This window comes from Ascidiella aspersa, chromosome 2 (genome assembly GCF_963924565.1).
Source record: "Ascidiella aspersa chromosome 2, kaAscAspe10.2, whole genome shotgun sequence".
In the NCBI taxonomy this organism is placed as follows: domain Eukaryota; kingdom Metazoa; phylum Chordata; class Ascidiacea; order Phlebobranchia; family Ascidiidae; genus Ascidiella; species Ascidiella aspersa.
Window position 1 is genome coordinate 27,168,954 of NC_139448.1, and position 144,179 is coordinate 27,313,132.

General features: G+C 37.5%; 11 protein-coding genes across 13 annotated transcripts; 2 read left to right on the top strand and 9 right to left on the bottom strand.

Annotated features, from left to right (window-relative positions):
• Positions 1-862: 862 nt before the first annotated feature.
• LOC146164614 (sulfotransferase 2A1-like) lies at positions 863-4,915 on the bottom strand. Of its 2 annotated transcripts, XM_083381427.1 has the most exons (3): positions 4,305-4,915; positions 3,621-3,755; positions 863-1,180 (listed from the first exon to the last, which is right to left on the bottom strand). In XM_083381427.1, exons 1-3 carry the CDS (start codon positions 4,884-4,886, stop codon positions 1,019-1,021), a joined length of 879 nt encoding a protein of 292 aa, XP_083237553.1. In that variant the 5' UTR covers positions 4,887-4,915; the 3' UTR covers positions 863-1,018. The 2 variants fall into 2 exon arrangements, with proteins under 2 accessions (XP_083237553.1, XP_083237552.1); XM_083381426.1 differs by lacking the exon at positions 863-1,180 and having other exon boundaries at positions 3,351-3,755.
• On the bottom strand, positions 2,631-3,299 carry LOC146164615 (uncharacterized). The gene has a single exon (XM_083382700.1). The coding sequence runs from the start codon at positions 3,297-3,299 to the stop codon at positions 2,631-2,633; it is 669 nt and encodes a 222-aa protein (XP_083238826.1).
• Positions 4,916-9,790: 4,875 nt separating the features above from the next.
• LOC146164616 (uncharacterized) lies at positions 9,791-16,647 on the bottom strand. The gene is made up of 11 exons (XM_083380767.1): positions 16,496-16,647; positions 15,977-16,167; positions 14,932-15,399; positions 14,624-14,865; positions 13,703-13,885; positions 13,511-13,597; positions 13,289-13,330; positions 12,726-12,812; positions 12,183-12,242; positions 11,951-11,990; positions 9,791-11,268 (listed from the first exon to the last, which is right to left on the bottom strand). Exons 1-11 carry the CDS (start codon positions 16,508-16,510, stop codon positions 10,629-10,631), a joined length of 2,055 nt encoding a protein of 684 aa, XP_083236893.1. The 5' UTR covers positions 16,511-16,647; the 3' UTR covers positions 9,791-10,628.
• Positions 16,648-22,450: 5,803 nt separating this feature from the next.
• On the bottom strand, positions 22,451-38,653 carry LOC146164617 (beta-mannosidase-like). Of its 2 annotated transcripts, none has more exons than XM_083381067.1 (18): positions 38,440-38,653; positions 38,095-38,295; positions 37,558-37,724; positions 36,812-36,939; positions 36,243-36,427; positions 35,955-36,064; positions 34,032-34,184; positions 32,896-33,085; positions 31,280-31,433; positions 30,749-30,938; positions 30,213-30,432; positions 29,434-29,578; positions 28,060-28,340; positions 27,339-27,449; positions 26,113-26,212; positions 25,212-25,361; positions 24,349-24,496; positions 22,451-23,620 (listed from the first exon to the last, which is right to left on the bottom strand). In XM_083381067.1, the coding sequence occupies exons 1-18, from the start codon at positions 38,635-38,637 to the stop codon at positions 23,374-23,376; spliced, it is 3,078 nt and encodes a 1,025-aa protein (XP_083237193.1). In that variant the 5' UTR covers positions 38,638-38,653; the 3' UTR covers positions 22,451-23,373. The 2 variants fall into 2 exon arrangements, with proteins under 2 accessions (XP_083237193.1, XP_083237192.1); XM_083381066.1 differs by having other exon boundaries at positions 22,451-23,644.
• A 2,145-nt stretch (positions 38,654-40,798) lies between these two features.
• Positions 40,799-54,473, top strand: LOC146164618 (uncharacterized). Its single transcript, XM_083380768.1, has 18 exons — positions 40,799-40,938; positions 41,565-41,641; positions 42,217-42,444; positions 43,158-43,239; positions 43,459-43,583; positions 43,853-44,002; positions 44,222-44,301; positions 44,875-44,986; positions 45,425-45,474; positions 46,261-46,441; positions 46,971-47,470; positions 47,896-48,117; positions 48,558-48,723; positions 49,559-50,662; positions 51,226-51,322; positions 51,795-51,896; positions 52,252-52,324; positions 53,845-54,473. Exons 1-18 carry the CDS (start codon positions 40,799-40,801, stop codon positions 53,941-53,943), a joined length of 3,588 nt encoding a protein of 1,195 aa, XP_083236894.1. The 3' UTR covers positions 53,944-54,473.
• A 14,068-nt stretch (positions 54,474-68,541) lies between these two features.
• LOC146164619 (uncharacterized) lies at positions 68,542-74,815 on the top strand. The gene is made up of 7 exons (XM_083382481.1): positions 68,542-69,013; positions 69,587-69,688; positions 70,488-70,681; positions 71,975-72,118; positions 72,435-72,632; positions 73,063-73,237; positions 73,909-74,815. The coding sequence occupies exons 1-7, from the start codon at positions 68,551-68,553 to the stop codon at positions 74,373-74,375; spliced, it is 1,743 nt and encodes a 580-aa protein (XP_083238607.1). The 5' UTR covers positions 68,542-68,550; the 3' UTR covers positions 74,376-74,815.
• A 78-nt stretch (positions 74,816-74,893) lies between these two features.
• On the bottom strand, positions 74,894-77,041 carry LOC146164620 (homogentisate 1,2-dioxygenase-like). Its single transcript, XM_083381597.1, has one exon. The coding sequence runs from the start codon at positions 76,999-77,001 to the stop codon at positions 75,685-75,687; it is 1,317 nt and encodes a 438-aa protein (XP_083237723.1). The 5' UTR covers positions 77,002-77,041; the 3' UTR covers positions 74,894-75,684.
• Positions 77,042-93,046: 16,005 nt separating this feature from the next.
• Positions 93,047-97,269, bottom strand: LOC146164621 (choline transporter-like protein 1). Its single transcript, XM_083380769.1, has 6 exons — positions 96,724-97,269; positions 96,013-96,145; positions 94,156-95,630; positions 93,737-93,913; positions 93,395-93,544; positions 93,047-93,220 (listed from the first exon to the last, which is right to left on the bottom strand). Exons 1-6 carry the CDS (start codon positions 97,267-97,269, stop codon positions 93,047-93,049), a joined length of 2,655 nt encoding a protein of 884 aa, XP_083236895.1.
• A 9,273-nt stretch (positions 97,270-106,542) lies between these two features.
• Positions 106,543-110,744, bottom strand: LOC146164622 (choline transporter-like protein 1). The gene is made up of 6 exons (XM_083380770.1): positions 110,199-110,744; positions 109,488-109,620; positions 107,631-109,105; positions 107,212-107,388; positions 106,870-107,019; positions 106,543-106,716 (listed from the first exon to the last, which is right to left on the bottom strand). The coding sequence occupies exons 1-6, from the start codon at positions 110,742-110,744 to the stop codon at positions 106,543-106,545; spliced, it is 2,655 nt and encodes an 884-aa protein (XP_083236896.1).
• Positions 110,745-120,049: 9,305 nt separating this feature from the next.
• LOC146164623 (choline transporter-like protein 1) lies at positions 120,050-124,224 on the bottom strand. The gene is made up of 6 exons (XM_083380771.1): positions 123,679-124,224; positions 122,968-123,100; positions 121,111-122,585; positions 120,692-120,868; positions 120,350-120,499; positions 120,050-120,196 (listed from the first exon to the last, which is right to left on the bottom strand). The coding sequence occupies exons 1-6, from the start codon at positions 124,222-124,224 to the stop codon at positions 120,050-120,052; spliced, it is 2,628 nt and encodes an 875-aa protein (XP_083236897.1).
• A 9,279-nt stretch (positions 124,225-133,503) lies between these two features.
• On the bottom strand, positions 133,504-137,705 carry LOC146164624 (choline transporter-like protein 1). The gene is made up of 6 exons (XM_083380772.1): positions 137,160-137,705; positions 136,449-136,581; positions 134,592-136,066; positions 134,173-134,349; positions 133,831-133,980; positions 133,504-133,677 (listed from the first exon to the last, which is right to left on the bottom strand). The coding sequence occupies exons 1-6, from the start codon at positions 137,703-137,705 to the stop codon at positions 133,504-133,506; spliced, it is 2,655 nt and encodes an 884-aa protein (XP_083236898.1).
• Positions 137,706-144,179: the final 6,474 nt, after the last annotated feature.

Consider the following 144,179-nt stretch of genomic DNA (forward strand, 5'->3'; position numbering starts at 1 on the left):
CTATTAGAATAGACGTTTGCGTCAGCCTTGTAATATTTTAGAACTGTTTTGTTAAACTGCATATTTTGCCAAAATGAAATTAAAACCATGGTATGATTTGATATGGGCCTACATAGGTCTTGCCAACATTGCAGTTCTGTCACCAAATTATATCCTAGTATTAAACATTTGTACTAATTTGGCTCGTCACTAACTGGATTAGTCGAAACCTGATACTTTTTATTGCTAGTAAAACATGAAATGTTAGTGCAAAACACATGCAAGGTTATTTTTTGAGTAAACACCCTTCAACCAAATGAAGTATCGCAGTACCCACTTTTAGCGATTTTAGAAAAAACAAACTCTTACTTTGTTAATTCCATTTATTACAAGTTTAAAATAAATTGCATGGTACAAAAAATGCGTTGAAGACAAATTATTAATGTCCTGACGGTTTTAATGTTAACTTGGCATTAATTTGCTCATACACTGCTCAAAAATGCGTCTAATATTAAACCACGGCAGAGCTCGCATCATATGTTGTGAGCCTCTGTAATACACAAATTAGTTTAAATCGGGGATTGGTGACGTGAGCGTGTTCTTTGAAGTTTACACCTTAACAGCGAAAATGTTGAACTATACGACTCCTCGAGAATTGTCTAAATTATAATCAATTTTTTTTCTATGCGATTTCTATAAAACGTTTACTGTATACGTTCGGCGAAATATGCCAAGTTTGTTTAACAATCCTATATCTTAATCGTTACTAATCTGTTGACGGTTCGTTCGTGATTTCTAATTCGAACACTTTTACTCTGGGGACCCAATTAGGCTACATATAGTATTTCCATTGAAATTTAATTCGTACAATTCGACAGTTTGTCATGTTTATTGGACGGAACTATCAAAGCAAACTGTATTTTTTTTAACTATTTGCCAAATGATAACACACAATCGATTAAGGCGTCATGCATTGCACTGTTTAAACTTGAAGTTTTAACGAATAAAGACCAACACGAAATACAAATAAAGATATGTTTCAAATAAAATTATTTTCGTATTGTTTCCAAACGCTGTCCAATCCGTAATCTTGAAGCTTTTTGTCGAGCAATTTCGCCTGGGAGGTGGAGAGGTGATTTCGCCAATCGCCGATGGACCCCCGCCGAATAACCGGGCATTTGCCGTCTTTTACGCGATCGCTCTTAAAATTAAATATCTTGCGATTTTTAGAGTCAAGGTATTCCGTAATTGAGTTCGTTTCAGACTGGAATGTGTGCAGTTTTTAGGTACGTTTTGATTAGTGTTAAAATATGTACATAATTCGACTAAAAATGCAAGTTTGCCAGTCCAAAGTACAACCTCGTTGTTTTTTTTATATAGGAAGTTCTGCGAATACGTTGTATTAACCCAAAACTGTCAGTATATTTAAACGCACCTATTAATTGAATAATAATAATAATTATACCTTTATATATTTATTAATACAAACAAATAGAACGTGACTGGTAGTTGCATTATTGTACGAAATGTAGTATTAAGGCGACAACCAGTTTATTTAGCGACCAAAACGAAAAGGGCAAACGACCGGTGACAGCGCGCATAAAAAACGAGAGAAGAGAAAATAAGAAAAAGGTTCACTTCGTGTACACGTATGTGGGAAATTACAGGGCCGCTACATGACCCCCTCCCAGAAGTGAACCTATCAAAAACGATCAGGGGGGTGAATCACACGACCAGCGCGCGTTTGTACGAATGTTTGCTCCAATTCGTTGGGCTAAAGGTGGTGTCGAGATGTTGCGCGAAGGAGGTCTTCCTCGGCGGGGTGCTTAAGGTACCTCGATCGGTTGTGTCTCGTCGATGTATGCTGGCTTCAAGCGATCAATGGAAATCGTTTGGTTTCGCCCACCTATATTCACTGTGAACGTCTTGTCGCTGCGCCGAATTACTCGAAATGGCCCATTATACGGCGGCCTAATAAGGGGCGGGCGATGCTTGTCAACTCGTACGAAAACGTAATTACTCGTGCCAAGTGATGTAAGAACGTCCGTCTTTGCTCTACCGTGACGCGACATCGGGGTTGGCGCCAGGTGTCGAAAGGAATCATGTTACCTCAGTCTCCGAACCTTGGAGTGCACCGGTGCCGCTTGTGGGAATGTAGTGCTCTACCCCGTGTGTAGGCAATGATTCTGAAAAATGGGGAGTGGTAATCCTCGGAAATTCCCCGACTAGACGCGTATACTTTGACGCACTGCTCGCGAGGGCATTTAACTGTGGTGCTGAATGCTCAATCTTGCCAATAGAATTACTAGAGAACGTATGGGCGTTGATTAGGCGTCGGCGTTTGATGTCAACCAAAAGCGCGTGTGCCCGCAGGAAATCCGCGCCCAACAGAGGTTTCCAGACATCGGCAAGAATGAACACCCATTGAAACTTGCCCAAAGGTAAATCCAAGGCAATCGGGCGCGTTCCACATGTACGTATTTCGCTTCCGTTTGCAGCAATCAGGGTTTTGCCAGGAGGGTTCAATCGGCGTTCGCGTCCAGTGGAAGGAAAAACACTGACCTCGGCGCCAGTATCGACCAGAAAACTGTAACCTGAAGTACGGTCAAACACGTGGAAAAGGCTACCTGTTGTACCGACCGTCGCAGAAGCTAGCGCCGATCGGCTTCCTCGTTTCCCGCTTCCCAAGAACAGGGAGGTCGACAACACTTGGCTTTATTTCCAAATCGTTTGTGATAAAAACACAAGCCACTATCACTTGACTTTTTGAACTTGTTTTGCGGCAGCTTTGATTTAACGCTGGCAGAAAAAGCATTCTGGGCATCATGGCGTCCAGCGTGCAATAAAACATCGGCTGTCCGAGCCATAGCACGGTAATCGGTAAAAGTCTGTGCAGCAAGCCCTGTGCGTACATACGTTGACATGAGTTGTAGAAAAAGTTCTTCGAATAAGAAACCTGCTTCTTCCTCGCCCAACAAAATCAACATTTCATCCATTAGTGCTGATGGCATTTTGTCGCCTAAAGGGGGCATCTGAAGGAGACGCTGCGCTCTCTGCGACTTTGTGTGAGTGAACATTTGGAGTAAACGCTCCTTCAGACTTGTGTATTTGTTGTCGTCCGGCGGATTGTCAAAAATGTCTATTAATCGGCCAGCAGTATCTTGGTCCAAAGCGGAGACCACGTGGTAGTACTTTGTGATGTCCGTTGTAATCTTTCGTAAGGCAAACTGCGCCTCGGTTTGCTGGAACCATACTTTCGGCTGAGCAGTCCAGAATGTCGGCAACTTGAGAGCGACTGCGTGTTGCGATTCTATGCTCATGCTTCAGTTAGCAAAGCAACTTGCGAGGTCACCAATAAGGCGACAACCAGTTTATTCAGCGACCAAAACGAAAAGGGCAAACGACCGGTGACAGCGCGCATAAAAAACGAGAGAAGAGAAAATAAGAAAACGGTTCACTTCGTGTACACGTATGTGGGAAATTACAGGGCCGCTACAGTATAATGCAATTCTTCTTAAGTCACTCGGGTTTAAAAGTTGAGTTTCGTCTTGCCTTAAACGCGGGTCATTAAAAGTTGTATTTGTTAAAATATGCGTGACGCCGGAATGAATATGGCTAAACGTGCAACCTGAAAAACTTACGAATTTGTTCATGTTTTGCTTCATGAAATCGAAACTGGAATGTTCGATAATGTTTTCCATCACTTCCCGATCCTTTACCATGTCCTCTTGACCCATAAACTTTGCAACTTTTCTTATAATATCTCGGATATTTGACTGCAGAAAAAATAGTTATCTGGATTATATTAAACTTTTACAAGTAAAAAGGCTTTTAATTAAAGGAAAAGTATTTAGGCTTTTTGGCAGCAAATCGTTCGTTACCACTTTTTTTTGTCACGTTTTGTTTCTTATTCAATTTTTTATTTTTGCAAACCTGTTATACCTTTTGTTTATTGTTAATAATTCAAGAGAGGTCGAGGCATGTTTATATCTTATTTTCCAGTGCTTCCCAACCAGTGGTTCGAAAGCTATTTTTGGTGGGTCGCGAACCATTTCTAAATGTTGCGGATTTCTATTAGATCGGGAAATTGATTGCATTATTATTACGTAACATTTATGCAACAATATGACAATTACGTAACAGTTAGATGTGTTGTGCCGCATTACTCCAGCACGTACGCAAGTAGTAAAGATGCAGGTTTTTGGAACTTTATTCGTTTGATCATATCTTACTGTGAGTCGCAAAATAAAACTTGCATTAAAAGTGGGTCGCGAACTGAAAAAGGTTGGAAAGCACTGTTGTCTGTTGTATTCGTACACACTCACCACCATATCTTCATAAAGAACGATCAGAACATTCTTGTCGTCGACGTATTTCATCCACTCCGTCACGTGATCAAAGTAGTCGCCGTAGTCGGTTTGGCCGCGGCAGAAAATGTCGACGTAATCGTCGAAGTTGCCCTTGAAGTGGTACAGGTTCTCGTACACCACCGTGTGGTGATAGAAAGAAACGCACACGTCCTTTGGGTGGCGCAACACGTACACAAATTTGCATTCCGACGCTCTTGCGAAATGGCCGCGCGGTAAGTGGCTGTGAAAGAGCGTCGGTTCGCGCCCTAGCGCTTTATGACGTAACAGCCTGTCACGGCCCACCGATTCGGAAAACAAAACTTGTCCCGACAGCGTTTCGCCCTTTGGAAGGGCTTCACCTCGATTAGCGATCAGCCAAACGATGTTCATCATCCACGTAGTTCCACTCTTAGGGTATGACGTCACCATAATGTCATATTTGTCGAATTTAAAATCGACAAGGTCGTTGTACTTCTCTTGCGAGCAGTGACTCGGCATGGCAAAGGTACCCCCGCTCTTCGTGGTAACCCTTGTAACCGTATGCTGTGGGATATCCATTCAGTTTTCACAAAATTGGTTTCATTGAGTTAAATTTAAACCCTGACAATTCGAACGCGTCTCTGATAATTAATGGTTGCAGGTTGTTTTTTGTCAATTTCTGTCCAAAATTGCACCGGGAGGTACTTTATATACAAAATATACACCGGGAGGTACTTTATATATACTTTATATACACCGGGAGGTACTTTATATACAAAGAATTAGTTCATTGATTAACTTTTTTTAATTTTAGGACACAATTAACGAGTGATATCTATGCTGGCATTGGCTTCCAATTGACCACAATCAACTTTTTTTATCTCAGACGTTTTGTACTTAAAAAATGCTTTGTTCTTTGCTAATTTCAGAGCCTACCGTTCACTATTACAAGTTAATGCTGGCCCTGCTGAGGTGTTGGATAGTCTAAATGGAAACCAGTGACCACAGAACAAACACTGCATTCGAACACAAAACAAACACGCCATTCAGTTACATTTTCCGATTGAAGCGATGAGCTGGTAAGGAGATGTACAGCTATACGCCGTACAACTTACAAAGTGCCTACGCAACCATTGTTGGCGAAGATACTGTAGCTTGCAATATCGTAAAGCAACACGTAGGCTATTTTGATTGCGAACAAATCTTTCGTACCAATAATGCACATTTTCTATGTGTAAACCGACAAGCAAGATTTACAAACTACAAGTTTGCTATTTGCCCTGCAGATCAGTTAGCTATTAATAATTAGCTCGTCCTAGCCGCAGTGCAGCAGTACAAACTAGACTGGGTTTGCGATGGTTGTATATATACGAAGAACAGTGGCGTATCCCCTTCGGACGGTGAGTTAAACCAGACAAAAATTAACAAAAAACTATAATGTCACTTACAAAAAGGGAGGCCTTTAATGCGAAACCAAAATCAAACGCAAAACGCCGTTTTTCGTTTCTTGTTTGGTCGACCGTAAACGCAGGATTTTTTTTCTCTTTCACCTTTCGTTCGAATTGGCTAATCAGCAAGTGTTTGCTCGACAATTAACAACAATAAATCAAGCGGTCTCCGAAGCCACTGGTCTACGCAATGATCAAAGAATGTTACCGTGGGCAATTGAGAAGCCGAATAAAAACCGTTAATCATCGAGAATAAAGTTAAAATTAATTTTTTAGGGGATTTGTTTAAAATGTCCCCAGTCGACTTTTACGATCACAGCACATAAACAAATCCAGAATATTTGTTTTAAGTCGGAGGCATTTAGAATGACGTCACAAAGTTACATCAAAAAACAATTGTTCTAAAAAAGAAACACCTGTTGTTTTCAAACGAACTCGCGCGCAAATACGAAGCTAAAATCCAGTTTAAATGTGCATATCGCAAAACAAATTGGGTTTATTTGTTGAAATTGACAAAACTTCAATTAAAAGGGTGCGACGCATATGGCACATCAAAGGATTCCAATATTGCTCTAAATAACGACATTTTTAGTTGAATTTAACACAAATTAGACTGTAAAGGTATAAGTCACACGACGCAAGCGTAGAATATCGACTTTATATTGAATGAATAGATTAAAAAAAACGATTGAAGTACATCAAAATTCTTACATTTACTTCAAGTATCGTCATAGTTCAAGTAATTTAAGAAACTTGTTATTCTCATGTAAACATACTATAAAATGAAAATAATACTCGTGGCTCACTATAAATGGCTCTGCGGCCCAGATTTAGGCCGCGGCCCACAGTTGGCCGTGATGGTGTTTCTCGGGGAACTAAATTCATCGGAATAAGGCCTATATTCATCGGAGGATTTAGAACTTATTTCGATTAAGGTTTCGGTTTTGGTTTATTAATATAGGAGCGAAGTGAAATACTAACTGGCATATTTGTTTAAAAGACATGCAGTTAAGTTGGCTTTAGCCTCATTAACATTTCTCTTTCGTGGCATTAGTTTTTCCGGGTGATTAGATTTTCGTAACTATATTTAATCATGTTATTGTTCTGTATGTGTGAAATATTTGCGCTTAACAAGGTTTAATATATTGACCATTACCACATTCCTTGTAAGTTTAATTTGGATTGCAGTGGCCCGCATAGTCGCTTTAACTGCTGTGAATGAATTGCATAAGTACTTTATTTCCTTGAAAAACCAATAATAAAATTTGGAAGGTTAGCCACAGGGAAAAATGTAATACAGGAAACAATTAACTTGCGGCACACAATTCGATTGCGGCACACAATAAAAAACATGTATACGTACAGAAATACACTTAGAAACTTGCAAGGGTTGTTACACATTATTGTGGTCGAACTAATCAAATGTTTTATTTTTTGTCGAACTAAATGTGTTTTTTTTCATGTCCAAAACAAAAATGTCACAATTCACTTATCAAGACGAGCTGAAAGCGGTGGGCTTAAAAGCTGTTAATAATATTGTGATGACTAAAAATGCACCGAAAACATTATATAAAAAAAAAGTTTATAAAATTTTTTTACCTAAGTTTGGCAGACATACCTTTGGTTCTTCTACTTTACTCAATATAATATTTTTGTATTGTGTAGGTATCAACGGGCTCAAACTCTAAAAGAATGTAAATCGGTGCGGTCAGTATTTCAGTAAATTCCATTTGTAAAATGATAACTGAAAAGATTTAGCCCAGGAAAACATTTATATTAAAGTCGTCAGGCCACACATGTTTGCAGAATTATAATTTCTGTTTTTTTTTTGATTTTGCGTACTGAAATCATCCCAGTTCAAAAGTAAAAATTTTATCATTCCCATTGAAAAAGTAAAAAATCTACATTTTATTCAGCCCAACCGTTTCAGCATTTCGCACCTGCCATTTTGATTAAAACTTGTACTACATTGAAGTCCACAAATGTTCGTCAATTTCGTTTGTGACGTAACACATGTGTCAGCTGTAAATTACTTGCTAGACTGCTAGTAAAGGTCTATATCTTAAATCCGGCTCTTTCTATTTCAGGGGTGGGCAAACTTTTTGGCTCGAGGGCCGCATTCAGAATCTGAATTTGTTCGAGGGCCGCACCATAGTATAATTGAGATTATATAAGCCATAACATAAAAATTAAAATAGTAAAAACACAAGCTTTTTATTAATTTTCAAGTGATCAAAGAAACGTAGATTTTATATAATACTTTGAAGATATAAAAAAAAAAAAAACGTTTGTCTAATTTATTTATTTGAATACAAGCCACATTTTCGCCTTTTATATTGTTTTGAGCAGATTATTATGGGTGAGTTTTACCTAACCACACATATATATTGAACGAATTCACACAGCACAAGAACAAAACAGTTTAAAACTAAGTCAATCACTCCAGCCAGTGTTGTAATGACTTAAGTCACTGTTTTTAAATGAATTGAATTGACTTAAGGTTTTTTTTTTATCGGGTTATTTATCTTTTTTGCACACAAAACAATTTGCTATATGTTGCAAATTGTTAAGGTTTCAATTTTAGGACAAGGACTTGACTTGAAGTTGTCTTGCTTTAATTATGACTTGGACTGGGAATTGACTTGTTGTTTGTTCGAAAAGACTTGAATTGGACTTAAGTTGTTTTACGAAAGACTTTAATGAGACTTAAATCATTTCAAAATGACATGTTTACAACACTGCATTACTCATATGTTAACAACTTGCTAAACAACTAGCAACTAATAAGATAACACTTGCGATGCGGCGCCGAACTCAGAAATTTAGATTGTGACGTAATAGGTTGTTTAGCAATTTTTTTTATATTATTGCTTGAGGCCTCCGCGCGCCGCACAGAAAATTGTGACGGGCCGCATGCGGCACGCGGGCCGTAGTTTGCCCACCTCTGTTCTATTTGGTACGAAGAAAGTAACACAAAAAAAGGTCTAGAAATACCGCATACCGCAACGCACATTATTAGGGTGTCGGTAGCGTTTGGGTGTGGGTGGGTCAATTATTATTATATTTATTAAGAGTAATAAAGCTTGACCCACCCAAACTAAAACGCATATTTATTATTAATAAAAGGTCTTAACTATAATTTGCATATTTTAACAACAGCTGCAAATATTTTCTTACTTAGCTATTTTACGTTTTACACCCTTTTTAGGTATGTTTTTAGCACAATTGCATTTTTTCACCGTTGAGCACAACATTGAGAGAATAACGGCTCTATTCAAGTTATAAATTTTACAAACTTAAACTACATAAACAGTAAAAATTAGGGCGTTTCTAGAACGTTTTTTTAGTGAATTTTTATGTGTGTCAAATGGATAGCACCGCGTGGACTCAAAAAAAATCAGAAACAAACGCACAGTATTTTTTGCGTTCGCAAAACTTTTTACGTATATTTCCTGTGCAGCCGTATAGCTGAGGACTTACCTACAACCAGTTTGATAAATTCAATATTCAATTTTTTCGGTGCGCTTGGTACGCTTAAATGCATTTAAACCCAATTTGAGTTTCCGCACCAATTAAACCAGGAACAGAATATTTCTTAAGCTTGCTTATTTGATGACGTCACATTTGTGACGTCACCTCTCAATTTTTTCACGACGCAGCCATAAAATATACCTGCGCACTAAGAATAATATTTGCGCAGTAGAAAAATTTCTTAGAGGGAACACTGTGCGGGACCCATGGAACGGATTTGCTTTTTCGGTGATATCTTTCGAATTACAACTCAAAAACACTTGCGGTATTTTTTGTGGAAAGCTTACAGCTATGGGTACCTACAAAAAAAAAATAATTGAAATTTGACATATCCTTCTAAGTTTTGTTTTTAATATAAAAAGCATCCCTTTTTGTTCCATCGGTCCCATCCCACAGGACCTATGGAACACCCAATGGGCCTATGGAACAGAGCATGACTGCATCTAAAAAAAACTACGCTGAATATTGCTAAAGTGCATAACTCCTCAATTAATGTGGTAGAAACAATAGCACAAGAAAATTTATTTACAAGAATAAAATAAAAAAAACACAGAAACCAGCACAAAATACAGAAATGATATTTTTTAAATTTTGGCTGAATTAGCAACCCGTGTTTATTATACCAATTATTTTTCTTCTTCATGAGAACACATCTAAAAAAATAAGAATAGTCAAATGTGCGTCCCTAAGCGATTTCGTAGAGTCTCGAGTCTGACTCTACAGTCTGTATTCCCCCAATTGACGTAACTAAATACGATTGGCTAATCAGCTATCCACTCATAGGGGTGTCATATAATTCATCCATTTACAATACATGGTTGGAATATATGCACCATGCAATAACGCTTTTCCAATTTACAGTTGCGGCCTTATTAGTTCCAAAATTTGGTACTGCGCACGTCGGACTCGAACTCGGGTAGTTTTACGTGGTCTTACTCGAGTCCAGAGTCCGACTCCACAGTCCTGGTCCTCAGTAAACAATCCCTTATTAGATGCTCTGGTCTTAAATGTTGACATGCTGGTATCCTTAAAATCTAAGAATGTGTAATAAAATGATTGAGGGACCAATGGAACAGACTGTTCCAAAGGTCCTCTAACCAGCATTTCTAAGAAAATCACTCGCGGTTAGCTAGCACGCTGATATAAACGAATCAAACTAACTTACAACACGTAGCTAGATATCACCTCTTTCTACAAAAACAAATTTAATGCTTTACAGTTACCTAAATACTATCAAAACACCTCGCAAATATCAAGCTAATAAGTACATGTTTACCTAAAAAAGTGAAAAATTGTAATAAATCAACCATTTCCCAAAGAACGCTGGTCGCTGGAGACCTTTTTAGAAGTTTTGTACATAAAGTCTCATTGCCACAACCAAAATGTTATTCAGTTTTGCCAACAGGTGGCGCACTATTGAGATGTTCCATTGGTCCCCATCTATCATAGGTCCCGCACTTCCCCTTGTGTTGTACCGAATCCACTTTACATTTCCATCTCCGAATGTCTTCAGAAGAATGCCCCCGAAGTCTTCGATACTCCGGCTCTGCTTGCCACTGAGTACCTCAAGGTCAGCACTAGTGGTCAGGCTGTTTTCTTCCAGAACATTCTCGTTATTGGGGTTGCCAGGTCTAATCAGCTGGAAACGAACGCTTGAACGTGGGATATTGAGGAATTTGTGTGGACCGTGCCATTGAAATTCCACTCTGTCGATTCCCGTAAAGGCTGACTCCAAGGCTGCCTTAGCAGCATCCAACCTGAAATCCTGCTGAAAGACAAGACCGAAGCAGTCCAAGCTAATATTTTCGATAGTCCCTGAACAGTTGTATCCGAGTATTTCCTGTGTTGGACCACACTCTTTTGAATTGACGATGATTTTCCAAAAGTTGTTCATGTTTACTTCTTCACAAATCAGCAATTGATTTCCTCCTAAATATTCCGGGGAGTAGTCCCATTTGGCCGTGTAGTGTGCTGTCCTCACGCTAAAAAAAAAAAAAAAAGCATGTTCAGAATACTAGAAATTGAGTTACATTTACAACAAGGGATGTCTGATCGGAGTTGATACCATGCCAATCGGTGGCATCGTTACATGTCCGATACCAAGATGGTATCGGTGCCGATCCGATAACAGAAACTAAAATGGGCTACGATTTGTGATACAAAAGAGCAATTTGACCTTGAAAGGAAAATTTATCAAAACATGAAAAGTTAACAATTGGTAGTAAATACTCTTCGTGACGCTAAAGCAAATTTCTGCTCGAAAACTTTCAAAAAAATTCATCTGAACTTTTTAATTTTGTCAAGTTTGCTAGTTTGAGCAGTTATGACGTTATTTGGCATCGAATCGGGTCGCTATTTTATCCCCACAATACCGGGTATCGGTTTTAAAATAAAATTTCAAGTTACGGACATCCCTACTTACAATCGTGTTTCTATAGTCTTAATAATCCTGTGCATTTATAAAAAATAGTTCTTTTATTAGTCAAACTACAATACTATATCTTATATTAAAACAGTTCAAATTGAACTTCGGGTCCGCCGCCTTTCCTGATATGTATTTCGTGTTTTACAGGCATTATGAATAATGTCTGTAAAACACGAAATACATATCTGTTCAAACCAAAAATGATGCGCAGTTTTAAAAATATATTTCCACAGACTTACTTCGGAGTGTTTCTAACATCGCTTCGACGTTCGGGTTGATCTAAAAAGAACACATTTTAGCATTTGTTTATTTTGGCTTAACCATCAAAAGGTCCGCATCAGACTATTGGGGTTAGAGTTACATTGCAAAAATTACTTTGAATTAAAAAAACTTTGGTTTTATGCAAGAAAAAATCCACGTTGATATGATCACTATACATATAAGGCTGCTAAACAACCAACATAGTACAACCGTTATTTGCTGAAGTTGCCCCTTGTGTTGAAGATGCTGCTTGCTCGATCGGGCGTTCGACTGTACGCAAGGAAACTAGTTTAAATGTTGTTGCTCTTAGTTGGCTCTTTTACAAAATCTTCTGTAATGTTTGGAACACTTTTTTTAGGTAATTTTCAATGGAAATATCGAAGCCATAATTTTCGATAAAGTCGCCATTTTGCAATTTACATACGTTTCAGCAATAACTCATGCCATATTCAGTGTAAAAAGTGAAAAAAGGTGCCGAGGGTGTATCGATGTTAAGTTCTCACCTTTATATCTTTTTACTACCTAGCGGTAAACACTGACCCATACATCGCCTTTTTTGCCGCTATTTTTTATTTTTTTTATGTTCTATCGCTTTTATCTTTATTTGATTTTTACACTGATGATGGCATGACTTATTTCTGAAACGTCTTTAAATTGCGAAATGTCAGTTTTATCAAATATTATGGTTTTGTAATGTTACTCTTAAAACTTAATATATACACTAATTAGTTAATAAAATTTAACTAGTATTACCTCTTACGGTTTCGGTCACATCTCCAAAGGGGAAAGCTAGTATGCCCGGTTGCGTAGAGTTGGGATCGTGGTGAAAAGGCACTGTATCTATTTATTGGTAGTAAACGTATTAACTAATAATTCACCATATTTGTTTATGTAGCCTAACAAAGGTATAAATCAGTGGTTCCCAACCTAGGTGCCGTTCAAATGGCCAAGTATTTTACAGCCATTTTTTCTAACGGTAAGACGCTTGGTCATTTATTGTGTACGTTTAAATTACATGTGTAACTATTTTCTATATTTTTACATATCGTTGTTTACAGATCAGATTATGCGGTGTTAACAATCTCTTTATTTATAATAACAATCGACAAACTATATCGAAAAGGCTGGTAAAGCGGTAATTTATCAATCTATTGTGCTGTGGGCCATATAGCTTGCCAACCACTGGTGAATATACTCGCCCTCTGTTGTCAAACTTTTTTGTTACGTTGTTTTATTGCGCCATATATTTTAATTTGCCGAATTCTTTAAGGAATAAAGCAATAAAATATACAAAAATTGCTTTTCAAACAACAAACCTGCCGGTTGTGGTGGATGTGATGATTGAGTTGGTAGATTACCTTTAAATTTTAAAGTTTATAAAATTTTAATTATCTTCAGAAAAAAAGTATTTTTGCAAACCTAAAATAAGTATTTCGAGGCAATTGTGAAATTAAAAACTAAATGCAAATTTAACAATAACTATAATGCACTCCACATGACACGAATACACTAATCAAAATATACTTTGTCAGCCTTACCTCTTGGTGGTTCGTCAATCGAAGGCACGAAATTAGAAGATGGCACGAAATTAGATGATGGCTGTCGCGAGCTTTCTTCAAGTATTTCTACATATTTTTTTCACCCATGTTTGTTTGTACATTAAAATCGGCCCAAACTAACTTATTATCGTCAAAAATATTTCAACATGTTGTTAATAAGTTATCACTTACCTAAATGTGGAATGCCTTCCGCAGTGATATAGGGAGAGCTGAATTGTGTTAGGTCGGTTATTGTAGATTCTCTTTGGCCCGATTTATCGTTGTAAGCGTTAAGTTTTCTTTTGATTGTTTCTAGTTCCTGATCCAAGGCGCTGGCATCAACCAGGTTACTTAAGGTTTGCAATTTTTTTTGGACTTGAAAATAAACAAATAGATTTTATTTAAGTGCAACTTATGATACCGCCATGACTTTACTTTACAGTTTTTCCTAAAAACGTTATTATTTCCTGCAACAAATAACGATTTGAACTTGAAAAGTTAAAACTCGTACGTCGATCCACAATAACAATAAGAGTATGGTTTTAATTCAATTAATAGACTACATTTTTAGAATGAGCATAGTTTTAAATAGAAGTACTTTATCAAAAATAGTTGGAATACTTTTTTTAATTGTAGTGAAGTAAAATGTTATAACTTATAATACATTTGGTTATGAAAGTTTATAGGGGGACTTTATGCTTTAATAAGCTCAAGTCCGCCTATCGTTTTGCTGGCGTTCGTACAATGTCACGTCGCCTAATATAGGTTGTTCAGTATCTTAGCATTTATGACGCATCCGATCTTAGATTACAAAAGAATAAATTCGTTACAGCTCATTCGACATAATAAGTGCAATTAAATCCTTACACTCAACTTATTCTAAGTATGCTTTGTGTTTTACTCAACTTCTAATAAAAACCTTTACAGATAAGGTATACATGCAAACGAAAGCATAAAATAAACGGTTTACAAATTCTATTAAAACAATTTATCGCTACAACTGTTAAATTTTTATTGAAGTTAAACGTAAAAAAAGTTTTTTTTGTCTGTTAACTATACTTTGGTCGGTTGTTTATTTCCTAAAGATACATATAAGTAAATTATAATAATTACCCGCGTCACTATTTGGTCGTTTTTCACGAACTTCGTTTGAGCATGCAAACATGATGTCTTTAAGCTCAGCAAAAATATTTTTGTCTGCATCACATAACAGCAAATCTTTTACTTTGGTCAATATTGAATAATCGGGTCGTATTATGCCACTGATTATTTGAATTGCCAAAAAAATCTTGTTTGGATGTCTCATCTCGTATGGTTCATGCCAAGTAATGATCGCATAAAGCACATTTGAGAAACTAAAAAGAAAAATGTATCCTTTTTCTAATGTTTTAATTTGGACTATGTATAACATTTAGTTTTACCTGTACATATCTGCCATCCATGTAGCTTTCTTGGCTGTATCTTTGCTGGAAAGATATTCTGGCGCAACGTATTCTAAAGTGAACTGCGTGATTTCAGCCGTGTCAATGGACGTGCTGGGTGCATCGATGGCTTTCAAAATGTTACAACCTCCGAAATCTGCCAACTTAACATTTAAATTACTGTCCAGCAATATGTTATCAGGCTTAACATCTCCATGACAGTAGATGGTTTGTCCAACCGCAAAATTGTGAAGAAAGGAAAGGGCAGAATCAAGTTGAGTTGCGACCTGTAATCGTAGCCCCCAACTAATCTCATCTGCTTCAAATTTTTCAATAAGGCTTTTCAAAGAACCAAATTCCACATACTCCAGTATAATGGCGACGTTGTGTTTCCAAAAGCAGGTCCCAAAGATCTCAACGATATTGGGATGTTTGCATCGCACGAGAACGTTTGCTTCCCGTTGAAGGCTGCAAAAGAACAACCACATTTTATTTTGTAATCTATGCTTTATTCAGGTGAACATAATACGTCGTAGCTAAGCAACAAAAAGCGCAGATTACCATATATTAAATTTGTATTTTTACATGTTTTATTAAAAAATTACCTAAGGTCAGCTCTGATCCAGAAGGGGGGGGGGGGGGGGGGGGGGGGACACGGCCATGGAACCCCTTTAAACCGTCTTTTGTTTTACTCATTTGGACTACGTAACCTACGTAAATGTAACCGTCTTTTTTTTACTTATTTGGACTACGTAACCTACGTAAATTTTACCGTCTTTTTTTTACTCATTTGCACTACGTAACCTACGCAACCTACGCAAATGTAAAGAAAAATCGCGCTTTGAATTTAAATTATGTTTTTGTTAGTCTTGCGAATATTTTCCGTCATTTCAATACAAAAATATCATATTGTTTTGACGTAACTTGCGATGTCACGTTTTGAAGTCATTTCTGAATTCGTTTTATGGCCATTTAAACAAAAATCGTAGATCCGCCTCTGGTCATGGGAATCTGAAACATGAGGTTATACCTTTAATGTACTGACCTTTTTTGTTTTTTCTCTAGGATGTCTGGTGTGCCAGTCACAAAATAGCATTTTGCAACGACTTCACCCTTCTCTGGATGTGTGCATCGTCGCACACTACCGTTACTACCGCACCCCAGGTAATCGCTCTCATCGTTTCGTGTCTTTAATGAGTTTGCTTCGAGAACTTCCAATTTGGAAGAGAAATGGCCCTTGGCAAATTAATGTTTTTATAACTCTAAACACAATGTATTTTCTACCTGTTACAAAATTTGGCATGGTTTTATGAAGCCTTTAGGCAGAAAATCACATGTTAATAAAATTTAATTAAAATTTATAAAATTATTTAATAATGACTTTAACGCAAACACACAATACAGTTATAGACCAATCAAAACGGCTGACAAAAGTGTTAACTTGAGTTTCTTTGTCTTGATTTTGTTCAGCCAAAAGTAAAGTGTTTGGAAGCAGTTACAAGTATGAGTTTAGCTCTAGCCAATATTATAAATTTATTTTTCGCTTATAGTTATAGGTATTTACCTTATGACCTTCCATGAACAATAACAATTTCCAAGAAAAGTGGAACGGTGTTTTATCACGTCACAACTTGTCTTGGACAACATCAAGTGTAATCGGAGGCAATGTCTTATTATTTGAAAAAGTTGTTTTTTATAAAGTTATTACTGTTTGGTTTACCTGAAAATTAGATGAAAAAAATAATGAAAAAAATAAATTTGCTTTATGCTAACTGTTTAACAGAACAGAAACTATAGGAGCCGATCAGCAATGCAATCGCTACGAAGTTTATGGTAAGGTGCATCACAAATCCAACTAAAGAATACACTTACGCCTAACGTGGGTCCGATATGGTCAAATAAATTCTTATGGGTCGTGAGCTGCACTGCAATATTTAACTTTTTTGAATTCATTTTAATTGTTCCATGCGACGCTCGGTGCTTAATTTCATTTATGCTGTCTTATGCTTTACAATTACACATGCGTCATGCGTAGTTAAGTAGCTGTAGAATATGAATACTGGGACAATTTGCTTTTTTTTTTTTTTTTAAGTTTTTGAACAACTACATTTTATAGTGTCTCGATGTTTTGGTCCCATTTATTCATACTGGCTACTTTTTACGCCCAATTGAGGCTATGCCGCTGTGTAATGTCTAAAAAATCCACGGGTCACTTGCATATCTCGTCGTCTACATGTTAGTGCAGTGGTCGGCAAACTTTTTGTTGCGGCCCAAAGTAGTCTTTTCAGAGCTACTTGAAGGCGCACTACGTAAAGCCACTACGAAAACAGTGGCAGATTCAGGGGGATATTTGGTTTTAAGGTGAAATATTCTACGGTGCTTAATGACCAAAACACTGCCATGCTATATAAAACATTATATGAAAGAAATATACGCGCGAAGCGGGAAAAATTTGCGTTTACATAAAGTTAAAGTTGGCAAAAAATATAGTTTTACAGGCTCACAAGACCACATTTTGCACATGCTTGGTCTTTCCAATCTGAGCCAATTTAAAACATTATATGCCACACCAATTGTTAAAATAAAGTGCAATGAATGTATGGCTATCATGCGGCCAACAACTACGGTACATGATAAGACCAAGCTATTCAAAAATAACTCGTGGTTCACAGTTGGCCTACCACTGTGTTAGTGACTACCACAAAAAATTGATCTCACACGTACGTTGAACCGAACAATGCCACCTTAAAAGCGACAAATTTTCTCAGCTGTGGAAACTTATTTAGATCGAGATGTTCGCGGTAAAAAACTACTTAGCTGCGCAGAGAGAAATTTGTTTCTTTTTTTTACAACTAACATGAACATTGAAATTGAATATAAAAAAATTACATTTCAAATGAGCGAAAAACATCAAACGGACATGTTTAATATGCTTTCTTTACATGGCCACAAGTAGCTATTCTAAAGCATTTCAAGAACAAAAAAATTGCAGCGCTCAGTTCACTTTCACACAAAGTTGTGCACTTTCCGCAACAGCATCCAAAACACATTTTGTAGTTTTATTTTGTTAGCAGGTCACATTCTATTCTAATTCTAATAACTAAACTAAAAAATTACATGCTATATAAGGCGACCTAGACTAAGGAACAGTCGGGAAGTTTTAATATTTTAACAGTTACCTGAATGTTTAGTGGTGCGGGCCAAAAACCAAAGCACACCGCGGGCCACATATTTTGGTTCCGCGGGCCGCAGGTTGCACGCCCCTGTCTTAAACTATAGGACATATAGGTCTTTAAACTATATAAACGGCGCCATTGGTGCGCCGCTGTTTTGGCCGCGGACTGTTTGTTCCTGTTTGGGGTCAGGTGTGGGGTTAAAAATAGTGCTAGTGTTGAAATTATTAGGGGAGTTAGTGGTTAAGCTATGTGGTCAGATTTCGGGCTAGGTAAAAGGTTCATTATACCTTACTCTTGGCGTTTAGGTCTTATTTCGATTATTAGGTATTAGTCCTATTTTTTCCCTTAGGTAATAGTCCTACTTTTTATTTGTTTAATTTTTTACTTTAACTATGTTTTATTTCGAACTTGATGTTATTTTAATTTTGTAGATAAAAGCCAATAAATCGAGCACGAGCAATGTACAAATTAGGAAACCACAGTAATATCGGATCAGAGGCGATACTGACGTCGTCAGATCAGAATTTTTGCCAAAACTATGGGGTGTCGGTATTGGAATAAAATACATATTATAGCAGACATTCCTAGTGCAAATATATGTGCCTAATGCGTCATGTATTCTACATTAAAGTTTAGCCAATTTAAATGATATAAACGGCAATTTGTTTAAAAATTAACCCAAGTAGAATAGGAATCACATTTAGTACTTTTATGTTGTCTCACTGATGTCTAAGCAACAGCTTCAGAATTGCTGTTAGTATTATAGCTAAATTACTACATCGGAGGGAGCGCAAAGCATATGAAAATGACAAAAAATGGTGTAGTAGAAAAACGGTTAAGAATTACTGACCTTAGGTACTAAAACCTGCTTAAGTCAAGTCAAGTAATTTCACCAAATAACTTAAGTCAATTCATCAAGTTATTTAGAACCAGCATTCAATAGTTAAAACACTGATTTACATTTTCACTAAGGTACACTGATAGTCTGATACACTGCATCCACACACTTGTGTGCAAACATTTGCACACGTGACGTGTGTTTTTCGGATTTGAATGCCTTAAGTTAAACATTATTTTAGGCCTGTACATCAGGCACTTTTACGTTTATATGTCTATATGGACATACTTATGTTCTTTAAGCGACTATAAAACCCTTTCTGCTTACCAAATCAATTTTATCACACCTTTGGATTGTAATCTATGTTGTTCTTAAATTTAACCCAGAATAAACATACATAATATAAACTGTCATGCACTGTGTACAACTAATGCTGATGCAGTGTGTTAGGCCTAGAAAACCATTTCCAACAAGAAACATGTGTACGTACTGAGTATAGGTTTTCTTGCAAGACTATAACTTGCTATGTAACTTAAATAAAGTTTGCCCTACGCCTGTTTGCATAAGTCAAATTTAAACTATGTCAAACTAAACAATGCTCAGCATAGATTAAAAGTTGTCCTGCTAAATATACGTATATAAGACCTGACTTCCGGAAAAGGTACAAATATAGAAGATTCAACTAATTAAAACCAGCTAATGTTAAATATCTTCTTTTAAATCCCTGTGGTAAATCAGTGGCCACTGCTTTAACTTAAAACATCAAGATGGAAAATTACAAAGAGGAACTTGACTAACCAGTGGGGCGTTTCGAATGTAACAAAGGTCGAAAGGTAGGATCACAGGTGAAAATTAAACTTTTATTGACTTTTAGGGATGTGAACGTAGTAATTACAACGTCAAATTGGCCTGCTTTTAAAAAATAATTTCCGTGCTATTATATTACGTTTGTTATACATTACTAAGGCTGAATATTTTTTTTTTGTTTTGGGTTTTTTTTGTTTTGGGCGGTTTTTGATGCATTTAACTCTGGGTTCTTAAACTGGAGTCCATTGGATGGCCTAGGGGTCCGTGAACTAGTTTTGGGGCGAGTCCATGAAGGCAAGTTGAAATATTAGTGCATATTTAAGAAGTAGGCTAATCAATTTTTTAAAGAAAACAGTTTAATTAAAAATAAAACGTTTCATTCCATTTTACTAAAATCACCATCATATTAATCTAAAAGTCTATTTGATTTTGACGTCAATTATGACGTCATTTTTAAAAAAATTCTTGCCTACAGTGGTCCAAGCGTTCGCGTAGCAAAGAAAAATTTTTAGGGAACTGCGGTAAAAAAGTTCAAGAACCCCTGATTTAACTACATATACTAGCCTAGGCCAGTATTTCTCAAACTTTTACACCCCAGGGCGCACTTGTAAACTTTTCAAAACGTGGCGGCGCACCTGACGAGCGAGTCGACTGCTAACTTTGTTTGGATACTTTGTTTTTTCCTGGCAGTTTTTATTACATAAGGCTCCTGATTTTATTATCTATAAAGCAGCTTGCGGAGTCGGTTAAAAATGACCGACTCCAACTCCTAAGTCCGACTCCAGCCAAATGTGCGATTTCGTCAATTTCCGAGTCCGTCTGTAACCTTACAGCATTTATTTTACCCAGAATTTACATAACTAAATTAAGGTGGATTTTTCACAATCCCCTCAGGGGTGTCATATATCTCACTCAACCACAATACATTGCTGGAATTTCGCCTTTTCAATTGGCATTTGGCGGCATTACTCCGACTCCACATGCCTGCTATAAAATACGATGTGCTCAATAAGATAAAGAAAAATAAAAAAATAAAATAGGCCTTTCATGATGTAAATTATGAAAACACACGGTATGTTAGTTAGAGTTCGATGGAAACACAAAATAAGCCCCAAAAGCAACAACATCTAACTCGGAATAAATCCAAAATGTAACGGAATAAGACCTGCATGGACGAAATAACGCCAAAAAATGTAAAAAACAGAAGGTATGGGACGATTAAAAGACATCTTCTAGGCATCGGCCGTTTTGGTGTCGACGTTTGGGTGCCTTAGTTAAAAAAGCGCCGTTAGGGCGCCGCTGTTTTGGCACAGGATTGTTTGCCTCTGTTTAACGTTAGGCGCGAGCAATGGGTAGAATTAGAATTTGGGTTATGGTTAAAATTATTAGGGGAGTTAAGGTTGAAGTTATGGGTGTGGTTTGGGGTAAAGTAAAAGGTTGTTAAGGACATATTCTTGCCATTTAGGCCTTATTTGGACAAATTTAGGTCTTATTTTGATTTAAACGTTATTACGTGTAGCCTATTAGATATTAGTCCTATTTTGGTCTTACTCCGAACTGTTTTTTATGCCAAAGTTGATGTTGTTTTAATTGCGGTGTTTGTTTTAATTGCGGTTATGGCGGAAGCCCCGCTAGATATGTTGCAATAGTTCCTCTTTTTCTGTTAGCGAAGAGCCAACATCAACCATTGGGACTTCAATAAGGGCTACGAATCTAGCCATATTGCTCAGTGTTTATTCACAGAAAATAGTGACTAAAGTTTATTCTAAAATTATTCTCTAATTCTACAAATAATTTAATACCAAATATTATCGTTCGCTTTTATTTAACTTTTCACTTCATCTCACTTGGTTTGTTTTGTTGCCTTTCTACTTTTGCGTTTTTCACTTATTACCACTAATTGTTTTCCGCCTTTGTTGGGTGGGCAACAATAATACAGAATTTTTGTAACATTTTCTCGCGGCGCACCTGGCCATCTTCCACGGCGCACCGGTTGAGAAACGCTGCTATAGGCAGTTGCGGTAAAACGCCGTGGTTCGCGGTAAAACGCAGCAGTTGATCATAAAATGTTAACAAATAAAAATATTTAGTAGTACGTAACTTGTCATTATGTTTTTTGCTGCAGGCGTAAATGTTAAACGGCTCCGGCTCCAGAGCTCTCTTTTATCATAGGTTAGCTCCAGCTCCGGAGCTTATTGATACCACTGCTCCGGCTCCATTACGACAAAAACTGAGGTTTAAGGATGAACGCTTAATTTGCAATATCTAGCGTTTTAAAATATTCACAAACGAAACACCACAATGGTTAGTTAGAAAAGGTGCGCCAAAGAGGCAACAATTCTTAATTTGGTGAACGGTTGCTGTTAAATTATGAGAATTCAGCTATTAGTGGAAGGCTAGTCGCATAGCATCTTATTAAATACATCGGAGCCGGAGCTATTTTTTAAACAATTGGCTCCAGCTCCAGCTCCATTTAAATTTCACGTAGAGCTCCGGCTCCGTTAAAAATGCACGGCTCCGGGGCTCCGGCTCCAAAGCCCTGGTTGTAACCGAACGAAAATTGGGCGTTCAACGAAAGCTTGCAAAATAACACGGGGAATCACGGCCATGAACCCTGTGGGAAATTAAGTATAATTGTTTTTCTAATAATATTGGAGTAGAAAAAGTCCTATAAAAAGAACTATAATATACGCATATATAGCCATTTTATTGTATTTAGTCATACTAACATGATTTGCTAAAAACGATTGCATTAAATTACCTTAGTTTAAATTATATATTATTTTGAGAAAAACACAAAGGAAACATATTGCGAAAGCTGGTTCACAACGCAGCGTAAAAAAACAATTGAAACTGTAAAACGGGAAAATCGATTATAATAATACAGAGCTAAATTTGCGAAATTACCAACAAACTAACAAAAAATCGCGTACACCAAAGTGGTAGTTTTTCAACATTAAACAAAAAAAACTTAAAAATAAAACTAAGGTCAGCTTTACAGAAAAATAGTATTTATTATTTGTACACCTTTTGCATAAGCGAAAAAATTACACTGTGCTACAAAGGCATAATTACGTATGCAGCAAAAAATATATAAAGAAAATATAAGAAAAAAAAAAACGATTCGATATTAGATATCACGGTAGGCGAATAATTTGTAAACATTTTTGCAAAAATAACACAATTTTTTTGCATGAATAATTAAAAAAAATTAAATTATGTTGTTAAAAATTGCGCAGAAAGTAACAGCGTATGACATTCTCGGACTTTTTTGCAATTATTCGCCAAAATAACATGTAGTTTGACAACCCGATTTACGTAATAAATTTTCGACAACTTGCGTTAACATGTTTAAACAGGGACTGGTTTGTACGGTTGAAGCAATAAAGCAGTTAAAAACAAACTAGTGGACGGCCTATAGGAATGGCAAAGATGATGTAAAAACAAACGGACTGAAAATAGGCTCAACACTACTGTATTCAACAACAACAAAAAAGCTAAAAGAAAAAAAAACTTTCTAACCATAACAAGACAGGAATGCTATAATTTACTATACCGATTAAAATTATTAGCGAAAATCGTCCCTATAATCCCTCCTTCGCCCTTAAAAAACCCTCAACACTAAATCACGTAAAACCGGATCTCCGTTTTCTTGGCATTGTGCCCGTAACCGCGTTTCGACTGGATGAGGAAAGCGGCCGGCTTATCCAGTTCCCCTTCGTCCAGAACGCTGTCGTTTCGCGACGAAACCATCGAACTGTTGCTCTGTAACCGGCTTAGGGTGCGGCCATGATGGCTATCGGCGACGTCGTAGTTGTTGTTATTGCTGTTGTTCGTGAATTTTCCGGATCGCGACTTGACGACCCCGCTGTGCTTGTTCGGGGTGTTTAGCCTGACAGAGTATTTTTTCGTTTTTTTTTCAGTTTGGCAAGCAATTTTTACTTGGCAGCGGATACACACAGTTTTTGCTGACGAATCACACACAAGATAACATGTTCAGATAAGCAGAAAATAAACAATGTTGGTGCCTAATTTGGCCAAACTGGTTGTAGTTACTTCTTTTAAAAAAATAATTGCACAATTATCTTGTTTCAAGCCTGAAAAACCCGGAAGTCGAGGAATGTTCTACAGTTACCATTATGGTATAGTCAAATTGGACATTAGACAAGAAAAGCGCATTTAAGTCGTTTGTAAAATACCAAATTTCCAGTAAACACCGCCAACGTCGAATGTTTATTTTTTTATAATAGCAAACTATAACTGCCGAGCTTTGAAACATTCATTTAAAACAGGGGCTCTTAAACTTTTTTTTACCGCGGAACCCGGAAAATTTTAAGGACCGGTGACTTTCAGAAATTTGCTGTTTAAAAAAAAATGTGAAATGAAATGAAGTAAGTATATTCAGTGCAAAAACGTTTTATTTTTAACTAAAGCCTATTCTTTTCTTTGAAAAATAGATTGCTTAAATATACACTAATAGTTCAATTAGGCCTTCTTGGGCCCCCTAAAACTAGTCCACGTACCCCCAAGGAATCCATGGACCCCAGTTTAGGAACCCCTGATTTAAATGAAGTAATTGTATTAGTAAACCATTACCTGAGAACGAGACACGTGATCTGTACAGCTGCCAGGATGATAAACAGCAAGCCGACCACGGCGAAGGTTAGCTTGGCAGTGACGTCATCTAACCACGTTTCAGTGCTGATTATATCGGCTGGTGACGTCACTTCCAAATCGTCAGCAGCTGCGGAAAGAAGCACGGGCGTGAGTTGGTTTTGCACGGCCGCTAGTTTTATGAATGGAAATACACGCAAATGGAGTTAAAACTAAATAAGGTACCTTAGAACTATGCCAAGCAAAACTAGAATATAAAATATATAAAGAAACTTTATAGTCTGTCTTTTCTGCAGCGTTATATAAAGCAGTCCACTCCAACCAGTGGGTACCGGTGGGTCGCGAAGCATTTTTAAATGTAAAAGTTTTTTTCATTAGATCCGAGAAATGATTGCATTATTATTACGTAACATTTATGCAACAATATCACAAATACTTAACAATTAGATGTATTGTTTCGCATTTACTATTTCAGTACGTACGCCAGTAGTATAGATGCAGGTTCTATGTAACTTTGTTAGATTGGCCTTACATCATTGTAGTTCGCACAACAAAACTTGCATTAAAAGTGGGTCGCGAACTGGAAAAGGTTTGGAAACACTGATATAAAGCATTTGGAAAAAAGTAATTTAAATTAAGTGCATTTGATATGCACTATTCCATCGTGTTGGCATAACTATTAGTGTTTTGCGTTTTAATGATGAAATTTAACTTCACCTAATTATTTTAGGAATAAAGAACGTTTTTTCCCTAATCTATTTTTTTTCACTTCCAAAGGAAAGCTAGCTACTGTTAAAAACAGTGATACCTTTGAATCAATGAATAGCAAAATGAGGGCCACTTACTCGCATTAAGGTTCTTGTAAATGTCGGCCAGCGACTTTATTTGCAAACTGTCCTTTAGTTGTTCAGCATCAACCGGAGTTTTCTCCCAGGAGTGGAAGACGAGTTTTACAGTTGGCTCGTACATCACAAACCCGTTGCTCGTAAAGCGCCCTATAATAGAGCACAAAGCCGGGTACTGTCAACGCCTTTTTTTGCAAGAGCAGTGGTTTCCAACGTTTTTTGTCCCGTGCACCCTTTTAGATGATATTCAAATCTAATTCGCCCCTACAAATTTAGTTTGCTAAAATATCGTTTACATTGATATTTTAATTTAATGCTTAGAACAGAAATTAAACTCTCGATTAAAAACTCAATACCCTCTAATATTCCTATTTGTACTATTTATCATGAACTTTGGTGAAAAATATTTTATTTAAAGAATATATATAAAAATATAAGAGTCAATGCTTTTAACAATCAGGGGGAATCGATTTTATACGAGCAGTTCTTTTTTTCAGCTGATATATGGCAAATGCAACAATAACACATAGCAGAGACAACTAGTAAGAGATTTATATTATAACACAAATCCCCCATTCAAATTACAAAATTCCTCCCTAGTGGGGACCACTGCGCTAGAGCAATTAGCTTGTTAGGAGCATAATGGTCGGAGATTGCAATTAAACGTAGTAAAACATATCAAAGCCAAAAGAGAAGAGGGTGCCCTTGTACGCGATTTAAAGAAAACACTTTTAACATACAACGTTTGCACATTGTTACCAAAACTTTACGCGCTTTTAAAATTTTTTTTATCTTTATAGCATACTTAAAAATTACTTGTGAATATTTAAAACTAAAACGATATAAACTCAAAACAGGCAAGTAGGGGACATTTTGCGAACGCGGGTAAACCACCTCTCACCTTTGATCCCGATGGCTTCGATCCAAACAAAGAGGGCAGGAGCTGTTGTCACAAGATTGATCTGGAACATATTATCTCCAGCCGGAACAACGCTGCTGACCTGAGAGAAAATTAACATTTAAGTGTGTATAGATAGACAACAATTTACCATCGTACTGTTGCGCCCCCGCCGCGACCTGTGCACTGGGGCTTGGCCCCAGACCCCATACAGCTGCCCGGCGGGACGCAACCGCGCGAGTTCTTGTTGTTTGCAAAGGTTTCTGGTCAGATATGCTACCTGTCATAAACCACAACTAAAATTCCAATCAAAAGTATATTGTTACAACGAATTAAAACGATATCAAATAGCATTAGTGAACGTTATTTTCAAGTTAATGTGAGACAGACAGCCACCGCCTATTGCAGCGACTGTCGGCTAAAACTTCGCAAAAGACTTCTCTAGAGAAAAAGCTCAAAGCCGCTAAGAAACGACATGTATATAGCCAATACGTAGGAAGAAAAAGAACACGAAAGTTACGTCATAATTGGTCAATAAGACTGGCCGGCACTCTAAAACATGGCTAGGCATTACAGCGGCCATTCTAAGGCCAAATTGCAGCGGGAGTCAGACGCCAGCAAAACAAGTGGCTTGTTTTGCAGAACGTGAGAACACCGCCCGCAAGACTGACAGTTATAGATTACGAGATTAAAGGTTACCAGTCAAGTTTGAAACGAGGCGAACTAAAGCAGAAAAACTTAGGAATTTTACACCCAACAATACGGACAACTTTACATCATCAAATATTATATTTTATAACTGAAGAACATATTTGGCAAACGAAAGCTGAAACGCGTAATCTAAAACCCTATTTATCACATCGTAAAATCACTTAATGAACTCTAAGATTTGGCTTATGGCAGTTAATCAATTTGGGTGTTTAAGTGTTGAAAAACACTTAACACGTACAACACTTATATACTAACAATTACTACTGTAAAATACCAATTTTAATACAATAGGTAAACGTTACAAACTACCCCGGATGACTTTGGGCAGGACAAGGCGGGTAAAATAACTAGCCTGTGGTGAGGTTCGAACTCATGACCTCGGCCAAACCGGGGCGTTTCATGTTAGAAAATTTAAAGATGATTAAGATTAAGGATAGGATTTCGCAAATGGTACGAAATGCCTATTTAACCATACCCCAAAAGCAACGCTTAAATCGATTTGTTTCTTAAACACAAACCTGTATGTGCGGTTTCTTGAGGCCCTGTATTTCCTTGAAGTTAAGTGGAAAGAGGAAGGCAGGAGTGACGTCTTGGTTGTTTTGCAGCGACACTGTGATGTAGCACAGGTTCTAAACAGGCGAAAGCATTTGTGATTATTACAGAGCCTTAACATAAACAGGTTACCAAAACGACGACAACGTCATTAATCGGTCAGAATAATTGTTCGCGTATAGTATTTTAATCTTACTACTTAAATACTGAAACATTCACACACGTGCGTACAACTGCATTTGACTTGTACTTAAATCCTTGGATGAACAGTTGATTTCAGTTTTCATACATACATATTATTAAAGTTGATAAAAATACCAAATAGTGGTCCATGGTAACCAATGTGGTACCTTGTATAAAGAGTATCCATCACTGGTATAAATGGTCCGAAAATGATTAATAATTTAATTTATAATTTATCTTTAAAACACGAACTAGAAATCATTAAAAAATGACGCGCTATTTAAGAAAGGACACGCAACAAAACGTAATCTCAAGGGTTCGCTTCTCGAACAAAAAACAAATATGCAGTAACAATTCCGTTAGCGCGACAATATTACTTGGCACGGAAAGGATGAAAAATTCGCAAACCAATAAACAATAGGGGGCACAGCCAATTAATCATTTTTCACATACAGAAATTAAAACCAATAGCACGGCGGCATTGTAGCTAAAGCGGTCGCGAACCTGATAGGGGCAGTTGCCGTAATGGAGAATCGAACCGATGCTTTCAACCAGCAGCTTGGAGGATCGGTGCGCCGGGATGCTGGCGTTCGAGGTGTAGCTGCCCAGGACTCCGAATTGCTCCCAGGAGCGCACAGAGACGAGGAGAGAATCGTCGGCGTCTTGGTCGAGGTCGGAGGCGGCGTAGACCGTTAGTTGAGTGTCGTCGTCGTACGCGATAAGAGCGAGCGGCGCGAAAAAGTCGAGCGCGAAGTAGTGCAGCATCTTCCACTTGCCTCCGTACTCTGTGCATTGTTTTAGGTACATGTAAAATGGATACAGGGAATACGGTTAGTGTATTGGAACACAGTATACGTTGTTTTTTTTAGGCAGAACAGTTAATGATAAAGACCAGTGCTCTTCAAACTTTTTTCCATGGTGCACCCTTAAGATGTTGTGGTGAACTCATGCACCCTATTTATTTTAAAGGAAAATCTAGGTGAAAAGACATATGGAATTCACCTTTCAGATATTAATACTCAACAAAATTACTAAAAGTTAAAAAAAAACGAGGAATATCTTATTTAAGGAATTTTTTGTTGTTGCATGTCGAGAGGGCATATGCCCATTTAAGTTGTCATGGATTGCTATTTGTGATTATATTTTTCCTAAATCCACACAATAACCATCCCGAACCGGAACCAAACAGGTCATTGATTTCGGAAAGGATATGTTGCCCATTTTAATTATGGAAATATCAGAAAAATCGCGCTTTGTGTTAATAATGTTTTATTTTCTGCGCATTGTTTTAGGTCAGTGGTTCGCAACCTTTTACGGCCTGTGGCACCCCAAAGAAAACATAAAAAGGTTGCAGCACTCCTATTAAAATTTTCGTTGAGTAACCCACCATAATTTCAAGTGGTTTACTATAAATAAACGAAACTGGAACAATACAAATAAACTCTGAGCACTGTAGGAATTATGTTTTGTTTTACTCTATCATACACAAAGAGCGAAAGGCTTCGCAATAATAGCAAAAATAAAATTCCTAAAGATTCCAAAATATCTCGCGGCACCCTTGAGCATTAGAAACCGCAGCGCCCTGGTGTGCCATTTTTAATGCTAAAGGGCGCCGATAGGTATTTGGGAATTGGTAAGCTTCTTGATGCAACTATTTTTGTACGGTTAAACACCATTATATGAATTGACATTTCGTACATGTTTTAAGTTAATGGTGGTGCTCCAGTTGCATTTATAGCACCATTTCGGTATAATAATACAACGAAAATCCCAGTGGGGTGTCGAAAATCAATTTTTGTTTTGAGGTGTGCCGTAAGCAATAAAAGGTGGAGAGTTACTGATATAAAGAATACAGGCCTACAGGGGTTCTATACTTACCGGTCGACGACCAAGTGGGAGCTTGCCAAATGTCGTTTAGCTGCCAGTAGAGGGCGCCCATGGTGTGACCGGCGCCGTCCACAATCTCATTCCGACTGCGTCTGTAGAACTCGGTCTGCGCCTTGTAGCAGAGAGACTGCATCACCTGCCAACAGAAACACCTATCGTGGCTTCTATTCAATAAGTCGTTTATGGAAAATTTTGCCTCCCTCTTCGAACAATGTCTTTTTTATAGCCACAACGCTCATGTGCTTTCTCTGTTAATCTTTAATGTAAAATGATATGAATTATACAGCAAGGGCTTTGTGAAATAATAAAATCAGTGTAAAGAGAGCTTAAAATGTAAATGGATGCTAGTAGGGTGTCTTATCACTGAGCACCCTTCTCACCCCTATAGCTTGAAAAAAAAGCATTTCAGCATAATAGTTGAGGCTTATCATTTGTATTAATTGCCAAGGCCTGCTGAGAAGTATGTATTTATTTAGTTATACGTGCGTATAAAACAACTAAATTGGAGTCTTACTTCTAACTAGATGGTTTGGGTATAACTTTTTGTTATTTGAATATAAGAGACGGGCCGCATGAAATATGGACTGTTCAACGGTTAATGTAAATTGTGAGAGAAATTTAACAGACAATAAAATGTATTGTATAAGACAGACTCCTGCTTAAAATCACATGAATATTTAAACTGTTGAATACAAACAATGCCCTAACGGCTAACGTATCGGTTTCAATCTGATTTTATAACGCGTTATTTAGTCACGTATATATCTTACCTGAGTTAGGTAGAGCGTATCCTGAAAGACTTGCGTGCTGTTGCCCACGTCTGGCATGGCGAAATGCATTTTGATCTGGACAGCCATTTGCTGGTTGCCGTCGCCGTGGTGCTGCCGGTGGCTCGACCAATCGGAGTCCAGCGTCCAATCACGTGCCTCGCTGACGTGTTCTATCGCTTCGAATGATGGCCACGACTGAAATCCGTACTCAGATGCAAACCTTAAAGGCGATTTAAAGGAGTTGTATAAATCAGTTATTCCAATAACTGATTGGACAGCGATTATTGTATTTCAACATGAACAACAAATGCCTTAAAAATTGCCGTATTTAAGCGAAAAATTAAAATTATAGACCTAACTCCAAGCCTTGTCATGGCTTTGTCATACACAGTGGGCTTGTTTTCTATTACTTTCAGTCAAACGGTCAAAGGTCACTTAGCACATGGGGCCTAGAAATTGTAGTTGTACTTATGGTTACGGCAGTTGGTGTTACTACCTTGTCGCGGTAGGAGCATTAACTTACGACGTGATTATACCTAGTTTTAGGAAACTTGGTCCAATCCAAACAGTCGTCCTTGTAGTTATAGTAGTGGACGTCGCCGTACTGGACACTGTACGGGTTGGTCGCTACCCAGCCCTCATCCGCCGATTCTGCCGCATTGGTCGGACTGGATGACAGGAAGGGTCGGGAGTCGTCCAACGAAAGCACCAGGGTTCGAATGGTATCTTATGTTAAACAAAGGCACAAAAAACACATTTAAAAGCCAAAGTCTAATATTTCATCGTGAAAACTCAAATTAATAGTATTAGAAAAATGAAGAACTCTCCATCTTTGCAAGCACACGATAGGTATTTTTTGTTATTACTAACCCGACGTGATTTCTGAGAGCATTTTTCGTATAAAATATGACTTTGAAAAAATTTTAGTTTCAAACCCACGTTAGTTTTCTACTGAAATTAGTTTTCGACTGAAACGTAGATTGAATTTTTAAACCTTGGAAAAGCAGTTTACGTTCCAGAAACACAACAAGTGTTTACTATAAGTATAATATTTCTTGTAAATTTACCAATATACAACTTAACGTAATCCTTCTTGTATCTGTCGAAGTGGTCGGTTGTGTTGTACCAATTTGTGGCCAGCGCAGCCTCGTTTTCGTTGTTTCCAGCCCAGGCCACTATCGAGGCGTGGTGTTTTAAGCGCCATATTTGGTCGGTGAGTTCCTGCAAATATGCGTAAGTTCAATAAGTTATCATTGTTGTAAACAAGTCGTTTGGAAAAATTATTTGTACTTAAAGCAAGTGAAGCCCGAGATCAAGTAATTGTTATAGCACGTAGGATAAATTTTAACAAAAATAAATAAAATTTTCAAGTTGATTCATCGTCTAATTCAGTGCTTCCCAACCAGTGGGTCGCGAAGCATTTCTAACTGTTACAGTTTTCTATCAGATTGGGCAATTATTGCATTATCATTGCGTAACGTTTGTAACACATTACGTAACAATTAGATGTGTTTTGTCGCATTAAATATTTTAGTACGTATGTCAGTAATCATGCAGGTTTTATGTAACCGTTAATCTTATTTCCAATAAGTTGCATTTTAAATTTTTGCTAAACAATTTGTTCATATCTCATTGTGGATCGTTCAATAAAACTTGTATTAAAAGTGGGTCGCGAACTGAAAAAGGTTGGGAAGCACTGGCCTAGTAGTTGGCTTAATTCTGAATTCAAATCATTTCACTGAAAAGTTAAATCAGCTTAAGGAAAATTATACAGAAAACTTGAATCAAAGGAAGGTATTTAAAACCGGGTTTAAGAACCCCCTTTCATAGTTAAAGTTACAACAATGGTTAGATTCACTAAAAAAGTTTGCAACAATTACAACGGCCAATCAGTTAAACAAATATTAACATGGTAAACAGCGCACCGTAGTGTTCATTTCTCTCGCTGGTTTAAATTGCAATTCAGCATATTTTAGAATTGCGATTTACGTTAACTCGAGTACGAAGGTCAGCGTAATGATAGCTCCTGCGAGCGTATTGTAAACAAAATATTAATTATTTTACGCCAACACTGATTGATATTTACATATCAAAATGTTGATTGCAAATATGCACTTTCGGGGTGCTGGTAAGATGCTTTTTATCCCTGACTAGGGACGAAAAAAGTAGGAATGTGACAATTTTTCAGATACTGAATAAGAAATTTAATTGCACAATTGCTCGTTATTGCACAATTACCTATTGAGTATTGGGTTGTTGAATAAGTAATAATTGAACCTTATTCGGAAAACATATTTTGACAAACCATCAATTACTAAAAACTATTTTAATGCGTTTTAAATCTGCATGGCACAGTTTTGTAACAAAAATCTTGATTCAACATTCCTAAAAACAAAACGCATTTAAAAAAATAACTATAAGACGGTTAATATACGACTGTAACTTCAACATTTACTTGGAAACTGTCGGGTAATGCGAAATGGCAATAGTCGTGCCAATTTTGTAATAACTCTTAAGTAAAAAAAGCCTATTGGCACATACAGTATATATAGATATCTGAATGTATCTAGACACTGGTAAGAAATGCTGAGCTAAGAATATAAGTGGGCTCGATAATGATGCCGAGTTCGAGTTCCCGTGACCTTTCGCAGTAACCAACCAAAGATAAAACAAATCTAGATACCTGGGTGACGTTGTCAAGAAACTCGTGCGAAGTCGGGTAGAGGGCGCAGGCGAACATAAAGTCCTGCCAGATCATAATGCCCAGCTCGTCTGCCAGTTGGTAGAAGCGGTCGTCCTCGTATATGCCGCCTCCCCATACGCGCAGCATGTTCATGTTCGCCGCGTGGGCCGATGTCAGCAAGTTCTCGTACCTTGGTTATACAGCGATGTTGTTTATTTGAAGTGTGTGTGGCCTGTGTAAGGTTGCGTCAAGATATTTCGTTTTTTTTTGTAACGCAGTAACAGTGCATCAAACAACAAACGAATACCATAAGCAGATTTAACTAGGACTTCATTTTATTTTGACTTCATTTTATTTTTATTATTCGATTTAACTATGACTTTATTTTTATTTTTTACTGACAGGCAGAGTAACTAACAGGCAGCCTTGGATAACTAGAAAATTCTAGTTTTCTAATTCTATGAATTAGAGCAAAATGCAACTAATTCTAATTCTAATTCTTGTTCTAATCTAATTCGGATTTTACCAAAAATGCTACTTTGTCCAACGGAATTTTTATTTTCTCAGTCGAAAACAAACAATTTGAAAAAAAAACTTATGGTCGAAACGATTTGTTCGGATTAACTTTACACCCTAAATGCCAAAACCTTAAAAAATAGCAGAGAAATATTTGCAATTTACAATATGAATAGAACAAATCTGATATAAACTAAGTTGATGGTGAATAATTTAATGTACATCTAGTTTAAATTCCAGTTTATACTTAGTTTTTTTCAAGAATTCAGTAATTCTAAAATAAATTAATTCGAGAAAACTCAAAATGATCTAATTCTAATTCTAATCTAGTTTTAAAAAACCGAAAAAAATTAATTTTAATTCTAATCGAATTGTAAAGCTAAAATAAATCTAGTTGTCAAGTGTGCTAACAGGGGGTTCCTTTCTTTGTTCTGATATCATTTAAAACCGATTCAAATTACTAGGCCTACGAGGGGTCCAGCGCACAGCTGATTATCTTTATACAATTTGAAGCTTTTCCATTTATTTTAAATGCTTTTGCTGGGAGCGATTAAATAGTAAGTTAACTTTTTATTAATTGATAACAAATTAACAGAGAGGTGGCAATACACAAAATTCACCTTTCGTATGTGATACGATTTTTAAACGCGTCGGCCGGAATCCAGTTGGCCCCCTTTGCCCACACGATGGCGCCGTTGATCCTAAAATAGAAGCTTAAACCCGGAGAGCCTTCGATTTTCTCCTGAACCAGTTCAACCTTCCGAAATCCAAACCTTTATGACAAAATAATTGACTGTTTTAAAACATTTTTATTACCTTTTTAATCTTCCTTATCGGCACGCATAATTTAAGATTGTGTTAAAAATGTGCTTGTGCTACTTGTGCTGTTCCGACGATGATGACAAGCAATTGCGATAATTTGCAAATCAATCTTAACTTTGCGTGCTTAAAACAAACTGTAATGATTTTTCATGCTATGGCACTGATCACTATTGTTTTTTATGTTGTATCAGAACCGTTAAAATTTACTGAAGCCGTGTTCATAGCCCCTAAACTAAATTATCGCAATTGTATGCATGACTGTAAAAAATCAAATTAAATACTGCGCTTTTGTAAAACTATCATAAAGTTTTGCAAAATCTGTTGGAGAAACAGCCCAAAGTCTTCAAACTAAATTATTGCAATTATTTCCGTTAACTTAAAGAATTTAAACTATATTTTTCTTCTTCGGAGAAATCACATATGCATAGAGTTTTGCATATCATGTAAATAGCTAATTTTAGAGGCCAGCCAACCCGAATATATTAAACACGCCAATCTTGTTGCTCACCTGACACTCAACCGAAATCACGCCATCTGATTGATTGTCACTACTCACGTTCGAGGACATTACAAAAAATTGAAACTGGAATACGTCTGTGTTTTAAATGCCACGCCAGTCGGTTGAAAAACGCTTTGTTATACTTCGCATCAGGGTCAGAATATTTTGTTTCTTTCATAAGCTAGGCATAAACCTAATTCATATCCGCTTGACACTGTTATTGTCAAGCTTTTTTCCAAGTCAAGACTCTTAAGCTCACAGTTTTGTTAAAACAGTGTACAATTGAAAAAACAAGTAGTCCATCTATTTTTTTTATCATGTTAAGTTAAGGCAGGGGTTCTTAAACTTTTTTTTACCGCGGACCCCTAAACATTTTTTTGCCTCACGTCGACCACGGTAGGTAAAAGATTTAAAAAAATGACGTCATAAATTAACGTCATAATGCAAATAGACGTTATAAATCAGCTGATTTCAGTCTAAAAACTGAGAAAGTGAAATGAAGTCTAAATACAGTTAAGTCACTGTTTTCAAATGACTTGAATTGATCAAACAAATTACTTGACTTGGGCTTAGGCTTTTTTGGCAAATGCATTACCTTTACGGTTGTCAATTAAAAACGTTTTTTTTGTAAAAAAATGGGTTATTTACCTCAATTTCTAGACATAAAAAAGTTTGACTGTTAGTTGTTTCGTTCTATATGTTTGCTATGTAAAACAATTTTTTTTCTGGCGTCTCGCGAATCCCAGTAATGTATATGGTGTATGTCTTTGTCATTTCGTTTAAATCGGTTAAGCCAAAGGCGCGGTGTCTCCAATAGGAGCCGTGAAACAGACCCGTATTTTGACGTAACTTTGTGGCTTCATCGCTCATTTTTTTATGGCTTCCACAAACTAAAATCTGGATCCGCCACTGACTGTACATTGTGATTACTACTGGCACAATCATCGCCTTCGTTACAGTGTAGTAAAGGTTTGCAAATCTTAACAAATTGAAAAATTACCGCCCCCCCCTCCAAATAAAATTCTTAGACCCAGCCCCTCAGATACAGTCACATGTTGTTTTAAACTTAAAGAAAACGTCTGTTTATAAAAACATATTACACATGCGAAGTTGGATTAATGGAAAGTGCTACAATGAAACTTGGGTATTATTTGCTTGCTTAAAAAGAAGGGGTTAACTTGATGAGTCAACCACTGATATATTTATTGCATAATTTACTAACCTAAAATGTTTGCTACTCTTGGCAAGACTTGTTGCCGAAATAAATTCCACCGAAATGTTGTAAAGAACAGGAGATCCATACCCATTTGGCCACCATGGCTTGAACGGAACCTGAATATATGCAAAATGAAGAATACATTTAACATAAACAGTAAACACAGTTACCCATTTTAAAACGTTGATTTTTATTTTCAAGTTAAATTTATTATTTGATTGACCCCAATAATTTGGCACAGAATAAGTATATATATAAAAAAATATAATTTTTACCGGTTTTAGAAAATATTACCTTGGTCATGTCAATAGCCAAGTGAAGGTAACTATCTCCATGTGAGGTATTTGTCATCGTTACATTGCTGAAATGTGTATTGACCCCAAGTTCTTCTATTGTAACTGTCACATTGCCACTATTTGAAGGCTTTTTACTGTTGTCCGCAACTTGAAACTTTAGGTCAAATACCAGTTGTTTTTTGTCTAAATAAATGTAAGGATAAATTAGTTGTTAATATTATATAAATTTAATTTGGCAAAAAATAAAAAATACAGGCAAAAAAATGAAAATAAATTCTTTTACAAATCATAAGGCATATGTAATACACAGCCAAAATTTGGTGCTAGAAGCAGACATTTAAAGGGAAAGCTATAAGTCAAATTTAGGCTAAGACGGATAGAACCTCCATAGCCTTATAGTTAAAGTAGTAAAACATTCAGGTTGATTGTAATAATTTTGTTGGGTGTATTTCCTTAAATCTAGTACAAACGCTAAAATTTTACTTTTTAATTTTATTTAACAACTAAAATACACATTAAAATTTCCCTAGAAAAAGTGCAACCATGTATATCCAAATCCAAACATACCCCAGTCAAAAGCAGCTGAAGCGTGTGACAAGAATGGACTGGAGTAGGCTTCCAGGTAGACAGGCATCCAAATACCCTGAGTTGCAAATGCTGGACCCCAGTCCCAGCTGAATGAACATTGCTCCTTTCTGCAAATTGTAATAGGCTATGTGTTAGGACTCCAGCCATAACACAGAAATAAGAGCAACATCAACATTGGACTAAAACACAGTTCGGAATAAGACCAAAATAGGACCAATACCAATACCGTCTAAATTGGAAAAGTCATGAACAATTTGAAATAAGACATAAATGGCCAGAATCAGGCCTAAACAACACTTTAACTAACCCCAAACCCCATTTCTAAGTACATTACTCCCCTAATAATTTCAACCCTAACCTTTTTTCTAACCCCACAAAAAACCTAAAACAGAGCACAAAAATCCTGTGCCAAAACAGCGGTGCCCCAATGGTACCATTCAAACTAGGGCCCATACATCGACACCCCCGATAGTCCCATACCATCTCCAAACATTTTAGCCTTATTCCAACAGGTTTATGTTTTTTTCAGGCGATTAAGTTCTTATTCTGTTGTGGATATTAGGACATATTTGTCTTTATTATGTTGTTGGACCTAATACTATGGTTTTACAGATTTTTCTGTTTTAGGTATCATTGCTCTTTAGGTCTTATTGTGTGTTACCATGAAAATCTTTGTTAATGTGCATCAGAATACAACAAAGGCAAGAGTGGAAACAAACATAAACCTTATAAGATTAACATGGCAAATTCCCTGCTGTACATCCGGTGGGCAGTTAGGTGGGATAGAGTAAGGCTGCTTCATAACTTGGTTGCTTGCAACTGTAATTGCAGACTCAAAAGCAACTTCCAGCATGTTGTATGTTGGCTGGAGAATTCCACTCACATTAAACCGCTGCACAAAACAAAAAACTTGTAATTATACTAAATCACAGTGCTGTAATGACTTAAGTAAATGTCTCGACTTAGGTGCAATTAAAGCACTGATTTTAAATGACTTGGGTTGGAATAAAGTGTTTTCATTAAGCAATTTTCATTATAAAATTGGACCATTTATCTTCATTTTGCACATTGAACAATTTGCTTGCTACATGTTGTGTTTTTGTTGTTTTTTACTTGAGTTTGTTATTAATTTAAAATGACTTGACTTAAGTTATTCACAAATGACTTGACTGGGATTTAGGTTATAGGTCAATTCATTAAAAAATACTCAATGGTATGCGACCAGAAAAGTTGAGAATCATTGTTTTAAAGCATAAACTTACATAGGCAACAAACATATCATGAGTCCTGCCAATAAGCTTTCCATTTAAGGATACATTTGCAAAAGTGTCCACACCCTCAAAGACAAGCCAGTGCTCCTGTGCTGAAAGAAACTCCCCAGAAACACCAAATGTCCTGGAGTATTTCCAAGAACTTTGTGCTATCCACCTTAAATTGAGGTCATTGAAACCATAGTACGGATCCTGTCGGATAAAATGGTCAAAAAACTAATAAATGTTTTGGTAAGAATAGGCGGTGATAGTTTTGGTGTATTGAATACTTGGCAGCAATGCACATCATTACTTACTTAGACAGCAAGTATACACATTTAAATTAAAAATCCATACTTGTGTTGGGCTTTTTCCTTGCATCCAGTCGGTATGTACACATCCAGGAACATTGGTGTTCTGAAGTTGAATGACAACATTCGAGGATGGCTTTGTACCCACTGCAGTCCATGTTGTGCCACCTAAATCCTGGCGGATTAAACTTCCCTCGCTTGTAGCTTTACAAAGCAAAATATAAGCTAAATACAGCCAGATCATATTTATATACAGCTTCACATCTGTTTAATTGAAACATAGGATAATTCCAAGTACAAAACAACACAAATAGAAGGTGTATGTACAATCAGACATCGTTGATTTTGTTATAGAGGTAACGATGGCTTAACATAACACAGCAGGCTACAGGCATATTTGACAACTTGCTATAGAAAAATAATATATTTGTCAACTACCCTACCCCTATAAGAGAGTATAACTACTCCATACGCACTCAAATTCACCTTAATTAAACCTGGACCAAGGGCAATCAAAAAAACATTGTCTTCTGAAAGTATATCAAAAGCAATACCATCCTTCAACAAATTTCTAGAGCATTGATCAAAATTTGAGAAACCAAGCGTCCTTACACATAAGTGTACAGCTAACATTGCCATGGGCTGTCGTATTGGCTCGGTAACTTTGCAGAAAACCTTACCTAATTGCACTAATCCATCACAGCGATCACGCACAGACAGCGTGTTACTGCAGTTTGGTCGACTCGGTTCACCGAAATATTCTTATTCACTGCTGAAACTAAACAAACATATTTCGGCTTACCTTGCAATACGGACTAGACTTCAATGCAATATCAGCAATGCTTTAAAACTTGTACCCCAAAACTGATATACACCTTCGACATAATCATAGGTCACCGCAAGTTTGTTTATCAACAAAAATTCATGAATCAGCAAATCGGCATTCCCCAGAAACTAGTACAACGGGAACACACAATAAGACCTAAAAAGCAACAACCCCTAAAGCAGAAAAATCTATGAAATCATAGTTTTAAGACCAACGACATAATAAAGCCGAATACGCAGTAATAGCATAAGATCAAAATCGTCTGAATAAGACCTCAATCTGTCGGAATAGGGCCTAAATTCGTCGGAATTAGTCCTAAATTCATCGGAATAAGGCCTAAATTCATCGGAATAAGTCATAAATGCATCAGAATAATGCCTAAATTAATCGGAAGAAGTTCTAAATGGCCAAAATAACATGTGGAAATTATTAGTGTTGAAATTATTACGGAAGTTAGTGATGTACTTAAGGGTTGGGTTTGGGGTTAGCTAAAGTGTTGTTTAGGCCTGCTGATTCTGACGTTTTAGATCTTATTCCGACGGATTTAGGACTTATTCCGATTTAAACGGTTATAATACCATTATAAATTAGACCTATTTTGGCCTTATTCCAAATTGTACTACTGCGGTAACAAATTAGCTCATAAAAATCTCAAAGAAACTCAAGAGTGGATCTAGGGCTTAAAATATTTTAGACGTAACAAAGACATAATAAGAGGTAAAAAAGTATAACCGAAAAGGTTGTTCAAACAACCACAGAAACTTGTGCCGTGTAGGCATACCTTATTTATGCTATTTATGTTATTCATTACGCTATGTTTATTTGTGCCTTTGTTGTGTTGTGGGTAATGTTTATGGCTTCAGTAAATTCAACAAACGCGAAACCAGCGTTAAAATTACCTCGCGCCTAACGAAAAGCGTCAAACTTGAAATATTTCAACTTTCCGCTGCCGAAAGTGTTAAGTCAAGTCATTTTAAGTTAAGTCCCGCGGCCTATCACAACGACATAGGGACTCTTGATATGTCGTTGGCCTATCGTATGGCAGCGCTTTCCCTTCGGGCGCCATGGAAGGTTTTCAGGTACGCCTCAAGCATAATGAAAATTAATTCAAAATAGAAACTTTTTTATATTTCTCTTTTGTCTTAGTGCGTTAATCCAAACAATCATTTTTAGGATGTGAGAAATTGAGAATACGAAGCCCATTCAACAAAAGCTTCCGAGCAAATTAAAAGAAATGCAGGTAAATTTCCAAAAAGTTGTCGCTCATTATGTTTGTCATTGCGTTTCTAGAGGTCTCCTGGTGTGTCGTTTGTTAAAAATATTAACAATTACTTACGCTTAGTTTGGGTTTAATATATTGTTTCAAAATTAGGTATTTTTGGAAGAATTTGTATAAGATGTTTATGACAAATGTTGTTCCGTATCAATAACCACGTCATCAAAGCGTGACCGCGTTTGTTTTGAAATTCTTAAAACGTTTTTACAACTCGTTCAGCAAAATTTCCAACTCCCAGATATAATTAGGTTACGCTTCAAGCTTAAATGTGTAATTTTTAATTGGCGTGGCATTGTTAGAAAAATGGTGCTGGTTTTCAAACGTGATGGGTGTGGGAGCGGAACTGCACAAGCAACCAAAAAGCCTCGAGGAGCAATTACCAAATTTCAACCAGCAAGCACTTTATCGAGGCCGTCTTTGTCTAGCTCCACTAAAATTCCAAGGTAAGTTAGTGTTAAGTATTTAAAGCTAGAAACATTTCGTTTGCCATCAAATAAAATGCGAGTGTAAAAATAATTTTAACATATCATAATTCAACAAAAATAAAAATATCCCTTTCAAAATCTTGATTTTTTGCGATAATACGTATGACGGTACGTGGCAAGTATGAGTTTGTTTTATTGGTGTATTAACATAAACACATTTCTTTCCAAAAGCTGATTTTATGAATATCTAATGTGCTTTCGTCCGGGAATTTCTAATTGCTAAAACATTATTTGGGTTAGTCTTAGGAGTACTTTTATATGGCTGCACAATTTTAAGATGCTTAAATATCTCCCAACACAAAACCGATTTGGGCGCTGGTCTAGAATCCTACCACAGTTATGAAATCAACGCACAAAAATTGAGTTAGGGTGTGGGTTAGTGTTTGAGTGAGGGTGGGTCAAGTATTATTATATTCTTAATTAGATAATAATACTTGACCCAACCTAACCCAAAACGCTAACTCGCACCCTAACCCAATTAATGTGCGTTGTGGTAGGATTCTAGACCAGCGCCCCGATTTGGGCTGTATGCTCTTTGGTAAAAAAGTTTTATTTGTGAAAAAACCAACAAACTTTAATTTCAGGCTAAATACGAGTCAGGGCATTGGCAAAAAAGGAAAGTCAACAGTGAACAGAAAATCTTATTTAGGAAAACCACAAAGTAAGTTGTTTTATAAATTATTATATCATATATAACTTTTTGCTGGTATATTTAATAATAATTAAAGGAGCCCACCTAAGTAACTCCATTGAAATTGTTTGTGTTAATGGTTGACAGATACAAAAACACTTTTCCATGTCCTTTTCTCATGGTAATAGCAATACTAATAAACTATTAGTTTCACAATATTTTTGCTTATATATATATACACTACAACCAGGTTGAAAAGTAAGGCCTGCGGGGGAGATTTTTTCCCATGCAGTTTCCCACCCAGCCGCGGTCATAGCCGCACAATTTATGTAAAATCAACGTGAAATGCAGCCACCTGTAAAAATCGCTCAAGCGCGCAAAACTTACGTCGCGCTAACGGTTTTAAGTATAGTTCTCTATTTTTAACTGTTAAAATTTTGCAAATAACGTTATTACAGCCGCGCAAATTTCGGCGGAAATGTAATTACAGCCTAGCAATTTTAAGCTGCAGAATTGTCTCCCCCACGCAAAATCTAAAGTTTCCAATCTGGCACTACACAGTAAGCAGGCAAATATTATTGCATAACTAAATATTTAATTTTTAGCCTCTGCTGTCAAAGCAAAAACTACCAATCAACCTGTTGAAACTCGTGAAACTAAAAGGAGTGCGAAGATGGAAACAAAGTTCGTAAAGCCATCCGAAAATCTTAACAGAAAAGTTTTATCCAATCTCAGTAATTCGCCAGTTGTTTCAACAAGAATACCAAAAGAAGAGAAACTGAGCCCAAAGAAAGAGCAGAAGGAACTATTTCCTACTTTTGAAGATCAGAAAGGTAACTTTTATCAGGGACACAAAACTATTTTTATTCATTAATATTTAACAAAGTAAACAAATATTGCTTAAATTGTTAGCTTAAAACAATGTAGAATAAACTGTATCTTTATAACCCTTTTTGTTTGCTGTGATCCTAGTTTTGTTAGGTTAATATAAAAAAGATGTTGTTTCTAACAACCTTCTATAATTAATGTATTTGCATGTATTTTAAGAGTTATATATATCCCAAACTTGCAGGTTTTAGTTAAGTTTTTCAATGTAAGCTATTGCTTCTATATATATAGTGTTTTATGCTAAAAACTGCCACCATACCCTAAATATGTTTCAGCTATTTGAAACTCTCTTGTGGTATCACCCTTTTTTTCAAATACACCCTGAATTAAGTCAATTTTAAAGACTAGAGTCAACTCAATATAGCCTAGTCTGTTACTGGGTCACTTTTAATCGTAAAATACCAATTTTTATTTAAACACACCCTATAAAGTTAATGGAGACTAAAACGTGTAGTTGGCTGGTTGCACTTATTAGGTTCATTCTGCGCATTTCAGAGAGCAATAGAGTTTTATTTTTATATGTATATATTTTATAGTATAACCTATGCCATGGGATCTGCAAACAACATTCCATTAAGTTAGAATGTAACTTTGCCTACGTTAGAATCACTAGACATATGGCTTCACTCTTAATGATTTAAAAAAAAATCATTTATAGACATTGACTTCGAAGTGGATCCAAGTTCGCTTGCAAGCATTTTAAACAACAAACCAATAAACTTTACCCGGATCAACCAGGATGGAAAGGTTTACCTGTGTAAAATATTAAATTTAAGCATAAATGTAATGTTGAGTTTGACGTTTTGATCAGGTTAATGATTAATGGTAAAAGTGGCATGCCTTATTCAGTTCACATTAAATTTGTGCCTAATTAGTTTGGCCGGCATAACATTCAACAATGTTTTGTTATCCAGTTCCAAATTGTATATATGTTTTTAGCACCGACCAAGTTCTGTTGCAAACAACTGCCTACTTTTTCCTGATGGAAGGCCATCTTTGTGCCGGAGGGTGCCGATTGAACTTAACAAGGGCGATTGCCGTGCATCGATGACTGGACCTGGTAGAAGACTCAGCACCAAAAAAGGTATTCCACCTGTTAATAGGATGCAGACCTCAAGTGAAATACATTACCAAACAAATGTGTATCACTTCCACTGTTTATAGTCTATTTTCCTTGGTCTTTTAATCTAATGTGTATAAAGACTAAGGTTTAAAACATATTTCAAATGTCTTTGTAAAAAGTTCATTATATTCTGCAACATACCCTATAAAGTTGTTATTATTGTCACTTTGTTGTTTAATAAATGGTCTTTTGTTTTACGCCCCTTTATTTAAGAAATATTTTTCCTTCAGCCCCCAGGCCTTCAACAACCCAAAAGAAAACGTTTCTAAATCCCGTGGACAAAGGATCAAGACACTCTCTTTATTCTGTCATAAAAAAGGGTTTCTCCCATGCACCAGCAAGTCAAAAAGTTCAAATTGGTAGACAGTCTCTTCAACAGGGTAATCAACATCCGAAAAATGCTTTTTTAGGAAATTATATTGTACACAATGTATGCACTATGTAATTATGTATAGTTTACAAGTTAACTACAACAACAAGAGATCACAGCTAAATTTATTCCAGCTTCTTGAAATTTCTACCATAATTTAACGAAAATATGCCATATCTAAAAAAAACAGTCAATACAGGCTTGTCATTTTTTTCTTTGTTAATTTTAGGTCGGAAAACTGCCCAGCCGACTGTGAAAATTGTCAATGACCTGAAGCCAATAAACGATCTTCAAACAAAGTCGCCAGGGGTAAGTGCTGTCTGTAAAAGCAAAGATAAAAAAAAATAGTTATTAAAGTATAAAATTTGCGCCTACATATTAAATTTTGACAATCGAATTGTATATTTCGTGTTAAACTGAAATGTACATAATTTTAAATCTAGCTATTTCGATAAATATATCACAGTTAATACTATTCAAACGGTTTTGTGATTTGTTAGCTTGTTTTACTTTTATCTCGTCGCCTTGTATTATTCTAAAAAAAAAATTCTATGGGGTGCCGCGGCGCCCTGGTGTGCCATTTCTAATGATAAAGGGTGCCGATAGGTATTTCAGAATTTTAAAGAATCTGATTTTTGCTCAATTGATAAACTTCTTGATACAACTATTTGTGTACGATTGGGCGCCATTATATCAAATGAAATTTTCCTACACGTTTCAAGTTTTATGTGTTTCCATTTATAGTGACATTTCATTAACATACTCAAAAAAATTCGAGTCGGGGTGCCGAAAATCTATTTATTATTTTTGAGGCGTGCTGTAAGCCATACAAGGTTGAGAATCACTGTTGTAAACGGTAACGTTTTCTTGTAACATTGCCAGGCGCAAAGGATTTTGTCTCGCAAAAATGAAGTCCGTATTTCAGCATCTCCAGCACTCCGAGTGGCCTTTTCGGCAGCCGAAACCCCGCCACCCGGCAGAAGTGCAAAGAAAGGTAAACTTTTAAAATGAATACAGAGTGTTTGTATATTTGATTTTAATTATAAAGTGTCGGACTTCAAAACAGGTCTGATAAGATGCAGTAGCGAAGTTTACATAGCATCTTGTTATGCCAGACAACCCAAATACCAGGCAGCCCTGTTCCTATTTAACTAAATTCTGTGCTCATTTTCGCTACTCAAACTAGACTTAGCTGTTATTTTATTTATCGCCAATTGGTCGTCCCTAGAGGGAGAGGCAATAATTCTCCACAATTTATGAATTTTCGATAACAAACAAGTTTATCCCAACGAAACATTAAAATCACTAGAAATACACAAAACACAACATTTTTTTTGTTCATACTGCAATAATCACTATAATATCTGTCAGAAAGGCTTGTAGTTTGTACTTTTAAAAATTAACCTACTTACTTGAATCTTTTTTTTGCAAGGTAAAAGAACCAAAATCAAATGGGCCGACGAAAACGATCCCCAAGTGCAGGTAAGTTCGTGAACGTACATGAATATTTTATAAACTGATTTTGATCAATAATGATGGCGTAAGTCCGTAGACATTGGTGTAATTTAACAAAAGTGAATTAAATCAGTATAATCATATTAATCAGTATTTGTTGCGTTATTGTGTTATGGCCAAAAGGTTGGAATTTTTTAGCATTTTACCTGCTTGCTACAGGTGCTGTCATGTTTTAAAGATAAAACCTGCTTTCATACAAATAAATCATTTTTTTATGTAAAAATTGTTTACAAGATCAATTTAGTGGTCGTACATTTTGAACGACTCGTTGATTGCAGGACTTACATTCGCAAGTGCAATTTCACTTTATCAACTTTACCACTTAGTTCAGGGGTGTGCAACCTACGACCCCCGGGACATATCCGTCCCGTCAACGCAATTTATGCAACCCGCGTACTATTTTACAAACTGCGCCATTTGTGATATTTTCTTGGCTATTTCAAGCACGTAAAAGCTCGCGGTCCACCTGTTCGGGAATTCCCCTTCAACCCTGACGATCAGCAATAAAAACAAAATTATTTTGCGCAAATCTTGTTGCTGTATCGACTGTAACATGTAGTTAGACCCCTTTTCAATTGCAAAACACCCTAATTTTATTCCTGATTGGCAGTCGTTGCGGTTGTTAGAAGAAGATGCATAAAGTCTATAACACAGTTAAAATTTAACAATACCTTTATGAGTTTGGTATTGGCACGCTACTAGAAATAGGTTGCTGCCTACCCCTGACTAAGTTGAACCAAGTCTTTATTAAAGGACAAGCTCGCGGTCCACCTGTTCGGGAATTCCCCTTCAACCCCCACGGTCAGCCATCGCAGACTTGCAGCTAAAACTCCAGTGTCGATTTTGAAGAGCAGAAACCGAAAACACGCCAAGCGCAACTCTCTTACGCCCCCAGTGACCAAGAAAGACAGATTGCAGAGCGATTCGGCTGAAGGTAAAATGTTGGCTGGTATATATGGAAATATGTAGAGCTTGGGTTGGACTAATAACTTTGTGACTTTTATGCGTTTCAACGCCGTTTGTGGAATATTTACCGACAACAAGGTACTTGTTTGAATGACGGGTTTTAATATCCTCACAACTAGAGAAACAGTATTTGTAATATTATAGTTTAGGCGATATACAATGTCCTGTTTTATCCTTTTTTTTCGCACTATTACTTCCACTGCAGTGTTGTGACAATTTTTGTATTTGAGAAAGCTTTTTGACTTAACTTTTTCGCCAGCACAAAAAGCTGCTAAGCCAAGCACGACTCGCAGGACATTTACAGAGATTTACAGCTTTCGAAATTTTGACCTCGATTTTTTAGTTTTTTAATTTCAGGCGCATCTTTAAAAACAATACGATTTTGAACGTTTCGTTATTTAAAAACTGCTGTCTTGTCACGAATCGCCCGTACATAAGTTCATGGTTTAAGGATTAAGAAACTAATGTTTAAGGACCGTTTTTTCGTGTGCTTTCAGACGGCTGTGCGATCGAGATTGTCGACCCCCGACTACTCAACGACGACTCTCAATCGCCGTGCCTTCCCACCGCCCCAAGCAGACCAAACACGAGGGCATCCCAAAAGCCAAAACAACAACAACAACATCGACAACAACAGCAGCAAACGCTGCCTGCAAAACCGCGACGCAACCTTCCGGTCACAAAAGAAAAACTTCCAAGTCCGAAATCGAGCGAAGCCGCTACGATCAAAAATCAAAGCGGCGTGACTCAGCAGAAAGTGGTGCCCGTCGACGAGGTGCTGAGCATCATGACGCGGCACATGTCAAGCGTGAAACGGCGCAGCGTCCAGGCCGAGTTCCGCAACGTCATCGAACACGTGGCCAAGTCGCTGGCCGCGCCCCCCACCATACAAGAGGAGCCGGCCGACTCTACCGACCTGGATATAGAGATTAATGATTCCGAAAAGTCGCAAGAAATTGGCCAAGTCTCTAAATCGTATGTAGTTGCCATCGCTTTTGTATTTATACGATTTTTTTAAAGTGTTGTAAAAATTACCCCCTTCCCCTCAAAAAAATAGCTTGATTAGGGTTAGGGTGCATCCATCTTATTAAATTTGCTATATATTTGATGAAAATTCGTTTTACTGTAGTGTGTTGTATGCTAATCTTTTTAATTTCATCTTCTTTTGAGAGAAAGATCCTTGGATTGTATTATATTCAAACAAAGGGTTTCGAGATTCCAATTATTTTAAAACATTTTGGAATGACTGGTCTATGTTTTAACTTGTACCCACGGTCATACCCATATATGAGATTATGTCGAACGGACTTGCTGTTTGTAAAACAATTCTAATGGTATACGTGCAATTTGTGCATTGTGCAGGCTGTAAAAATACCTCAGCGGATCGTCTCATCTATCCTTGTCGTTTCTATGACAAAATGAATACTGTGTTTATCCTTCAAAAAAATAGGACGATCTTTCACAATTAGGCACTTTTTCTTATTTATTTTACACCGATCTCGGAAACAAGGATTCCTTGTTTTTGTACAAGAGAAAATTGTCTCAAGTCCTTGTCCGTCCTCTATTCTAGACCTTTTTTTCAGAGTTACCCCGATTACTAAAGATCGTCTTGGCGTCTCCACTAAAGCTCTAGAAGTTCCTCAGGTTTGCAATATTTTTTCGTGAAAATTGTTTTTCATGCTTATTTAATTGTATCGTAAATCGGTGTACCGGGTGGTTTGAAGGTCGAAAATCCCCCCCCAAAAAAGAAAAAGATGTTGTCATTTTTAGCGGTTCACTTTTTTTAAAACTAATAAATTTGTGGTTTATGCGAATGCTATTAAATATTCCCAAGTTTGTTAACTATATTTAAAAAAAGAATGAAATGCCAAAGGTGTCTTTTGATTTTCCTACTTAACTGTTTTTGTAAAATATTTAAAAAAATGTTCAAAAATGTTGTTTTTTTCGAAACTTACTAAGTTTTTTTAATAGACGTTTGGCAACAAAATGGCATGTTTTGACCAATTATAACAAGACCGCTCACATTTCGTTTACTGCATTTCAAATTTAATTTTCTCCTTTTCCTTTCCCTGTAATCTTACCAGGTTGTCGGCAACGTTCTGACACCGGAAAACATGCGTAAGTTGCAGGAGAGCTACGAGGAAACTAACCGTAGTCTGGACGAGATCGCCATGGCAACGGAGCGGGTGAACAGGGAGCTGGAGCAGCTGAAACTCGACAAGGAGAAGCTCAAGGACTTTAGGGAGCAAAGTGAGTTGGAATAATTTGTATTACCAAGTTATTTGCTTCGCTGTGATGTCGCGACTGACTCAGCCGCCAGTTTAGAATTCGTTATGTGATTAGCTGGAGAAAGTTCAATCCTTTTTATAGTAGGTTCTAAGAGTAAAGCAAAAATAAGACAATGACAACTAATAATTTATAATCAAAGCGCATTTTGGTTCGTTATAGTTTAATTTATTGTAAAACTGTTTATTTTACACACTAATTTAAATTTGGGCATTTAACCCTTGTTGTCTATATCTATGTTAGTTCTACTAAAATAAGCAATATGTGGGTGATTTTTTGTTCGCTTTTCGCAGCGCTACTTTCGTAGGTTCTTAAACAGCGGATTTCAAACCTTTTAACATGGCCGACCCCGTAGGTTTTCTTGAAATGATAGAGCCGGCAGGTTTTTTTTTAAGGTTTGGTTTGGGTGACCGCTAAGTAGTTTTAAAAGACCGCAAGTGTTTCATTTAAATACCAAAAAGTTGCACGTCCAAAATTTGGGAAACCGCTGGAGAAATTTGGGGGGCCATACTAGGATATCTATAATTTAAACGAGTAAAAAATTTAGAAACTCCTTGTGTAATAACTGCTTTAAAATTCAAATATCAGAATTCGCAAACTATACTCACAGTGCATTACACTGTCAGATCATTTATTGTCATTAAAACTCAATGAAGGTTGTGAACCGACCGATATAGTTTTCCAGTCAACCGATTTAAAAAGTGTTGTATGGATACCGTCAAAATTCCTTACGTACCCCAGTTTGAGAATCCCTGTTTTGAAAGCTTTTTTTAAAACATTAAACATATCAACCTTTCAGTGAAACTGAAACGGCAAATGAAAGAAGCCGCCGCGTCAATCATCAGCCCACATACCTGCATAGCCAAACAGCAAGCGACAAGCCAGGGCAAGGACGGCCTTAGTCTGGACAGCGTGGTCGACGTGGATTTGCAAGCCGGCTTGCTCGAGTTTCACCTCGACTCCGACTCGCCAATCCTGAGCGGAAAACTCGAGTTTGCCCCGAAATCGAGAAACGTCGCAATTTTCGACAAGCCAAACCCTGCTGTAACTTGGCAGGAAGTCATCGCTACGGATAAAAATTCAGCAAATCCTGTAAAATCAAGCCCCGCAAATTCGGACCGCTTCGCTCGTGATAACGATTCTCAAAGAGCTGCCACCGACAGCAAAAAGGATCCCTCGCCCTCTTTTGTATTTTCCAGTCGGAATTATCACGCTGCGAGCATTCAATCTGATGTTTCCTCTGCCAAAACTTCTCCCTCCATCATTTCAAGAGCACTCGCAGACCCAATAGTCCGCCAAATGCCGAGTCCCGCCTTTAACGATCGTCATTCACATGAAAATCCCCTCTTATCGCCAGCCGAGACGCGCCTGTTTCGCGAACTCAATCTCGGCGGCAAGAAAAGCGAGAAATCTCCACTCGCAACCCTGCTTGGCAAACCGCACATGGAAACGAGCACCCCTGAAAATGACGCAAAACCTTCCGCTACCGCAATACCCTCGTCCGTTTTAACCCCTTCGGGTAATTCCCCGCCTGCCCCGAGCATTGCACGAGCCTCATCCTTTAAACCTTCGCCATGTCCGTCGCTCAGCACAGTTGGTTGTCCGACGCCAGGCTCCAACAGCAAGAAATTTCCTAACACTGTCGACCCCTCAATCAGCTCCGAAGGTTTGACTTTTAAAGCTAACCAACCGAGTTCGCCAGAAGCTTCATTCGGGCTTTCGGATATCAAGTTGCGCAGCCGATCGATTGAAAGGAATCGAACTTTAGGGTCGGTTGTGGAAAGCTGCGCTCAAAGTGCCTCGAAAGAGTCGAAACCTAACAGCAAAACAAACGCTTCCATCGACACGTTTAATCAGTTTGACTTGTCCAGTAAAACGATACCGACGCCGAATCTACAGGAAGGTAAATTTTGTAGGAATAGTTGAGATACAATTTACTAAAAATCATATATAGATTTGTTGGTTTGCGGGCCTTACCATAATAACGGACCGGAGGCCAATGGCTATTTTGCATGCTTTAAAATTTATGGGCTGATTATAATAAATATACTAGCTGGGTGTATTCTTATTAATCTTAAAAGATAATTTATCGTTTTACAGCTTTTGTACACGAATAGTTTGTTTAATGTACTGATTTAAATTTTGGATTAACTATTGTACCGAAATGTTTTAATTTTGTTTTGTTTGCAAAATTGATGCTGTCCTTCTTTATTTCAACATAATTTAAGGACCACTGATGTAAATAGTTATATCGAAAATTAAGGAATTTTGCGGCGATTCTCCAGGGCGATTGTTATTCATTATGAAATTAAACGGCCGTGCAAATAAAAAATCTCTTTCTTCTATAACTATTGGGACGCGAGAAAAAAGTTTGCTACCTGTACAACCTTAATTTTAAACGAATCGTACGAAGTCTTTATTTATTTTTGTAAGTTGTTATGCTGAATGCGTTAACTTTCCCCGCAGGAAACTTCCTACATCCATCCTATGTAAATTATCCCGTCGCTCTTCGACTTCCGGTCAAAACACCGCAGGCGATTCGGTGGCTCAAAAGCAAATACAGGTAAGTGCGAAAACAACCGTAAAGTCTAAATGTATTTGGATTGAGGTACGTATTGAAAAATCCTTGGCAACATGTTTTTCCAAAAGTATTTGAAAAGTCTTTGAATTGATTTTGTGTCCAGCTTAAGTTATGTGCTTTTGAAAGTTCCGTTAAAAAAACAATTATAAATATATTTTAGTTGTGTGACCATGGCATCTGTACTGTTTTGTTTTCGAATCATATTCAAAAAACGTCAAGCGAACCAATTTTAATTAAAAAAAAAACACAATCTTATTTAAAAACTTTTCGAATATCTTTGAATTTTTTTCAAAACATTATTTGGCAACCCTGTGCTGTTACATACAAACATGCTCCGTTTTTTTTTTTAATTAAATCGTGTACTCTACTTGGGTTTTCTGGCTAAGGGTCAAACTTTTGAAACACGATTTATTTTTTTGTTTATTGTTTTAGTGACGTATTGTTTTTGTGACAGTCTAAGTCCTTACCGAGAGAGTCCCAAGAGCAAGATGAAGCAGCAGTTTGCCCAAGTCTTGTTGGATGAAGAAGTTTCTCTACTCACCTGCCGTGTTGTGAGGTACCTAATGGACATTTTTTATAGAGGATGACTATATTTAACGTCTCCAATTAATTTGAACTTGATTTTTGTATTAAAAAAAATTAACTACTTATTTTTTGTTTTAAAGAATTGCACATTTTTCCCTTTTTTATTTGAAATTCACGGCAGCATGTGCCCGTAACTTTTCTAGGAAATATAACGTTAGCATGTGCATTTCGTTTCCAATTCTGGTGCATTTTACATGTTAACGTGATTTTTTAAGGCTTAGAGATTGTTAGATTGAATGTATTATGCGATTAAAACTCCGGTAACAAAATATTGGCATGTGGCAGTTTAACGCACGTATCTTTTTGTCTTCATTTAATTCCAACAGACCAGGCACATTGCTGCACAACAAACCGATGGAAAACCCAGTCGCCACTTCGCTTTCCGCTGGGGATGATCAGGTAAAAACAGATGATTAGATGGATTTAGCAACAATTAGTTTTACGAAATAGCTAAGCCAACTGCCCATTCCAATTGTTTGTGCGTAGCCTAAAGCAAGACTTTGCCAATTTTTAGTCTAGTCTATGACATCGTATAATAGTATTTAACCCTTTTTGATATCAATAAGCAGAACATTCCTTATTGTCTACATCAGTGGTTTTCAACCTTTTTTCTTTCGTGGCCCATTTACGTTGCAAAAAAATTCTGTGACAGATCATTTATTCAACCGTGCATTAGTGTGATACTTGAGGCTTAACACTAAATTTACATTCCTTTTTTATTCCTTCCCAAGCCATTATTTCCTGTAATTAAATGTAGTGACACAAATGAAACCAAATCTAGCTTTTTAAATGGTTTGTGGCCCACCTTAAATGTTCTTACGGCCCACCAGTGAGCCATGGCCGACTGGTTGAGAACCGCTGGTCTACATTAACACGCGCTTTTGAATTTACGTGCTATTGATTACCGTTTTGCTTTAGGTGTTGACATTTTCATATTGAATATCAGTCAGTGTTGAATTAAAGTTGGTGTACAACTGTACATGCAACCCTGAAACCTTGTTACACAACCCCTACAGTCAAAAAAGCTCTAAAGGACGGTCTCCACTAATTTGCAGAATCTGCTTAATATGGGAAACCTAAAAGCTTTAAATATTTGACGAAACATACAGTTTTTATCACCTAACTACTCTCTACTATATTCCTAACCTAATGTTGACAAGCCGGTTTACATTTTTTGCACGATTTTCTATCTGCGTGACTATCAGCGTAATTGTAATACCAAATAGTTAAAATCACTTTCAATTTCAACGCAGTTTTCGATTAAATCGGAATTTGACATTTGATAAATAATTGGAACAAAACTAAAAAATGTGCTTTAACAACCTTTTGTACTAGTTGGATGTTTGGCGCTGGTCTAGAATCCTATCACATTCATTTTAACACGAACGAAATGAGTTGTCAAAGTTGAAATTGCAAGGAAGGCAGAAATGTGTAAGAATAAATATAATAATAATACTTGCCCCACCCTAACCCAAGTGCTAACTGTCACCCAAACCCAAATATTGTTAGCAATATAAGCCCCCGGACGAAAATGTGGCTGGATTCTAGACCAGCGCCGGATTTTTTTGTAAATCTTGTTAAAAAAAAGTTGATTTGTAAATTGCAACGTTTTTTTATTGCTTTGCAGCAATAGGATTCTGTCTAATGTTAGTGCTCAAATAATATATTTATTTCCTGTGTTAGCCTCGCCCTACGTGGTTTACTTTTACATAAATAATGATGTAATCGCAGGCAAACAATTTATTTATACAAACGTGTGATCTTGTCAGTTACACGTGTTTTGAGGCAGGTGGATTTGAAGAATAACTATAATAATAATATTACTTGGCCCACCCTAACCCAAAAGCTAAGGATTTTTTTGGGAAATCTTGTTAAAAACAGTTGATTTGCAAATTGCAGCGTTTTTTGTTGCTTTGCAGCATTTCGTTCCAATTGCACAGACGCCAACACAAAAGAAATCACCGTCGTCCTGCAACACCGGATCAGCGTTCACTGCTTATAATCTAATATCAAAATAGTCATCTGACTGCCATTTTTGCAGACTATACTGTATTTAAAACTACGTTTCAGCGTTTGTTATTTGAGTAACAAATGATGAATTTATAAAAAAAAAAAGCTTGTTTATTACTGCGTGGCATGCGTGGTTCCGCTTATACGATGTTGCTTCACTTGACAAAGTTAATAACCTATGTTGCATTTTATGTAATTGCATTTTACTGTATGCGATATTTTAATATGTTCGCTTTTATATTAATGAGTTGGCTATACCTGTCCATATATTATGTACATTTTTGTAGACTGACGTTCGTATTTTAAACACGCCTATTACAAATACCGAGAGTAAAAAAAAATTGTTATAAAGGTACATTTTTTTTGGATAATCAAAAAGTTTAAGCCATGACTGTAATGACGTACTGCTCGGTATTAAAGAGTGACGTAGAAACACATGAATCGTTTATGGTATATGAAATAAGTAAGTTTTGCAAGGCCGAACTGAGCCCATTGCGATAAACCGTGTAAGGTTAATGCTAAATAATACAGGCCTATAGCTCCAATGAAGATATAATACTGTTAAAATGTTGCTGTTATTATTAATCAATTTTACTTGAAATAAATTTGACAATTTTTTACCTTACATTTAAATTTTTTTGACAATTATTACTGGTTTCGGTTAGTTAGACCCTCTCAACGGCTTCCGGTGTAGGCCCACTATGATATGTGTGGCATTATCGTTGGTCAGTACGACTTCTGAAGGGCCAGATCACTGTTGTACAGTTTGTGTATGAATCTTTCAGTAGTTTGTTACAGTTTATTAATAATAAAAAGTCCTTCAGCAGGTCTGAAAACAAATTTGTTAAGTTCCTTATAATTTAACACTTTCGTTTGATAATTATTAATTTAGCGCAATTAAATATTATGAAAAAAAAAAAAACTTTTAGTCAAATATCCAGGACTGTGCAGGTCCTACCTGTTTCACGTTGCAAAATGTAACGGGCTTTCAAAATTAATGCTTACTTAAGTTCGTAACATATGATGAACGCATATGAACCGCAAATTGTTTATTATCGCAGTGTATCGCACAGAACACCTACACGAGATTGCAAAGTCCTGACAATAATTCATACTGTGCTAATTTAGTTGGGAATTGTTTTTTTATGTTTCATATTGAATGAAGTTCAATTTAAATTTAATGTGAGTTTCAATTACCTATCAACCATCACACAACTATTGTAAACAAAATATTTTAAACGTAAGTTTCCGGATTTTGCGTATCTGATAAGCTTACCCAAGATCCTTTCGAGCTTAGCAAACATCGTAGGTATCAGTTGTCTGTAAAAATACTGTAGCAACCCGAATGGTGTTTAAATTATTAATCAGGAGAATCTCGACGAAATCCATGTTTCGACCGTTAAGCTGGGTTTGCAAGCTTTGGAATTTTAATGACACCATAATAATGGCCAAATCGTGACTTGGCCTACAAGCTTAATATACCGCCTGCAATATTAACAATGCTGAATATAGATAGCATACATATTTAATTTCCAACTAACATGCATACTAGAAATTTTTCCTGGGAAGCATAAAAGGTAAGTTAAACTCAAACCAACTGAACCATTTTAACAAATAAGTTATTTTTTCATGTTTGTATAGTCTCACACTACATTTCTTACTCTTGGCTGTACAACTTTATAGGCCTACAGGTATATTTTCCTATTACTTTGCCACCCTTGACAAAACGGTCAGTCGATACGGTCACCTGTCAGCGATTTACAAAAAACGCAGCAAGTCCCTTAGGCCTAGGTGTTTATGTAATACGAGAATTTAAAAATAATAGATCAGCCTGTGAGAAGTCTTCTATGTTCGTTACAGCATTGGAATATGTTATTTTTGCAATTAGAAACAGAAGACTTCGTGACTTGTTTTCCCCGATAGGTGTTATCTTTAAGTTATCCGGAACATTTAACAGTAGGATTCTGTCTAATGATACTGCTCAAATAATTTATTTATTTCCTTTGTTAGCATTGCCCTATGTGGTTTACTTTTACAGAAATTAATGATGTACCCGCAGGCAATTTTTTTATACAAACGTGTGATCTCGTCATTTACTCGTGTTTTTCTGTCTATTTTTTAGTTTTATTCAATTTTGTTATTTTAATTGAATAACTGCGGGATAAGAAATACTGGTTTGCGACAAAGCTTACAATTTCTTATGTATGACGATTAAGCATATTGCGTTTTATGCGTGTAATATGACATCGGGCCCTCGAGACATATCAGAAAAGCCTCATTTACGACTTTCAACCTGTTCGCTCTAGCGCGTCGTTCAGGAAAATACATTCGCTCCACAATTGACCAGACGACTTTAATCCGACTGACCGCAATTAAAAGATACTCCAAGGTATTACCGGTGCCGCAGAGTGCTTTCTAACGACTCGCGATATTAGAACGCGGCGTTCAATCGAAACGCAGCCAGGAAAAAGAGCGCTCGCCGTCGATTTACCGGTTTGACATATGCCGAATGTTGTGAAAAGGGGATTATTATTGACTGCAGAACGGTGATTGTTGCATTAGAAGTTCCCAATGTCAGCAAACTGAATTCGATATCCTGATGTGAGGCCACGGTAAAGCATGACTGCATTGTTTCGATTTTTGTTTTAACGTCATATTATAATTAGACGTGAAGGTCAGTTGATGGTATGAGACAATAACGTCTCCGTCTACTTTGGAAAAGTTATAGAAAGAACATCTTGTGGAGGTGTATTGCACTGAAAACTCCATTTTGTAGAAAAACATAAATAGCATTATTTTAGTAACGTGAGTTCTATGTGCAATGCGATCCGTTACAGGTTACGAAATAAACATTAGGTATAGCATTAACAACCATACATGAAACGTTAATGGTTAAGTTACGTTTTTCGGCAGCAGGGAAAATCCCCTTTTTCATCGCAAGGACGCACAACTCGTACTGTGTTTAAACTTCATTGCGCATGGGAAAAAACAAATACGTATCAGCCAATTAGTGGTAGTTCGTTGAAATTAACTCGGCAAAAACTCGTTTTTGAACAGTAAAATTGACAGCACAGCGCGCTAAACAAGGACGTAGCCGACTCGTCAATAGGTGACGTTGCAGACAAACAAGAGTACGTCTTGGCCAAACCGTCGTGCCGCATCTTTTTGATGCGTCGGATAACGGAAACATTGACGACCGTATAACCTGCTCGTAAACGTGGTTCAACGAACTTTTCTCACGCGCGGCGCCCGTGCAAAGCGCGATGCAAGCGATATCGACGTTTAATCGCCGCGCCGCGATTAGAAAGCCAAACCGAGCCGGTCGTCTGGCGGTGGCGAAAGTCATTAGGCGGAATAGAAGGCCGCGCGCCGCGAGAGATAGAAACCCCAGTTAGAATGTTTTCATTGCGACTGCGGCGCGCGAGTTCCATTCAGAGCATTGTTCAGTTTGGCGCGGCGGACGTCTCTCTTGCGTTGGAGGAAGGCGGTGTCGTTTTACCGAATTTCCCCGACCGGCCTTCCCGTTGGCATTTCGACTGGATGAAACCGTTGTGCAAGTTTGGAAAAAATCAGAATAGTTTTGCTTCAACTGTCAGAAGTTTAGTTTGGACTTTTATTTGTAAAAGCCAGGGCGTGTTGTGTTTGACTCATTTTCAATGCAACGTTTGTTCGGCCATTACAGTGTTGTATTTTTGTACAGGGAGGCAATCAGGTTTTTAGAGGAAAGTTAAGAGTTAGCTTTGTGAGGAAAATTCGTTTAACCAATTATGTTTATCAAATGCATATCAAATTTCAATAAGTAACAGATTACTTTTTTACGTTCGTCACGCCGTTTCGCTTTAAGCATTTTACAACCAGAATAAATATGTATGACGATTTATTATGCACGATATTAGAATAAACCAATTATTGTTTTTGCTAAGCTTTCATTTCCAATTTAAACTTAGTAAATCAATTACTAAATCGTAAGACAGAAAATGAATAATATCTTATTAAAGGCTGTGATGCAATCTAGGATATATAGTCATTGGTTAAAAGCAGTATTGGAAGCGTACCCGCCACTTTAGAGATACGCTGAAGAGGATTTACGCCCGCTAGGCGGAGCTACCCAGCACAGGAACCTTCGCCCACATTTTGGTCGCAAATAACTGCCTGTAGATACGGGGTGGGTGGCGAACCTTTTCCTTTAGGTCCATTCGACGTTTTTATCTTCCGTATGCTGCTTCATAAACGGGTTTATTTTAATTTTTCTTTGGATTGGAGGCACAAGACTATACGAAGCAATGGTGAAAGTTAAAGGTTTAATTTAAAAGTTTGTTTAAAATAATTTTCCGTTTAATACTTCAGTATTAGGTGTGTTGAATTTTTTAAGTTAAGCCTAGATGATTAGATAGCACCACTTTTGAATAACGATTTTACCACAACGGCAGCACAAACGTTGTGTTGATCGTGAATAAATGACTCGTTCTTTGTCCTGTCCATCCAATAGGTCGATTTAGTTGGCGAGACTACGTATGCAAGAGGTCGACCATAAGGGAACGAGAAATCGATAAAACAAACGGGAATCACGCCTTTCTGCAAAGAAAACGACTAAAATCGATGCTAGATCTTGTTTAGTTTTGGTCCAGCTGTCGAGGTGACATCTCAAGAAGGCTAAACTATTCTAAATTCAATTTCAACGCGAATTAGATATCAAGGGTCAAATAAAAGCGAAACTGTACTTTTGTTCTTGTGGCAGTTTGAAATTAAGCCTTGTGATATGTACTGATGTCGTAGTGATTGCGATACACGAGTTTTTAGGCTTATGGCGTGTTCGGTATAGCTTACACTGCGTGGGTGGACTGTTTTACTCCTAAAAATCAAACTCATTTGACTTTTGAATCACACGCTTTCACCTTACGGTGGAACTAAGGTTCCCGCTCATGTGTTAGCAATCGGATGCTAAGGAAAATAAACGAAAAATACTTCGTCAATCTTTGTCTTTTCAATATAGTTACACTGGACGAAATACCCGGCATTGCCCAGGTTGAATAGGGTATTTACTTGTAACAATAATAATTATGCAGTTTTTTGCAATAAGCGCGATTTATTATGCGCATTCGGACAATGCCCCTATTTTGCGTGGTTAAAAACGTATGAAGCGATTAAGCTGTTGATTGTTGATCACCACCGCGTATTATAGTGTACCATTTCTGTGTAAGTGTAAATTAATATAGTTACATATAGAATAAAGGCCGATAACTCTTTCAATTGGTAGGTAAAATATAGTACCTCAAACTGTGGTTTTAGGCCAACGTAGTATGTCATTACGCAATGAGACACGCACGCAGCCCACAGCGAAATAAACTGTATAAAGACAATCGTACGTTATTCAATGACGTTTGGCGCTTGCTAAGGGGTGTTGTGTCAAGGCGCATAACGCGGTTTAACCACTACTTGTTTTTTTAATATTTAGTCGTGAGAGTTTTTATTGAGTCGTGAGAGTTTTCCTAAATTATTTTCTCGTCGCTTAACAAATCTCAGTGAAACCTATGCACATCTGTGAAACCCAACTGAATATTTTAACTCGGACATATCTATATCTGACTTTTACGTCAGTGTTGTAATTGTAGGTTAGACTTAGCCGAGGAATCGAGTTTGGCTGTAATTATCTCCTAATTGCAAAGTAGGTTGAAAGTGTAGGTTGAAAATAGGCTGAAAATTTGCCAGACAGTCATATAGTTTATGCTGGTACCTAAACAAGCCAAATAAAAATATTAGCGTTTAGACTTCGTTTGAAGTATGTCGAAGATGGTTTTAGTGGTTAATTAAAAATGTAAATTAGGCGGAGATATTCCAAATATGATATTTTGAAATGTGATGTTTAGTAACGTATGATAGCGTTTGGTAAGCATTTCGTATGTGCTACATTACAAGGATATACAGCAACAAATAAGTTTAAAGTGGCGAACCCTAACTTGCTACAAATATCGTTAGGTTTGCAGCACAGAATAACACATTCAGGAAAACGTTTTATAGCGCTAACACATTTATTTTGAAACTCTGGAAAATCCCCCATATCGCATCGAATCCATATCCGGGTTATACAACGCGAATGAATGGTTTGTAAGATATTAAAAATCTTTGTGCGAAACTGTTAAAAACGGGTTTACCCTTATATGAGAAGTGTATCTTCTGAAACTTCGCAGTGCTTTTAGCATCGGAGTTTTAAAAACGTTGGTTTTTACTGCCTAGGAAATTTTAAATTGAACTATAAACTATCAGATCCGTGTTTGGCTTGTAATTTAACACCAAGTAATGTTTTTCTCTGGTCCATTGTGCCTGTGAAAGGGCTGTAGTGTCACATGCCAATGAACTGGGTCTGTACAATTTCAATACAATTGAAACGGGCACGCGGCACGGGTTAGTGATAAGCTTGGTTTGGTATATACCTCTGAAAGAACTCTAAGTTAAATCAAGGCGGGACATGTTTTGGTCACGGATAGTTAGATTTTGATGTCGTGTAACGTTACCAGTAACTTAAAGGCGTAATTGGTCGACTAAAACTTTAAAACAACGCAGAAATCTATGCAGTCTTTCCAAGTTTTACATATAACCGTCGCGTTCGAAATCAGTTGTTTCGGCGGCAACTCCCAAATCGTGCAAACAGCTATAGAGGATGTCTGGGTTCGCATGTTATCGGGAGTTATTGGCTAATTTCAATGTGAGCAAATCGTGCCAATCCAGTCCAGCGGAATCTGTACATCATGTGAGTTTATCGACACGTGGTAAAGCGATTTTACACGATTTTGAAACGTGTTCGGCTCCGGATGTAATAGGTTCATATGGTTATGACTTTTTTAAGCTCATAAAATCGATATGTTAGGAATATCGAGTCTGAACCGTGCCCGACTGCCCGTCTATTGTTTTGCCAAACAGCTGATATTGCCAGACCGCATTCTGGACATGGCGGGATTGACGGTCATACGTCATATGTCGAGTCTGTATCTGTATTGTGTTGCGTTCAATTGTTGAAGGGACCGCTGGGTTTTATAACACTAAAGGTAAAACATCAATAAAAACAACGCTGGGATTTGTATCAATTGCGAACAGACTGGCTCGTAAAAGTAAACCAGTCATCAACACATTGCAAAGAAACCAGGACGTTATCGGTTAGCCGTAATTAAATTGTTAACGACACGGACTGCAGAGCGTTAAAAGGTATTTCCTATTTGCAAGCCGACTTGTAACGTATCATAAACCTTGTGCTGTCGTTTTGATTTAACCAAGTGTTTGTTAAGTTACAAGGCAATACTTAACAAAATTAAAATTTAAATCGACTTTCGTTAACAAAATTAAATTTAAATTTGACTTTCGTTTAACAGTTTTGAATTCTAATGACAGACCTTGTGTCAAGTATAATTAGCATTCATGGCATGTAGGAAGTTAGACAGAGATTAGCAAGCCTTAAACTAGCTGTAAGGAGTCAGTTTGATTTGCTTAATTCCCCAAGAGTGTGAAAAATCTGTATGAAGCCTTCTGCATCATAAACATCAAGGTATCAAATGCGGTTGATTTATTGTTGGTCAATTCCAACGATGATAAATTTTGCGTTTATGTACCAAAAAATTGTAGCCCACTAAAAGAGAGAGCCATCGCATGTTAGATAAATATTCTGCATGAGGTTTATAAAGAAGTTGTAAAGAATTTTTGCTTTTCCCGGGGTAATTTTAAGAAGTTTCACATGACATTCTGTGCACCTTCTTCTTATAGGATTTAAAATATGTTTTTAATTGTAAAGGTATGACAATATACTTTTATGTACCAGGCTTACTCTATACAACTGTATACACTTGAGGGTAAAGCAAACATTTATTTTGTAACGGACCAATAAACAACAAAAGATATTGATTAGGCGAAAGCGCCTAAGTGGTGCGCCAAGATACGACCGACTAGAAATTGCCCAACCTGATTTCAATCGATGTCTATAAATGTCAGATAAATCGCGCCATCTTTCAACGAACGAGGGAAACACAACTGCTTTCAGTTCATTCGAGCTGTTACAGTAATGGCTGTGCTTATGTGCTGGTATCGCAAACCTCACTTAACTTGACATCGAAGTTTTTCCCTCTCCTAAATTCCTAAACGATTCAGTGTTTGCGAAACTCAAGATTCACTCCTGTGTCCTGTTGAAAACAAACATCCCTCAACCTGTCGTTTAGCGAAATTTATGTTAGTTTAACGGCAACAAAAGCGAACGGCCGCGATACGCATACATACATTTACTCACCGTTCGTAACATATTAGGTTTTTATAACAAAGGCAATAATAAAAGTTTCGTTTGGGACGTGTACTTGCTGTACTTGCATCGTATCGCCGAAACGGTTTCAATTTTTGGTTATAGTTACAAAGCGATGTCAGTTTAGCTGCTATATGTGTGTTTGTTATTGTCGTTTGCGAGTAATGATAAACATCATCAAAATAGAGTGACGCCTTGCCATTACGTTTCGCGGCGCAATTGTCTCAAAATATATGCAAGGGAAACCCTGGTTGGCCAAGGATAACGATCGAATATATATTTTGTCAATACAGGGCACGAACAGGTCGATCTAACCATAGCAGTAGTTTTCTGCGCGGCGTCACCTCGACACCCCTAGTTACCGAGCTTTAACCGCATTATGATTTGTCCTGGTCAAAATATTGTCTTGCTTATGGATCGAGTCTCATTGTTTCTCGCGCGGTACCATTAGCCGAACAGGAAATGGCGCGCTTTTCCGATGCTTGATCTGTAATATAAACGACTATGCTACGTATACACACGTATTGTTTCTGCGGTATTAGAACGAGGCTTGCCGGCTAATCTAGAAGGAGCAGCTTTGTGGTACACAAACAGAACTAATTGCAGTCGCTGCGGCTTAAACACGGACTTGGTTAGATCATTGTTACCACTTTGTTAGGTGGCCCAAAGCAGCTGACACAAGTTAAGGCCTCCTATTTGTAGGGGCAGTATTATCAGCGTTTACTCTGCCGTGTGCAGCAAAGTGATATTCGACGTCATAGAAAGATGTTTATAGCAGATCATCGGATTGTCGTATTGCCTGGGTCAGGTGTTATACGGCCCTCGCCTTGGTGCCTAACCAGTTGATTAATAGTTTATTGCTGGGTTATTCATATAAGGTTGTTTATCCACTCGTCATATTATAAAGTTGTTCTTAATACTTTGGCGGTAAGTTACATTCAGCTATTAACCTACTCTGGTTATGAGCACCTCTGACTATACTTGGCAATTAACTTAACCTCGTTTACACTATTCATACGTTGCTATTTTGGACCACATTTAAATTGATTGCATATATTCAAGGCAGCTGTACAGAAAGTATTAGTGTGGGTAGACGCTTAGGCTTAACGACGGTCACCGGTTTTAACGACATGATTGTTGAGCCACAAAACGGACCGCGGAATCATCAAGATGGTAATGGTACAAGTAGCTTGGATAGAAAGTGTTTAACCTTTTAGCCCAACGAAGAGATTTGGCTACAAAAATAAGGGTTATTGTTTAATATTTTGTTTTTACTATCACCTCAAGTAGAATATGGCTTTATTTTGCTGTTTTGAACTTGCCACATAGCTTCTGTAACGGTTAGCCCTTTTCAAAGAAAAATGAACTAAAAGTTTGAGTTTTGTCTGAAACAAGTATCAAACAGAAGAGAAGCGTAAGATAACCTGTCCGCCGCAGTGAGTCACATGTTTTGCCGTAGTAAATCGACTAAACTTTACTATGTTTCCAAATGTCTGTACCCAGTAGCTCCTAATAGATTTTTTTTATTTTTGGAACCTCCATGAGCACTCGTTTAAGCAAAAACGTCGATTGCAAGTCTGATGGAATATTTACTGAGGACCTATGTTTTATACAACGCTCTTATCGACAGGTTATGAGTTATGACTATAAATAATAATGAGTAGGCACACGTTGGTGGTATTACTTATACAACAACTGTTTTTAGGAATGCTATGAAATCTTAAACGGAGATAAAATGCAGACCTGTTATAACCATAGCCATTGGCTGGTAGATTATTAATAACCTCTTAGTGGTATCTCGAGAAGAGTGGATAAAATTATTTTGCTTACTAATATAGAAAATACGTCACTTTTAGTTGCACAAATCATGTCATTTAAGAAAACTATTGATATATATGTATGGATTTTAATTAATGTATATCTGTAACGGCGCTAAATTTAAAATAACAAGTATTACCACCCGAAGCAAGCTCTTACGAAAATGCAAGTTGAGCGGTCAGTAAACAAACTAACATCCAATGCGGTGTTTGTTTTATTCTTGGGCGGTGTTTGCTTTTTTAGTTGTGCCGCGATAACAGTAGTCACCCGGACTGATTTGGTGATTAATTAGCCAAAGTTTGGGCTGTTGCTCGAATAACTAAACGGTAGCCGGCAGAGGACCCAGGTTAAGGCAGCGAAGTACCAAGGCCTCATTACTACCTTATTTTATCTGATAAATAGAAAGGCAGACATCCCAAATATGCCTGTTGTTTCTCTCACGCCTGGCTGAACTTGATTTGGCAGACGGAACGTTCTTTCTGCCGCAATAACTTGAATTATTTATGGAGATTTTTTCAGTGACCATTGTTAATTCAGTTGAATCAGTATGCTTTGTTACGTTGCGACAACAGGCGGCAACTGCTGTCGTTCGCATTAAAAAATAAAAGTCAAGTGAAATGTGCCAAAGTTTATAGTGTTTGGCGTTCTTTCGTAGTGATTCATGCACTATGTCAGATTGAATCCCAGGGGGTTAAAGGACCTGGTCGTTACAAGTCTTGCAGAAGTTCAACCATATGGCTCATAAAACTAACCGTTTTTTTAACTCAAGCGGATTTATTTTAATTGCAGCAAACTAGTGTAAAGCTCTTGCTAGTAACTTTTTTTTTTTTCAGAGTTACAGATAAAGCTTTGTCTGTGTTTTTTTATTAACAATCCGAACTTAGAATTGTGCCGAATTTACAATTGTGTGTACGTTATTTGGCCTTTTTTAAGTGGTTTAACAGAACTTTTCGCTTTTTCGATTTGTTTACAAATATTGCCGTATACAGTCGATATTGTAGAAGCAAATGTACGAGGCCAGGGCCCCAAACCTAACTATTTATTCTGCCTTTTGAACCACGTCACGTCAAAATTTTGTTTGCCGTTGTTCGTCTTAGCCCGCTTTGACGAAATATGTTTAACCAAAAGGCCCTGTGTAATCCTAATCATAACACCATCCAGTAAACGTTTCTTTAACTTAGCAAATGTTTTTATGTATTTTAAATATGAACAACATAACAAAGGTAGGCCTACATAACGGCCCTTATAAATCACCACCTAAACTAGATTGCTTTACCACCTAAACTAGATTAAAAATATTTGACTTTCGTGGAAAATAAAATGCAAAGTATTTACGTTTTATGGCTCAATCAGCCAAAAACGTTAACGAGCCCTGGTAAACACTTATTTAGAGCAGGTATCGACCATTGCGTCGAATGCTGACGCGTTAACAATTAGGTTGATGTATGTTATATTGCTCTAAAAAGTGTTTCAAACAATAAAACAAAAACAAACTGTAGTGCGCTGTCCTTTGAAAGGTTCAATGGATTTCATACGCGGTCGACATACTGGTAACAATGAAACATATATTTTTGTAAATGGTGGAATCAGGTGGTAGGCATTTATACTTTGACCTGATGAAGCACGGTTGTGCGAAAGCTTGTCGATAAAATGTGCGAAAGCTTGTCGATCAATACAATTTGTCTTTATACAGTGCCACCTGATTCCTCTATTTAGAATTAGACAGAAACGGATATTTACAAAAACATTTTTGTATAAGTTTCGTATTTTATTGATGTTCAGCGCCTCGTTGCCAACCAACGATTGTAGCAATTTCGCGCCGGAATTCGGGCATCACAATACCCCGGGTCGTGCATTATTGATAGGTCGGCTTGGAAAGCGTAGCAAAATTACCCTATTTCCAACAACGGGCGACAAGGAAGGGATTCGCGCTCAAATGGTGTTGTTTCGTCGCGATTTAGGCCCTGCCTGCTTCGAATCGTACACAGTCCGCGACGAAGTCGATTCTAAAGCGTTCCAGTTTCTGGCGCGCAAAGGAGGCGCCGCGAGGACAAGTCACTCGCTTCCTAATTACGGCCGAAAGATCGCGCGCCGCCGATTTATTGACTGCGAGTTTATCAATTATTGAAGGCCGCGTGGCGCGCGCGTCTTGTCCCTATAGCTTGGGTACGCCTCGGCGTCTTGGAATTTTCCAGAAGTTTGGAGGAAACGGTGCCGCTCTTCTTCGACCAGACTCACATCAGCGGTTTTCGAATCTATATAGACGAGCTATTTTCGACTTGTGATAAACGATCAGGTTCTAATGACTTGTGCATACAACAAAATACGCTTGCTGGTTATATATACAGATAAGCGGCTACTATAAGAACAAGTATTCATCAGAGTAGGATGGAGATAAATTATCGTTGGTTTCGATCGTTGTTATGCTGTTCCGCATATTTTTGCTAATTTACGCAGTGCTTTGCAACAGCGCTTTATGTTTTACCAAGCGTTTAGCTAGAATTAAACTTAATGTTAGATTTTGGCATATTGCAATTTCATCCATTAGGTATTCGGTTGGATTTACTAAACTTTGTGTTATAGACTCGGTAATGGTTTTACCGAAAAATGCGCAATCTGATTTTTTAGGCAATATTATATGCTTTCCTAACGTTGGTAAACCTGAACCAAATCGAAATGTCAGGACACGACAAGGGTTAAAAAGTAAATGGATTTCGCTTTAATTCGCAATAAAATGTAAACATTTTACTGAAAGGAAGCTCCTGCTTTCCCCTTCCTATATATTTCTGTTGATTGTAATGGGACATTTTTGCGAGCTGCGACCGTATGCAACGTGTTTTACGATTGAAGTGGAGTTTTTAAGTGCTATATAGGTGTTAAAACAAAGTGCTGTTCGTCTTTTTCAGGTGTACAAAACGTGACATGGTAAAAGCGACAAATCTTTTTAGAAACCGCATTCTGCGATTTAAGTGTTCTAGGAGCTTTATAAGCGGACGCGAGTATTACTTGACGTTCAGAAATCTGCGAAAAAAATGGGAGATGTCATGTGTTTGCAAAAAAATAAAATATTTAACTTTCAGGCCGTTGGGAAATATCTATAAGGAAACAATAGATAAGGGTTTCTATAAAGCAATGAATTTTTAAAAACGCGTTAAAATGGAAGAACAAAAATATTTCCTTGAAATAAAAGCGCAGTAGCTTACTGAATTAGTTGTAAAAAATGTCAAATTAGTTAAAATCGTTTGTCGTATTGAACGCGGTGGTGATTTATTATTTTCAATGTACAGCAGCGTAGTCATAGAATAAACTCCATGTGATGCAAGGCCACCTGGCCGGATAAAACGTCATGTGATTGTTTTCACTACAAGAAACGCGTTGAACGAGTATGGGGACATCTTTGCTTCAAAACCCTAATTGATAAAACTTGGGCTTATGTTAAGGTGGTTCGTAGGCCCAAAACCATATTGTCGTGAAATGAGTAAACACAACTTTGTCAAACGCCCAACGCTAGACTTCGACAATGTAAAATATTGAAGTGTTGACGCTGGCAAGGCGGAAGTAACGTTTACCGTGATCGAGCATTGTTTATATCGACAAGTCTTTCTTAAAAGGGAAGTAACTGCGTATAGCGAGCCACGTGTTGCCAGTGCTTCATGCTACTTGCCACTTTACCGCTACAGTTAATGTAACTATAAGTAAGTTTATTGGATAGGCAACAGTACAGACCGAGATTTTCAATACCTGTGCGAGAAAGATAGATCAGTAAAGTATTGTCGTGACGTGAATTGGTTTCTCGAGATTTTTTTCCATAGTTTGAAAAATCAGGCTGCTGAATAAACTCATCACAACGCACGTCACGTATATTGAGTCACTTTGCCATGTTGCTATTCGTTTGTCTATTTCCTTGCCTGTATCCAAAGTAATACTCGTAATGGTTAGGAGCAATGCGATTTAAGTTCAACCGATCGAGTCCAGGATGATTTGTCGCTGGTAGAAGGTAGGAATGCTGGCTACAACCCGGAAGTACTTCAGAACGAGTGTTCGTTTCCTGGGTTTTGGCCTACTGAGAACTCCATACCTCCCTGACATTTTGTTGTAGTTGCGACCCGCTGCGACAATGTATTGAAGTTATTGTGAGACGTAGGAGCGACGACCAGAGTGCATTTGTGCGTTCCAACAGTGTGTTCGTGAGACGTGCGACTTTAGATTATTTTACGGCGCAGCAGTGACAGCTTGAAAACCTCGAAGCAGAATTTAAAAATTGAAACAAATATGGCAAATGAAGGCGATATGAACCAAATTTGAAGCAAAATGTAAAAGGAATTATTTTGGAATGTCAGCTATGCAGTCGGGCAATATAATTTACGACCATTTTGGCCCCATACGTCAGTAATCGACGCCAGGCACGGGCTTATCTTATTTAAGGGCCTTTTAAATTATTCCCATGTCGTCAGATGCTTTAATTATTAATCGTTTACCCTTCGATGTCTTTCCAACAGGCGACCTTAATCATTAAGCAATGCACACTGCCTACCCGCAGCACTTTTTCTGCAATGTGCCCCCTCAAGAGCATTATGTCACGGGACTGCCCCCGGCAATGATGACACCCTACCCCACCGCTGTCGACTACGGGATTTCCCCGGCAATTGTACCCGACATGGGCCAGCAGGCCCAGTTCCCGGTGTTCGTGAAAGTCGGCGAAAATCTCCTGCTGGCGCATCAGCCCAACAATCCGATGCTTTCTCATTTCGCCCCCGGCATTCACCCCCAGCAGTACGTCACGATGCAGCCCGCTGTTATGCCGCCCCCCATGCCCGCATACGCGCCACCTGCCAAGACGAACGGCGACCCGCTGTGCTACGCGGTAACCGACCAGATGCAAGGACGCCACCTAGCGATGGCGGAAGTAAATCAGATGCTACCTCCTGTGGAAGCGGCGAGGTCTATATTGGTTCCGCGCCGAAGGAGCGGACAGCGAAACGGTAAGTCGAGAAGTTAAAAAAGTGTCGATAAGCGGCTCTCTTAATGGAATATTCGTTTGCGGTAATCTTTTTGGTGAATGTAATTCACAAAAAAGCGAATTCTGAAAAATAATGATCTTTACATAGAAGAAGTTTCGCTTAAAAAAACCTAAAAATAATCAGTATAACGCCATTTAGCGGAGGGCAGGAACGTCAATTCTTCAAAAGGCAAAAAATTAATTGGTATTAAACACATAATATATATACCATACTGAAAAAAAAACAACACTTTTTAAAACTTTTAACCTGAAACAGCCAATGGTTAACACCAAATAACCAATTAGAAACACCAAAAAATATATATGATGAAGTTTTTATAAAAAAAAAATAGGGTTTACATAAGATTTTTGTGGCAACGCACCAAAGCATTATCGGCTTATTGAATGATCACGTTTCTTTCTGTTAAATAGTTTTACCAGAATACACCGAAAATGCAATTTTGTAGGAAATCAATGAGCTAAAAATTTCAACGAATTGTTAGCAGTATTCGGTAAGCTTTTTGTTATGTGTTAGCAGCTGCGGCGCAACGACCAGGACCCAACTCCGTCCCGAATCAAGAGCGGATGTTGCGTGGAAACAACGTTGCTACGCGACGAAGAAGTCAGTCGTCCGAAGGCTATGACAGCGCAAATCTGAGTAAGTCGAAAGATTCGGGCGTTGTGCAAAATTAAAAAAAATTGGTTCAGGACCATTACTTGAATAATTCAGTTGCATAAATTAAGTTGGAGGAATTTATACAAAAGAATTGGTAGTTTTTAAAATACGTTATATCATAACAATGCTAATACTAAATGGATTGCAATTTTTTAGGTGCTTAACAGGCCTCGTAGCGCATTCTCTAAAACGGAGGTTCTTAAACTTTTTTGGCCGCGCCACGCTTGACACAATTTATCGAAACTTGCGCCCTCCTATGCAAATATTAAGTTTCATGCCCACAACGTCCATTTGATTTCACTGTTACTATTATATTTTCTGCATTATATATAGGTAGTGTCCTAAGATTAATCAAAACATCACAACGAAAGTGCAAAGAGGCGCTCAAAACGGGCATATTATGCAAAAGTTAACTGGATAGAAATCTTATGTCAAATCAAATATATTAAGTGATAACTATTCAAAGTCCAAAATGTGGAATTGGTGGCGGCCAGGACGGCCGAAAACGACAACGGCCCCAGAGCTGCTATTGTGAGCACCACAAGCAAAACACAAAAAAGTTTTGTTTGTTTTTGTTTTTTTAGGTATTTCTGTTCATGTTAATTGCAACTTTAGGACAAAAAAGTCGTGTTTTTTCCTAACATTTTAAAAATATTTTTTCGTCTGAAGTTAACTACGTTAAAAGTGCCCGGGCGCAAACATTTGCTGGTATAAAACTAGATTTTTAGTAGTCATGTTTTTTTGTGTGTATTTGCCTAACTAGTTATTTATATTTCCAAAGGTACCCCGAGCCCGATTAAGAAAACCGCCACAACTACGGGTGATGTCACAGCCGGAAGTTCGCTTCCGCCGCCAGTCGGTGGCGTGAAAGAGCGCTCGGCCCCCGATCCCCGAACGCTGCAGAAAATTTCCGACGTACTCGAGTACTACTTCTCGGACGACTGTCTTTCCAAGAACGCTTATCTCCTGAAACAGGTGCGATTCAAAAGGGACAAATTTTCCTTGTGTATTATCTACTACTTTACCAAACATAGAACAACTCGTTGCAATAAGGCAAGGGCAGCCGTCGCATTTCATATAACTGATATATCTTGTTACTTACGTTTTTATAATAAATGAGCACCATTTTATTTATTGGTGTAAATCTGATATTCATCTTTTCTCAAAGGGTAAAACGTACAAAAAGGTTAAGAACCCCTGCGCTACAGGCTTTTAATGTGGCTGAAGAGCCTTCAGATTGTGTCTCGAACGTCGCCGTTTTGTCTCGCTTTGCGAAAAGTGGCAGGCCGGCATGCCATCAGGTTCTTGGCAACTTAAAAGCGATAAAAGCAAAATTTAGTTCGACGCCTAAAGCAGTTGGAATACTCAGACAGGTTTCAACTGCAGTGTTGTCAACAAGTCATTTTGAAATAAGATCTCAGCCAAGTCATTTGCAAAATAATTTAAGTCCAAGTCATGTCTTTTTGATTAAATAACAACTCAAGTCCCAGTCAAGTCATAATTAGAGCAAGTCAACTTCAAGTCACGTCACGTCCTTGTCATAAAAATAAAACGTTAAACTGTTAGAATTTTGAACCAGTACGATTACGAACAATAGGTGAACTAAAAAATAGGAAAAACGCAACATATAGAACGCAATTTGTTTTACGTGCAAACATTTGGACAAATAGCCAAATTTTATAAAAAAAAAATACTGAGAGAAAGCACTTTATTTCCAACCAAGTCATTTGTCCAAAAGGCTTAATTCAAGTCAAGTCTTTTGAAAAAAGTGACTTAAGTGCACTTAAGTCTTAAGTCATTACAACACTGTCCAACTGTGCGAAAGTCGCGGCGCTTGGAAAGCGAAAGCGTCGTGACAGAAACGAGTACGTCACCGACGTCGCTCTCCGTTCGTCTTCGGCCGGTATTTATGAATAATGAATCGCGCGGCACAAATGCCATTCATGAACTTCCGCGAGCGAAATTGGGCTTTAAGTCAGTCACACACGAAAATTGTCCGCGTTGACGAAAAATGCTCCCGTGACGACGCGCAGTGCAAACATCGATAACGATAAAGTGCTACAACCAGACATATTACGTATAGCGTTGTTGATCTTTCTCTTTAAATAAAACTATATGAAAACTTCATGTGTGGTGTTAAGGTGACAGTTTTGTTAAAAAATATTTTTTTTAATTTAAATCCGTTCAATTTTTAGTTGCCTTTTTCATACTGTTGAAAACAAGCCGAAAAGCACAATGTTAAAAAGTTTATAACCCATTGTTTTTTAGATTTCCATGGAAGAAAATGGCTATGTGAGCCTGCGTCGCATTGCCGCGCTCAAGCGGATGAAAAGCCTGACTCGAGATATCCGCGTGGTGGCGTACTGCGCACGACAATCGCGCAAACTGGAAATGAACGACGATGAAACTTTGGTATGCTGTAAGGCAGAAACATTCAAGATTAAAAATGTTTTTTGGTATTTAGGCAAAAAACAATTTTTACTAGCAATTAATATACCACTGTTTGTAAAATGAAAAGGTAAGGTAAAAATGTATTTACAAAGATTAGGGTGATTCATTTAACCAATCAAGATAACATCAATAAAATTATGTCAAATTAAACTATTCCGTCTTATGCTGTAACATGACAGTTTATAAGATAACACGTTAGTAATTTTATAAGATTATACGTCAGTAATAACATCACAATTATGTTTGGATTAACACACAAAAAAAATTGTTATCGCAGATACGCCGAGTGCAACCCCTTCCCGACAATATGGAAGCGCCTCGATTTATCCGCACCGTGATCGCCATCAACCTTCCCCTCAGCAATCCCACCATCGAAAGTGTGACGTCACTTTTCGGCTCTTTCGGCGACCTGACGCAAGTGCGAGTCCTGAAGCCCGGAAAGTCCCTTCCTTCTTACTTAAAGGACTACACAGCGGTAAGAATCATTTTTGGGCTTGGTCGCGTACATTAAGAGAGAAATTTATGCTGCATTTTATCGCGTCACTTCCCGCTTTCTTTATTTTACTTTCTTAGTTGGTCCCCATCACACATTTTTTTATCAAATGCGCTTTGATTTGTTTTGTCCGTATTCCCATGCTATAAGTGCCCATTGTAACATCCCATAATAAATTTTTTTAAGATATTTTGCCAAAGCTTCGATCTTTAAAAAGGTATATTTTGGTGCTCTAAATTCTTTATTTGGAAACTTTGGTTATTAGGCCTACATCAAACAAAGGCACTGGCTGGGAAGCACGCTAATTGTTGAGACTTCGTACAGGACTTTCGTTAATATTTTATTTGTGTAAAATAATATACCGCTACAAATAGAACGTTAAGCCTGAACAGTCAACTCTTTCGTGTTTCAGTGGGTTCCGGACCTCGGTAAAAATCCCTGCGCCCTGGTCGAGTTTGAGAGTCAAGACGAGGCGCAGAGGGCGTGCCGTGAAATCAACATGAACCACAGGAAGTTTAACACGTTGCGTGTTGCCCTCCTCAAGCCCGGTGCTCGACTACGACGAACGCTCTACCGAAAGTATAAAGGTAGGAACCTTAAGCAACTGGAGTCGTTTAGTAGGTTTTATTGCCCTTAAGCCAGCAATGGTATGCACGTTTGCAGCTGGTGTTTATCGATAATGTAATGTTTATTGTTTTACGAATAGTACATTTGTATTGCGAGCAAACTATTTACATATTACCCACTCTGACCATATAAAAATTAACTTGTCTTAATCTAAATCATTGTCATGGCAATTCGAATCATTTGCCATCAAAATAAAATGTTAAATCATAAAAATTGGTAAACTCATCCAATTCAGCGTCGTATAGGCCATTCAAAAAGCAAAACAGTAGGCCAAGTAAGCAAACTGCTTTACATACATAAAATAGAGGTAACAACCTAACCAATAGTTTAATATTAACAATGTAATTTGCCTCACTGAATTAATTATAAGTCATAGTTTTCCGAAGACTCAAGTCTAGTAAAGTCACTCTTTCCAAACGATAGGCTATAAATCTAAATCAAGTTTCATTAAACGAAAATTGTGACTTAAGTACATTAAAGTCATTGTCTTACGATAGGACTCCATTTGCTGTGCCTTGTTGATGTGAGTTTAAACAAACTAAATTTTAGCAATCGCCTATGAGAAACAGGTTGAGCATGTAAGCCCGTACATATTTTGAACCAATCGTTTAATCTCCTTTCCGCTGTTCAGACGACGAGTTGGACAAGGGCGATTCACCCGGGTCTTCCACATCGCCCACCGCAAGCCAGCAACTGCCAACTGACGAACTGAACCAAATCGTGATGAGCCCGAACCAGGACCAGACTGGCGACTACGACGCCAGCGGCTCCGGATCCGACTCGGACACGGAGCCAAAGTGCTACCCCGGCGTCGTCCGCGCCGTTTCTGACAGCGGCTTCAGTCAGTCGAGCGGCGACGAGCAGTGCAAGTCGCGGAAGAACACGCAGAAGCGCTCGACGCGCGCCCCCGCCGCCCATTGTGACGTGGATTCGTCGGACAACAGCGAAGTGGCGTCTCCCGTGGTGTACCGGACTCGCAAGGTGAGCCGGGCGCCCGCCACCAACGGCGTCCTGCGGCACCCGATCGGCCCCCGGGATAATCTGACCAAAGGCTTCGCAGTGGGATTCCGTAGATGCCTTCGTCAATCCAGCGTCTGACTTATGTTGTGCTATTAAAAGATTTTGCTGTGATCTTTGCCTTTTACCATTTTTTTGGTTTGTTTACTTCTGTAAACCGTGCTTTGAGGTGAAATTATTGCCGGTGCGCGGCAGTGCTAAAGTCTCATTCGCGCGCTAAATTTGTGCAATTTTTCTTGTCACACGTTTTAAACCAGAGAAGGACTACGCACCTTTTCTTTTTTTAAGGTTGCCTGCTATTTTTTTCCAATGTTTGTTGCAAGAAATGCAGCAATACCCGCTTTCCTTGAGTCGCTAAGCGAATGTAAATTACCGAATATGCAATAATTACTCGTTTTCCCTATACCACTTCAAAGCCACGTGTTTTTTCTTGTGTGACGCTATTTCAGGGCTTTGCTTGTTGCTTTGCTGCAAGGACGGTGAAATGCCAATAAGAACCACGCGTGGCTCGCTATTTGCGTTACGACCGATGTTTGCAAATACACTTTTCTTTTTATTGTAGCGACTGTTTTTTTTTTGGAACGACACACACAAAAATGTAATAAATATATAAGTCCTCCATAGGACCACTTGGGCACTACAACATTAGGTATGTTTAACAATTATTTAACTGAAATTTGTTGAATACAGTCACATATTTATAGTATAGTATACAGTGTAAATTTACCACATTTACATATTTCATACAATGTAATCTCGTTTAGAGCAAACAAACAGTATTTCACCTATAGTACAATTCATTATAAAAATCAAAATATACAAAAACCTTAAACGCGTCCACTTAACGAGCAAATAGGGATATTCCACAACTGACATTTAGTTTTTTTGCAACAAACAAAAAAGGTTAAAATGATAATTAATTAAAATTGTAATTATTTAACTTTCACATAAAAACAATGTAGGATTAAATATTCAAAGCATTGTAAGTTTGCTAAAAAAACAGTTCAAAAAACAGGTAAAATGTATACATAAATATGTTGGACGAACTCTTATATATTTTATTTAACACATTTTCATTAACGCAATTTCATATTATATTTAAAAACAATATTGAAACACGATATCAGACACAATAAACAAGGTTACAATACCATCGGCTGTTCACCAAATAATGTAACAAATAATCGTGATTGTACACTGTACAGCACAGCACACACTTAAAAAAATGTGTTACGACTAGAAGGAACAAGATCTACTTGCACTGTGCTACAACATAAATATGCTGCGAAGATTTTCAATGTTGCTCACTGCATTGTTTTATTTTTTAAATAAAAATTTCACTTAAACTTACAAAACATTGAAAATAAATGGTCACAAAAGTGAATATATTTTAAACTTCCAATTTGTCAAATTTTGCCTGCAGACCTTGCCAACATTTGAAATATTCCTCATCTAGGCACTCGCAAGTCTCATCACCGAACTTGGTTAAGGCCATGCTTAGCGACGACTCGAACATGAACGCTTGTGAACCCTTGCCTATAAACTCAGCTTTTAAGTCAGCCCCACTTGCTTGCTCAAAGCACTTGCTGTCAGGACCGTGAGGAGTCATCATGCTGTGCAGAGTGGCACTTCCAGGTTTGCTGCCGACCTTTGCTTCATAACCCCCTTGTATGACACCCATGAATTCACTCATGCAGTTACGGTGGTAGTATGGTGGTCGAAAGGTGTGTTCGTGCACCGACCAACGAGGAGGAAATATGACAAAATCGGCAATTGCCACACCGGGTCTGGTGGATTGGGCTGTCAGCACTGTGAAAATAGATGGATCAGGGTGGTCATACAAAACTGCATTAATAACCATGAATTTAGCAAGGTCGTATTTGTAAGGAGCATAGTTGCCATGCCAAGCGACAACATCAAATGGAGAGTGATCCTGACTGGCTAAAAACAGTTTACCCTGATATTTAGATATTATTTCATAACTGGCTTCAATTTTCTCATACCGGGCAACTGGTGTCAAAAAGTCTCTTGGGTTTGCAAGTCCATTGCCACCGATTGGTCCCAAATCAGGTAAGGTAAAGTGTGCACCGAATATTTCCAAGACAAATCCACGACTTGGACCACTGACATCAATTTGAAATCTCATACCTTGTTGCAAAACACAAATCTCATTTGGTTGGACAGTCATAATTCCAAATTCTGTCTTAACACGCAGTTCCCCCTGCTGTGGCACAACCAGAAAATCACCATCCGAACTATAAAATGCTCTGTTTTTCATACCAGTGTTGCAGGTGTACACATAGACAACAACTCCGTTTCTTGCTCTGGCATCTCCAGCACCACATATTGTTGACAGACCATCCACAAAATCAGTCTCTTGATCACTTATGGGAAAAGGATTCCATCTTAGCTGATTAGGGTTTGGTTCCACCTCATCCCAATTGTGTGTGATTCCGCCTTTTACACAAACCTGCTTATATGGTTTGAAGGGTCTGTGTTTTGCTGATGGCAGTATTCGGTATAACCAGCTACGTTTGTTAGTCGACCTGGGGCAAGTAAAGGCAGAGCCAGAAAGTTGCTCCGCATATAAATTGTGAGGACAGATTTGGGGACTGTTTTGAGCTTCAGGCAGGGCATCGGGACATCGTGGGTCAGCACTAGCAAATTCATTTCCAAAACCAGTCAAGTACTTTAAAGGCTCACCCATTATGATCTTGCCAGCCTAAAATAATTTGTCTTTTAAATAAAATCTTTAAAATAAGAACATTTAGGTTATCTGAGATGTTGTGCATTCTAAACCTACTTTTTCCATTTAAAAATAAAATAGACTGATACATAATTATTTTTTTTGTCACCCAAATTATTTTGTTGCACAAATTTTAGGACTTGAGAGAAATTACATTCAGTGCTCCAAGAGCTCTTTTGTCACACTAGTATGTCAAAAACAGGTTAATTTATACAAATAACACATAAATAGGAAAATAAGTGGCGCTGGTCTAAAATCCAATCACTTTTTAAAGCAACGAGTTGTCAAAATTGAAATTACAAGAAAAAATAAATATGGGAGAATAAATATAATAATAATACTTGACCCATCCAAACTCGAATGAATGTGAGCAATTTAAAACCCCGGACTAAAATGTGGTAGGATTCTAGAACAGCGCCAAATAAATTTGTAATAACATTGAAACTGCCCGAACACAAACAATGTCGTAAGATTAGCCCACACCAAACAAGGTTGTTTTTTTAAATTATGACAAAACAAGAAAAGAGACCATTTATGCCTATTTTTAGACCCAATGATTCCGGTCAACCAACTTCCCTGCAATAATTCCAAAAGTCATGACATGTCGCCAACCTTTGGTCTAATTACAAGCTATGTGGAAACTGTTTGTAAGATTATAGAGAGATCCAAACACAAATAAGACAATACAATAGATATAAATATTCAAACTTACATATTGTAAGTGCCCTTGCTTTAGTCTAATATTAAAAACTTTGTCAAATTTTAAAACAATCTTCTAACACCAAACTTAAGGAATCTATAATAATTTACATTTTGCACTATGTACCCCAAACAAATTAATTCAATGGCTAGTTAGCAATACGTTAAGATGCACTACGCACTACACAACAAAATACATCCAATGACTATCTCTGTATCTGTATTGAACCTACTGGTTTGCAGTTGAAAACATACTTTCAAAATGTTTACAGCAAGCCACTCTTTAAGGTCGTTCGGTAATGTCTTGTAAAACACGTTTGATATCGCAACAGGCATAAACCATTCCCAACGCTACGTGATTGGCGGAATTTTGAGGCGGGGAGCGAGCATACGTGACTAACGAGAGGGGCGTGGATGGAAGTGGCTTCAAATTGCACTTTTTTGTTTTCGGTATGGGTTTAAAGCAGAAATGTGTAGCTCTTTAAGGTGGCATATATGATTAATGGTTATTCTGTGCTATTTGCCGACGAAACAAGACTGAAATTGTATATTACAAGGTTTGTTCACCAGACGTTATAAAAGGGCGCGTTGAATAGGCTACCCGCCGTCGAATAGTTTGCACACTTTTGACCTAAAATCGTTGATTATGATATTTAACTTGCTTCATTCAACATTAAGGAACAAAACAAATTATTTACCCGCAGAATTAGGAAATATCAAGGATTTATGCTTAGGTTTACAGGATATAAAATAATTTGAAGTTTAGCCTACATATCATTTATATTTAGACGAAACGTTAACTAGTCTATAGGCCACGATTTTATAAAAAACAAGCTAGTTGAGGCCTACTTGTAATGCTCATGTAAATCAGGAGAAAATACACATTCTTTAAACCAATAATAATATGTAACTGTAAGGTTATATAGTATCATTGCTTAAAATAACATTTACGTGCAGATCTAAACAAACTGGCATTTATACTTGGCTTATGTGGGCAAAACTCAAACTTCAAATGTCACGAGCAGAGAAAAATAATATAATAATTTTGTCAGAGAAAAAAATATAATAAAAAAACTTTTATTGTAGACAGTGTCTAAGGCCCTTTTGTTTCTAGCCTAACTATAGTTTAAACCAGGGGTCGGCAACCTACGGCCCGCGGGCTGAATCGGCCCGCCGATGTAATTCATCCGGTCCGCCGCCTCTTAGACAAATTAGACACGAGTCTATTTCACAAACTTTTTGACTATTTTAACTACGTAATGGAGAAAACAATACACGACAACAAAAAATTCACCCCATTGAAATACGAATACATGTGAGACGAGACAGCTGTATTTCGGGATTCATTTCCTTATCGTCCAACCCGCATCTCCCGTTGACGTGCGACCAACGCGCACTTTACTCGTTGTGTTAGAGTTCTACGAAAACCGTCCAGCTGCACCCGCAACAGCAAGTTCGCTGCTCATGAAAATTGAAGGTGTACCAAAGACAGACATTTGCTCCAAGTGACGAACAAAGCACGAAATAACACGTAACACGAATCGGTCGTCGGCGCACTTCTGGGCGCGCGCTTCACACAATGTAGCTGCAGTGCGGGACATCCTGAATGGGAGCATAGCGTTTCTCCGGTGCCTCTCACTCCTGATGTTCATCGGCCAATGCGGAGCCTTCGTCAATCAGCTGCGGCGGCACAATGTTGATCTGGAGCAGCTCCTGGGTGAAGGTGGGGCGCTGGACGCTCTGCGGGGACTCGATCTTCATCGGCTTGCCGTTGGCCATTCGGATCGCTGGAGGTCGAAGCCGCTGGAGGCGCTCGCGCTGCGGATAATGTCAGTGAAGTCTCGAGCAAAAATTGGCGAAAGCCGACTCACCTCTTCGAAAACCACCTGCCGAGAGTAGCAACGCATAAGCGGTATGTACTTGATATCCGTCTTTGATATACACCTGATCTATAGATTGAAGGATACAGTTGAAGGGTGTGTTGCTGGTATACGTCAAAGTTTGATCAACAATGCTTTAGAATGAATATGCCTTTACAGCTCTTAGAATAACTCAGTGTTAGCTTTTTTCTTACTAAAAAACTATTTTAGTTTAACTTTATAGTGTTAAACTTTATACTTTGTTTGTGTGCAAAAATGAAAAAATTCTGAACTTATTTCGTATTCAAATCAGGTTGTATCACAAGAAATATCAATGACTTTTCTTTACCTGTCCCGGGAGCGGCGTTGAAATCATTTGAATACTAATATAATTGGAGGAAGTGGGGTATTTTCCCTTCTGGTGGCGGATTGTGTTCTACCTCGGTGGATTTTGTTCCGTGGCGATTTCTTGAATTCGAACATCACCTGAGCGAATATGATTAAAAGGTCAACTTCAATTTTTGACTTTTAGAAATAAAGAAAATATTGGACAAACGAGCGGCTAGACCAGTGCTCTTCAACCTTTTTCGGTTCGGTGAACCCTTAAAGTTGTTATGACGAACTCATGCACCCTGTTTACTAAAATGGTAAACTGAGGTAAAAAGAGATAAGAAAAATCGTTATGCATTTTAAAATCATCATGTCAATTAAACTGAGTGGAGCTGCTGAAGTTTTACACACTGTCGGTGAGAGTTCGATAATGGCTGCAGGCTGCTTGCGAGTTCTATTGCATGTCGTACAACAGCATTCAATGTCAAATATCAATGGTTCGGTAAAAAATGTGATGCACCCTTGTATATCTTTTGGTACTGGTGCACCCCATGCGCATTTTGGTGCACCCATGGGTGGCACACCAGTTAAAGAGCACTGGGCTAGACTACCTTAGATTTAAGGTTTCCGTTGAGTTTAATGTATAGTGTCAAATTCATTGACCAAAATTGATACTTTGGGGGGGTTGGGGCGTCTGTAAGCCATAACTATATTTTTTTTCAATTTTTAGTAGGTGATTACAAAATCTTGAATTTTGTTTTGTTATTAAAATATTTTTTCCCGTTTTACGGAAATCTATTGATCCCAAAAGTGTACTTCTGTTTAGACTACAAATTCCATTATATCGAGCAAATTCGAAGATCTCTTAAGTGTCTATTGCAGTGATTCCCAAACTTATTAGTGTGCCGGGAGAGATTGTCAAGTGTGACGCGAAACTTTTTGTAATTTAGAAAAGAGAGTATTTGTATTACCCATAGGCATACACGCAAGCATCTTAGACTTAAATACGCACTATTTATTTACAAATTCATAATTTTGGGACATTTATATATAGTTTGTTGTGTGTTAAGGGCGATTGTAAAATTACTCTGTTGTTGTTGATGAAAGACACACACAAACATATGTGTTTAATAACATCTGTGATCTAGCCCCTCGGAAGTTGCTTTATGACCAACGATTACGGCTTCCGTATCAATAGTACACCGAAAAGCCATCGCAGACTCGCCGAATCTGTCGATCTATGATGCAAGCAGAGCAAGCCAGAAAAACAACTGGCCTGCAGTGAGGTTCGAACTCACGACCTCCGGTCAAGCCGGGACCGTCGCTCTACCAACTGAGCTATGCAGGCTCAGAGAGGAGCGAGTCGAGAAACAACCATGCGCCAATACTTGCACATTTTGTTAGTACAAGCAACTTCACACTGGGGGATCATCAGTCCGTATCAATCAATGAAAGACACACACAAACATATGTGTTTAATAACATCTGTGATCTAGCCCCTCGGAAGTTGCTTTATGACCAACGATTACGGCTTCCGTCTGTTGTTGTTCTGTTAAAAGTATGCCGCGAAATAGTTAATATATTTTTAGTGTGCCGCGAGCCAAAATGTTTGGGAACCACTGGTCTATTGTGTGAGGTATCCTTTATATTAAAAATTATTTTTAAGTTGAAACTTTTAAACCAAATATACCGGTACGCACTTTTTACAAGTTTGTGCAATTCTACACTCGATTTCAATTCTTATTTACGCAAAAGTTTGCCCAAGAGCAGCAGCCATTTTAAGGTTGTTTTTTGACAAAAATGTTTTACGTATCTCTGGAAAATGTTATTGCCCCCTTCAAACATAAATCCTGGATCCGCCCATAATTCTGTGGTAATTAATAAACATTTAGTAATAAATTAAACTTTACCTAACATTTAGAACAACCTTGTTTCAGCATTTTAGAACGTAATACACGTTTTTTTGGTAATTTTAGTAAAAATACCAACGCCATAATATTCGATAAAATCGACATTTTGCAATTGCTCCACTGATGGCAGATGTGTGTATGAACTTTGCAGTAGAGCAATCCCAAGAAAGACCAACCGGAATGTCTATGTAGGTATGTGGACGACCCTTTTCTTGTGTTTTTAAATACAAATTCTTTAGAACGTTTTTTCCACCACCATGAGCGCTATCCATCCTAACATTGCGTTCACCAAGGAGTTGGAAATAATAAACGGAATGCCCTATTTAGATGTTTTTTTACAGCACGGTAGTCAAGGTTTACTTACCAAAGTTTTCCGTAAACCGAATCACTCGGGTACTTATGCCAACTGGTCCAGTTTTATTTCCTTCATCTATAGACGAAATTTAGCTAACGCTCTTTTAACCAGGGCGTATAACATCGCCAACTCATATAAAATCATGCACGCTGAGTTTGCCACAATAAAGAACATGTTGATGGGCAGCGGATATCCTAGTACATTTGTAGACCGTGCTATTTCGCAATTCCAAAATAATCGCCACTATGAAAAGGATTCGGAAATTGCGGCCGTTACTGATGTGCGCTTTAGCGTAATGAAAATTCAATTTGTCGGATCTGTTTCGCAGCACATAAGACGAGAATTCCAACGTTTTATTCAAAGAAGCACAAACGACAAGGCTAAGTTAAGTTTTGTTCCATAAACGTCAAAGCTGGCCTACTGGTTTGCCCTAAAAGATCCACCATCGCTACTCCACAAAAACAACGTGCTGTACCGACTGCGATGCAGCTGCAACCAGACGTACATCGGCCAAACGCAACGCAACCTAAAGACTCGTATGAAAGAACATCAGTCGTCACCTAAATCCGAAGTTTGTGCTCATTTGCTCGCCAATTCTACACATAAGGTTAATTTCAATAAACCGCAAATATTGGATTTACGGCATGACAAATATCGTTTATATTTGCTGGAGTCTCTTTTTATCGAAGAGAAATAGTTTGCAAGGTGATGTCTTCCAGCTGTTTAAAAAAATATTTAAACATTTTCACTATTATTCGTAAAACAGACAAAAATACTTACTTATAATAAATAACTTTAACATATTACCACATAATTGGTAGGAACGTTTAAAGTAGAATATCAGATTTTTAGATTAGATTGAATTCAGCCGTTTATACTGGTAAGGGGAACCGCTATAATTTCTTCATTTTGTCATGTATTGTTGCGTCTAATTGTACATACACAAGTGACAAGTTTAATTTAAGGCTTGTCACTCGAGCAAACCATTTACAGTATACTTGCTTTAAATGCAGCCGTGCAGTGCCGCGTCGGCAATTTTTGGGCGACCAATTACTTGTAGATAAGCTAATCACAGTGTCAATCATATGTTATTGTGCGAGCGGCAAGTGTAATGCCAGGCGCATAGACTTCCAAAATGCGCGAAGTGGTTACTAAAGAATCAATATCAACCTTAGGACAGTATTCAGCAAAGTTACGCAGCGTGTAATTGTCAAGTATTGGATACGCATTAGTATGTTACTGGCTGTAGCAACTTTGCACCAAAATATTTGACTACATAATCGAACACCTTTGCAGTAAGGAAGTTCTCGGCGGGCCGTATAAATTTCCACTAACAATTTTAAAATAAAAACGCGTGGCTTTCAAGCATTTTGTTACTCTTCATCGGGTGCGTACCTAAATGTTTCATGGTATTTAAATTGGATCAAATTGTACTCAAATAACAAAAATAATGCTTGTCATTTGGTTAAAATTTGAAAATATTCTCATTTACAAGGATATGATTCAAAAAGGTAACATGTTTCGGATAGCGCAATATCCTGGCTTGAGTTCTAAATAGTGTGTAAAGTGGTGAACATTTCATTTTTTCTAAATGAAACATTTTTCTCAATTGCTAGCGTATATGTTGGTCGTCCCTTGACTATTTTTTTTGCTTATTGTGCCTGAAAAGGGTTAACTAAATGCTTTCACACAAAAGGAGTCACATTCTTTAGCCAGTGTGGAAGCAGCATTTGATCGGATGGCGTGTTATAAATTTACGCATTTATCTGACTGTGAAACATCTAATTGTTGGTCTTCGCAAACTAACATTTTACATTTTGTTGAAACAAAATTGTAAATAATGTGTGCTTATTTGAAATGAAACGAATAAATACCCAACACTCAGGTAATTGCTATTAAAGTTTTTTATACAATGCAACAAAGTATGTAACCAAAAGCAATTTTGGAACCACTCACAAACATAAAACCTTAAAGCAGATACTAAATACCTGGATCATAATGCGTCGAAACTAAGTAAAATCTCGTTTGAAACTGAAAATCAGATAAAATTAAAACCGCCGCATTAAATGCGAAATTTTGCGCGGTAACAGACTTTAAGAAGTTTTTAAACATATAAGTCCTAATGTGGAAACATTAAAACTTATTTCTATTAAGGAAGTGAGTATGTTATGACCTTAATTTGATTTGTAAAGCTGAAAACCCGCGACATTTATCGGTCCAGAATTAATAACAAACGTTAAACTTTAAGTTGTAACACGAATTGTTTAGATTTACGTAATATTCAAGCAAATAATCCCGGCACCAAACTGCGTCAGAAAAAAAAACCTCGAAAATAAAAATTGCTTAACGGTGACCGGGTTGCGACGGCGCTCTTTTACCTTCCTCAAAAAGATATCTCCCAGCACCCGCCGGATAATATCCATTTAATTTTTTTACTCACCACACACAAAAAAGAAACTAGTCCCAGCTACCTCAACCCCAGAAAAGTATTTCTAAACAAAAAAAAATTTGATTGACAGCCTTACCAACCAAAAATGAAAAGCAAAAAGTATTACTTAGTTTTCAAAAAGAATTGCTAAATGGCTATACATTTTCTAATTTTTTGTTGTAAATCTCAAATTGAAAAAATCGGGACAAATTTGTTAACCGGGCGGGACATCGGGACAAGGCCTTAAAACCGGGACTGTCCCGGCTAAATCGGGACGTATGACAAGCCTATGTATACCAGTTATTTTAACTGGCTAAAAAATAATTACATTTACAATAACCACGATAATATACGAGTCTAGCCTACATGGATTTTGTGTTGTTATGAAAGATATTATGTGGTATTTAGCATATACCCAAAAAGTAATGTTACGGATAGCGTAAGAAATGAAAAATTAACTTATGACCTAAAAACAGTTTTGTGTCTGAAATAATTCACTAAAGAAAAGGCACGAAAGTGCTGTGACCATTTAACCACTAATAACGTGTTACTAACATTGTTTAACCCTCCTGAAGCCGCATGATATAGACGATGATTAAAAAAAATATTGGGGTATTTAACATTAATCTAAATTGCAACGTTGTTTGTTTCTTTAAAATGGAGCTACTAAACACACAACCTTGGCTAACAGTAAACACGTCTCGCATATTTTACGGAATGAAAACCCGTGACATATGTGAAAATCACTAACAAACGTAAAAAAGTCGTAGCAGCAATTGTTCAAATTGCGCAAAATTCAAGCAAATATGTAATCCCGGTAGGTACCATACTGCATCCAACGAATAAAAATCCCCGTTGAAAAGTAAATTTGCTTAGTGTTCAAACCGCTGCAATAAACGCCATATTTTGCAAACTCAGTCAAAATATTGCATAGTTTATGCTCAGTTAGGGTTGCTGTACGCTGTCTGTGTAAGTGTCCTAATGCCTCATGAAAGAATGTTAAGAAAAATGCTGCAATAAACGCAATATTTTGCGAACTTAGGCTCTATTTAAGTGGTTAAACAAACTGCAAAAAGCTATTAAACATAAAAGTAGAAATTTTGCACATGAAATTTGATTTTTACCAAGGCAAATTACTTGACTTAATTTTACGGTCACGCAGGTAATTGCTCTATAAATGTTTGAAAACGTTTTTAGATACGTCAAGAGGTTTTGAGAGAAGTCGAACGCGACTCCTTTGTATTTAACATGCAAGCAAAGTACACTGCTGCGTGATGTTTTTTAAATGATACGACTAAATAGTCGACTACATCACACATCACTTATAGGTAAGCATGTCATACATCTTTTAAGTAACAAAACTCCGTAACATTTGTCAGTTGGGAATAACTCTCAGACGTAAAACTTTACGTTGTGGTAGCAATTGGTAAGACCTGCTTGATAGCGTTAAACGTGAGAAAATCCTCGTTGTACGATGTCCGTGTAGGTTTCCTGATTTTTATTCAAAGTATGTTAAAAAAGTGATAATTCCTAAACCTTTGCACTAAAGGCCAAAGTAAGCTGCGTCCAATGTGAGACAAACCCGTAACCCGTTAAAAATATAAATTGCTTACTGTTCAAACTGCGACAACAAACGTTGCACATGTTAGTTATCATGGATTATAACATGTAATGTGCTTTTGCGTAATCCCGGTACCGTACTTTTTCCAACGTAAGTAAAATCTCGTCTGAAACTGAAAATTGGTTACTATTAAAACCGAAGAATTAAATGCTCAACGGCTAAGTACTTCAAATATATTTTATACTAGATATATATGTTATTAGGGCAATATAACTAATTTGACCTTTTTAAGTCCACGCAGGCAATTACGCTTGAATAAAAGTTGCGCGCGGTTATGTCATGAGGTTTACGATATGTCGCGCGCGCCCCTGTGGAGAATCGAGCGCACGACGGGGAGTTGCCGGTCCTTTTGATAGTCGACGACGACGTCGCTCTGCCAGCGACCGACTGGGCGAACATGTTTCCACACACACACATCTAACAAACTTTCTCTTTTAGTATCAGAGAAACGCATCACAACTTGCTTCACATCAATAGTTTAGATCAGTGTGATCCAACTGCAGGCCCGCGGCCAAACTACAAACTCTGTTTTTGTCAACTTTATGAAACTGCAAAAAAATTTAACACTTTGCGCAAATCTTGTTTTTCTCCTTTGTTGAATATGTTTTAGCCCATCTTCAGCAACAATGAAAGTCTTTAACCTTCAGCAACAATAAAAGTCTTTAACCTGATATTATCTGGGTAAAATTAGAAACATCGCATAACATAATATCGAAAACTGTACAAGATAAAAAATCTGTAGTCGTTTCCTTATGGATGATTAGTCTGCGCACTCGCTGTTCGCCTGTGTCCTGTTCTAATACAGTCTGCTTGAAGCGTACAATTTTTAACACATATTCTAACACAGACGCTTCAAAGCCCCGAATTATCCTAATACGAGCGCTACAAGCGTTGAAAACAAATCGAATCGGGTGTAATTACAACATTTCTAATTTATAGATAAACGATAAAAGTCATTCCTCGTTCAAATTATTTTTTATCCATATTTTATGTATGACAGGCTAGCAACAGGAGAACTCAAACTGTTTTGTGCGAATCTATAATGTTTTTGCAATATTGCCGTTGTATTGTGTGTCGTCACATCTTTAGAAACAAGATAACGCAATGTTTAAATCAATGTGTCGAGCACGAGCAATTTGTTGTGTGCCCAATACGAAAAGCCTGAATTTACAGTTTAGCGCCAATTCAACCACGTAAACTCAATTTTTTCGCTATTCGCGCGACCGACAAGCTTTACTATTTCCAAGGCATAGAAAAAATACCAAAGGGGGCGCGGCTACAAAAAGGGTTAAGAACCACTGCCATAGGCCATGTATAGTTTGCCAGCAATAAGCCTAAGAATCGCTATTTAAAGACACTGGCCAGCAAGATAAAAAAAAGATTGGCTTTGGCCCACAATGAAAAGAAGTTGGACCACGGTGGTTTAGATTGTTAACCATTTGGAAGATTATTTTTATTGTGATAATATACATATGTTAGTTGATAGTTAAAAACCATTCAAAATATATTACGATTTGATATTCTGGAATTGTTAGTATAGGCTTGAAACCTAACGTTTTAGAATCCCCTGGGTTTTTTGAACATACCCAATAATGGGTGGTTAGCCACAAAGTATAAATTATCATTTTAAGGAAGGGATAAACCTAACACAGTGAGAGGAACTAAAACCCATACCTCTTTAACAATTGCATTTAAATTATGATATATGTTACATACCAATACAATACATACATACATACATACATACATACATACATACATACATACATACCTTAAAATTTAACATATGCTCAGTGCTGGAGTTCAACACAGTGCCATTACTTAATAAGTCAATATGATTTGTCCTTGAGGCAGCATATTGTATGATGTTTCCTTAAAATTATCCAAATCTAGTTAAAATTGTGATAATGAAGAACCAATATCATGAACAGAAAGCATGCAACATACCATAAGTATTAGCCAGATCAACACCCAAATACACATTGGAAGTACAAAAGAAATAGTCATTTGTGAAAACAACTCCATTTGGGGTTACCAGTAAAGATCTGAAAGAATCACAGTTGTGTAAGTATTTTTTTGCCTCGCTCCCAAAAATTCCCACCGAAGGAACCAAAATAAATTTCAATCAATTCACTAAATTTCATGTAAAATAAAGGACAAAATAAATGAAGTCACACACACTTATGTGTTTAATAACAACTGTGATCTAGCTCCTCGGAAGCTGCTTTATGACCAACGATTATGGCTTCCGTATCAATAGTACACCGAAAAGCCAACGCAGACTCGCCGAATCTGTCGATCTATAATGCAAGTAGAGCAAGCCAGAAAAACAACTGGCCTGCAGTGAGGTTCGAATTCACGACCTCCGGTCAAGCCGGACCGCCGGAAAAGGACAAAATACATTTATTTGACTAAATGACCTTTTTACAATAAAGTTAAACGCTAAGTCATGGATGTCCAAACCTTTTAGCAGAATGGGCCGCATTGCCATTTTCGATGAAATTAAAGGGGTGACGTCATAAGTTACGTCATATCATGACGTCATAAAACAACTTTAATTTTTAACAACCGCTCTTCCAGATAGAACTTGTGCGCAAATATGCAGGAATTAACCCCGGGAAAGCGAAGTTGTAATCTGAGTTTACATGCTGTATCATTCCATGGTATGACATCATTTATTTCCTTAAACTGGTGCGCAAAAACACACATCTTGCTCAACAATGATGCGTGCTCAAGTGTTGGATGGATGATGAAATGCGACATTAGACTCGATTATAGTCTCAGAGAATATATTCAATTAGGTCTACATCAAATAATCCGCGTTTTACACCTTTTGATACTATTGTTTTAAATAAAGGCTACTAAAATTGAGAATAAGTGGTGGGCCGCATGTAAACATCAGGCGGCCCGCAGGTCGCACATCCCTGCGCTAAGTGATCTGCAACTGACCAAGCAAACAATTTTTTAGAAAAATTTGTCTGATTTTTTTATAACACAATATATATTTATATATACAACAAATTTTTAAAATTTGTATATGTTTTGGTTTTACATTGAACATTATTGAACATATTACAATACTAAGATATAGATTTAACAGTTTAGTTACCTCCGTTAATTGAGTAACTTAATTGAGGATACAGCTGTGTAAGGTACACAACTTGAGCAATGCCACATTCCATTATGGCTGTGTTTTTTTACAACCGTGCAACTTTAAGTATGGCAATGCTGCCAAGACCTTTATAGCCAAAGAGACTTGCCAGACAACCGCTTACTCATTATAAACAAGAGAATCTACAAATTTACCAAAATATACCTGTCATTGTCATACAATTCACTCATTTGTTTTAGATGGCTAGCTACACTCTTACATTTTTTGTGGTGTTATTACTATGCTCAGACAGTATTTGGCAAACAAGTCAAAACACTAGTTTAACAAAATCAATACAGGTTTTACAGTTCTTTACAGCATAAGCAACGTTTTGTTTAAAATACTATACACATACATACATAAATTGAAGTTATAAAAAAAACAATAATTTTTTTTAAATACAACGGAATAATTGTTGATTTAAATATTTTATGTAAATAAATGTAACCAGCATATACCTAGTTCAATAGGTTTATCTGCCAGTGACACTAGTCTGGGGAACATTCCTTGCCTTAAAAAGTCTAGTGATTACTTCTGTCGGACGAGAATTGGCATGTTGGCCCAATGGTTGCAATTTTATCTATTAATTTAAACAAATAAAAAATTGAACCCAACATTCATTTCCAGGGAACTGCTGGTCAAAAAAAATTTGTTAAATGACAGACATATTTATAAGAAAAACAATTAGTTTTTCCTTTATTTACAACATGTTTATTAAATTACAAACATTTTTCAATTAACTTTGAGTTATATACCGTCCTAATGCCCAGTTTGTACTTTCTATTTTTAGGGCAAATGATTTTCATTGAAAATCCAAGAATTATGTCCATCATTTTGACCATCAACTCTTTTTACAAGTAGTTTTTCATACCCAGGAATAAAATAACTTTCCTTAAAATCGTTTTGCCCCAAAACATAGTGGTTTGGTGAAGGTGAAATTGCAGACAACCTAGAATAGAAAAGAGTTTTTTATACATGCTGAAAAATGTTATACTGTACAATGTACATGTACCAAGCACATCACACTTTCTTAGGTAATGGGACACAAAGCAAAGTATGGTATATACATTATATATTTTCTTATTTACAAAACCATGTATATGTATAGGTATATAGATAAAGTAACACCTATTTAGCTACTATGACACTTAAGAACCACCCATCTTTCAGGGGTTAAAAATAGGTATGTGGTAATTCGCCTGTTTAAAGGTACATAAACCTGGGAAACCTTGCATTCAAATGCACAGGTAATCTACTTAATTAACCTTATGTGTATTTTTTAGGATGAAAAATTATGAAATTTTCCAATGCTACCGCTATGTTTTTCAGAATGTTGGACCCAAATTGAATATTGACTAACTTAAGCACAGAATCGTTAAATAGCTACTTATTGTGGAAAAAAGACAATACCGGTACCAAATTCCAGCTATATATACTTTTAAATCTAAAAAATGTTAAAGATGCCAAAAGTTAGTTGTTGCTTTAATTGGACAAGTTTACCTATTTTAATAGTTTAATTTTCACAAGAACATGGCTTGGAATGGACTTGAGGTAATTATGACTGAAATAACACAAAATAATCCACGTTACATAACTTTGTAGTGGGCATGATTAATTACCGACTACGAGCGTTTGTGTTTAAGGTTCAATTTACGCTGTATCGGCTTATGTCACAAAATTATTGTCTACGTCTACTCGCACCGAAGTGTGAAGAAGTGCTTAACGGCTTGCGTTTTCTCTGTGCGGTCAGCAAAGGAATTTGTGGACTTAAGCCGCCATCGGCTTGAAAACTAACTCTTCTTTGTTATCTACTTGTGCTGTATACAGCGTGGATTGTTTGACCGCTCTATAGTTTGAAACTGGTTTGTTTGTTAATCAGCTAATACAATTCTATTCACCAGTACGTCTTGTGGTTGGCTAACGAGTTAGATTCGCACCTTAAAGTTGGAGTCTCCAGCCATAAGACCGAGATAAGAACACCGACGTCAGAATAAAACACAATTAGGAAAAATCAGACCAAAGTAGGATTAATACCTAATATTAGCAGCCTAAGCCTACTGTATAAAACGGAATAAGTCCTAAATCCGTCGGAATAAGACCTCAAAGGAATCAGTTCTAAAACAATACTTTAACCAGGGACGCCGGAGAGGGGGGGCGCGGAGGGCATGCGCCCCTCCTGCCCTTTGCTAAGGGGGGCAAAAGTGCCATTTACATGAAAAATGATATATTGCTTTCACAACGTTAAATATTTATGCGACTGTTCAGACAAACATCCTGACGACGCCTATGCCATAACTTAACATTTTTAAGTCAATTAAGCCCAATGCACACCGCCGTCGTTATTGTGTCGTAAGCGCCTTCCGACGCGACGCAGACGAGCGCTTACGTATGCCAATGCACGCCGCGTCAGAGCATACGGAGAGAAGCGAATTTTTGAAGTCCGGGGGAGCACCCCCGGACCCCCAATATTTCGGCTCGCTACGCTCGACTGCGGTCTATGTTGCCCTTACCAAGAAGTCGCCCCCCTTGCTTTTTCCGATAAATTTAGGACTTATGCCGATGGATTTAGAACTTAGTCTGACAAATTTAGGCCTTATTCCGATGAATTTACATCTTATTCCGATGAACTTGGGCTTATTTCGATGATTTAGGCCTTATTCCGGTGAATTTATGACTAATTTTGATCAATTTAGGCCTTTATTCCCGACATTTTGATCATATGCTGTACTGGATATTATTGCGTATGGCTGTACTATGTCGTTGGTGTTAATACTATGGTTTATAAAGTTTTCTGCTTTAGGTATTGTTGCTTTTTGGGTCTTATTGTGTGTTTCCGTTACATTATGACGTTTTCCCTAAAACTTTAGAAAATTTTTCATCGTTCCAGTAAACAAAATGTCAACTTTAACCCCTGAGTAAATCACTTACGGTAAGCCTAATTAAAAATGAAATACCTGAGTTAATGGGTTGCAAAAAGGTGGCCAAAATTTGAAATGAGTTAATTGTTTGTGCGCATTTACGGGCGCGTCACACGTTGACTCGGGATTCTTGTAAAACGACATCAACACGACTCGGGACCCGAGTCCGGCTCAGCATTCGTGCAGCCGATATAGCTTTGGGCTACTATTGGGATGACATTTAAGTTTTTTTCCTAAATTATTATTTTATTTTAATTAGGAAATCCAGGTATTTGTAAATCTTTGAAGACTTATTTTTGGCCTATTGGTAAGCTTCGTGATACTTTTTTGTGCACGATTTGTAATATTTTCGTACATGTGCGGAGACCTTGTTTTGCCCAAATTCAGTTTATAGTGTCATTACAGAAAAAACATTTATTGATTAGGCATTATGCATTAGGCATATTTTATTTCTGCAAATTCTATTGTTATTTCAATTATTTAAATTGATTTGTGCACTACAAAAACAATTAAGACAAATATAATATTTTTTGTTGTCTTTTATTCTTTTACAAAAGCACAACAAAAAACATGAAAGCACAAATACAAGCGCGACGAAACAACCGTATTTCGCCAGAGTCGATAGCTCATGGATATTGAATGTGTACAAAGACAGACATTAGTTCCAAGTGACGAACAAAACACGAAATAACACGTAACACGTATCGGTCGTCGGCGCACTTCTGGGCGCGCGCTTTACACAATGTAGCTGCAGTGCGGGTCATCCTGAATGGGCGCATAGCGCTTCTCCGGTGCCTTTCGCTCCTGATGCTCATTGGTGAGGGTGGGGCGCTCAACGCCCTCCGGGGACTCAATCTTGCCATCGCCTATTTGGATATTTTCGATGTCAACCATCGATCTAGAGTTGCTCTATAGATTCAAGGGTTCAGTTGAAGTGTGTGTTGGTATACGTTACTAGAAAACTGTTTTAGTTTAACTTTATAGTATATTGTTTGTGTGCAAACATGACACAAACTCTCGGTACTTTATAATTGGTATTCAAATCAGGTTGTATCGCGAAAAATATCAAAGAATTTTCTTTACCTTTCCCGGAAGCGGCGTTGGGATATAAGGGCACAAAACTGGGAGAGATTTCGCTCGAAATATCATAGGAGTGGTTTGTTCCCTTCTGATGGTCAGGGATTGTCGTCGTTGGTTCGTCCACCGATGCGATTTTTCAAATTCGTACATCACCTGAGTCAACATAATTAAGAGGTTAGGGCAACTTCATTTTTTCTTATTTCGAAATGAAGGGAAGATTGGCAAACGAGGGGTTAGATTAGATTAGACTATACCTTAAATTTAAGGTATCCGTTCAGTTTTAATGTGTGGAACTCTTGAGTATCCCTTTGAACGATGTTTCGATAATGGTCATAGGCTACTTACTTTGTCCCTTAAAGTGTCAAATGCATCCACCATAATCGATACGTTGTCCGCGTTGCTTCTTGTCAAACTGAGTAAATCCGGAGTGCGCGGGCTTACTTCCTTGTTTTCGTCCTTATCTGAACGCTTGTCTTCCGCCGCAAATGGGCGCTCAAGCATTGTTCGAGGAGAGGTGGACAACTAAAAGTATAGCAATCGCCACTAGCTAATTAGGCAAATAATCCACTTCAGACATTGCGTTGATCAACATAAAATAGGAATTACTTGTTATATTGAGATGTTATCCAACAAAAATATAAAATAAAGCTGTAAACACAGCTAACAATTAGCCTATAAGTGATGCTTTTCATAAATTCAACTAATGTTTTCAACTACAACATCTCTAACGAACTTAAAAAAGGGGATAAAAGAGAAACACTTACCATGCTTGATGTGGTTGGGGTTACATTTATTTCCTTGTTCGCTTCCGTTACTCCGTCCATGCACTTCTGCAATCTCTTGCTGCAGTAGTAGGGCCTCGAACCTCCATTGTTGCGCTTCTGATCATCGCAAAAGCAGAGAAAGATCGTGTCGATCGCCATTCCGAAGACGTTAAAGAAGGCCGAAGAAATGATGTAGGCCGCCAGACAAGCTATGGTGACCGGGGCCAGGTATTCTGTGTGCGGTGCGTTCTGACCAAGTTTTACTGTGAACCAGCTTACACCAACAATTCCAGTAAGTACTACGACCGCCAGTTTGCCGAGCATCAGACAAAATCCGGACAAACAGTTGAGCGCCAGCACGTGCTGGGCGTTAGTGATCAACAATTCGAGAGCGTTCTTCGCGCCTGAGCAGAATCCGTCGCCGTACATTGCCACACAGATGTAGGCGTTCTTGTTGATAAACCTGATCACTATTTCGAAGCACGCCAGACAACAGCCAAAGCATTTGAGAAGCAGTTTTCCTGTTTTGTTTTCCGAGCTTTTTAGTTTTCGCTCAATGTAACCTACAATGACACTCATTATTTGCACAACGGCCACTATCAGGGAACCGAGAGCCACCGAGCCGAGGTTGTAAAGAATCAGGTCCTTGGTCGCTTTCAGAGTCGGGAAGTACTTGCAACCTTTCTTCATCGGTGCCGTCTTGCTGAAAAACCAGCCACTGACCGCGCCAGCCAATATCACCTGCTGACATCCCGATATAAACTGCATGACCCAAAGCCACCCGAAAATGTGCGGAAGCACTAGAAAGAGAAACGGAGTATTCTCGTCTTCCGCAAATCCAACCATTCCGTCTTCGTCCATTTTTGGAACCTGGACCGAAAAAATATAAACTCCGATCACTATGAAGTATCCAGTCGCCGCTGCCTTTGCCGTCAGGGTCAAAAACGGTGGAACGAGCAATCCAGGCATACTAAAGATTGCTAGGCTGGCCTCGTCGAACAAACTAATAACCAAACAGAAGCTCTTGCCGGCCCAAATTGTTACCGTAATGACGAACAAGGTGATCACCGAAACCACGATGCAAATTGGAAGAAGATAAGTCGTTTCGCGAAGGGCCGAAACCGTCAAAGCATCAAGCACGTTGCTCGTGTCAATCGCGCTTAATCCGGAAATGTTGGCGGCACTCAAATCAACGAAGGTCGCCGTTGACTCCAACACTTGGTCGACGTCAGTGCAGTTCACCAACCCAATCGCCGCCGCATAATTATACCACAAGAAAGCTGTGAGAGACGTTATGCCGAAAAGGGAAAGCACCATAATAAGCACGACCACAACGCGACTGAAAAGCCGAAGAAGCACAATCATGGCGAGGGAGATTGCGAGAGCGATAAGGACCAAGTAAACCGTGTCTTCCCAGTGCGCCACCAAGCTGGTGACCAGTTGTTCCACTATTACGCCCATCGAGGCCACGAAATCTGTAAAAGCACACGCAATGATATAAAGTTGGTGACATACAGATATAGCCTATGCTATTATGGAGTCTAGCGATCACCCAAAGATGGTGTTTTGCCACCCCCGAATTAACTTCGCGGATTTAATAAAATTAAAATCCATTGGGGCTAAATATCTGATGGTCATGGCTATTTATGAAAACCTTCTTACAAACCCTTACGTTTTTAATATAATAATTTGTCTAAACATGAAATTTTACCCTATAAATTTTCGCGAGGCAGTTATGCTTCCGCCCTTCAAATGAGAGGGTGCTTTGTTTTGTTCGAAATGGGTTATTTGGTTTTATATTTTTTCTTACTTTGCAAAAGAAGAGCAGGGTCTAGCTTCTATATAAAATCTACCAACCTGTACTTGGGACTGTTGGGCTGCCGGCCAGCAGAGCGTTGTCGCTGGTGGGGAGCTCGTCTTCCGCCAAATGCTGGTTGGTCAGTTCTGGAGTCAATACTTGTCCTGCAACTCCTGCAATCGCTGCTCCAGCCTACATTCAGAGAAACTTAATCGAGTGCTGACACAAGAAAATTATATTTTTTTAATAGAAAACTTTATGTTAGTGTATGTGGCGTGGTATGACAATCGATCAATACGAAGTGGATAAGGTAATTACTAGTTTTAATTGTCTTGAAAAATACATACATACGTGCAACTCCACAGTATATTTAAGAAAGATAGCCTTTACATTTCTCACCTCAAACACACTGCATACCTAGTAAAGCAGTTAAAGTTGGGCATCAATAAAAACAGGGAAAGCATTGTCCCAATAAATTTCAATCCTATCCTCCCTTGGTATGTTACAACTTATAGCATAAAAACCATACCCAACATACAAGATTTTTGTAATTGACACTACCATGCAGTAAAACCCTAATATAATTTTAAAAGTGCTATTACATGATGACAATTATATTTATTTGTGACGTAATACGTATTTCGTTAAGATTTGAGTGATATTCATTTTTTAAAAGAAGAGCTACCTAGAAATTATACTTTGCCCACTATACTAAACAATACTCGTGCTGTGTTATACACTTCGCAGTTGTAACATATAAGTTAACTTACTTGTAGCAGCTGGGAAGGCACACAGCGGTTGAGAACCGGGTGGTGAGGCAGTATGACGTCATAAGGCATCGTACACACTCGCTCGTCGACGAGCGTCTCGTTCAAGTCGTATCCGTTTTGCTGCAGCAAGGAAGGGCACCTCACTACTGCTGTGGGGCATTCGCTCACGCAAATCACCGCCGGTCCGCGTTCCTGGTTCAGCAACTGGCTCGGATCAAGAGCCATCTTGATGTCCGAGAAGGCCATCAGGAACTGGAATGGGCGCGCCGAGTGGTCGCGCCCAGATTCGGGCACCCCAGAAATAGGGACGTTCTTCTCTCTTCCGCACACATTTCCCCAGGAGTCGACGCCGTTCAAGAATCGACCTGAGTCACCCTTATCGATGCTGAAATAGGCCAGGTAACCCATTCCGCCAAGCATCGCGATAAACAACAGAAGAAATAGGACGTCGCGGGGTTTTCTGACCCGCGTCGGGGTCGTCGGACCCTCCTCGATGTCGAGGACCTCCACGTCTGTGGTGATCTTATCACCCAAGCAGCAACCCATGTCGATAGGTTGTCGCTTCACCTCCGACCACACTTCTGTCGTGCAGCCAATTGCCGAAACGCCGGTTTAACAACGTTACGCAAAGCACAAAACACCTCTCGTCGCTTGGAATTCGCAATAGAGCACAATTTCTCGATAAAATCGCCAAGAAATTCGCAAAATGCCGACAAAACCGTTGCGTGTAACACAACGGCAGTCTATGAAAAGCATATCCTTGTAAAATTTTGATAAACCAATTTTGTTTTCTTTGTGACGTAATTGAGGCATGTGTGTTCGCATATAGGCGATTGTACAGTCAGGTTAGTTTGTATATTGAACGAATGAAATGAATCATTGAATTGCAAATTTATATATATCCTTAGTTTTTGACATTGCCTTTGTATCTAGTTTTTGCAGATTAAAATGTTTTTAATTCTCTATGATTAATTCCTGCACCTAAATCTTTAAATTTTAAACGTTTAATAACAGAAATCTAAAGGTAAAAATTGGGAGAGCTTTTCCATAACGAACTACGGTAGATTAGCAGTTGCATGCACACGGAGGTCACATTGCTAAATTTCAATTTTACCTACTAATACACAAACTCTATTCTATAGAAAGGGTGGGTACTGCCGAATGCTCTTACCTACAATGGCCGAAAATACAGAATAATTTAAAGTGATATGTTACCTTTCAAACAATTAAAAACAAAGATTTTTGTTACTTATGGCAAAAGATTCTTAAGGGCATCCTGCAGTGTGGTAATGACTTAAGTCACTGTTTTCAAATGACTTGACTTGAGTCGTTAGACCAAAATGACTTGAGTTGGACTTAAGTCATTTTGTCAAATAGCTTGGTTGAATTACGGATTTTTTACTAAAATTTATCTCAAGTTTTGCACAGTAAACACTTTTATTGCTGTATTTTGTGTTTGGTGGTGTTTTTGTCAAAAGTTGCTTAAAATGGGACGAATTTACCAATTTAAGTAGTTTAAAAGTTTACTTATAAGTCAATAATATAACTTGCTCTCATAAAGATTGCACTGGGACTTGACTTTGGCAAGCGATGACTTGGCTTGGGACTTGTTATTTTTGCAAAAGACCTGACTTGTACTTAAGTTACTTTTCAAATGACTTGACTGGGCTTAAGTCATTTTGGAATGAATTGTTTACAACACTGGCATCCTGAGTTAATCGGCCACTCATCAAAAAAATTAGTTTTCCATGTTTCACAAATACTTCTACTATTTGCAACTTTATACCACTTTATACTGGCTTCCAAGCATCTAACAAACACTCATTGTTTGAATTAAGTTCAGCACCTATAGCAGAAGTGTAGCTTTTCAAAGTGAATATACATAGTCAACGCATGATATCAAACATTTTACCTCATGTAACTGTGTGATCTTTTGGAGCAAGTTCTCAAATAAACCTTCTTTAAAGCATCGGCACTTATGGTGTCAATATTGCAGCCCACCAAGATAGCTGTACCTGTGATTAATAGTTTTGTTTGTGCAGGTTATTTTTATTTAAAAAATAGTTAATTATCCAACAATTATGTCTTAAATTGTAAAACAGTTAACTTATAGTTACTGGTCATTCCATTTTTAGAATTTTTCAACAAAGTTTTTCTGTTGTTTTCCAATGTTTTCAGGAAAGTTTGGAACATTAAAAACTTTTGAAATGGCAGTTGATGTCAAATTCTTCCCACAATTTATTTTATTTGCCTCAAATTGCTCAAAATTATCCTATAATAATTAAACTAAATTGTTATACCTAACCAGAAACTCTATGCTAATGTGTCTTGTTATGAAGCTCATTTAATATCTAAACTTACTCTCAACTTCAATAATAATTAACACATATCAATCTAGTTATTCTTTGTGATATTTTACTTGTCAAATAGCCTACATACCTAACATAAACGGCTGCTTGTTGTGAGAACCCAATCACCAGCTGCAGTTAATTGCCATCTTCTGCTTCTTCTGGGATCAACGGGATTCCCCACTAGTTTATTGCTCTTTGTGCTGTTGCCAGCATAATTTAGTGCAGAACATACAACCATACTTAAATATAAAGGGTATCAGCTTGTACTAAACACCTTTAAATGGTTTGGAAGGAGATGCAAATATTAAAGCAACTAGAAAAAACATACAAGCGGGAGGAAAGTGTGCATCCTGTATTAAACTTCCAGGTCTGTGTCTCTGCACTCTACAGTTAATCAACAAGAACAGTATCTTTTAATGCTTTGCTAACATCCTATTATAATTAAGTAATTGCTAGACATTTAACACTGCCACCATATTGTGAAATGACTTATTTCGTTTCCGGTCTGCATGACTAAATATATTAATTTCGCCAAATTCCACACCGTTCTGCACTTTCAGCGCAGCCTATGCTCAACTCTAATATATTTTAGTGCTTAATTTGATTATTTCGATCAGTTTGTGAAGAAAAACGATAGAATTAGATTTCATATGTTTTATTTGAAAGGTATTTAATTATGCCACGCATCAAAATGATTTAAAACGAGCAAAATATTTGATAAATGACAGATTTATACTTTTTTACTATAAGCGTCTGGTTACTTGGGAAACAAGATGGCGTCCATGTCGCTATAACGAAGAGCAAGTTAGCTGCCCAACTTGTAATTTCTATATAGACTTTGCTAATACAGATCCTGTTTGAAGCTCTTTTGCACATGTTGATACTGAAATAAACATCATTTTTAGTCTCGAATCATTATGTTTGTCGATGAAGTTATATTGACGAAAGTTCGGTTGATGCAACCCACCCGCTTTTTACCACAGCAGTGTAGCCAGGGCCGGACCAACATAGGAACAGATGTTGCAGCTGCCACGGGCCCCGCGCTTTACGAGGCCCTGCGCTTGGTGAGCATGTAATTGTAGGGGATCGTCATATTATTTGTTGTCATTATCACTAACTAAGTTTTATTACCAACATTTTGACGTCACCAAAAGGGGAGGAGTTCGTTACGGGTTCGTAGGAGAGTTGCTTGATTGAAATTTTTATAAAACCCTAAACCGTAAATAAAAGGCCGAAAAACAAACGAAAATGGGAAAAAAATAATTAAATGTATTTTTATATTCAAAACACATTAACTTTAGATTAAATATACTTTATGGTTAATTGGTATTATAAAAAAATCCCAAAGTATCAAGCACTCGTGAGGTGACCATATAAGTTACATAGTTTACAACATCAAAAAATGTATTTTTTATTGAAAAATCTAACTCATCGTACATACAATATATCGATGCATTTTATTAGTTCATTAAAAAAAGTTGTAAATTTCCTTTACTGAACATTTGTTGTTTTTAAGGCCGGTCCGCGACAAAATTTCAGTTTTAAACCGGTCCGCATTGCAAAAAAGGTTGCCGACCCCCTGGTCTAACAAACCACTTTGTTTAAACTTAAGCCGTATCAAAAGAAGCCCGCGTTGGTGCAAAATGTTGAATGTCAAAACCCGAAATTGCAGCATATGGTTTAGCTCAGTTGGTAAGAAGTAAAACAGGTGGTTGTTGTTCTTTTTGCAGTTATGGCATTTTGAAAAAAAAAATCGGGATGTTTTGTACGCCCTTTTTAAACTTCCAAAAAGTAAAAAACGGAATAGTTGAGACAAATTTGCAATTTTAAAGAGCAAAAAATTCAGAAAAACTTCTTGCCTAACGATCGTCTCAATTCGATTTACTAAAGCACACCTATCTCACGTTAAAATGTTCAAAATAGATTTTTACAACAACTTAGTTTTGTAGAAAGTGTGCCACAAACCGTTTTTTATTTATTTTTGGTGTGACGCAAGTTGAAAGAGAGAAACACTTGTGATCCATGATTGATTGCGAACGCTGCTGCATACGGGCCCTGTGCTGCTTAACACAATTTTTGCAGGAAAACTGCAGGGCTAAACTGAATTTCTTAAGACTGATGTTTGTTACACTAAAATTAAAACCGGCATAATTTGTTAAGTTGAGGTTGCGTGTTCCAACAGCTTTAAATTCGTGTGTTTTTGTTTTAATTCGTGTGCGTTTTGTGTTATACATACAGGATCGTCTAATTTACTGACTTAGGAATTGAACTTTCTTAGGAATTGAACTTTTCCACAACTTGTAAATTCAACGACAGGTCACACTTGTCCAAATCTTTTAATAATTAGGTTTTTATATCGCTTTGCAGTTGACTAGAAAGTATTTATATATTAAGTTCCTGTAAAGGTATTTTATTACTGACATCGACTGCTGCCAATATATACAGTAGTAGTTTTAGCTTATTCCTATTACAATGGAATATTGGAAAGTGTCCCGCTAACGATTTCTTTTTTAGTAAACTGAAGCCGAAATCATGAACAAGTTGACTAGTTTTTTCCTTCTTCTTGCTGTTCTTTTCTTGGTAAAAACCGATGGCAAGTTTCTTAAAGCCTATATATAAGCCAAAACAAATCATTTAAGATTTAGTATATTGTCAAAACATTCAAGTTGTATATTGTCATTTACAAATCACCCAATGTTTAGTCATTTTTAACAACATTTGTGCTAAATGTATTTACATAAGCACCGTAGCTTAATTCAAGATATTGCGTAAATGACTCCAGTCTTAGTCAAGTCATTTAGAAACAAGTGACTTATTGGCACCTAAACCAATTAATTCACTTAGGTCACTGCATCCATATATTGTATATAGCCTATAAACTGCGCACAAATATACAACATATGTCTTGTATGGCCAATTTGACAACCCATAAAGCAACGATTGTATATTCGATGTTACATTAGATACAATAACTTGCGATAGCAACATAAACTAAACTTTCGTTGATTTCCATACCCTTCCTAGCCTATACATTATAAGCATACACACGACAGTTAAGTTGCTCGCTTACCACCTGTAAATCCCTTGTAGTCGTGTACCAAAATGCAAAAAAAAAGTTTTTATCTATTTTAGCATTTCAGCACTAGATTTGGAAAAAAAGGGAAGATAATGCGTTATTATACTATCTTTGGGGTATGTACTAAAGAATTTTTAATTTAATTTTTTTTTGTATTTAAATTTACTATTAGAGTTATACAATTTAAGATAAACTGTGTAAGATACTTTATTCCTGCAAAACTTGCAGCGATAATCGCTATAACTATTATGAAATGATTTATTTTTTAATCGCAAAAGAAATGATGGACCTACATCAAAGTATTGACTAGTAATGGTAATATCGAAAGTCATTATTCTACATTCAACTATAGAACTTTTAGGACGTTTCCTTATTTTTATTTAATTTAAAGATGACAATTTTTGCTAAAATAGGATAAACCACTAAACATGTTAGAACAGCAAGTACAGTGAGTCATATATATATAGGCCTACATTTAATTTACAATATTTGTTTTGAAAGTTTTATGTTTTATAAGTTTTTAGATGCAAACTTGAAGGATACGATTCGCAGCAAAGGATCCTTTCTTTTCGAAAGGAACCCCCAAAATTTAATTCTTGCTCGAATTGTTTTTGTGTTTTTAAAAAAATGTTTTGATTTGGCGTAATAAATATTATTTTCACCTATTCATGTCGTTTAAAATAAATAAACAAAAAAGATGTCCAAAAGAGTGTTATGGACGCACATAAATGTAACTTTTTATTACCCGAAGATTACAGTTAAAGGGGAATTGTACGTTATATGCAGTAGTAAGTCTCGGCATACTATAGTACAGTGTTTCTCAACCTTTTTCACTCTAGGGCGCACTCGTAAACCTTTCAAAACGCGGCGGCGCACCTGACGATCGAGTCGACTGCTAACTTTGTTTGGATATTTTGTTTTTTTACCAAAAAAACGATATTTTGTTTACTTTAGCAAAACAAATCGACTACGGTACGTAGAGTCCCAAATCTGACTCCGACTCCACAGCCCTGTTTTAAAATACAATGTGCTTAATAAGACAGGCCTAAATAAAAAGAAAAAAAATTAAAATAGGCCTTTTATGTTGCAAATTATGAAAACACACGGTATGTTAGTTAGAGTTAGATGGAAACACAGAATAAGCCCCCAAAGCAACAACATCTAACTCGCAATAAATCCAAAATTCAACGGAATAAGACCTAAATGGACAAAATATCGCCCAAAACAGTAAAAACAGGTTATGGCCTTGGACGGCTAAGGGACATCTTCTTGACATCGGCCGTTTTGGTGTCGACGTTTGGGTGCCCTAGTTTAAAATGCCGTTAGGGCGCTGCTGTTTTGGTACTGCATTGGTTGCCTCTGTTTGACGTTAGGCGCGTCAACCCTTGGAACTTCAATAGATGCTACGAATCCAGTCATATTGCACAGTGTTTGTTCACAGAAAATAGTGACTAGAGTTTATTTACAAACATAGTCCTTTATTGAAAAAGATAAATCTGAATGGTCATCTTTAATTGAAGAATCATCTCTAAATAGCCTAATTTAACTTTCTCTCTTCAAATCCCTATTTTTTTAAGAAAAGCTTTAATTTTATCTGTGGATGAGTGTTTTCAATTTGATTCTGCATTGACAATTTTAAACTATTCAAATGTTGGAATATGTCATTTTAATTTTGAATTTTGAATTCCCGAATTGACCAACGCCATAATAAAACCCAATACATTATCGGTATAAGATCCAAGTGGCCTAAATAACATCATCATGTGCAGGAAATGGATATAAAACGATTAGGCACCGCCACCGCCTTATAAGGGCCATGTTTTTTAAACGGCGGTGTTTGTAGACGCTGTTTTGAAACAGGACTGTTGGTCCGATAGGGGTTTGGGTATGTTATCTATTGGTCCTTTTTTTATCTTATTCCGAACTGTGTTTTATTCCGATGTTGATGTTATTCTAATTTAGGTCTTATTGCTGGAATCCACTTTTAGTCGTATATTCTAAAACAGTACAGAATTTTTGTAACATTTTTTCCCATTTTCTCGCGGCGCACCGGTTGAGAAACGCTGCTATAGTAAATAGTTAAGAGAACTATGTTGTCCAAACAGGATAATAATATCAACTTAATGAAAAGACACGCCTTGGGTAAAGTAGCTTTCTTCTTTTATGTCTAACTTGTTAAGTCAGGGGTTCTTGAACTTTTTTGAGCATCTGTATTAAATTAAACAAAGCCCGACGAAATGTCTTGTTTACAAACTTGATTCCAGGTTTTCAAATGTATTCCAAGGAGGAGAAATTGGTAATGTGCTTTTAGTACAATTTTGAGATATCTTCCAACTTGTAATGTAACGCGAAATTTGGTCCGGGGCCAAAAGTGATCCGGTCGGATCAATTTGGCGTTGGAACAGCCGGTAAAACAGGTCCGGCTAGGCCAAAACTGGTCCGGCCAGATCTGTTTTAGCGGCTGTTCCAACACCAAAATCGATCCGACCGGACCAGTTTTCGCGCTTGATTACGACCAAAATCGATCGGCCGGACCAAACCGATTTTGGCCGGACAAATTTGGGCATGACAGTAACACCCTTCAGTTCAATTCCATTTAAATGTTGACCGATTTTGCCTGGTTGAATGTTGAACACTTCAACTGTTACAGGATTGGTTATCAACGAAAACGGTTTGTGCACCTACTAAGTCCGCATGTTATAATGTCGACGGAACATAATAATTAATATCGAATGTGCCGTTCAGGTTTACGTAGCTGTAGAAATTACCAAATATAGAGGTGAATAAGCAAAATAATAGGGTAAATAAGAAGCAAGAATCGTTTAAACCAGTGGTCGGCAAACTTTTTTGTTGCGACCCAAAGTTTACTTTTCGGAGCTATTGAAGGCCCACTACATAAAACCACTACGAAAACAGTTTCAGGATATATATTTTAAGTTGGAGGCATTATAATGACGTCACAAAGTTAAAAACACTTTTTTTTTCTCGAACGAACTCGCGTGCAAACATGAAGCTAAAATCCTGTTTATTTAAGCGTATAAAAATAAATATTTAGGTTGATTAGTTTTAAATTGGCAAAACTTCAATTAAAAGGATACGTGACGCATATGACACAAAAAGGATTTCGATATTGCTCGAACTAACGGCATTTATATTATGATTTAACACAAATTAAACTGTACAGTTATGAGTCACACAACGCAAAAAATTATAGAATATCCCTTTTTTTCGCTTTTGGGCTGAATAGATTTCAAAGTAATTTAAGAAACGTGGTGTTCTCGAACCGAACGGTGTGGTAATATGCAACTAACAAAATTGCATCTATTTTGGTTTTAGAGTGGAATCGCTTACCTTAGACGCGTACTTAAGGCATAAAAGATTAACACTATTTCATCAGATTAAACTATATCACAATCACGTAAACCGTTGGCACGAAACACCTAAAAGAAATCCATTACGTAATGGCTGTATTATGTTGTTGGTATTAATACTATGGTTTTATAGAGTTTTCTGCTTTAGGTGTTGTTGCTTTTTGGGTCTTATTGTGTGTTTCCGTTACCTTATGACGTTTTCCCTAAAACTTTCAAGCTTTCCGGTTAGAAAATTTTTCATCGTTCCAGTAAACAAAAGGTCAACTTTAAGCCCTGAGTAAATCACTTACGGTAAGCCTAATGAAAAATGAAATACCTGAGTTAATGGGGTGCAAAAAGGTTGCCTAGATTTGAAATGAGTTAGTTGTTTGTGCGCATTTACGGGCGCGTCACACGTTGACTCGTAATTCTTGTAAAACGACATCAACACGACTCGGGACCCGAGTCCGGCTCAGCATTCGTGCAGCCGATATAGCTATGGGCTACTATTGGGATGACATTTAAGTTTTTTTCCTAAATTATTATTTTATTTTGATTAGGAAATCCAGGTATTTGTAAATCTTTGAAGACTTATTTTTGGCTTATTGGTAAGCTTCGTGATACTTTTTTGTGGACGATTTGTAATATTTTCGTACATGTGCGGATCGAGACCTTGTTTTGCCCAAATTCAGTTTATAGTGTCATTGCAGAAACAACATTTATTGATTGGGCATTATGTATTAGGCATATTTTATTTCTGCTAATTCTATTGTTATTTCAATTATTTAAATTCATTTGTGCACTACAATTAAACAATTAAGACAAATATAATATTTTTTGTTGTCTTTTATTCTTTTACAAAAGCACAACAAAAAACATGAAAGCACAAATACAAGCGAGACGAAACAACCGTATTTCGCCAGAGTCGATAGCTCATGGATATTGAATGTGTACAAAGACAGACATTAGTTCCAAGTGACGAACAAAACACGAAATAACACGTAGCACGTATCGGTCGTCGGCGCACTTCTGGGCGCGCGCTTTACACAATGTAGCTGCAGTGCGGTTCATTCTGAATGGGCGCATAGCGCTTCTCCGGTGCCTTTCGCTCCTGATGCTCATTGGTGAGGGTGGGGCGCTCGACGCCCTCCGGGGACTCAATCTTGCCATCGCCTATTTGTTTTTTTTCGATGACAAGTATCGATCTAGAGTTGCTCTATAGATTCAAGGGTTCAGTTAAAGGGTGTGTTGGTATACGTTACTAGAAAACTGTTTTAGTTTAACTTTATAGTATATTGTTTGTTGTTTGTGATTTGTTATGTATTCAAATCAGGTTGTATCGCGAAAAATGTCAAAGAATTTTCTTTACCTTTCCCGGAAGCGGCGTTGGGATATAAGGGCACAAAACTGGGAGAGATTTCGCTCGAAATATCATAGGAGTGGTTTGTTCCCTTCTGATGGTCAGGGATTGTCGTCGTTGGTTCGTCCACCGATGCGATTTTTCAAATTCGTACATCACCTGAGTCAACATAATTAAGAGGTTAGGGCAACTTCATTTTTTCTTATTTCGAAATGAAGGGAAGATTGGCAAACGAGGGGTTAGATTAGATTAGACTATACCTTAAATTTAAGGTATCCGTTCAGTTTTAATGTGTGGAACTCTTGAGTATCCCTGTGAACGATGTTTCGATAATGGTCATAGGCTACTTACTTTGTCCCTTAAAGTGTCAAATGCATCCACCATAATCGATACGTTGTCCGCGTTGCTTCTTGTCAAACTGAGTAAATCCGGAGTGCGCGGGCTTACTTCCTTGTTTTCGTCCTTATCTGAACGCTTGTCTTCCGCCGCAAATGGGCGCTCAAGCATTGTTCGAGGAGAGGTGGACAACTAAAAGTATAGCAATCGCCACTAGCTAATTAGGCAAATAATCCACTTCAGACATTGCGTTGATCAACATAAAATAGGAATTACTTGTTATGTTGAGATGTTATCCAACAAAAATATAAAATAAAGCTGTAAACACAGCTAACAATTAGCCTATAAGTGATGCTTTTCATAAATTCAACTAATGTTTTCAACTACAACATCTCTAACGAACTTAAACAAGGGGATAAAAGAGAAACACTTACCATGCTTGATGTGGTTGGGGTTACATTTATTTCCTTGTTCGCTTCCGTTACTCCGTCCATGCACTTCTGCAATCTCTTGCTGCAGTAGTAGGGCCTCGAACCTCCATTGTTGCGCTTCTGATCATCGCAAAAGCAGAGAAAGATCGTGTCGATCGCCATTCCGAAGACGTTAAAGAAGGCCGAAGAAATGATGTAGGCCGCCAGACAAGCTATGGTGACCGGGGCCAGGTATTCTGTGTGCGGTGCGTTCTGACCAAGCTTTACTGTGAACCAGCTTACACCAACAATTCCAGTAAGTACTACGACCGCCAGTTTGCCGAGCATCAGGCAAAATCCGGACAAACAGTTGAGCGCCAGCACGTGCTGGGCGTTAGTGATCAACAATTCGAGAGCGTTCTTCGCGCCTGAGCAGAATCCGTCGCCGTACATTGCCACACAGATGTAGGCGTTCTTGTTGATAAACCTGATCACTATTTCGAAGCACGCCAGACAACAGCCAAAGCATTTGAGAAGCAGTTTTCCTGTTTTGTTTTCCGAGCTTTTTAGTTTTCGCTCAATGTAACCTACAATGACACTCATTATTTGCACAACGGCCACTATCAGGGAACCGAGAGCCACCGAGCCGAGGTTGTAAAGAATCAGGTCCTTGGTCGCTTTCAGAGTCGGGAAGTACTTGCAACCTTTCTTCATCGGTGCCGTCTTGCTGAAAAACCAGCCACTGACCGCGCCAGCCAATATCACCTGCTGACATCCCGATATAAACTGCATGACCCAAAGCCACCCGAAAATGTGCGGAAGCACTAGAAAGAGAAACGGAGTATTCTCGTCTTCCGCAAATCCAACCATTCCGTCTTCGTCCATTTTTGGAACCTGGACCGAAAAAATATAAACTCCGATCACTATGAAGTATCCAGTCGCCGCTGCCTTTGCCGTCAGGGTCAAAAACGGTTGAACGAGCAATCCAGGCATACTAAAGATTGCTAGGCTGGCCTCGTCGAACAAACTAATAACCAAACAGAAGCTCTTGCCGGCCCAAATTGTTACCGTAATGACAAACAAGGTGATCACCGAAACCACGATGCAAATTGGAAGAAGATAAGTCGTTTCGCGAAGGGCCGAAACCGTCAAAGCATCAAGCACGTTGCTCGTGTCAATCGCGCTTAATCCGGGAATGTTGGCGGCACTCAAATCAACGAAGGTCGCCGTTGACTCCAACACTTGGTCGACGTCAGTGCAGTTCACCAACCCAATCGCCGCCGCATAATTATACCACAAGAAAGCTGTGAGAGACGTTATGCCGAAAAGGGAAAGCACCATAATAAGCACGACCACAACGCGACTGAAAAGCCGAAGAAGCACAATCATGGCGAGGGAGATTGCGAGAGCGATAAGGACCAAGTAAACCGTGTCTTCCCAGTGCGCCACCAAGCTGGTGACCAGTTGTTCCACTATTACGCCCATCGAGGCCACGAAATCTGTAAAAGCCCACGCAATGATATAAAGTTGGTGACATACAGATATAGCCTATGCTATTATGGAGTCTAGCGATCACCCAAAGATGGTGTTTTGCCACCCCCGAATTAACTTCGCGGATTTAATAAAATTAAAATCCATTGGGGCTAAATATCTGATGGTCATGGCTATTTATGAAAACCTTCTTACAAACCCTTACGTTTTTAATATAATAATTTGTCTAAACATGAAATTTTACCCTATAAATTTTCGCGAGGCAGTTATGCTTCCGCCCTTCAAATGAGAGGGTGCTTTGTTTTGTTCGAAATGGGTTATTTGGTTTTATATTTTTTCTTACTTTGCAAAAGAAGAGCAGGGTCTAGCTTCTATATAAAATCTACCAACCTGTACTTGGGACTGTTGGGCTGCCGGCCAGCAGAGCGTTGTCGCTGGTGGGGAGCTCGTCTTCCGCCAAATGCTGGTTGGTCAGTTCTGGAGTCAATACTTGTCCTGCAACTCCTGCAATCGCTGCTCCAGCCTACATTCAGAGAAACTTAATCGAGTGCTGACACAAGAAAATTATATTTTTTTAATAGAAAACTTTATGTTAGTGTATGTGGCGTGGTATGACAATCGATCAATACGAAGTGGATAAGGTAATTACTAGTTTTAATTGTCTTGAAAAATACATACATACGTGCAACTCCACAGTATATTTAAGAAAGATAGCCTTTACATTTCTCACCTCAAACACACTGCATACCTAGTAAAGCAGTTAAAGTTGGGCATCAATAAAAACAGGGAAAGCATTGTCCCAATAAATTTCAATCCTATCCTCCCTTGGTATGTTACAACTTATAGCATAAAAACCATACCCAACATACAAGATTTTTGTAATTGACACTACCATGCAGTAAAACCCTAATATAATTTTAAAAGTGCTATTACATGATGACAATTATATTTATTTGTGACGTAATACGTATTTCGTTAAGATTTGAGTGATATTCATTTTTTAAAAGAAGAGCTACCTAGAAATTATACTTTGCCCACTATACTAAACAATACTCGTGCTGTGTTATACACTTCGCAGTTGTAACATATAAGTTAACTTACTTGTAGCAGCTGGGAAGGCACACAGCGGTTGAGAACCGGGTGGTGAGGCAGTATGACGTCATATGGCATCGTACACACTCGCTCGTCGACGAGCGTCTCGTTCAAGTCGTATCCGTTTTGCTGCAGCAAGGAAGGGCACCTCACTACTGCTGTGGGGCATTCGCTCACGCAAATCACCGCCGGTCCGCGTTCCTGGTTCAGCAACTGGCTCGGATCAAGAGCCATCTTGATGTCCGAGAAGGCCATCAGGAACTGGAATGGGCGCGCCGAGTGGTCGCGCCCAGATTCGGGCACCCCAGAAATAGGGACGTTCTTCTCTCTTCCGCACACATTTCCCCAGGAGTCGACGCCGTTCAAGAATCGACCTGAGTCACCCTTATCGATGCTGAAATAGGCCAGGTAACCCATTCCGCCAAGCATCGCGATAAACAACAGAAGAAATAGGACGTCGCGGGGTTTTCTGACCCGCGTCGGGGTCGTCGGACCCTCCTCGATGTCGAGGACCTCCACGTCTGTGGTGATCTTATCACCCAAGCAGCAACCCATGTCGATAGGTTGTCGCTTCACCTCCGACCACACTTCTGTCGTGCAGCCAATTGCCGAAACGCCGGTTTAACAACGTTACGCAAAGCACAAAACACCTCTCGTCGCTTGGAATTCGCAATAGAGCACAATTTCTCGATAAAATCGCCAAGAAATTCGCAAAATGCCGACAAAACCGTTGCGTGTAACACAACGGCAGTCTATGAATAGCATATCCTTGTAAAATTTTGATAAACCAATTTTGTTTTCTTTGTGACGTAATTGAGGCATGTGTGTTCGCATATAGGCGATTGTACAGTCAGGTTAGTTTGTATATTGAACGAATGAAATGAATCATTGAATTGCAAATTTATATATATCCTTAGTTTTTGACATTGCCTTTGTATCTAGTTTTTGCAGATTAAAATGTTTTTAATTCTCTATGATTAATTCCTGCACCTAAATCTTTAAATTTTAAACGTTTAATAACAGAAATCTAAAGGTAAAAATTGGGAGAGCTTTTCCATAACGAACTACGGTAGATTAGCAGTTGCATGCCCACGGAGGTCACATTGCTAAATTTCAATTTTACCTACTAATACACAAACTCTATTCTATAGAAAGGGTGGGTACTGCCGAATGCTCTTACCTACAATGGCCGAAAATACAGAATAATTTAAAGTGATATGTTACCTTTCAAACAATTAAAAACAAAGATTTTTGTTACTTATGGCAAAAGATTCCTAAGGGCATCCTGCAGTGTGGTAATGACTTAAGTCACTGTTTTCAAATGACTTGACTTGAGTCCTTAGACCAAAATGACTTGAGTTGGACTTAAGTCATTTTGTCAAATAGCTTGGTTGAATTACGGATTTTTTACTAAAATTTATCTCAAGTTTTGCACAGTAAACACTTTTATTGCTGTATTTTGTGTTTGGTGGTGTTTTTGTCAAAAGTTGCTTAAATGGGACGAATTTACCAATTTAAGTAGTTTAAAAATTTACTTTTATGTCAATAATATGACTTGAATTGACTTGCTCTCATAAAGATTGCACTGAGACTTGACTTTGGCAAGCGATGACTTGGCTTGGGACTTGTTATTTTTTGCAAAAGACCTGACTTGTACTTAAGTTACTGTTCAAATGACTTGACTGGGCTTAAGTCATTTTGGAATGAATTGTTTACAACACTGGCATCCTGAGTTAATCGGCCACTCATCAAAAAAATTAGTTTTCCATGTTTCACAAATACTAATACTATTTGCAACTTTATACCACTTTATACTGGCTTCCAAGCATCTAACAAACACTCATTGTTTGAATTAAGTTCAGCACCTATAGCAGAAGTGTAGCTTTTCAAAGTGAATATACATAGTCAACGCATGATATCAAACTTTTTACCTCGTGTAACTGTGTGATCTTTTGGAGCAAGTTCTCAAATAAACCTTCTTTAAAGCATCGGCAATTCATGGTGTCAATATTGCAGCCCACCAAGATAGCTGTACCTGTGATTAATAGTTTTGTTTGTGCAGGTTATTTTTATTTAAAAAATAGTTAATTATCCAACAATTATGTCTTAAATTGTAAAACAGTTAACTTATAGTTATTGGTCATTCCATTTTTAGAATTTTTCAACAAAGTTTTTCTGTTGTTTTCCAATGTTTTCAGGAAAGTTTGGAACATTAAAAACTTTTGAAATGGCAGTTGATGTCAAATTCTTCCCACAATTTATTTTATTTGCCTCAAATTGCTCAAAATTATCCTATAATAATTAAACTAAATTGTTATACCTAACCAGAAACTCTATGCTAATGTGTCTTGTTATGAAGCTCATTTAATATCTAAACTTACTCTCAACTTCAATAATAATTAACACATATCAATCTAGTTATTCTTTGTGATATTTTACCTGTCAAATAGCCTACATACCTAACATAAACGGCTGCTTGTTGTGAGAACCCAATCACCAGCTGCAGTTAATTGCCATCTTCTGCTTCTTCTGGGATCAACGGGATTCCCCACTAGTTTATTGCTCTTTGTGCTGTTGCCAGCATAATTTAGTGCAGAACATACAACCATACTTAAATATAAAGGGTATCAGCTTGTACTAAACACCTTTAAATGGTTTGGAAGGAGATGCAAATATTAAAGCAACTAGAAAAAACATACAAGCGGGAGGAAAGTGTGCATCCTGTATTAAACTTCCAGGTCTGTGTCTCTGCACTCTACAGTTAATCAACAAGAACAGTATCTTTTAATGCTTTGCTAACATCCTATTATAATTAAGTAATTGCTAGACATTTAACACTGCCACCATATTGTGAAATGACTTATTTCGTCTCCGGTCTGCATGACTAAATATATTAATTTCGCCAAATTCCACACCGTTCTGCACTTTCAGCTCAGCCTATGCTCAACTCTAATATATTTTAGTGCTTAATTTGATTATTTCGATCAGTTTGTGAAGAAAAACGATAGAATTAGATTTCATATGTTTTATTTGAAAGGTATTTAATTATGCCACGCATCAAAATGATTTAAAACGAGCAAAATATTTGATAAATGACAGATTTATACTTTTTTACTATAAGCGTCTGGTTACTTGGGAAACAAGATGGCGTCCATGTCGCTATAACGAAGAGCAAGTTAGCTGCCCAACTTGTAATTTCTATATAGACTTTGCTAATACAGATCCTGTTTGAAGCTCTTTTGCACATGTTGATACTGAAATAAACATCATTTTTAGTCTCGAATCATTATGTTTGTCGATGAAGTTATATTGACGAAAGTTCGGTTGATGCAACCCACCCGCTTTTTACCACAGCAGTGTAGCCAGGGCCGGACCAACATAGGAACAGATGTTGCAGCTGCCACGGGCCCCGCGCTTTACGAGGCCCTGCGCTTGGTGAGCATGTAATTGTAGGGGATCGTCATATTATTTGTTGTCATTATCACAAACTAAGTTTTATTACCAACTTTTTGACGTCACCAAAAGGGGAGGAGTTCGTTACGGGTTCGTAGGAGAGTTGCTTGATTGAAATTTTTATAAAACCCTAAACCGTAAATAAAAGGCCGAAAAACAAACGAAAATGGGAAAAAAATAATTAAATGTATTTTTATATTCAAAACACATTAACTTTAGATTAAATATACTTTATGGTTAATTGGTATTATAAAAAATCCCAAAGTATCAAGCACTCGTGAGGTGACCATATAAGTTACATAGTTTACAACATCAAAAAATGTATTTTTTATTGAAAAATCTCATCGTACATACAATATATCGATGCATTTTATTAGTTCATTAAAAAAAGTTGTAAATTTCCTTTACTGAACATTTGTTATTTTTAAGGCCGGTCCGCGACAAAATTTCAGTTTTAAACCGGTCCGCATTGCAAAAAAGGTTGCCGACCCCCTGGTCTAACAAACCACTTTGTTTAAACTTAAGCCGTATCAAAAGAAGCCCGCGTTGGTGCAAAATGTTGAATGTCAAAACCCGAAATTGCAGCATATGGTTTAGCTCAGTTGGTAAGAAGTAAAACAGGTGGTTGTTGTTCTTTTTGCAGTTATGGCATTTTGAAAAAAAAAATCGGGATGTTTTGTACGCCCTTTTTAAACTTCCAAAAAGTAAAAAACGGAATAGTAGAGACAAATTTGCAATTTTAAAGAGCAAAAAATTCAGAAAAACTTCTTGCCTAACGATCGTCTCAATTCGATTTACTAAAGCACACCTATCTCACGTTAAAATGTTCAAAATAGACTTTTACAACAACTTAGTTTTGTAGAAAGTGTGCCACAAACCGTTTTTTATTTATTTTTGGTGTGACGGAAGTTGAAAGAGAGAAACACTTGTGATCCATGATTGATTGCGAACGCTGCTGCATACGGGCCCTGTGCTGCTTAACACAATTTTTGCAGGAAAACTGCAGGGCTAAACTGAATTTCTTAAGACTGATGTTTGTTACACTAAAATTAAAACCGGCATAATTTGTTAAGTTGAGGTTGCGTGTTCCAACAGCTTTAAATTCGTGTGTTTTTGTTTTAATTCGTGTGCGTTTTGTGTTATACATACAGGATCGTCTAATTTACTGACTTAGGAATTGAACTTTCTTAGGAATTGAACTTTTCCACAACTTGTAAATTCAACGACAGGTCACACTTGTCCAAATCTTTTAATAATTAGGTTTTTATATCGCTTTGCAGTTGACTAGAAAGTATTTATATATTAAGTTCCTGTAAAGGTATTTTATTACTGACATCGACTGCTGCCAATATATACAGTAGTAGTTTTAGCTTATTCCTATTACAATGGAATATTGGAAAGTGTCCCGCTAACGATTTCTTTTTTAGTAAACTGAAGCCGAAATCATGAACAAGTTGACTATTTTTTTCCTTCTTCTTGCTGTTCTTTTCTTGGTAAAAACCGATGGCAAGTTTCTTAAAGCCTATATATAAGCCAAAACAAATCATTTAAGATTTAGTATATTGTCAAAACATTCAAGTTGTATATTTTCATTTACAAATCACCCAATGTTTAGTCATTTTTAACAACATTTGTGCTAAATGTATTTACATAAGCACCGTAGCTTAAGTCAAGACATTGCGTAAATTACTCCAGTCTTAGTCAAGTCATTTAGAAACAAGTGACTTATTGGCACCTAAACCAATTAATTCACATAGGTCATTGCATCCATATATTGTATATAGCCTATAAACTGCGCACAAATATACAACATATGTCTTGTATGGCCAATTTGACAACCCATAAAGCAACGATTGTATATTCGATGTTACATTAGATACAATAACTTGCGATAGCAACATAAACTAAACTTTCGTTGATTTCCATACCCTTCCTAGCCTATACATTATAAGCATACACACGACGGTTAAGTTGCTCGCTTACCACCTGTAAATCCCTTGTAGTCGTGTTCCAAAATGCAAAAAAAAAGTTTTTATCTATTTTAGCATTTCAGCACTACATTTGGAAAAAAAGGGAAGATAATGCGTTATTATACTATCTTTGGGGTATGTACTAAAGAATTTTTAATTTAATTTTTTTTTGTATTTAAATTTACTATTAGAGTTATACAATTTAAGATAAACTGTGTAAGATACTTTATTCCTGCAAAACTTGCAGCGATAATCGCTATAACTATTATGAAATGATTTATTTTTTAATCGCAAAAGAAATGATGGACCTACATCAAAGTATTGACTAGTAATGGTAATATCGAAAGTCATTATTCTACATTCAACTATAGAACTTTTAGGACGTTTCCTTATTTTTATTTAATTTAAAGATGACAATTTTTGCTAAAATAGGATAAACCACTAAACATGTTAGAACAGCAAGTACAGTGAGTCATATATATATAGGCCTACATTTAATTTACAATATTTGTTTTGAAAGTTTTATGTTTTATAAGTTTTTAGATGCAAACTTGAAGGATACGATTCGCAGCAAAGGATCCTTTCTTTTCGAAAGGAACCCCCAAAATTTAATTCTTGCTCGAATTGTTTTTGTGTTTTTAAAAAAATGTTTTGATTTGGCGTAATAAATATTATTTTCACCTATTCATGTCGTTTAAAATAAATAAACAAAAAAGATGTCCAAAAGAGTGTTATGGACGCACATAAATGTAACTTTTTATTACCCGAAGATTACAGTTAAAGGGGAATTGTACGTTATATGCAGTAGTAAGTCTCGGCATACTATAGTACAGTGTTTCTCAACCTTTTTCACTCTAGGGCGCACTCGTAAACCTTTCAAAACGCGGCGGCGCACCTGACGATCGAGTCGACTGCTAACTTTGTTTGGATATTTTGTTTTTTTACCAAAAAAACGATATTTTGTTTACTTTAGCAAAACAAATCGACTACGGTACGTAGAGTCCCAAATCTGACTCCGACTCCACAGCCCTGTTTTAAAATACAATGTGCTTAATAAGACAGGCCTAAATAAAAAGAAAAAAAATTAAAATAGGCCTTTTATGTTGCAAATTATGAAAACACACGGTATGTTAGTTAGAGTTAGATGGAAACACAGAATAAGCCCCCAAAGCAACAACATCTAACTCGCAATAAATCCAAAATTCAACGGAATAAGACCTAAATGGACAAAATATCGCCCAAAACAGTAAAAACAGGTTATGGCCTTGGACGGCTAAGGGACATCTTCTTGACATCGGCCGTTTTGGTGTCGACGTTTGGGTGCCCTAGTTTAAAATGCCGTTAGGGCGCTGCTGTTTTGGTACTGCATTGGTTGCCTCTGTTTGACGTTAGGCGCGTCAACCCTTGGAACTTCAATAGGGGCTACGAATCCAGTCATATTGCACAGTGTTTGTTCACAGAAAATAGTGACTAGAGTTTATTTACAAACATAGTCCTTTATTGAAAAAGATAAATCTGAATGGTCATCTTTAATTGAAGAATCATCTCTAAATAGCCTAATTTAACTTTCTCTCTTCAAATCCCTATTTTTTTAAGAAAAGCTTTAATTTTATCTGTGGATGAGTGTTTGCAATTTGATTCTGCATTGACAATTTTAAACTATTCAAATGTTGGAATATGTCATTTTAATTTTGAATTTTGAATTCCCGAATTGACCAACGCCATAATAAAACCCAATACATTATCGGTATAAGATCCAAGTGGCCTAAATAACATCATCATGTGCAGGAAATGGATATAAAACGATTAGGCACCGCCACCGCCTTATAAGGGCCATGTTTTTTAAACGGCGGTGTTTGTAGACGCTGTTTTGAAACAGGACTGTTGGTCCGATAGGGGTTTGGGTATGTTATCTATTGGTCCTTTTTTTATCTTATTCCGAACTGTGTTTTATTCCGATGTTGATGTTATTCTAATTTAGGTCTTATTGCTGGAATCCACTTTTAGTCGTATATTCTAAAACAGTACAGAATTTTTGTAACATTTTTTCCCAATTTCTCGCGGCGCACCGGTTGAGAAACGCTGCTATAGTAAATAGTTAAGAGAACTATGTTGTCCAAACAGGATAATAATATCAACTTAATGAAAAGACACGCCTTGGGTAAAGTAGCTTTCTTCTTTTATGTCTAACTTGTTAAGTCAGGGGTTCTTGAACTTTTTTGAGCATCTGTATTAAATTAAACAAAGCCCGACGAAATGTCTTGTTTACAAACTTGATTCCAGGTTTTCAAATGTATTCCAAGGAGGAGAAATTGGTAATGTGCTTTTAGTACAATTTTGAGATATCTTCCAACTTGTAATGTAACGCGAAATTTGGTCCGGGGCCAAAAGTGATCCGGTCGGATCAATTTTGGCGTTGGAACAGCCGGTAAAACAGGTCCGGCTAGGCCAAAACTGGTCCGGCCAGATCTGTTTTAGCGGCTGTTCCAACACCAAAATCGATCCGACCGGACCAGTTTTCGCGCTTGATTACGACCAAAATCGATCGGCCGGACCAAACCGATTTTGGCCGGACAAATTTGGGCATGACAGTAACACCCTTCAGTTCAATTCCATTTAAATGTTGACCGATTTTGCCTGGTTGAATGTTGAACACTTCAACTGTTACAGGATTGGTTATCAACGAAAACGGTTTGTGCACCTACTAAGTCCGCATGTTATAATGTCGACGGAACATAATAATTAATATCGAATGTGCCGTTCAGGTTTACGTAGCTGTAGAAATTACCAAATATAGAGGTGAATAAGCAAAATAATAGGGTAAATAAGAAGCAAGAATCGTTTAAACCAGTGGTCGGCAAACTTTTTTGTTGCGACCCAAAGTTTACTTTTCGGAGCTATTGAAGGCCCACTACATAAAACCACTACGAAAACAGTTTCAGGATATATATTTTAAGTTGGAGGCATTATAATGACGTCACAAAGTTAAAAACACTTTTTTTTTCTCGAACGAACTCGCGTGCAAACATGAAGCTAAAATCCTGTTTATTTAAGCGTATAAAAATAAATATTTAGGTTGATTAGTTTTAAATTGGCAAAACTTCAATTAAAAGGATACGTGACGCATATGACACAAAAAGGATTTCGATATTGCTCGAACTAACGGCATTTATATTATGATTTAACACAAATTAAACTGTACAGTTATGAGTCACACAACGCAAAAAATTATAGAATATCCCTTTTGTTCGCTTTTGGGCTGAATAGATTTCAAAGTAATTTAAGAAACGTGGTGTTCTCGAACCGAACGGTGTGGTAATATGCAACTAACAAAATTGCATCTATTTTGGTTTTAGAGTGGAATCGCTTACCTTAGACGCGTACTTAAGGCATAAAAGATTAACACTATTTCATCAGATTAAACTATATCACAATCACGTAAACCGTTGGCACGAAACACCTAAAATAAATCCATTACGTAATGGCTGTATTATGTTGTTGGTATTAATACTATGGTTTTATAGAGTTTTCTGCTTTAGGTGTTGTTGCTTTTTGGGTCTTATTGTGTGTTTCCGTTACCTTATGACGTTTTCCCTAAAACTTTCAAGCTTTCCGGTTAGAAAATTTTTCATCGTTCCAGTAAACAAAAGGTCAACTTTGACCCCTGAGTAAATCACTTACGGTAAGCCTAATTAAAAATGAAATACCTGAGTTAATGGGGTGCAAAATAGTTGCCTAGATTTGAAATGAGTTAGTTGTTTGTGCGCATTTACGGGCGCGTCACACGTTGACTCGTAATTCTTGTAAAACGACATCAACACGACTCGGGACCCGAGTCCGGCTCAGCATTCGTGCAGCCGATATAGCTATGGGCTACTATTGGGATGACATTTAAGTTTTTTTCCTAAATTATTATTTTATTTTGATTAGGAAATCCAGGTATTTGTAAATCTTTGAAGACTTATTTTTGGCTTATTGGTAAGCTTCGTGATACTTTTTTGTGGACGATTTGTAATATTTTCGTACATGTGCGGATCGAGACCTTGTTTTGCCCAAATTCAGTTTATAGTGTCATTGCAGAAACAACATTTATTGATTGGGCATTATGTATTAGGCATATTTTATTTCTGCTAATTCTATTGTTATTTCAATTATTTAAATTCATTTGTGCACTACAATTAAACAATTAAGACAAATATAATATTTTTTGTTGTCTTTTATTCTTTTACAAAAGCACAACAAAAAACATGAAAGCACAAATACAAGCGAGACGAAACAACCGTATTTCGCCAGAGTCGATAGCTCATGGATATTGAATGTGTACAAAGACAGACATTAGTTCCAAGTGACGAACAAAACACGAAATAACACGTAGCACGTATCGGTCGTCGGCGCACTTCTGGGCGCGCGCTTTACACAATGTAGCTGCAGTGCGGTTCATTCTGAATGGGCGCATAGCGCTTCTCCGGTGCCTTTCGCTCCTGAATCATTGGTGAGGGTGGGGCGCTCGACGCCCTCCGGGGACTCAATCTTGCCATCGCCTATTTGTTTTTTTTCGATGACAAGTATCGATCTAGAGTTGCTCTATAGATTCAAGGGTTCAGTTAAAGGGTGTGTTGGTATACGTTACTAGAAAACTGTTTTAGTTTAACTTTATAGTATATTGTTTGTTGTTTGTGATTTGTTATGTATTCAAATCAGGTTGTATCGCGAAAAATGTCAAAGAATTTTCTTTACCTTTCCCGGAAGCGGCGTTGGGATATAAGGGCACAAAACTGGGAGAGATTTCGCTCGAAATATCATAGGAGTGGTTTGTTCCCTTCTGATGGTCAGGGATTGTCGTCGTTGGTTCGTCCACCGATGCGATTTTTCAAATTCGTACATCACCTGAGTCAACATAATTAAGAGGTTAGGGCAACTTCATTTTTTCTTATTTCGAAATGAAGGGAAGATTGGCAAACGAGGGGTTAGATTAGATTAGACTATACCTTAAATTTAAGGTATCCGTTCAGTTTTAATGTGTGGAACTCTTGAGTATCCCTGTGAACGATGTTTCGATAATGGTCATAGGCTACTTACTTTGTCCCTTAAAGTGTCAAATGCATCCACCATAATCGATACGTTGTCCGCGTTGCTTCTTGTCAAACTGAGTAAATCCGGAGTGCGCGGGCTTACTTCCTTGTTTTCGTCCTTATCTGAACGCTTGTCTTCCGCCGCAAATGGGCGCTCAAGCATTGTTCGAGGAGAGGTGGACAACTAAAAGTATAGCAATCGCCACTAGCTAATTAGGCAAATAATCCACTTCAGACATTGCGTTGATCAACATAAAATAGGAATTACTTGTTATGTTGAGATGTTATCCAACAAAAATATAAAATAAAGCTGTAAACACAGCTAACAATTAGCCTATAAGTGATGCTTTTCATAAATTCAACTAATGTTTTCAACTACAACATCTCTAACGAACTTAAACAAGGGGATAAAAGAGAAACACTTACCATGCTTGATGTGGTTGGGGTTACATTTATTTCCTTGTTCGCTTCCGTTACTCCGTCCATGCACTTCTGCAATCTCTTGCTGCAGTAGTAGGGCCTCGAACCTCCATTGTTGCGCTTCTGATCATCGCAAAAGCAGAGAAAGATCGTGTCGATCGCCATTCCGAAGACGTTAAAGAAGGCCGAAGAAATGATGTAGGCCGCCAGACAAGCTATGGTGACCGGGGCCAGGTATTCTGTGTGCGGTGCGTTCTGACCAAGCTTTACTGTGAACCAGCTTACACCAACAATTCCAGTAAGTACTACGACCGCCAGTTTGCCGAGCATCAGGCAAAATCCGGACAAACAGTTGAGCGCCAGCACGTGCTGGGCGTTAGTGATCAACAATTCGAGAGCGTTCTTCGCGCCTGAGCAGAATCCGTCGCCGTACATTGCCACACAGATGTAGGCGTTCTTGTTGATAAACCTGATCACTATTTCGAAGCACGCCAGACAACAGCCAAAGCATTTGAGAAGCAGTTTTCCTGTTTTGTTTTCCGAGCTTTTTAGTTTTCGCTCAATGTAACCTACAATGACACTCATTATTTGCACAACGGCCACTATCAGGGAACCGAGAGCCACCGAGCCGAGGTTGTAAAGAATCAGGTCCTTGGTCGCTTTCAGAGTCGGGAAGTACTTGCAACCTTTCTTCATCGGTGCCGTCTTGCTGAAAAACCAGCCACTGACCGCGCCAGCCAATATCACCTGCTGACATCCCGATATAAACTGCATGACCCAAAGCCACCCGAAAATGTGCGGAAGCACTAGAAAGAGAAACGGAGTATTCTCGTCTTCCGCAAATCCAACCATTCCGTCTTCGTCCATTTTTGGAACCTGGACCGAAAAAATATAAACTCCGATCACTATGAAGTATCCAGTCGCCGCTGCCTTTGCCGTCAGGGTCAAAAACGGTTGAACGAGCAATCCAGGCATACTAAAGATTGCTAGGCTGGCCTCGTCGAACAAACTAATAACCAAACAGAAGCTCTTGCCGGCCCAAATTGTTACCGTAATGACAAACAAGGTGATCACCGAAACCACGATGCAAATTGGAAGAAGATAAGTCGTTTCGCGAAGGGCCGAAACCGTCAAAGCATCAAGCACGTTGCTCGTGTCAATCGCGCTTAATCCGGGAATGTTGGCGGCACTCAAATCAACGAAGGTCGCCGTTGACTCCAACACTTGGTCGACGTCAGTGCAGTTCACCAACCCAATCGCCGCCGCATAATTATACCACAAGAAAGCTGTGAGAGACGTTATGCCGAAAAGGGAAAGCACCATAATAAGCACGACCACAACGCGACTGAAAAGCCGAAGAAGCACAATCATGGCGAGGGAGATTGCGAGAGCGATAAGGACCAAGTAAACCGTGTCTTCCCAGTGCGCCACCAAGCTGGTGACCAGTTGTTCCACTATTACGCCCATCGAGGCCACGAAATCTGTAAAAGCCCACGCAATGATATAAAGTTGGTGACATACAGATATAGCCTATGCTATTATGGAGTCTAGCGATCACCCAAAGATGGTGTTTTGCCACCCCCGAATTAACTTCGCGGATTTAATAAAATTAAAATCCATTGGGGCTAAATATCTGATGGTCATGGCTATTTATGAAAACCTTCTTACAAACCCTTACGTTTTTAATATAATAATTTGTCTAAACATGAAATTTTACCCTATAAATTTTCGCGAGGCAGTTATGCTTCCGCCCTTCAAATGAGAGGGTGCTTTGTTTTGTTCGAAATGGGTTATTTGGTTTTATATTTTTTCTTACTTTGCAAAAGAAGAGCAGGGTCTAGCTTCTATATAAAATCTACCAACCTGTACTTGGGACTGTTGGGCTGCCGGCCAGCAGAGCGTTGTCGCTGGTGGGGAGCTCGTCTTCCGCCAAATGCTGGTTGGTCAGTTCTGGAGTCAATACTTGTCCTGCAACTCCTGCAATCGCTGCTCCAGCCTACATTCAGAGAAACTTAATCGAGTGCTGACACAAGAAAATTATATTTTTTTAATAGAAAACTTTATGTTAGTGTATGTGGCGTGGTATGACAATCGATCAATACGAAGTGGATAAGGTAATTACTAGTTTTAATTGTCTTGAAAAATACATACATACGTGCAACTCCACAGTATATTTAAGAAAGATAGCCTTTACATTTCTCACCTCAAACACACTGCATACCTAGTAAAGCAGTTAAAGTAGGGCATCAATAAAAACAGGGAAAGCATTGTCCCAATAAATTTCAATCCTATCCTCCCTTGGTATGTTACAACTTATAGCATAAAAACCATACCCAACATACAAGATTTTTGTAATTGACACTACCATGCAGTAAAACCCTAATATAATTTTAAAAGTGCTATTACATGATGACAATTATATTTATTTGTGACGTAATACGTATTTCGTTAAGATTTGAGTGATATTCATTTTTTAAAAGAAGAGCTACCTAGAAATTATACTTTGCCCACTATACTAAACAATACTCGTGCTGTGTTATACACTTCGCAGTTGTAACATATAAGTTAACTTACTTGTAGCAGCTGGGAAGGCACACAGCGGTTGAGAACCGGGTGGTGAGGCAGTATGACGTCATAAGGCATCGTACACACTCGCTCGTCGACGAGCGTCTCGTTCAAGTCGTATCCGTTTTGCTGCAGCAAGGAAGGGCACCTCACTACTGCTGTGGGGCATTCGCTCACGCAAATCACCGCCGGTCCGCGTTCCTGGTTCAGCAACTGGCTCGGATCAAGAGCCATCTTGATGTCCGAGAAGGCCATCAGGAACTGGAATGGGCGCGCCGAGTGGTCGCGCCCAGATTCGGGCACCCCAGAAATAGGGACGTTCTTCTCTCTTCCGCACACATTTCCCCAGGAGTCGACGCCGTTCAAGAATCGACCTGAGTCACCCTTATCGATGCTGAAATAGGCCAGGTAACCCATTCCGCCAAGCATCGCGATAAACAACAGAAGAAATAGGACGTCGCGGGGTTTTCTGACCCGCGTCGGGGTCGTCGGACCCTCCTCGATGTCGAGGACCTCCACGTCTGTGGTGATCTTATCACCCAAGCAGCAACCCATGTCGATAGGTTGTCGCTTCACCTCCGACCACACTTCTGTCGTGCAGCCAATTGCCGAAACGCCGGTTTAACAACGTTACGCAAAGCACAAAACACCTCTCGTCGCTTGGAATTCGCAATAGAGCACAATTTCTCGATAAAATCGCCAAGAAATTCGCAAAATGCCGACAAAACCGTTGCGTGTAACACAACGGCAGTCTATGAATAGCATATCCTTGTAAAATTTTGATAAACCAATTTTGTTTTCTTTGTGACGTAATTGAGGCATGTGTGTTCGCATATAGGCGATTGTACAGTCAGGTTAGTTTGTATATTGAACGAATGAAATGAATCATTGAATTGCAAATTTATATATATCCTTAGTTTTTGACATTGCCTTTGTATCTAGTTTTTGCAGATTAAAATGTTTTTAATTCTCTATGATTAATTCCTGCACCTAAATCTTTAAATTTTAAACGTTTAATAACAGAAATCTAAAGGTAAAAATTGGGAGAGCTTTTCCATAACGAACTACGGTAGATTAGCAGTTGCATGCCCACGGAGGTCACATTGCTAAATTTCAATTTTACCTACTAATACACAAACTCTATTCTATAGAAAGGGTGGGTACTGCCGAATGCTCTTACCTACAATGGCCGAAAATACAGAATAATTTAAAGTGATATGTTACCTTTCAAACAATTAAAAACAAAGATTTTTGTTACTTATGGCAAAAGATTCCTAAGGGCATCCTGCAGTGTGGTAATGACTTAAGTCACTGTTTTCAAATGACTTGACTTGAGTCCTTAGACCAAAATGACTTGAGTTGGACTTAAGTCATTTTGTCAAATAGCTTGGTTGAATTACGGATTTTTTACTAAAATTTATCTCAAGTTTTGCACAGTAAACACTTTTATTGCTGTATTTTGTGTTTGGTGGTGTTTTTGTCAAAAGTTGCTTAAATGGGACGAATTTACCAATTTAAGTAGTTTAAAAATTTACTTTTATGTCAATAATATGACTTGAATTGACTTGCTCTCATAAAGATTGCACTGAGACTTGACTTTGGCAAGCGATGACTTGGCTTGGGACTTGTTATTTTTTGCAAAAGACCTGACTTGTACTTAAGTTACTGTTCAAATGACTTGACTGGGCTTAAGTCATTTTGGAATGAATTGTTTACAACACTGGCATCCTGAGTTAATCGGCCACTCATCAAAAAAATTAGTTTTCCATGTTTCACAAATACTAATACTATTTGCAACTTTATACCACTTTATACTGGCTTCCAAGCATCTAACAAACACTCATTGTTTGAATTAAGTTCAGCACCTATAGCAGAAGTGTAGCTTTTCAAAGTGAATATACATAGTCAACGCATGATATCAAACTTTTTACCTCGTGTAACTGTGTGATCTTTTGGAGCAAGTTCTCAAATAAACCTTCTTTAAAGCATCGGCAATTCATGGTGTCAATATTGCAGCCCACCAAGATAGCTGTACCTGTGATTAATAGTTTTGTTTGTGCAGGTTATTTTTATTTAAAAAATAGTTAATTATCCAACAATTATGTCTTAAATTGTAAAACAGTTAACTTATAGTTACTGGTCATTCCATTTTTAGAATTTTTCAACAAAGTTTTTCTGTTGTTTTCCAATGTTTTCAGGAAAGTTTGGAACATTAAAAACTTTTGAAATGGCAGTTGATGTCAAATTCTTCCCACAATTTATTTTATTTGCCTCAAATTGCTCAAAATTATCCTATAATAATTAAACTAAATTGTTATACCTAACCAGAAACTCTATGCTAATGTGTCTTGTTATGAAGCTCATTTAATATCTAAACTTACTCTCAACTTCAATAATAATTAACACATATCAATCTAGTTATTCTTTGTGATATTTTACCTGTCAAATAGCCTACATACCTAACATAAACGGCTGCTTGTTGTGAGAACCCAATCACCAGCTGCAGTTAATTGCCATCTTCTGCTTCTTCTGGGATCAACGGGATTCCCCACTAGTTTATTGCTCTTTGTGCTGTTGCCAGCATAATTTAGTGCAGAACATACAACCATACTTAAATATAAAGGGTATCAGCTTGTACTAAACACCTTTAAATGGTTTGGAAGGAGATGCAAATATTAAAGCAACTAGAAAAAACATACAAGCGGGAGGAAAGTGTGCATCCTGTATTAAACTTCCAGGTCTGTGTCTCTGCACTCTACAGTTAATCAACAAGAACAGTATCTTTTAATGCTTTGCTAACATCCTATTATAATTAAGTAATTGCTAGACATTTAACACTGCCACCATATTGTGAAATGACTTATTTCGTCTCCGGTCTGCATGACTAAATATATTAATTTCGCCAAATTCCACACCGTCCTGCACTTTCAGCTCAGCCTATGCTCAACTCTAATATATTTTAGTGCTTAATTTGATTATTTCGATCAGTTTGTGAAGAAAAACGATAGAATTAGATTTCATATGTTTTATTTGAAAGGTATTTAATTATGCCACGCATCAAAATGATTTAAAACGAGCAAAATATTTGATAAATGACAGATTTATACTTTTTTACTATAAGCGTCTGGTTACTTGGGAAACAAGATGGCGTCCATGTCGCTATAACGAAGAGCAAGTTAGCTGCCCAACTTGTAATTTCTATATAGACTTTGCTAATACAGATCCTGTTTGAAGCTCTTTTGCACATGTTGATACTGAAATAAACATCATTTTTAGTCTCGAATCATTATGTTTGTCGATGAAGTTATATTGACGAAAGTTCGGTTGATGCAACCCACCCGCTTTTTACCACAGCAGTGTAGCCAGGGCCGGACCAACATAGGAACAGATGTTGCAGCTGCCACGGGCCCCGCGCTTTACGAGGCCCTGCGCTTGGTGAGCATGTAATTGTAGGGGATCGTCATATTATTTGTTGTCATTATCACAAACTAAGTTTTATTACCAACTTTTTGACGTCACCAAAAGGGGAGGAGTTCGTTACGGGTTCGTAGGAGAGTTGCTTGATTGAAATTTTTATAAAACCCTAAACCGTAAATAAAAGGCCGAAAAACAAACGAAAATGGGAAAAAAATAATTAAATGTATTTTTATATTCAAAACACATTAACTTTAGATTAAATATACTTTATGGTTAATTGGTATTATAAAAAATCCCAAAGTATCAAGCACTCGTGAGGTGACCATATAAGTTACATAGTTTACAACATCAAAAAATGTATTTTTTATTGAAAAATCTAACTCATCGTACATACAATATATCGATGCATTTTATTAGTTCATTAAAAAAAGTTGTAAATTTCCTTTACTGAACATTTGTTATTTTTAAGGCCGGTCCGCGACAAAATTTCAGTTTTAAACCGGTCCGCATTGCAAAAAAGGTTGCCGACCCCCTGGTCTAACAAACCACTTTGTTTAAACTTAAGCCGTATCAAAAGAAGCCCGCGTTGGTGCAAAATGTTGAATGTCAAAACCCGAAATTGCAGCATATGGTTTAGCTCAGTTGGTAAGAAGTAAAACAGGTGGTTGTTGTTCTTTTTGCAGTTATGGCATTTTGAAAAAAAAAATCGGGATGTTTTGTACGCCCTTTTTAAACTTCCAAAAAGTAAAAAACGGAATAGTTGAGACAAATTTGCAATTTTAAAGAGCAAAAAATTCAGAAAAACTTCTTGCCTAACGATCGTCTCAATTCGATTTACTAAAGCACACCTATCTCACGTTAAAATGTTCAAAATAGACTTTTACAACAACTTAGTTTTGTAGAAAGTGTGCCACAAACCGTTTTTTATTTATTTTTGGTGTGACGCAAGTTGAAAGAGAGAAACACTTGTGATCCATGATTGATTGCGAACGCTGCTGCATACGGGCCCTGTGCTGCTTAACACAATTTTTGCAGGAAAACTGCAGGGCTAAACTGAATTTCTTAAGACTGATGTTTGTTACACTAAAATTAAAACCGGCATAATTTGTTAAGTTGAGGTTGCGTGTTCCAACAGCTTTAAATTCGTGTGTTTTTGTTTTAATTCGTGTGCGTTTTGTGTTATACATACAGGATCGTCTAATTTACTGACTTAGGAATTGAACTTTCTTAGGAATTGAACTTTTCCACAACTTGTAAATTCAACGACAGGTCACACTTGTCCAAATCTTTTAATAATTAGGTTTTTATATCGCTTTGCAGTTGACTAGAAAGTATTTATATATTAAGTTCCTGTAAAGGTATTTTATTACTGACATCGACTGCTGCCAATATATACAGTAGTAGTTTTAGCTTATTCCTATTACAATGGAATATTGGAAAGTGTCCCGCTAACGATTTCTTTTTTAGTAAACTGAAGCCGAAATCATGAACAAGTTGACTATTTTTTTCCTTCTTCTTGCTGTTCTTTTCTTGGTAAAAACCGATGGCAAGTTTCTTAAAGCCTATATATAAGCCAAAACAAATCATTTAAGATTTAGTATATTGTCAAAACATTCAAGTTGTATATTGTCATTTACAAATCACCCAATGTTTAGTCATTTTTAACAACATTTGTGCTAAATGTATTTACATAAGCACCGTAGCTTAAGTCAAGACATTGCGTAAATGACTCCAGTCTTAGTCAAGTCATTTAGAAACAAGTGACTTATTGGCACCTAAACCAATTAATTCACATAGGTCATTGCATCCATATATTGTATATAGCCTATAAACTGCGCACAAATATACAACATATGTCTTGTATGGCCAATTTGACAACCCATAAAGCAACGATTGTATATTCGATGTTACATTAGATACAATAACTTGCGATAGCAACATAAACTAAACTTTCGTTGATTTCCATACCCTTCCTAGCCTATACATTATAAGCATACACACGACGGTTAAGTTGCTCGCTTACCACCTGTAAATCCCTTGTAGTCGTGTTCCAAAATGCAAAAAAAAAGTTTTTATCTATTTTAGCATTTCAGCACTACATTTGGAAAAAAAGGGAAGATAATGCGTTATTATACTATCTTTGGGGTATGTACTAAAGAATTTTTAATTTAATTTTTTTTTGTATTTAAATTTACTATTAGAGTTATACAATTTAAGATAAACTGTGTAAGATACTTTATTCCTGCAAAACTTGCAGCGATAATCGCTATAACTATTATGAAATGATTTATTTTTTAATCGCAAAAGAAATGATGGACCTACATCAAAGTATTGACTAGTAATGGTAATGTCGAAAGTCATTATTCTACATTCAACTATAGAACTTTTAGGACGTTTCCTTATTTTTATTTAATTTAAAGATGACAATTTTTGCTAAAATAGGATAAACCACAAAACATGTTAGAACAGCAAGTACCACTAGTGAGTCATATATATATAGGCCTACATTTAATTTACAATATTTGTTTTGAAAGTTTTATGTTTTATAAGTTTTTAGATGCAAACTTAAAGGAAACGATTCGCAGCAAAGGATCCTTTCTTTTCGAAAGGAACCCCCAAAATTTAATTCTTGCTCGAATTGTTTTTGTGTTTTTAAAAAAATGTTTTGATTTGGCGTAATAAATATTATTTTCACCTATTCATGTCGTTTAAAATAAATAAACAAAAAAGATGTCCAAAAGAGTGTTATGGACGCACATAAATGTAACTTTTTATTACCCGAAGATTACAGTTAAAGGGGAATTGTACGTTATATGCAGTAGTAAGTCTCGGCATACTATAGTACAGTGTTTCTCAACCTTTTTCACTCTAGGGCGCACTCGTAAACCTTTCAAAACGCGGCGGCGCACCTGACGATCGAGTCGACTGCTAACTTTGTTTGGATATTTTGTTTTTTTTACCAAAAAAACGATATTTTGTTTACTTTAGCAAAACAAATCGACTACGGTACGTAGAGTCCCAAATCTGACTCCGACTCCACAGCCCTGTTTTAAAATACAATGTGCTTAATAAGACAGGCCTAAATAAAAAGAAAAAAAATTAAAATAGGCCTTTTATGTTGCAAATTATGAAAACACACGGTATGTTAGTTAGATGGAAACACAGAATAAGCCCCCAAAGCAACAACATCTAACTCGCAATAAATCCAAAATTCAACGGAATAAGACCTAAATGGACAAAATATCGCCCAAAACAGTAAAAACAGGTTATGGCCTTGGACGGCTAAGGGACATCTTCTTGACATCGGCCGTTTTGGTGTCGACGTTTGGGTGCCCTAGTTTAAAATGCCGTTAGGGCGCTGCTGTTTTGGTACTGCATTGGTTGCCTCTGTTTGACGTTAGGCGCGTCAACCCTTGGAACTTCAATAGGGGCTACGAATCCAGTCATATTGCACAGTGTTTGTTCACAGAAAATAGTGACTAGAGTTTATTTACAAACATAGTCCTTTATTGAAAAAGATAAATCTGAATGGTCATCTTTAATTGAAGAATCATCTCTAAATAGCCTAATTTAACTTTCTCTCTTCAAATCCCTATTTTTTTAAGAAAAGCTTTAATTTTATCTGTGGATGAGTGTTTGCAATTTGATTCTGCATTGACAATTTTAAACTATTCAAATGTTGGAATATGTCATTTTAATTTTGAATTTTGAATTCCCGAATTGACCAACGCCATAATAAAACCCAATACATTATCGGTATAAGATCCAAGTGGCCTAAATAACATCATCATGTGCAGGAAATGGATATAAAACGATTAGGCACCGCCACCGCCTTATAAGGGCCATGTTTTTTAAACGGCGGTGTTTGTAGACGCTGTTTTGAAACAGGACTGTTGGTCCGATAGGGGTTTGGGTATGTAATCTATTGGTCCTTTTTTTATCTTATTCCGAACTGTGTTTTATTCCGATGTTGATGTTATTCTAATTTAGGTCTTATTGCTGGAATCCACTTTTAGTCGCATATTCTAAAACAGTACAGAATTTTTGTAACATTTTTTCCCAATTTCTCGCGGCGCACCGGTTGAGAAACGCTGCTATAGTAAATAGTTAAGAGAACTATGTTGTCCAAACAGGATAATAATATCAACTTAATGAAAAGACACGCCTTGGGTAAAGTAGCTTTCTTCTTTTATGTCTAACTTGTTAAGTCAGGGGTTCTTGAACTTTTTTGAGCATCTGTATTAAATTAAACAAAGCCCGACGAAATGTCTTGTTTACAAACTTGATTCCAGGTTTTCAAATGTATTCCAAGGAGGAGAAATTGGTAATGTGCTTTTAGTACAATTTTGAGATATCTTCCAACTTGTAATGTAACGCGAAATTTGGTCCGGGGCCAAAAGTGATCCGGTCGGATCAATTTGGCGTTGGAACAGCCGGTAAAACAGGTCCGGCTAGGCCAAAACTGGTCCGGCCAGATCTGTTTTAGCGGCTGTTCCAACACCAAAATCGATCCGACCGGACCAGTTTTCGCGCTTGATTACGACCAAAATCGATCGGCCGGACCAAACCGATTTTGGCCGGACAAATTTGGGCATGACAGTAACACCTTCAGTTCAATTCCATTTAAATGTTGACCGATTTTGCCTGGTTGAATGTTGAACACTTCAACTGTTACAGGATTGGTTATCAACGAAAACGGTTTGTGCACCTACTAAGTCCGCATGTTATAATGTCGACGGAACATAATAATTAATATCGAATGTGCCGTTCAGGTTTACGTAGCTGTAGAAATTACCAAATATAGAGGTGAATAAGCAAAATAATAGGGTAAATAAGAAGCAAGAATCGTTTAAACCAGTGGTCGGCAAACTTTTTTGTTGCGACCCAAAGTTTACTTTTCGGAGCTATTGAAGGCCCACTACATAAAACCACTACGAAAACAGTTTCAGGGTATATATTTTAAGTTGGAGGCATTTTAATGACGTCACAAAGTTAAAAACACTTTTTTTTTCTCGAACGAACTCGCGTGCAAACATGAAGCTAAAATCCTGTTTATTTAAGCGTATAAAAATAAATATTTAGGTTGATTAGTTTTAAATTGGCAAAACTTCAATTAAAAGGATACGTGACGCATATGACACAAAAAGGATTTCGATATTGCTCGAACTAACGGCATTTATATTATGATTTAACACAAATTAAACTGTACAGTTATGAGTCACACAACGCAAAAAATTATAGAATATCCCTTTTTTTCGCTTTTGGGCTGAATAGATTTCAAAGTAATTTAAGAAACGTGGTGTTCTCGAACCGAACGGTGTGGTAATATGCAACTAACAAAATTGCATCTATTTTGGTTTTAGAGTGGAATCGCTTACCTTAGACGCGTACTTAAGGCATAAAAGATTAACACTATTTCATCAGATTAAACTATATCACAATCACGTAAACCGTTGGCACGAAACACCTAAAATAAATCCATTACGTAATGGCTGTATTATGTCGTTGGTATTAATACTATGGTTTTATAGAGTTTTCTGCTTTAGGTGTTGTTGCTTTTTGGGTCTTATTGTGTGTTTCCGTTACCTTATGACGTTTTCCCTAAAACTTTCAAGCTTTCCGGTTAGAAAATTTTTCATCGTTCCAGTAAACAAAAGGTCAACTTTGACCCCTGAGTAAATCACTTACGGTAAGCCTAATTAAAAATGAAATACCTGAGTTAATGGGGTGCAAAAAGGTTGCCTAGATTTGAAATGAGTTAATTGTTTGTGCGCATTTACGGGTGCGTCACACGTTGACTCGTAATTCTTGTAAAACGACATCAACACGACTCGGGACCCGAGTCCGGCTCAGCATTCGTGCAGCCGATATAGCTATGGGCTACTATTGGGATGACATTTAAGTTTTTTTCCTAAATTATTATTTTATTTTGATTAGGAAATCCAGGTATTTGTAAATCTTTGAAGACTTATTTTTGGCTTATTGGTAAGCTTCGTGATACTTTTTTGTGGACAATTTGTAATATTTTCGTACATGTGCGGATCGAGACCTTGTTTTGCCCAAATTCAGTTTATAGTGTCATTGCAGAAACAACATTTATTGATTGGGCATTATGTATTAGGCATATTTTATTTCTGCTAATTCTATTGTTATTTCAATTATTTAAATTGATTTGTGCACTACAAAAACAATTAAGACAAATATAATATTTTTTGTTGTCTTTTATTATTTTACAAAAGCACAACAAAAAACATGAAAGCACAAATACAAGCGAGACGAAACAACCGTATTTCGCCAGAGTCGATAGCTCATGGATATTGAATGTGTACAAAGACAGACATTAGTTCCAAGTGACGAACAAAACACGAAATAACACGTAACACGTATCGGTCGTCGGCGCACTTCTGGGCGCGCGCTTTACACAATGTAGCTGCAGTGCGGCTCATTCTGAATGGGCGCATAGCGCTTCTCCGGTGCCTCTCGCTCCTGATGCTCATTGGTGAGGGTGGGGCGCTCGACGCCATCCGGGTACTCAATCTTGCCATCGCCTATTTGTTTTTTTTCGATGACAAGTATCGATCTAGAGTTGCTCTATAGATTCAAGGGTTCAGTTAAAGGGTGTGTTGGTATACGTTACTAGAAAACTGTTTTAGTTTAACTTTATAGTATATTGTTTGTTGTTTGTGATTTGTTATGTATTCAAATCAGGTTGTATCGCGAAAAATGTCAAAGAATTTTCTTTACCTTTCCCGGAAGCGGCGTTGGGATATAAGGGCACAAAACTGGGAGAGATTTCGCTCGAAATATCATAGGAGTGGTTTGTTCCCTTCTGATGGTCAGGGATTGTCGTCGTTGGTTCGTCCACCGATGCGATTTTTCAAATTCGTACATCACCTGAGTCAACATAATTAAGAGGTTAGGGCAACTTCATTTTTTCTTATTTCGAAATGAAGGGAAGATTGGCAAACGAGGGGTTAGATTAGATTAGACTATACCTTAAATTTAAGGTATCCGTTCAGTTTTAATGTGTGGAACTCTTGAGTATCCCTGTGAACGATGTTTCGATAATGGTCATAGGCTACTTACTTTGTCCCTTAAAGTGTCAAATGCATCCACCATAATCGATACGTTGTCCGCGTTGCTTCTTGTCAAACTGAGTAAATCCGGAGTGCGCGGGCTTACTTCCTTGTTTTCGTCCTTATCTGAACGCTTGTCTTCCGCCGCAAATGGGCGCTCAAGCATTGTTCGAGGAGAGGTGGACAACTAAAAGTATAGCAATCGCCACTAGCTAATTAGGCAAATAATCCACTTCAGACATTGCGTTGATCAACATAAAATAGGAATTACTTGTTATGTTGAGATGTTATCCAACAAAAATATAAAATAAAGCTGTAAACACAGTTAACAATTAGCCTATAAGTGATGCTTTTCATAAATTCAACTAATGTTTTCAACTACAACATCTCTAACGAACTTAAACAAGGGGATAAAAGAGAAACACTTACCATGCTTGATGTGGTTGGGGTTACATTTATTTCCTTGTTCGCTTCCGTTACTCCGTCCATGCACTTCTGCAATCTCTTGCTGCAGTAGTAGGGCCTCGAACCTCCATTGTTGCGCTTCTGATCATCGCAAAAGCAGAGAAAGATCGTGTCGATCGCCATTCCGAAGACGTTAAAGAAGGCCGAAGAAATGATGTAGGCCGCCAGACAAGCTATGGTGACCGGGGCCAGGTATTCTGTGTGCGGTGCGTTCTGACCAAGCTTTACTGTGAACCAGCTTACACCAACAATTCCAGTAAGTACTACGACCGCCAGTTTGCCGAGCATCAGACAAAATCCGGACAAACAGTTGAGCGCCAGCACGTGCTGGGCGTTAGTGATCAACAATTCGAGAGCGTTCTTCGCGCCTGAGCAGAATCCGTCGCCGTACATTGCCACACAGATGTAGGCGTTCTTGTTGATAAACCTGATCACTATTTCGAAGCACGCCAGACAACAGCCAAAGCATTTGAGAAGCAGTTTTCCTGTTTTGTTTTCCGAGCTTTTTAGTTTTCGCTCAATGTAACCTACAATGACACTCATTATTTGCACAACGGCCACTATCAGGGAACCGAGAGCCACCGAGCCGAGGTTGTAAAGAATCAGGTCCTTGGTCGCTTTCAGAGTCGGAAAGTACTTGCAACCTTTCTTCATCGGTGCCGTCTTGCTGAAAAACCAGCCACTGACCGCGCCAGCCAATATCACCTGCTGACATCCCGATATAAACTGCATGACCCAAAGCCACCCGAAAATGTGCGGAAGCACTAGAAAGAGAAACGGAGTATTCTCGTCTTCCGCAAATCCAACCATTCCGTCTTCGTCCATTTTTGGAACCTGGACCGAAAAAATATAAACTCCGATCACTATGAAGTATCCAGTCGCCGCTGCCTTTGCCGTCAGGGTCAAAAACGGTTGAACGAGCAATCCAGGCATACTAAAGATTGCTAGGCTGGCCTCGTCGAACAAACTAATAACCAAACAGAAGCTCTTGCCGGCCCAAATTGTTACCGTAATGACGAACAAGGTGATCACCGAAACCACGATGCAAATTGGAAGAAGATAAGTCGTTTCGCGAAGGGCCGAAACCGTCAAAGCATCAAGCACGTTGCTCGTGTCAATCGCGCTTAATCCGGAAATGTTGGCGGCACTCAAATCAACGAAGGTCGCCGTTGACTCCAACACTTGGTCGACGTCAGTGCAGTTCACCAACCCAATCGCCGCCGCATAATTATACCACAAGAAAGCTGTGAGAGACGTTATGCCGAAAAGGGAAAGCACCATAATAAGCACGACCACAACGCGACTGAAAAGCCGAAGAAGCACAATCATGGCGAGGGAGATTGCGAGAGCGATAAGGACCAAGTAAACCGTGTCTTCCCAGTGCGCCACCAAGCTGGTGACCAGTTGTTCCACTATTACGCCCATCGAGGCCACGAAATCTGTAAAAGCACACGCAATGATATAAAGTTGGTGACATACAGATATAGCCTATGCTATTATGGAGTCTAGCGATCACCCAAAGATGGTGTTTTGCCACCCCCGAATTAACTTCGCGGATTTAATAAAATTAAAATCCATTGGGGCTAAATATCTGATGGTCATGGCTATTTATGAAAACCTTCTTACAAACCCTTACGTTTTTAATATAATAATTTGTCTAAACATGAAATTTTACCCTATAAATTTTCGCGAGGCAGTTATGCTTCCGCCCTTCAAATGAGAGGGTGCTTTGTTTTGTTCGAAATGGGTTATTTGGTTTTATATTTTTTCTTACTTTGCAAAAGAAGAGCAGGGTCTAGCTTCTATATAAAATCTACCAACCTGTACTTGGGACTGTTGGGCTGCCGGCCAGCAGAGCGTTGTCGCTGGTGGGGAGCTCGTCTTCCGCCAAATGCTGGTTGGTCAGTTCTGGAGTCAATACTTGTCCTGCAACTCCTGCAATCGCTGCTCCAGCCTACATTCAGAGAAACTTAATCGAGTGCTGACACAAGAAAATTATATTTTTTTAATAGAAAACTTTATGTTAGTGTATGTGGCGTGGTATGACAATTGATCAATACGAAGTGGATAAGGTAATTACTAGTTTTAATTGTCTTGAAAAATACATACATACGTGCAACTCCACAGTATATTTAAGAAAGATAGCCTTTACATTTCTCACCTCAAACACACTGCATACCTAGTAAAGTAGTTAAAGTTGGGCATCAATAAAAACAGGGAAAGCATTGTCCCAATAAATTTCAATCCTATCCTCCCTTGGTATGTTACAACTTATAGCATAAAAACCATACCCAACATACAAGATTTTTGTAATTGACACTACCATGCAGTAAAACCCTAATATAATTTTAAAAGTGCTATTACATGATGACAATTATATTTATTTGTGACGTAATACGTATTTCGTTAAGATTTGAGTGATATTCATTTTTTAAAAGAAGAGCTACCTAGAAATTATACTTTGCCCACTATACTAAACAATACTCGTGCTGTGTTATACACTTCGCAGTTGTAACATATAAGTTAACTTACTTGTAGCAGCTGGGAAGGCACACAGCGGTTGAGAACCGGGTGGTGAGGCAGTATGACGTCATAAGGCATCGTACACACTCGCTCGTCGACGAGCGTCTCGTTCAAGTCGTATCCGTTTTGCTGCAGCAAGGAAGGGCACCTCACTACTGCTGTGGGGCATTCGCTCACGCAAATCACCGCCGGTCCGCGTTCCTGGTTCAGCAACTGGCTCGGATCAAGAGCCATCTTGATGTCCGAGAAGGCCATCAAGAACTGGAATGGGCGCGCCGAGTGGTCGCGCCCAGATTCGGGCACCCCAGAAATAGGGACGTTCTTCTCTCTTCCGCACACATTTCCCCAGGAGTCGACGCCGTTCAAGAATCGACCTGAGTCACCCTTATCGATGCTGAAATAGGCCAGGTAACCCATTCCGCCAAGCATCGCGATAAACAACAGAAGAAATAGGACGTCGCGGGGTTTTCTGACCCGCGTCGGGGTCGTCGGACCCTCCTCGATGTCGAGGACCTCCACGTCTGTGGTGATCTTATCACCCAAGCAGCAACCCATGTCGATAGGTTGTCGCTTCACCTCCGACCACACTTCTGTCGTGCAGCCAATTGCCGAAACGCCGGTTTAACAACGTTACGCAAAGCACAAAACACCTCTCGTCGCTTGGAATTCGCAATAGAGCACAATTTCTCGATAAAATCGCCAAGAAATTCGCAAAATGCCGACAAAACCGTTGCGTGTAACACAACGGCAGTCTATGAATAGCATATCCTTGTAAAATTTTGATAAACCAATTTTGTTTTCTTTGTGACGTAATTGAGGCATGTGTGTTCGCATATAGGCGATTGTACAGTCAGGTTAGTTTGTATATTGAACGAATAAAATGAATCATTGAATTGCAAATTTATATATATCCTTAGTTTTTGACATTGCCTTTGTATCTAGTTTTTGCAGATTAAAATGTTTTTAATTCTCTATGATTAATTCCTGCACCTAAATCTTTAAATTTTAAACGTTTAATAACAGAAATCTAAAGGTAAAAATTGGGAGAGCTTTTCCATAACGAACTACGGTAGATTAGCAGTTGCATGCCCACGGAGGTCACATTGCTAAATTTCAATTTTACCTACTAATACACAAACTCTATTCTATAGAAAGGGTGGGTACTGCCGAATGCTCTTACCTACAATGGCCGAAAATACAGAATAATTTAAAGTGATATGTTACCTTTCAAACAATTAAAAACAAAGATTTTTGTTACTTATGGCAAAAGATTCTTAAGGGCATCCTGCAGTGTGGTAATGACTTAAGTCACTGTTTTCAAATGACTTGACTTGAGTCCTTAGACCAAAATGACTTGAGTTGGACTTAAGTCATTTTGTCAAATAGCTTGGTTGAATTACGGATTTTTTACTAAAATTTATCTCAAGTTTTGCACAGTAAACACTTTTATTGCTGTATTTTGTGTTTGGTGGTGTTTTTGTCAAAAGTTGCTTAAATGGGACGAATTTACCAATTTAAGTAGTTTAAAAATTTACTTTTATGTCAATAATATGACTTGAATTGACTTGCTCTCATAAAGATTGCACTGAGACTTGACTTTGGCAAGCGATGACTTGGCTTGGGACTTGTTATTTTTTGCAAAAGACCTGACTTGTACTTAAGTTACTTTTCAAATGACTTGACTGGGCTTAAGTCATTTTGGAATGAATTGTTTACAACACTGGCATCCTGAGTTAATCGGCCACTCATCAAAAAAATTAGTTTTCCATGTTTCACAAATACTAATACTATTTGCAACTTTATACCACTTTATACTGGCTTCCAAGCATCTAACAAACACTCATTGTTTGAATTAAGTTCAGCACCTATAGCAGAAGTGTAGCTTTTCAAAGTGAATATACATAGTCAAAGCATGATATCAAACATTTCACCTCATGTAACTTTGTGATCTTTTGGAGCAAGTTCTCAAATAAACCTTCTTTAAAGCATCGGCACTTATGCTGTCAACATTGCAGCCCACCAAGATAGCTGTACCTGTGATTAATAGTTTTGTTTGTGCAGGTTATTTTTATTTAAAAAATAGTTAATTATCCAACAATTATGTCTTAAATTGTAAAACAGTTAACTTATAGTTACTGGTCATTCCATTTTTAGAATTTTTCAACAAAGTTTTTCTGTTGTTTTCCAATGTTTTCAGGAAAGTTTGGAACATTAAAAACTTTTGAAATGGCAGTTGATGTCAAATTCTTCCCACAATTTATTTTATTTGCCTCAAATTGCTCAAAATTATCCTATAATAATTAAACTAAATTGTTATACCTAACCAGAAACTCTATGCTAATGTGTCTTGTTATGAAGCTCATTTAATATCTAAACTTACTCTCAACTTCAATAATAATTAACACATATCAATCTAGTTATTCTTTGTGATATTTTACTTGTCAAATAGCCTACATACCTAACATAAACGGCTGCTTGTTGTGAGAACCCAATCACCAGCTGCAGTTAATTGCCATCTTCTGCTTCTTCTGGGATCAACGGGATTCCCCACTAGTTTATTGCTCTTTGTGCTGTTGCCAGCATAATTTAGTGCAGAACATACAACCATACTTAAATATAAAGGGTATCAGCTTGTACTAAACACCTTTAAATGGTTTGGAAGGAGATGCAAATATTAAAGCAACTAGAAAAAACATACAAGCGGGAGGAAAGTGTGCATCCTGTATTAAACTTCCAGGTCTGTGTCTCTGCACTCTACAGTTAATCAACAAGAACAGTATCTTTTAATGCTTTGCTAACATCCTATTATAATTAAGTAATTGCTAGACATTTAACACTGCCACCATATTGTGAAATGACTTATTTCGTCTCCGGTCTGCATGACTAAATATATTAATTTCGCCAAATTCCACACCGTTCTGCACTTTCAGCTCAGCCTATGCTCAACTCTAATATATTTTAGTGCTTAATTTGATTATTTCGATCAGTTTGTGAAGAAAAACGATAGAATTAGATTTCATATGTTTTATTTGAAAGGTATTTAATTATGCCACGCATCAAAATGATTTAAAACGAGCAAAATATTTGATAAATGACAGATTTATACTTTTTTACTATAAGCGTCTGGTTACTTGGGAAACAAGATGGCGTCCATGTCGCTATAACGAAGAGCAAGTTAGCTGCCCAACTTGTAATTTCTATATAGACTTTGCTAATACAGATCCTGTTTGAAGCTCTTTTGCACATGTTGATACTGAAATAAACATCATTTTTAGTCTCAAATCATTATGTTTGTCGATGAAGTTATATTGACGAAAGTTCGGTTGATGCAACCCACCCGCTTTTTACCACAGCAGTGTAGCCAGGGCCGGACCAACATAGGAACAGATGTTGCAGCTGCCACGGGCCCCGCGCTTTACGAGGCCCTGCGCTTGGTGAGCATGTAATTGTAGGGGATCGTCATATTATTTGTTGTCATTATCACAAACTAAGTTTTATTACCAACTTTTTGACGTCACCAAAAGGGGAGGAGTTCGTTACGGGTTCGTAGGAGAGTTGCTTGATTGAAATTTTTATAAAACCCTAAACCGTAAATGAAAGGCCGAAAAACAAACGAAAATGGGAAAAAAATAATTAAATGTATTTTTATATTCAAAACACATTAACTTTAGATTAAATATACTTTATGGTTAATTGGTATTATAAAAAATCCCAAAGTATGAAGCACTCGTGAGGTGACCATATAAGTTACATAGTTTACAACATCAAAAAATGTATTTTTTATTGAAAAATCTAACTCATCGTACATACAATATATCGATGCATTTTATTAGTTCATTAAAAAAAGTTGTAAATTTCCTTTACTGAACATTTGTTGTTTTTAAGGCCGGTCCGCGACAAAATTTCAGTTTTAAACCGGTCCGCATTGCAAAAAAGGTTGCCGACCCCCTGGTCTAACAAACCACTTTGTTTAAACTTAAGCCGTATCAAAAGAAGCCCGCGTTGGTGCAAAATGTTGAATGTCAAAACCCGAAATTGCAGCATATGGTTTAGCTCAGTTGGTAAGAAGTAAAACAGGTGGTTGTTGTTCTTTTTGCAGTTATGGCATTTTGAAAAAAAAAATCGGGATGTTTTGTACGCCCTTTTTAAACTTCCAAAAAGTAAAAAACGGAATAGTTGAGACAAATTTGCAATTTTAAAGAGCAAAAAATTCAGAAAAACTTCTTGCCTAACGATCGTCTCAATTCGATTTACTAAAGCACACCTATCTCACGTTAAAATGTTCAAAATAGACTTTTACAACAACTTAGTTTTGTAGAAAGTGTGCCACAAACCGTTTTTTATTTATTTTTGATGTGACGCAAGTTGAAAGAGAGAAACACTTGTGATCCATGATTGATTGCGAACGCTGCTGCATACGGGCCCTGTGCTGCTTAACACAATTTTTGCAGGAAAACTGCAGGGCTAAACTGAATTTCTTAAGACTGATGTTTGTTACACTAAAATTAAAACCGGCATAATTTGTTAAGTTGAGGTTGCGTGTTCCAACAGCTTTAAATTCGTGTGTTTTTGTTTTAATTCGTGTGCGTTTTGTGTTATACATACAGGATCGTCTAATTTACTGACTTAGGAATTGAACTTTCTTAGGAATTGAACTTTTCCACAACTTGTAAATTCAACGACAGGTCACACTTGTCCAAATCTTTTAATAATTAGGTTTTTATATCGCTTTGCAGTTGACTAGAAAGTATTTATATATTAAGTTCCTGTAAAGGTATTTTATTACTGACATCGACTGCTGCCAATATATACAGTAGTAGTTTTAGCTTATTCCTATTACAATGGAATATTGGAAAGTGTCCCGCTAACGATTTCTTTTTTAGTAAACTGAAGCCGAAATCATGAACAAGTTGACTAGTTTTTTCCTTCTTCTTGCTGTTCTTTTCTTGGTAAAAACCGATGGCAAGTTTCTTAAAGCCTATATATAAGCCAAAACAAATCATTTAAGATTTAGTATATTGTCAAAACATTCAAGTTGTATATTGTCATTTACAAATCACCCAATGTTTAGTCATTTTTAACAACATTTGTGCTAAATGTATTTACATAAGTACCGTAGCTTAAGTCAAGACATTGCGTAAATGACTCCAGTCTTAGTCAAGTCATTTAGAAACAAGTGACTTATTGGCACCTAAACCAATTAATTCACATAGGTCATTGCATCCATATATTGTATATAGCCTATAAACTGCGCACAAATATACAACATATGTCTTGTATGGCCAATTTGACAACCCATAAAGCAATGATTGTATATTCGATGTTACATTAGATACAATAACTTGCGATAGCAACATAAACTAAACTTTCGTTGATTTCCATACCCTTCCTAGCCTATACATTATAAGCATACACACGACGGTTAAGTTGCTCGCTTACCACCTGTAAATCCCTTGTAGTCGTGTTCCAAAATGCAAAAAAAAAGTTTTTATCTATTTTAGCATTTCAGCACTAAATTTGGAAAAAAAGGGAAGATAATGCGTTATTATACTATCTTTGGGGTATGTACTAAAGAATTTTTAATTTAATTTTTTTTTGTATTTAAATTTACTATTAGAGTTATACAATTTAGCCTATAATTTAAGATAAACTGTGTAAGATACTTTATTCCTGCAAAACTTGCAGCGATAATCGCTATAACTATTATGAAATGATTTATTTTTTAATCGCAAAAGAAATGATGGACCTACATCAAAGTATTGACTAGTAATGGTAATGTCGAAAGTCATTATTCTACATTCAACTATAGAACTTTTAGGACGTTTCCTTATTTTTATTTAATTTAAAGATGACAATTTTTGCTAAAATAGGATAAACCACAAAACATGTTAGAACAGCAAGTACCACTAGTGAGTCATATATATATAGGCCTACATTTAATTTACAATATTTGTTTTGAAAGTTTTATGTTTTAAAAGTTTTTAGATGCAAACTTAAAGGAAACGATTCGCAGCAAAGGATCCTTTCTTTTCGAAAGGAACCCCCAAAATTTAATTCTTGCTCGAATTGTTTTTGTGTTTTTAAAAAAATGTTTTGATTTGGCGTAATAAATATTATTTTCACCTATTCATGTCGTTTAAAATAAATAAACAAAAAAGATGTCCAAAAGAGTGTTATGGACGCACATAAATGTAACTTTTTATTACCCGAAGATTACAGTTAAAGGGGAATTGTACGTTATATGCAGTAGTAAGTCTCGGCATACTATAGTACAGTGTTTCTCAACCTTTTTCACTCTAGGGCGCACTCGTAAACCTTTCAAAACGCGGCGGCGCACCTGACGATCGAGTCGACTGCTAACTTTGTTTGGATATTTTGTTTTTTTACCAAAAAAACGATATTTTGTTTACTTTAGCAAAACAAATCGACTACGGTACGTAGAGTCCCAAATCTGACTCCGACTCCACAGCCCTGTTTTAAAATACAATGTGCTTAATAAGACAGGCCTAAATAAAAAGAAAAAAAATTAAAATAGGCCTTTTATGTTGCAAATTATGAAAACACACGGTATGTTAGTTAGAGTTAGATGGAAACACAGAATAAGCCCCCAAAGCAACAACATCTAACTCGCAATAAATCCAAAATTCAACGGAATAAGACCTAAATGGACAAAATATCGCCCAAAACAGTAAAAACAGGTTATGGCCTTGGACGGCTAAGGGACATCTTCTTGACATCGGCCGTTTTGGTGTCGACGTTTGGGTGCCCTAGTTTAAAATGCCGTTAGGGCGCTGCTGTTTTGGTACTGCATTGGTTGCCTCTGTTTGACGTTAGGCGCGTCAACCCTTGGAACTTCAATAGGGGCTACGAATCCAGTCATATTGCACAGTGTTTGTTCACAGAAAATAGTGACTAGAGTTTATTTACAAACATAGTCCTTTATTGAAATAGATAAATCTGAATGGTCATCTTTAATTGAAGAATCATCTCTAAATAGCCTAATTTAACTTTCTCTCTTCAAATCCCTAT

Coding starts and splice junctions, on each gene's coding strand:
- LOC146164615 (XM_083382700.1), bottom strand. CDS start 3,299: ATGAGCATAGAATCGCAACACGCAGTCGCTCTCAAGTTGCCGACATTC.
- LOC146164614 (XM_083381426.1), bottom strand. CDS start 4,886: ATGGATATCCCACAGCATACGGTTACAAGGGTTACCACGAAGAGCGGG. Junction 3,756..4,304: donor TTCTTTATGAAGATATGGTG/GTGAGTGTGTAC, acceptor TTTTTTCTGCAG/TCAAATATCCGAGATATTAT.
- LOC146164616 (XM_083380767.1), bottom strand. Junction 15,400..15,976: donor CTAGAGAAAAAACAAAAAAG/GTCAGTACATTA, acceptor GTTCTTTTGCAG/CCTTCAACGGGAAGCAAACG. Junction 11,269..11,950: donor GATGTTAGAAACACTCCGAA/GTAAGTCTGTGG, acceptor TTTTTTTTTTAG/CGTGAGGACAGCACACTACA.
- LOC146164617 (XM_083381066.1), bottom strand. CDS start 38,637: ATGATCTGGCTGTATTTAGCTTATATTTTGCTTTGTAAAGCTACAAGC. Junction 38,296..38,439: donor AAGGAAAAAGCCCAACACAA/GTATGGATTTTT, acceptor TTTATCCGACAG/GATCCGTACTATGGTTTCAA. Junction 36,065..36,242: donor TGGCTATTGACATGACCAAG/GTAATATTTTCT, acceptor GCATATATTCAG/GTTCCGTTCAAGCCATGGTG.
- LOC146164618 (XM_083380768.1), top strand. CDS start 40,799: ATGGTGCTGGTTTTCAAACGTGATGGGTGTGGGAGCGGAACTGCACAA. Junction 44,987..45,424: donor CGGCAGAAGTGCAAAGAAAG/GTAAACTTTTAA, acceptor TTTTTTTGCAAG/GTAAAAGAACCAAAATCAAA. Junction 48,118..48,557: donor AAGCTCTAGAAGTTCCTCAG/GTTTGCAATATT, acceptor TAATCTTACCAG/GTTGTCGGCAACGTTCTGAC.
- LOC146164619 (XM_083382481.1), top strand. CDS start 68,551: ATGCACACTGCCTACCCGCAGCACTTTTTCTGCAATGTGCCCCCTCAA. Junction 70,682..71,974: donor ACGCTTATCTCCTGAAACAG/GTGCGATTCAAA, acceptor ATTGTTTTTTAG/ATTTCCATGGAAGAAAATGG. Junction 72,633..73,062: donor ACTTAAAGGACTACACAGCG/GTAAGAATCATT, acceptor TTCGTGTTTCAG/TGGGTTCCGGACCTCGGTAA.
- LOC146164620 (XM_083381597.1), bottom strand. CDS start 77,001: ATGGGTGAGCCTTTAAAGTACTTGACTGGTTTTGGAAATGAATTTGCT.
- LOC146164621 (XM_083380769.1), bottom strand. CDS start 97,269: ATGGGTTGCTGCTTGGGTGATAAGATCACCACAGACGTGGAGGTCCTC. Junction 96,146..96,723: donor TGCCTTCCCAGCTGCTACAA/GTAAGTTAACTT, acceptor CTCTGAATGTAG/GCTGGAGCAGCGATTGCAGG. Junction 93,914..94,155: donor CCCCAACCACATCAAGCATG/GTAAGTGTTTCT, acceptor CTATACTTTTAG/TTGTCCACCTCTCCTCGAAC.
- LOC146164622 (XM_083380770.1), bottom strand. CDS start 110,744: ATGGGTTGCTGCTTGGGTGATAAGATCACCACAGACGTGGAGGTCCTC. Junction 107,389..107,630: donor CCCCAACCACATCAAGCATG/GTAAGTGTTTCT, acceptor CTATACTTTTAG/TTGTCCACCTCTCCTCGAAC. Junction 107,020..107,211: donor TTGACACTTTAAGGGACAAA/GTAAGTAGCCTA, acceptor ATGTTGACTCAG/GTGATGTACGAATTTGAAAA.
- LOC146164623 (XM_083380771.1), bottom strand. CDS start 124,224: ATGGGTTGCTGCTTGGGTGATAAGATCACCACAGACGTGGAGGTCCTC. Junction 122,586..122,967: donor CCCAACAGTCCCAAGTACAG/GTTGGTAGATTT, acceptor GGGCTTTTACAG/ATTTCGTGGCCTCGATGGGC. Junction 120,869..121,110: donor CCCCAACCACATCAAGCATG/GTAAGTGTTTCT, acceptor CTATACTTTTAG/TTGTCCACCTCTCCTCGAAC.
- LOC146164624 (XM_083380772.1), bottom strand. CDS start 137,705: ATGGGTTGCTGCTTGGGTGATAAGATCACCACAGACGTGGAGGTCCTC. Junction 136,067..136,448: donor CCCAACAGTCCCAAGTACAG/GTTGGTAGATTT, acceptor GTGCTTTTACAG/ATTTCGTGGCCTCGATGGGC. Junction 134,350..134,591: donor CCCCAACCACATCAAGCATG/GTAAGTGTTTCT, acceptor CTATACTTTTAG/TTGTCCACCTCTCCTCGAAC.